Genomic DNA, 134,801 nt, shown 5'->3' on the forward strand with positions numbered 1-134,801 from the left:
ATACAAATTGACAATTGAAAAGGAAGAATCAGCTTGTAAATGTTTCTGACATTTCACTGGAGTAGTGTTCCTCTATATATTCATCATTTATATTACTTCAAAGCTCTACAAATTTGCATTTCATGTTTAGTATAATATTATTGATAGTACTGGTGGTTTAATCTCATTCATCCAAGGAGAAGCCACACGCCATTTTTCCATGTACCGGTATTTGTTTAAACATTAAGCAAGACCTTAAGTGAGAGGGGCGTATTACTAATGTTATAAAAAGACCGGCCCAACAGGGTTATGCGATTCAATAATGTAAACAATTAAATCTTTTGTAATGATTATGTACTTTCGAGAAGTTTAGTTACTATAACATTCAGTAAGGAACATATATATGTACTGTCAAAAGTAGATCTGGATAATTTGTAGCATTTTGTACTCTGAGTGAAGAAACTAACAATAAAGATACACTGTGATATACTCACTGACTACCTGGAGATACACAGTAAAGACTATGGGGGGATGTGAGGACACCTGACACTCGTAGAAGCCCTGGTCCCGGTCCTGGGCGGTTGTGAGGCGCAGTTGCCAGTCATTGGGAGAGGCGAAGGCTGCTGTGAACCGGCCATTGGTGCTGTACACCTCCACTCCCACTGAGAGGAGGTGAAGTTGCCCGTCGCGTCTTCGTAGCCACGAAACCTAAATTAATAATTTTGCTTATATGACAAATATGTGGGTCAAATATAATCATTTATAAATTTCTCAGTGTGTAACAGATTAGAGATATCATATTTACTCCAGCAGCACATAACAATACTATTGTGACCCTTTTAAAACGTCACTTTTAAAAAATACCTTGAGAGAAAGTTAAGGAAGAATACCACATTCCAACATAGCTTACCGAAGCTTCGTCAACAAGATCGTTGACTCGGCAATGGAATGTGACGGAGTTGCCGAGTTGTGTGGTAAGGTTGGCAGCAGTGGTCGTAGTCTCGAAGTAGGGGAGTATGCGTTGTGTCGTAGAGGCAGCGGGAGGTGGAGAGAACGTAGACTCGTAAAATAGCATCTGCAGAAGAGATTCGATGTGCGCGTCATCATTGCCTAGAAAAATGTTAATATTTAGGTCAAATTGCTATCATTGAAAGTGGTTTTGGTGCAGAAAAAGTGGTGCAGGGTAAGGGATATGCAAAATTCCACTTAGAATAAAAACAATTTGTTGTGTGTGTGTGTGTGTGTGTGTGTGTGTGTGTGTGTGTGTGTGTGTGTGTGTGTGTGTGTGTTGGAGCTTGATGAGCTATTTTGATGCACCGGAGCGGGAATTTCGGTTTAAGCGAAGGATTTGAACAGAAGCGTGTGAATATAGTGCCTACAAAGTACAGTAGCAGTCCTCATGGTTCGAACTAAAATCGGATTATTATATATATATATCTCACCCGGAAAGTGAGAGATCCGGGTTCGACTCCCGGCGGAGCAAGTACTTTTTGCGATTCAATGTTTATTGAAATTAAAAAGGCTATTGCCATTTATAAATTTTTACGTAAATAAAAGTTATTTGACAGTTATTTGGTCTACCGATCATATGTTAGTTTGCTTATTTAAACGCATATGTGACAGATACGGCCAAATACAAAATAATTGACTCGGAAAAAGTAAGCGCTCTGTGGTGTAATGGTAGCACATTCACCCGGCAAGTGAGAGATCCGGGTTCGAATCCCGGCGGAGCAAGTACTTTTTGCGATTCAATGTTTATTGAAATTAAAAAGCCTATTGCCATTTATAAAGTTGACCGTATATATATATATATATATATTATATATAATGAACTAAGATGATTCACTTAAAGTCATAAAAATTTGTTTTGGGATTTTGTCTAATCAATCGTTAGGTATCCTGTAACTCGTTTTCAATGTTATCAAATCCAACTGGCTTCAAAACAGTTCAGTTAATGTGTTCATCTTAAACTTACATCAGGAATTTAGTTACACTTGAGTTGGTGATCTTCTTTCACGCAACATGGCTTCCCCTTCGGCCCAACTTCCATAATCGTTACAAACATTATACGGAGGTATATGCCAGAAGAAAGCGTAAAAAAACAACATGATATAAAATTTTTTAATCTCAAATCTAAATCAACGTATACAATGGAAAGTGACCAAACAGCATAGCAGTCTTAAATCCAAACGTTTTTGAATATGTCTATAAACATTTAGATTGTGTCATCAAGGTATATAATTTTTCCAACAGACAATAATAACTCTAGTTTGTACAATTTTTTTAAATCACTTTCTTAAAGTAAAATATACCTTAAAAATGACAGTTTTGTTTAAATTTTCTAAAATTCTCACATATATTTATACGTATGTTTTAATACGTAGTATATCCCACAAGATTGGTTTTTTTATACTTATACGAATACACCATATAATAAAAACCATGAGATGTTTGATAAATATTCAACATCTATGTTCTCACCAACACTTGCTTTGATTTCACATACTGACTTATATTGAAGTATATTGAGTAGAACAGGCAATAGCTGGCTATAATTTTGTTTCTGACTACGAAACTCACTTGCTGCCGGCTATAAAATCAACCATAATAGTACGTCATTCGCTGACAATTCTTTAAGAAAACCTTACCACTACCTTTTTTGTGTTGCTTATTTCCATCACCTTTAATTCCTAGAAAGTTTTGATTTTTTTTCCTTTTAAGGCCTTCATTTCAGGTATTGGAAAAAATATTAAAGTATGAATTATTTTGGAAACCAATAAGATATATAAAAGATGGCATTTTGTTCCTATATAATGTTTCAGGATAAGCGATAAGCGGCATAATTAAATATTTCATTGTTTTAATGATATATAAAATACTGAAAAAATTATTCCACTCACCTTTTACAAAATCTGTTAATATGCTTTAAAGTCTAATACTAATACTTATCTTAGTTTGAATTACATAGCATAAAAAAATGGATTATAGTATTACAATTTTATATTTAAATACTTTAGACTCTCACCAGGTTCGGTTTCGCAGGACAACTGCCGGAATAAGGACATTACTACGAGAAACAAAAACATGGCGCTACATCATCCTGGGAGTTTTTTAGGACCTGAAACAAACACGAGAATTTCATATAAAAATACGTAAGTTCGATTAATTGCTTTAGAATTATTTCAATGTATAGTAAGGGATTTAATTCACTTATTAATAATAATGTTTTATTAATTACTGGGAATTATGAATTACAAAAATTATTAGTGAAAATCTATTTGAACATGAGGAAGTATGCTGATGCTGTCTGAAAAGCACAAAATTTCAACAGGACAAAATATTATTATCGGCCTTTTCGTATCTTTTAAAACAGTTAAATATCTTCTTTTCATAATTATTTACTGATAAGTTTAACAAATTTTAATAATTCCTTATCATTGAGCACAAGTTTGCTATACTGACTTCATAAAAAATGGTGAAAGTGGAAAACTGTCACTTGCATTATAAAAAAAGTTAAGTGGAAGAATATATATTAATATTCCAAAAATGTTTTAATTTAACTATTAACAAACGAGAGCCATATCATCTTAATTGCTACTGTATACAACACTATCTGGAAAGTAATTAAAAATAAAATAAATTTCTAATAACTGTAAGTTGTTGCATGTTTGCTCAAAGTAACCTTACCAATGACTATCATTATGTCTTAAATATAAATTAATCGTGAGTAAATTCAGAGTAATCAGATCAGGAATACCAATTTTCACGAAGAAGCGGATTTGGGAGATCTTTAGTATTATACGGTTTTTCGTAGATGATGTTAAAGTTACTAAGTATGATGGAATTCGTAGAAGTTATTTAAGATGACATGTTGACGAATTTGAAGTATAATTTTGTTCACATAAAGTCAAGAAATAAAGTAATGTATTTAAATTTAAAAGAAAAACGTATCATTAAGATAGTCCAATTAGGTTTTATGTGTTAACAATTGATTGTAGTGTACACAAAATCGCTGAGTCTTAGCAGTGAAGCCAATCTTTCTTTTTTATTAGATGGCCTAATTGTGTCGTAACTTCGTTTGAAACATTCTTCTTTTCAAACATTAAAATACGTACACTTTTATATATAGAAATCAATGTTGATAGATCAATTATAGTTATTAACACAGAATGTCTTCATAGGTCTTCATAAGGTATAGATTCAGGGAACATTTTCGTTTTAAAGAAGCTAAAACTTTCACCAAGAAAGGGTGTTAAATAAGTAAAGCTATATCGTAGCTGTAGTAGGCATTTTTCACCTGAGACTATACAAACATCAAATGTCATGGTTCACACGTGCGATAGGAAGGTTGGACTGGAATACAATAAAAATAAAGCACCACTGCAAATTTAGTGAATTTATCTGTGCTTGACAGCCATTCCCGTGTTTACAGATTCATTGCATTGTCAAACAAACACATACCGGGCATAGCCACAGGCTGCGGTATGTTGTGTACGTAAAGCTCATGTATTGTTGCATGATTATCTATACTTAGCTAACTTTTAAATTTACCTGAAGGATACTTTAGTAATTTCACTATGCCCTCAAACACTCATGTGTGTTTATTCAGAAACGAAACAACCACATGGAGTGAATTATTAAATCAAGGATATCAAATACTCCCAATGTAAGTTTTACGATGACGTAAAAATAACGCCAGAAGTTTGGCCAATGTAGAACTAATGTATAAATTTACTGTTACTTATGTTAAAACATGATACCTTAAGGACTACAAAATATAGCAATGATAAATATTCTATTTCTTGTTTTATATTTATTTAATGACCAGGAATTAAATAATATTGTAATTATTGCATAATCATAGAATAACAGGCAACTAAATTCCCTTACTGTCAATTTTAAGACATTTTATAATTTTATTCTTAGCAATACACTTACTTCCAATATTGAAGAAATTATTTCTCTATATAATATCACGGTTCTTACGCTTTTTTATTAAAAGTTGAAAAGGTAATTTGTGATATGGTAAAAAATAAATTTAAGTTATATTATTCTTATAGACGTTTCTAAGTTTAAAATCAAATTAAATTAATTTGAAAGTTATTAAATGTAATTTATGAGGAAATTGCATCATGATAAACTCAATATATGTAACTGGTTGCTAAAGAGCTGTCTAGTAATGAATGTATTAGGTAACGCAGCCTTTCCATTTATTTATTAATATATATCCTTAAAATATAATAATTAGCACTAAAAGATAGTAAAATATTTCAATTTTACTACAGTAAAACTAAACAAATTATTTATTAAGAACGTAAAGTGAAACGATAAAGAACTTAAAAAGACCTCCATACGTGCAATGCATTTTTATATTCAAGACTTTGAAACTAAAAAAAATATGATATAGTTACAGAAAAAAAATTATATAGATTTTTTTATTCTAATACCTTGTGTCTTAGAATAAATAATATAACAGAATAACCGAGTTCTACATTCCAAATTCACAAATAAATTTTGTTCACGAGTATTTGTACAAACAGTGTTTTAAGAAAAACCTCAAACTGTTTTTTCCGTAGAATTAAGTAAAAACACAGCTATTTATAATATGAAAGCGTGAGAAATAATATTTCAGGTTATTATTTTTAAAATTAAATGAATCATTTAAGTTTTTGTTTTGTTTCCTGTTTGATAAAACATACACTATTATTCATTATACGGAGCAAATGTATGTAAGAAACTTAGTCGTATTTCCGACCCTGTCTTCGCCTCGTTACGATTGCTTACCAAAACACATACTCTTGCTCCTAGTAATGAAATTTATTATTTCTAAATTGGCTCCTTATTTCACGTTTTGCAAAGTTATAATTCTTGCCAGCTACCCTTTGATTTGTCCCATACGATGAAAAAAGTAGTAAAATGTTTATTAAAATTATCATTCTAGCAATCCATATTGTATTATTAATGACGAAATTGAGTAATTTTGATTTTACAATAAAAAATTTAACACATATTTTATCTAATGACGGCTGTATCGATAAATGCAATTATTTTTCATTACGTGGTTTACGTTGTTGTTCTCATGCAATTTAATTTTCATATTTTCCACATTTAAATATATTTATAATATATATAATTAGATATAGTATATATATATATATATATATAATTAGATAATTGTTTCAAAATTTTTGACCATTTTAGTCTTTTTATTTCGCCCTCAGATATATAACCTACAATCTATATATATATGATGACATGACTACATGACTACAATAGTCAAAAATGTTGAAAATATTATCTAATTCCGTATTTATATATCTATTGTACATGTATTTTTCATTCGTAGAGTTTATGTCACAGATTTTACATTATTGCGATGCTAAAAAACGTACAAGTACTGCAAAAAGTGCTTAGGTTAATAATGAACAGAAAGAACGGTTTCTGTTTACTCTGTTTTCCATTAATCGTTAATAACGTAGGGATTAAAAACTGCAAACAAAGAGCACTTCTCTTATTACACCTGGTATTTCATGGATAATCTGTACTTACCCGTGTTTACGATCAAATATATTTTGGTAAGACTATATAAAATAAAAACAAATAAAATTTTAAAATATATTATATGGGATACAATTTTATTTTCTCCGATTTTAGCGCATATGAGACTTCCAAGAAATTCAATGCAACAGATCGTACAAATATTTAAAGAAAACTAAAATCTGTTACGATGTTTGGATGTTTGATATTCAATTACACAAAAGCTTTAAACAAACTCTAATGAAGTTTTGGATCTCCATTATTTCTATAGGATGTTAAAATACCCTTCACGGGCTTGGCCATTCCCGAACGATTGCATGTAAATCTATAAACATTGTACATCACTACTAAACGTATAAATCATCTTTTTGAAGTAACTACCATTTTGTCATATCATGGGGATGACTAGAAAGAAGTCAGAAGAATATATTAAAAAAGAACGTAGGTCGAGTATTACATCAAATTAAAGGTTTTTATTAGTAGAGTACAGTGTCTCAAATCTGACATAAAAACATCTGTATTAAAAACATTGTATTGTTTAAAGATTTGAAACATTTACTATGTAGGTCCTGCTTTATATTATACTTTAATTTTCTGGTCCTGTTTCAAGTTGTAAAATTTAAACTCATTAATTGAATACTGGGCATAAGAAATAGTTCCTTAAGTAACTTTTTACATCCAAAAAATTTGATCTACAAGGAGTTCGGCAAAAAATGTAACGAAACTATAGCTTAAGGTGTACTTAGTGCTACATAATTAAGTGAAACGTATACTTTGTACAATCTGTGGAAGGGTAATTAAAAAGAGACAGATTTTTATTTCACGCTGTATCTAACTATTTCACATCTACATTTTGGATTAATTACAAAAAATAGTTTTTACTACCGTTATTATTATTTATCACACGGTTATGATACAGATAATTTGACTCGTGTTGTGCAATGAATTATTTTAACCGCTGTACGTAAAGCTCTATCATAATATATTTATCATGTTCTAAATAAGTTTGTAATAATCGGAATTTTTTATCGTACGATAATGTGAATAAACATGAAATAAAAGCTGTTTTTTCCATTTTAGTGAATTAAATTACTTTAGTCTTAGAACTAAACATTTTTAAGTAATATGGGTTTAGTATTAAATTTAAACCTATATACTTTTTTTCTGTAGGCGGTAATCAATGATTTACAGTAATATATTCCTAAAACTAATAAAAGTCATATGTATAAAAGCTTCACCTGCCCTCTGGACGCTGAACACTATGGTTCTTTTAGAATTTAAACATACTTTCGAGAATTTACTCAATTAAGAATTGCGCAATTACATTATTCCCAACACTACTACAATACTTAACATAACGCAAAACGCTAAACGACAAACAATTATATTACAGAGGATTCACAACAATAACTACAATCCTTCCTTCTGGGTTAATTAAACTGTAAGCCTGTAAAATAATCTTCTCTTAGCCCATTAATTAAGTATATCCCCATGTTGAGTCCCGGTGATTGTGTGTAATCCCAAATGTAATTGAATTCATTTAGTTTGGCTTTAAAAGATAACCCTAACATATTTATAATCATTTCACATGCCTGACTGTGTTTTGCTGATTTGTTTTTGATTTCAAAGAAGAACTTAGTAGAATCGTGTTGTTTCCTTACTATGATTATTAAATTTTTATAGAAATGTACAATATAATTTATTACTAACCATTATAAATTACGACTAATCGTTACACCTGGTTGCGAATAGTAAATTAGTGGATTAATAATAAAACAAAAAGTTTCCAGTTAGTGACAGTATATTAAAATTTTGTTACAAAATTATAAAATCGTTATTTCATTATGAGTTGTATGTTCAAAATATACCTTTTAGTCACATTGAATTAAAAGATTAATAACAGAGCTATACAATTTGTATCCAATTATATGATTATATGAGATGCTATAGACTCCAGATTACAACACTAAAGGATAAAACTATGTACAGTTTTCACTAATTTGATTTAAAAACCCTTAAATGTTAGTCACAAAGTTTATGTACAGAAACTAAACAGTATAACATCCAATAACAGGACAACCCAAATAATTTAATTCAATTTATATGAGATTATATCTCACTATTCGTTATGATAAATCATCTTTACGTATTTTAAGCAGTTGTTAGCTACAAATATATCGAAATCTGGTGGTTTGTACTTACCGGTAGAGCCTACACCGGATGCAGCAAAAACCATTGTGTCACTTAAATTTAAAGCATGGCTTTTCCTAGCCTCCTTGACTAGAAAAGGCTGGAACAGAGTGAACCTCACATTCTTTCAGAGTGACGTGACTGAGATTGCATATGGTATCGCTTGCCATGAGATGTAGACAGGGGGGCCACTCAAAAACGTAATATCCAGTATTTATATTGGTATTATACTTGCGGTTTATTTGGTTATGAGCTCGTAAGATTAAATGTAACAACTCTATTCATACGCTAAGGACAGAAAGAGAAATATTCCATAGCGGAAGATGCACAATTTTGTCACCTTATCTTGCCTATATAAAAATTAAGATTCATTTACCGGTTGTAAGATTCATTCCAGAAATAATCTGCAGGATGGCAGACTTATCGAAGAGATTTTCCCTAACACCAGCTAAGTCCTATGGAGGTATATGGGCCTTCACCGGACCGTGATATTGCATACGTTGAAATTAAAAACTGCAGTAATCTTAGTTCAATTCATTTTGTAAATATTCTGTGGATAGGCAAAGATAAAGGATACATGTTGTCAGCTCTCTGTGTGATGGCTTTTCTAACACTCAGCCAATTATAATAAATCAAATGAAAATCAAATCAAATTACTCTTTATTTTCAAATATACAATCATTACAATTACATTATTATTATTATTATGAAAATACCGTCACATGGGCCGAGACCTGTGCGTGACGGCGAGCTCTTATTTACAACAATTTTAATAGAACAGACTTTTTTATAAATCCATACAATAAGCAAAATTCAGCTCACACAATCAGTCCCACAAAATAAAATAAAATAAAAGTTACGAAAACGAAAATATCTAGGCAAGCGGTTGAACATGTTGTATATGCTGACACGACGGCACAGCAACTGAAAGTAGTTATAGTAAATGTAGTTAATAACGGTAATTGGGAGTGAGGAGATACTCAGCGTTATCAGAGCCGATCATCCGCAGCCAGGTAGTAATCAGTCGTTTGAACAGACCAGTTGGTTCGGCCCACAGGTCCCTTATCACTGGAGGCAAGCGCCTGTACAATGTACTCGCCAAGTAGTATGCGTTCGTCAGGTAATAAACTATACCATAATCAGTGAAGATTAGGCAGTTACTATTGAGTTTTTTTCTTAAACACATTTTTATTTAAAAACCATAAGGAGATACAACTTTGTACAATTTCTTATCAGTAGAAATCAATGTGTAACAGTCTAATTAACAAAATGAAGGTAAGGTGTAGGCGATTTGATTTAATATTTGCTTACATATTTCTTCCTCAACTTACAAATATAACCGGTGGCAAAACTAGGTGAAGTGCCCTCCTTCACACAATGTAACAATGGAATTCGTCCGTTTACTGCATAAAACAGCTTATTATTTTGTAATGAAGCCATTAAAAATCCCACTTGTGCATCTTACAGTAATGACGTACATGTACTTTAGAATTATTTATACTCAACGCCATTTCCATTAAGAGAAACATCATTTATTATTAATATTTGCTTGGAAATTAGATTTATTATACCTAATTCAATAGATAGGAGTAAATAAAAATTTAATCATTGTTTAAGGATAAAATGTTTAACATCATTTCACTAACATATATTATTTTTACCATATAAGAAGGCATGAAAAATGCAATTTCACAGAAATTTTATTTTTGCCGTTTGAGAGGGCAAGAAATATATAGTGAGATGAATATAACATTTTATCGTAGTTTAGAACTTCATCTCATGTGTTTGTAAGAATTTAGTGAAAGATCGGGTGTCACAAACATTGAAAATGGTAGAAGCTCCCACATTTCTATAGACTCCCTTAAAAGAAGGTACTGCGTTCATGTTTAAAGTGCATTATTTAACATAGTTAATCATATTATAGCCAATAACATTTCATGCTGAGTTATGGTTCTAGAACTCCTTAGCATAGCCTTTGTAATTTTGTTTATTTATTGTTATATTGTTAGATTTTTTGGGAAAGGAGAGTTAGTGACATGAACTGCTTCCTACCTAATATTACAGATAGGCCCATACTTTTTAACACAGCGTGAATCGTTAATTACTTTTTGACGTCGAACTTTACAAAGGAATTTTGTAAGATTTACTTTTTTACCTCAAAGACACAGAGTTTATGCTCGTACTGGTACCTCGAAGGAATCATTTCGTGAACACTTAATTTATCGTTAGACATGAAACGTAAATAAAAAAGGTATTAGATTCAAGTTTCCACTTCACAGTTACAGTTAGTAGCTGATGATGTGTCTGTGCAATCTACAACGCTAGCTTGAGTAAAGATAATTTACAGTTGAAAATAAAAATTGAATTCAGAGTATGTGAGATGTTCTGAATATTAGAGTTACAGTTAAGATAATCATTACTTGGTAATAATGAATTAGTCATTGCGTTCTTTTGATATAAATTACTTCTTAAACGTAATAAAACAGGTTATACATGGTTTTCATTAGTGTGTGGTTTTCACTCCTGTGTCCTATGTAAATAAATTAGAAGTGACACAGTGTGGATGCTATCATTAGTAAAAAAAGAACTCGAAACTTTTACTGGCATTAAACAGTTCGCAAGTTGGCCCTACCCTTTTTAAGCCTGTAAAAAGGACTGAATTATAAAGAATGACCAAATAAAAAACCACAGTATTCATTGGATCTCACCGAACTGTTAATTGCCTGGCCGCGGCGCGGGTAGTTTTGTTGGTGTGTTTGTCGCCAAATGTGCTGCAGATTGTGATCACAACCGCTTGTAACCGAACCGTCCAGTGTGGCAGTGCAATTAAAACTACTGGATACTTACTCTGGCAGCTACCGGTTACCTTTATGCAATAATTAGCTATTAACACTTATTAGATAGTTTAAAAGGGTGGGTTACTTTATTGTTATTAATGACAATTAATGTTTATGCCATGTTTTGGTGTGTAATACATGAACAAAAAATTACATATTTGTTATTTATGCACAGACATAGCAAACAAACTCTAAAATTTTCACTGATTAGGACATTGAATTTGTAATAAATAGTAAAGAAAAATACTTGATGCATTTATAACTTAGAGTAGAATTAGGACAATCATTTTCAAGAGTTTTGCTTTTACGACGATACAATAATTTTGCTTTAGTTTTTACTTAACTATAAAGCTTGATTATTCCATTTATTTTATAAGTAAAAACAGTTGTAGGACTGTATATAAAGTAGAAATTGAGACGAATAGAGTATAGTTTTTGTCATATAAATCTGTCACCGTCTGGGAGCAGTGATTGAATGAAGGGTTCTCTTTATTGTATAATCTAGTAAAAACCTATGAAAAATATCCTATTAATTAAATTTAATAATTATATATATATATATATATATATATATATATATATATATATATATATATATATATATATATAAGTAGATAGTAATGTGGCGGTTCTGGCTCACTTTTGGGACAGACCGAAAATCAATATAATTACTGTTAATTTACCATACAATTCTAAAATAACTATGATAATCTGTATTCAAACAACCTTTCAAGGACAATGTGTGGAATTTTCCATGGAATTAATGTTGGCAATACTCGAGTGGGAATTTTTGTGCTACACAATAAAGAGTGGCAGCACTGAACCAGATGACACACCATTCTTCAGTCATTAGAGTGACCGGACACATTCATTTTTCCTCTATTATTTTCATTAAAAATTTCTTTAAAAAGTGTTAAAATTCTTTCAAAACTGTTTAATAACGAATTTCCAAATATTTTCTTCAAAAACTATCCACATAATCAGCTTCAAGACTCAGTGAAAATCATCTTATTGGATCATTTCTTCAAGACTCAGTGAAAAGCATCTTATTTTCTTCAAGACAGTTTATAAAGTGATAATCAACAATAAAACATAATTAACCATCATCAAAACGTCTTATTACGTTATTTTACGTTACATATGTTACATTGTTTTAATAAAAGTGTAAAACAGTGCATCTCTAAGTAACAGAACGACAAGGAAGTAGCTCTTAACCACAAACCGCTATCTCAAATCACAGCGATACACTATCTGCTGTGACTACTCTCACTGTCGGATATCTGGATAGACTTCTACAAGTTTACTCAACGATCAAGACTGTTCAGTACTGCACTTCAAATCTTCTCAACATTACCTTCTAGAGCTTCCTACTTAACTCCATAGCTTCAAGAGTGAACCTTCAAGAATGAAGATAACAGATGAGATCATTGTCCCAATATATATATATATATATATATATATATATATATATATATATATATATATATATATATGTATGTAATAGAATTAGGAAGTGTCTTAACTTACTGCCCAGTGTGAAAACCCATATTGAAGTAAGTATGTACTCGTAAGATTTGACAATCAAATAACGTATTGTCAAGTTTTTGTTACCTTTCATATTTTAATAACATTCAACTCCGAGTTAAGTTTACCTCATTTTGAATTCATTATTTGTTTAAGATTGGTTTAGAATGAATTAACTTACATATATTAAATTTAATCATACTGACATGTTATAACCTCGCAACTGTTTATTTAACATTGTATATTATAGGTATGTTTGATGAATATTACTGTCGTTAACAAAATGTAAACAATATTTTGCTGTAATCATACTATATCTATCAACCAGTGGTAGGTATTTACTAAACAAATCAGGGCGATTTTATTAATGATCTATACACTGCGTAAGTATTTTATTATTTTGCAATACAACATACATATAGGGTTTTAAAACGATTTATTTTGTAACACAAGATTTACCGAAAAATGTTTTAAACATTTAAAACTTTTAACGACTATGAATGTAGTTAGGCATTTGGCTTAAGCATATAAATTCCATAATAATAGGTTTGCATCTATTGCACTCACTAAATCACGTTATTCTCGAATGTTTTTACGAGTATCGCGTTCTTTAATAAAGTGTAGTTGAAAACGTTGCAACTCAATCAAGATTCCCACAACGTAATATAGCCTAGTTTACACAAGTTATAAAGAAAAGAACCTTACTCTTAAGAGGTAAAGTCAGGACGCAGATGCTCACGTATACGCTGTAACTCAAGGTTCCTAATTTCGTGATGTAAGTTAACTGAACTATTTGCGAAGTAACGGGGCTCGTTAATTTTGTTCTCATGTTACAAAGGAAAAGTAAGTGAACCACTACAAGGAATGTAACTTATTATTTTCTCAAGGTAAATTTGCTGTGGAGTTGTCTCCGGATTTCCACTTTGTTCATTTTCAATATTATTTTTTATTACTTTTTTTAGTATATTCAGAGATCGTGAAAGGACACAAATTTGAAGCACAGTATGTGGATCCACATAACAATGTTTATATCGTAAGGATAATTCTATAATTGAATAGAATAAGCTAATTAGTGCTAATTCATAATGCAGCCATTAAAAAAAACCCTAAATAACTATTATATTAGTATTAGTATTAGTTATAATAGTAAATTATATTGGTACGTGGTGTTCTGTGGTTCTATAACTTTCAAATATATTGCCTTTATACATTATGTAAATTAACTTTAAGAGATTAACTAGTTAATATAATATTTCGTCCAAATCTGTTGACCGCTATTTCTTTGATTTGATTTAGTATCAACCATTTAAACAACTCCACAAGCTTTGGAATTTATAGTATTAATAGGATTATAGTTGGCTATGATAATAAACTGATGCCATGACACGATGGCTTTAATTGGGTCAGTACTAAATATAGTGAGTCAGGTGACATCTGTACACTATTAGTGGATTATATATCATTATGTATATTACATCATAAATGGAGGAACTATGCATATGTTTTTAATCCAAAGACTTTAATGAAAGTCCATATATCTAAGCCAAACAGAGACTTACATTTGCATATAAATTACTTGCTCTAAAGACCTTCATACGTTGTCTACAATATATAAGAGATTGATACTTCGTTAACTTGATATACAGTACATATGTCATCAATGTATTCTTAGTTGGTATCGATTAAAAATAAATTAAATTCGTCAAAGTGGCATGTATACAATTTTCAATTACTATTTGTACATCATTGGAAACCAAGGAAATTGTTATCAAATAATATTAATATTGAAATTTAAAGTTTTATGGCGTGTAATATGTGAATTTTATTCTGTTAGTAATAATAAAACAACTTTGATCAAACAAATACTTTATTTTGTATTTAAATATTCATACATTATTTTAAGATTTCTAAAATAAACGGTTTTATCAATTTGGTGGTTGCTCTTGTCACATTCATCAAAAACAATCCAGTACATAAAAATTTATCGCAAACTTGAATACAACCCAAATCATAAATGTTATAGGCACTATGATGTATAAGCCTCTTATTCCCTCAAATTAGGTTTTTGATGGGTAAAAGTACATATTAACCATACATCGGGCGCTAAACGGAGTTTTCCTCCGTGTATTTTTTATTATTAAAAATAGTACTACTTTTCTGATGTTGGCAGTCGTTTCCCGCAGTGTACTTCACGAGCATCATTCGGGGAAGCGAAACAATAACCTCCCGCTTATCTTTGTCAAAATCTGTCAGTATGAGGTCTACTTCCGTGCGAGACTGGACGATTCCTCGATGAGCGCCCGATGTTGTGTTTGTAGTGCTTGGACGAAATCTCCGTGAGCGCCTTATAGTGTTTAGTTTTTGTGGAGTAATAATCCGTGTGCGCCTAAATGTGTGACCTGTGGTTTCTTTTCAAGTTTTACAATATATTTTATTTGAATTTTGTGAATTGGAGAATGAAGACGAGAGACTTGTTAGTACAGTACCCGTGTGCTAGGGAACATTTCATTCCTGCTTATGGAGTGAACATTGTCGTTATAAGAACCAGAAGGAAAATGTTTTGAAACTATGTGTAGTGTTTAAAAAAACTTTTAGTAAAGAATAAGTTTTAATTTTAGAGTAATAATTGACATTACAATTGTATGATATCTCAAGAATTGAAGTAAGTTGTTTTTGTAAGAAGTTAAAAACTAAGTTAATTTCCATATATTATTACAGTAGGTTAAACATTTTTACAATTAATTCCATTATTCCTTAAAATAAATCATGTTGTTATTATACAATAAAATTTTTTTTTAATTTTGAATTTTTTATTAGGAAAATTCATTACATAAGAGAGTAATTTTTATTTCATTTCTAAAAATAATATAATACATTGTAATTAAATCAGTAAGAATATTTAAACAAGTAAAAACAGTTTAAACGACTATGATATCCATTATTCGCTAACCTGGAGGAAACGTCCGTGAGCGGCTAATGGGGTTTCTAATTTTAAGCGCCTGATGGAGGGTTAACCACTTTGCCTAAGGTAATTAAGATTATTTAACTTTATTCATGACCTGTGTGTATAATACGAAACAGCACATATTTCGAGGGTAAAACATTTGTGAAATTTTGAAACGAGTTAATATTTGAATTAATTTCATACATATTTGTAACTAAAAAGCTTTCTTCAATATACTGTACCAAGTGTACTGGAGCACAGTAGTACACACCATTTCCTCCTGAATTACATCGCACATTCGTAATTGCATCAGCAACATGGTTGTATCAACCTTAGTTAAGTGAAACTGTGGTTGTGGTTACAGCTGAGGTTGAGAGCCCCGTGTTACTGTTAGAGCTATTCAGGTCATCTTCAATAACGTACAAGATTTTCTATGGTATTACTCTCTCTGGGATATATCGACATTCATAATACGTATATTTTATCACGTTATTGAATAGAAATAACAATTAATGCTGTTCATTATTACTTTAATTACTCTGAGGATTTTATGCATACTCTTATTGAAATAAAAATTTAGAACAAAGTCTAAACAGATTTTCTTTTTATTTCATAAATATAATTTACTTAACTAATAAGAGAATAAAATATAAGTCGCCTCTTCGCCTGTAAAAGGGGTTACTTCATATACATCCATACTGTCTTTACTGAGATCCATGTGTCTGATAGAAAAGTTGCTTTTGACATGGAGTCTCCACAGCAATTCCTTCTCATTAAGACGGCGAACGAATTGAACAATAATTCTTGGACTCCGTCACCTTATAGACATAAAGCGCCGTTCTCAATGATCTCCAAGACCGTTACTCTGTAGAGGGATGTATGCGATTTTCACAGAAGTGACTCATGAGTATAGTTATAAAATGTCAATACGTACATCTAGACTTTTCACTTTCCCTCTAAGATTCCTGTTCTCCATAGCCAGTTACCGATCATTCAGAGACACTTTTCTAGGAAATCCGTTTGTTCTTGGCTGAGATAAGTTGGATTTTTTGGTGTAATTTAGCAAACGTAAATTATACATTTTATAAAGTTATATTATAAGTGATATTTACCTTGAAAAACTGAAATATCAGATTAATATTTACTCGAATTCGGGAAATAACGTTGTATAACTCACCTTCGGCTCGCTGGGGACTACAACTTTCAAATTCGGGGATAAGCGGAATTCGGGGACAGGTTGAATCCGTAAATTAGAATTTGTTGATTTGTTTCCCAATTTAATCAAATTTTGACTTTAAGGGCATTTTGTGACAACCTTAGAGATACCTGAAAAAGTGACTGGACCTTTCTTGTCGGAAATTTAATTTTGTTCGATTCTGCCCTTGGATTTTGAGCTGTATTTCTGATTTTCTCGGTACAAAGTGTGGTAGAAAAGTCTGCTACGGTCAACTATTGTACATTGTTGCGTGTAAATATAAAAACAAACTTATCCTAAGTCAATATTTTAAAGTTGTTTAGGGGATTTAATATGCCACGGAGTTTACCTAGTCACGCCAGGTAATTCCCTAGGGGGACGTTTAATGTAACCGGGGGTTAAGACATAAGGGGGTTTAATTTACTCAGAAGATTATCTGGTCGTACCAGAAAATTCCGGGGGGGTTAGTGTTACCGGGGGTTAATGACACACGTGGGCCTCTTTTAGATAGTGTTGTGTCAGTGAACATAATTAAAATTCACTCCGCCCATGGATAATTATGACGCTTCGCTAACGCTCAGCCAATTCGCGATGTGCTCTAGTACACGTATACTAGTCAGTCGTTTACGTAGTAATACAAACTCAATCTGTAACTGTTACGAATTGCACAAATTTTAGTCGGAAATAATAAAAAAACCCTTAAAATTACTAATTAACGACATTGACTTTGCCATTAACAGCGTTATTCGGGCTTATTTGCAAGGATATACGACAAAAAGCTGTTTGGCCTATTTTGTAGATCTCATTATATTCTGGTTTAAAAAATCTAATATTTAAGGTACGACTAATGGATCGGCCGCTATCGACTCCGAAAACAAAATTTTCACGTAAAAATCATAAATTATTTCCATTTAAACGCGTTTCCCGACCAAACCATTGAGTATAGGGGAAATCGTTACCGGACCTTTATTGTAGATCAAGTCGTTTGCTAAATTGATAATTTGTTTTGAGCTAGGTCCAACGGTTTGACAGCTTTTGGGAAAAAATTGAATTTTCACGTAAAAATTACTAGAATTTCGGACATTATCGCTTTTTACGGCCTAACCAAGGGAGAAAGAGAGCGTATAAAAAGCTTACGGAAAGATATACAACAAAAAGCTACTGGACCTTTTTTGTAGATCCTATCAATAGTGATTTATAAAGGTTTTGAAATGTTAGCTAGTACAATCGGGTCAACCGCTATCGAATCCAAAAACAAAATTTTCTCGTCAAAACTTACAAAATGTTAACATTTATTAGCCAAACGGATTGCAATAGGGCTAAAAGTCACTAGACATTTTTTGTAGCAATAGATTATCAAGTTTATAAGGGAGTTAACTTAAATCAGGACTTCATCTACTAGGAAATTCCCGAGAGGGGGTTTATGTTACCGGGGGGTTATAAGTACGCAAGGTACTTTTCTGGGAAATTTGTGTCTGTGCTACGAGAATATGGCACAGTAATTTTTATGAAAATAAAAAGTTGATCAGAGGGTGTAAATTACTTAGGAAACTATTATTCCATACCAGAGTTTTGACAATAAATCACTATTTCATTAAAATAATTAAACACTACTCTGTGCCTATTTACTATTGGCGCTTCGCTAACGCCCAGCCAATTTACGAAGCTGAGTTGTAGTCACTCGTTAACGTAGTAACACAACTTAAATCCGGAACCAGAACGGATTGCACAAATTATAGTCGCATTATATTTACAACCCCTGCAATTATTAATTACGACCAAGATTTTCCATTAACACAGATTTTAGGACTTACATAAGGATATACGACAAAAAGCTACCTAACCTTTGTTTTAGATCTCTAGATTGTATAGTTGTTGAAAATGTAGGATTTAAGCTATGACCAATGGTTCGGCTGCTACCGCCTCCAGAAACAAAATTATCACGTAAATATTATCAAATATTTCCATTTAAAACATGTTTTTCGGCCAGACCATTTAGGATAGGGCGAAAAGTTACAAAACATTTTTGTAGAACACGTCATTTACTAAAACTTATTAATTAAACGTGTTTTGAGCTACGACCAACCGTTTAGCCACTATCAAGCCCGAAAGGTAAACTTTTACGCGAAAATTTCCAAATATTTTAACTTAATCGCATTTTGCGGCCCAAAAAATGGAGATGGAGTAAAAGGTTACTGGACCTTTTTTGTAGATCACTTCATTTCCTAAATCAAATTTTGTTTTATGTTAACTTCCGACCAATGGTTTCCCTGCTATTAACCCCAAAATCTAAATTTCCACGTAAACATTACAACAAAATTGCACATAATCACGTTTTTCGGCCAAACCACTGGAGGTAAAGCAAAACGTCACCAGACCTTTTCTGTAGATCGCGCAATTTTGTAATTTACTGGGTCAATCGGATTTGATCTACGACCAAGTGTTAGTGAAAGAATCTCTGGAATATCAAATATTGGAGCATTTTGTCGCTAAAACCATGGAAGATAGAGCGCAAAAAGTCACTGAACCTTTGTTTGTAGTTCACTTCATTCTTGACTAACGATCTTTCATCAGATCTGAGCTAGCTCCATCGGTTCGCCTGCTTTTTTTTGCGAATTTCTTTGAGGGGTTTAAAATTAAAAATTCCCGGTTTTCAGACCTTTCCTGTTGGTTATACGGCAAAAGGTATCTGCGTGCCTAATTTTAAGTTTCTAGCACTTCTAGAAGTACCTTAGGTTTTGTATACGTGAGTGAGTTACATGCGGCTGTATATATATTAGACATGTTACCTGGCCATAGGTATACATATTCTTATTTAGATTTGGATTACAAGTTCTGCTGTAAAATTGTAAAAAAATTTAGCAACAAGGTATATTTTATTCAAATGTTTGTACATGAAACTTGGGGTGGATAAAACTGGGGATATTTGAGGGAGTGCCTACCCTCGATGCCTACGCCGCTCCGACCATTGCGATGTTGAGTAGCAACCATCGTCTACCTTATACATTTAAAACCACTCTAAAGATACATATACAAAACCACGAAGAAAAGTTCATCTAAGACTCCACTCCCGAAATTCCTCATCGTTTTACCTTTACTTTGGTGCTGTGTTTTATGAAATAATTAGTAATACACGTATTTTTCCTTAAACACTCCTTTTCTGAGTTGAAACCTTCCTTTATTTTAGAGCAGGCACTGACGATGACTGCTAACGTCATTTCTTCGAGACTACTGCTAAATTTCTAGGGTAAACTCTTGTTGCTCAAGGGAAGTCGGTAGCCGGAGGCTTAACTTTGCTTGATGTAGTACTAAGAGTATTCAAAGCCTTCTCAAGGCTGCCCTTTAGATCTTAATGGTTGCTCTTCCTTTGTGGTTATCTTTAAGTGAGTGTGTTTTTGTAGAATTAAACGGCTATTCAGGAGCACGTCCAACAACCTCTAGTAAAGAAAGTCAACTGGTTTCTACGGAAATTGCTAAAAATAATATTTTCCACTTAATGATAATATGGAGGCAAATTTATCCCTATCATGATTTTACTTTAAATATAATTCAACTATCTTTAATAACTAAAAATTATGAAACATATATTATGCCCCATCTTTACAAAATATAAATTTAATATTCATTATAACTACAACCAAATAAACATTTGGAACACACGCCTTCTTTTATTCAAATAATATGTTAGTAATTCTACAAATATTCATGTAGTAAAGGTTATATCGCTAAATTTGTAATTGTGGCCTAGAATCGATGCCAAACAGAGATCTTCTCATTTACATGCAAATTACATGTACAAGGGAATTTAAACTTTTTCTAGTCTGCTTTAAAGGATATGTATATCGCTAACTTCTGAAGACTAAGTGAAATTTATAGGCTTCTTTTCCTAAGAATATAATTTTTAACCCTTTTTAACCTTACATTCCATATCCTCCAAATTAGTGCAGATTGCTACCTAATTTGTCCTTGGAATAAATTTTTCTATAGTTTTTGAGAAAAACCAGATTAATTATGCAATAAAAATTGTAAAACTATTACGACGACGTCTACTTTGGATTTGTCTGTTTGGATATAATCAAATTACGGAAATTTGTATACACTTCTTAAACTAAGTTCCCATTTCTAATGTTATAACTGTGTTTCCGGTATTTTAAAATTGCACTTCTATTTAAATTAGGTTACAAGTTAACCTTATTATTTTATCTCAAAAAATGCCATTATAAACATGATGTGTATTTTTTATGTGTCCCCTTTGCCTAGGTAGAACAGTGTCAGAGGATATTGACTAAAAAACTTTCAAATTAAAAAATGCTCGAACTCATTCAAACTTTTAAGTATAGTTCCCGTTACACTTAAGTCTTCTCGATATGATTAATGTTTTCGTCTGAGCGTAGCAAAAGTAATTTATATAATTGTATTAGACATATCTTGTTAGTGTAAGATTTTGTATTACACGATTAATACTATCTTAGAAATAAAGTAAAAAATCGCTACTAAATATTAGTTCATAAATATAATAAAATGCATGGTTTCACTTAACCTACAACGCAACTCTATGTGAATGCTGATTACATAAGACATCGTAGAGCACAACGCTTCACCTGGTGAGACAATGAGAATTTATATTCACATATTACACAATATTTTGTAGTTAAGGTAACCCAGATATCGCAAGTACGTAAATATTCACTTTTGAGCTCCCCTGACCTTTTTCTGAATCTCTTCAGACGAACAAGACTCCAGATTCGAGGAGTTATTTTTGTGATTCCAGACGCTGTACTAAGATAAAGGTAAACTGAAGCTAAAGTCAACATTCACTATGAATCAACGTTTTCAAACATAGCGACGTTTTGTGTACACCAGTATGTTTACAATGATCTTCAAGTGAATTTTTTTTGTTTACGGTTCGTCTATTTATTAATGTTTCTTACTTTTTTGTACAACATATTTTATCTGAATTACTTTGGATGCATCTGTAGATGTTACTACAGATTGGTGTGGTTTATGGTTTTTATAGCAAAATTAAATGAAAATAAATTATTGTTTTATTTAAACTACCACACGTCTTTGTTATAGTTCCATGGGTCTAGAGATATTTAAAATTTAAGATTTAATATTGTTTTAGTGTAATATTAAAACATTATTTTAAATATATAAGAAAATAATGCCGCTGTTGTTATAGCAACAGTAAAACATATTAAGATAAAAAAGCAATTGTTGGATACGTAATATTATAGCCTTAATAATTGGAATTAAGACGTTTCTTTTAAGAAGGAGAAAGGCTAGTTCCACACAAGTATAAGTATAAACTTTGAACAGGCCTCTACGAAAAGTTAGCCTGAATCATAGACATAGTTACAATAAGAAGATAACCATTCGTTTTATATACAAAAGAAGAGTCTAGTTATTGATTAGGATTATCTCTTTGATTGGGAGCTACTATTTTCTTTTGCCTTAGAGTACTTGGCATAGTTACATCACTTAATGAGTCCAGAACAAGTGCTTATTATAAAAGTACTCGTCACTTAAAATAATTTAAAAAGAAATGTTGTAACTACAGACAATAGCAGTTGAGATTCTTACTGCACTTTATGAAATGTTTTTAATACACTTACTTCTTTATTCTCAAGTCATTTAGCTTAAAATATTATTTCAATCTTGGTGCATTACCATTGGGAAACTCAACAATAATATCTTATCAAACAAATAGAAGTTAACTGAGGATTGTAAATATATTCTCAAAGCAAAATATTTCTTCAGATAAATGTTTACCACTAGTGAAAATTGTGGAAAAATAAACTATTCAATAGATTTCATTTCACTTAATAACATTTTGCATTCAGAATGGTTCCTGTAAAGTTTCTATAATAGCCTTAAGAAATTGAACTAAATGCTACTTGAAACAGCTCTATGCTTCTATTACAGGTTGAATATAAATACGATTTTCATTTATGATTTATATTTATTGACGTTAAGCACTTTTGTTCTATATACTTAGGCACTTTGTAATGGTTTTAATTATACATTCTAACTTTAAGTACATAAATAGCAAGAAGGATTTAAGTTTTTAAATATTGCTAAGGTATTACGGAATGATAATAGCTCGAGTTAAATGATATAGACCCTTTTTATTTGTACAGATTTGCTTCTTGTTAGTGAATTAATATGATTATTATGTTGTGCTTTTATGGTACTACCACAGGACATAGCTTTATCGGAATGAGATAAAGTACTCGAGCCTAAGCGTTTACTCAGCGGCAATTCTAGAAAATGTCCTCCTTGTATTTTGTTGCCGAGTCTACTAATGTTAGTGGTGATGATGATGAAAATGTTCATTTCCTTTAAGATTGGATCAAGGTCTCCCTATGAAATCGACTTTATAACCAGGGTACTCCATTATCTTCACAGGAGATATTTATTATGGTTTAATTAAAGCGTAACTTTAAAATACTTTTGTGTGAGTTTAATGAAATTTAATGTTCACCTCGGTGGACACAGGCTATTACTATTCGGCTGAACTTAAGTCAGTGCATAAGGAGTATCGCAATGAACGGACCGTATGAACAACATATAATTTAATATAACACAAGAGATTTTTCATAGTTTAACACTTTTACTGTAGTCAATTGACTTATATACATATGCTGAGACACTTTTTTAATACTATAGTCAAAATATGCCAATATAAACGTGAATAATAAGTTCACCGATATCTTTTCTCAGCATATATTATAAAAATTGGAAATTAAGTAAGTTTTTATGGATATAACTCACTTAATTCATGCTTTAAAATTCGTTTAGACTATATCTTAAACATAACACATCTTTTTACATTCGATATAGGGAAATGTGTACTATTAATATGTTATTGATACAGTTAACATTTCTAAAATATCATGTATAAAGTAGGACATTGTAAATTTTTGTTTTATATCAATGTAAATAGTTTTTTCTGTATATTACCTTCAAGAGGTCGCCTTTTAAAGATTATTTTCAATTTTAATTTGCAAACTGGTTTTTCCTAGGTGTACGTTTATAAAATGTATGGTAGTATCTATTTCCTAATAATTACACTTATTTTTGTGGTATCTAATTAGCGGTTATGTTGTTGTATTTTTATCAAAATGATAGCAGATAGTGTTGGATTATCTCTCCGTTATTGACAATTTGTTTAAACTCATCTGTATTTTCTTTGATATATCTACTTAGAGGTAGGTATATCAAAACACTGCTCTAGCAACCGGTCAAATAATTTCGGGAAAGAAAAGTGAAAATTAAACCAGTTTTAAACAAAATGTTAAACACAAAGCAAAAGTTTAATTGTATTATTAGAGATGTTGGTAAATATCCATAGTCCATTCAGTAATAATATGTCCAACGACAAGAAACCACTTACTCATTTGGTACTGAAAAAGTGTGCATCTTATATAAATATATGAACATGTGAAATAGTTCATGTTTATGTAATAAGACATACGATATAAATCTTTTGATATTTTTTATCTATAACCAGTTTTAGGCCACTAAACACTTTATTTATCAATGTGGAGTACGATTTGAAGGCTGGAATGGATTTAGTCCTTGGCAACTAAGCTGTAGAGTGGAAAATTAAGACGAGAGGGAGGAGATGTAATCTTTGCCAAACGTTATTACCATATTCATCCAACCAAACATGGGGGTTCTAAGTATTTCTTCAGAAAAATTAATGGTTTGTAAAGAAAGGTATGAATATATGTTAAGCCTGCATTACAGTGGATTCATTTAACGAGCAACGTTAGAAACTTCTTACACTCATTTCCCAAATCAAAGTCCATAAATTGCACTCATTTTTGTCATCGGCTTTCTCCCACTTGACAAAAATTTACCATTCTAACTACATTGCAATGTTAATTTATATTTAACTTTTGCGCAATAAGTAAATTGCTCATTATCGATTCCATAAAAATCATAATTACATGCTACATTTACCACTGAAATATCTCAATAAATTAAAATAAAGATATTCTTATTCAATAAGTATCACATTAAAATTAGTTAACACCATGTAGAGCCATTTGCCATGGATCACGTCTGAAATATTGTGATTTAATGATAATAATTATAATTATACAATATAAATATTTTTATTTGAAGTAAAATACAACAGTTTAACAAATTATTCATAAACAACTACAATAAAAATCTAATAAGTAGGTAAAACGTACATTTGGATTCTCGATTAACTAACAAAACATATTTTTACAGTTTTAATTCCTTCGTTTAAAGGAAACTTCACAGAAAAGTTAAATAAATGTTGTAATAACTTAATTGATAAAACGATGACAGCTCCATCTAGTCGTATACAAAAACTGTGTTCACAAATCACTACATCGTTACGAAAAATATGTTGCGATGAGAATCACCGACTCATTGAAATACAGAGGACAAAGAGGCAGCTCCAGTTCACTCGGGTCTGGACGTATGTTATCTCGTGGACAATAACAACAGGAGGACACAAAGAAACAATGATGGGAGAGGGGTGGTGCTGGCGCCATGCTGCATAGCCGCTGGTGTCTCCCCTGAAACACAGGAATATAGTGGGTCATTTACCTTACTCGCACGCTACAATACTGGTAGAATACGATATATAGATGAGCTATATCCATGCTAACTCCATTATTGAGAACCTAAAATGGATTTATAAAAGTCCTTTCGTTGAGCAATACATCTTTATAAAAAGGCAATATTGATTTGAAAGTTGCTCTTGGATTATAAAGTAAAGATAACCGAATGTAAAAGTAAAAGAAAAACTAACTAGTAAAGCTATAGTAATTTCATTTACATGAAATTTTAGATAGTTTCTTTCGGCAATTATACATATAAAGCTATTTATTTGCAGGAAATAAATCTCAGTTGGTATATTGAAGACATCAAAAATAGGTCCAGAGTTTACTTGTTTTTCAACCAAACTACAATTTTAAAACTCATAACTAGGAAACTTAAGACTACATTAAGATCAAATTTCAATAAAAAGTTACAACTAAAACTATTCTGCTTAGTAAAATGAATTTAGATTATATGGACAATTTTGTTATTAAGATATACTCTATCATTTAATCATGGCCAGGTTTTTAAAAAATTCTGCGTTCAGAACTTCCTAATGCCTTAATCTAGGCGATAGCACTTTCATTCTACTGTTTAAAACGTTATTTTGCAATACCAATCTAACTGAGAAAGTCTTGTTGATTTAACCGTTGCTGACACTTTCTCTTTAGAACGCGCAAATCGCCAGAGGGCGTTGGCTATGAACATGTGGTTCTTGGCTATTCTAGCCGTCACATCGGCCTCATGACATAATATATAGATAGCTATAGGAGTTTTTCACTGTTAACTCACCATTGAGGACGTGTACAGTTACTGTAGCAGAGGCGAGCTCAGCGAGAGAGCAAGTGTAGTTTCCAGAGTCCACAGTGCGAGCGTTGGCTATAAACAGACGACTCTTGGCTCCTCCAGCAATCACATCGGTCTTGACGCTGTACAATAAAAGTAATCATAGTACATTGGTGAACTTAAGCAATACAATATGGGAAGAACTTAACCATATACGTAAATTTAATTTTTTCAACATTCGTGATTCGCATTTTACGGAATATGTTTTAATTCAGATTTATATGAGCAAAAGTAGATCCAAGATATAATATAATAGTAATATTATGGGTGATAATGTTTGAAGGGAAAGCACACATTTTTAACCAACGTCCAGCATTGTTTGAAACCCCAATGTCAAAACTCTAATTGTGTATTACCATAACAGGTCCCAAAAACTGTAAAAGGTGAACCTCAGGCTACCCTTACAAAACGAGTCTGTTCCATAAGTATCGGGACTGGCTGCTGTATCTTCAACCGATCGGTGGAGGGGGGCATCACCAGTCGGCATTGTTAGAGGTGTCCCCTAACACTCTGGTGCACTTTAATTCAGTGGCATGCGGTCATGCGATTTTTTTTATCGTGTCTTTTTGCCAGCATGGAACGAATCTACGAGCAACGCTACGCTCTAACGATTTGCTTTAAAATTATGTTTTTAAATGGTAAAAAATGTTTAAGATAGGCCGGGAGCTCGTTTAAGACGGTAGGACGCACAAAGTATGGTCGAACCGATGACCAGGTGGCCAAAGGGAAAACAATTATAACTGGGACAGGTGTTTAACCATCGCCGTTTATAGTGTGGAGACCGGCTTTTCTGTCGGAACCGTCCTCACCATTTTAACCGATGATCTTGCGATGAGGAAAGTATTCGAGAAGCTGCTACCGAAAGACTTGAGAGAGGAGCAAAAAACTGCCGCGGTTGGAAATTTTGGCGTATCAGTGATGACTCAGTCCTTACCTCCTGCAACCAATAACTGGCACCCTCACATTTTTTTTCCGAGAATGGAAAGAGATAGCAAAGACATCGGTTCGACTTCATCGAAGTGGTTTCAGTCGCCACAACAAACGTTCTCAACAGTACTCTGAAAATCGACTTCCAGCGGAGTTTAGACGATTGGCAGACCCGTCGAACTAAGTGATTCGATGCAGAAGGTATTTATTTAGAACGTTATTATGTAACTGTAATGAGACATGCACTAAATGTTTAGAAACACATACTTATTGAACAGATACTGTACATCGCAATGTACATAAAGCATTTCTCAAATCATTCGAAAACTGCAACCTCTCATTTTTATATTCCTTAATCAGAATCTTAAATTTATACATTCACAAAAGGACGTAATCTGGCTTTATCTGTAAAATATTTTCATCGATGTTTTTCCGATTACGTCATATAATCGGGAATGGTTGAAAATACGTACATACTCATCAATAGGGTTTGTATAGCTGACGATTATTTGAAAATCTCGTTAAAAGTTGGGCCAACCGTATACACCTCAGCGGTTTTATAAACATACCAAACTAAAACACATTCAAAACAAATGCATTCATAACCTACATTAATGATTTAAGGTGGTATACAAGAAATACAATTGAATGGAAAATCTTTAGCATAACATTTAAAACAATTTCACATGCTCTATACTGATATACAAACGATACCTTATTCCGCCTCTGGATGTGTCAAAGTTGAGAACTCGAGTCCCATGGGTCCAAGTGATCAGATTGCTTGGTTCTGAGACCCTGCTGATGATACATTTGAGTTCTATGGTGCTACCAGCGTTGTAGAACTTGTTTCTGATGGGCAGACCCCTCTCGTCTGCGATTTCAAGTTCTGGAACTAAACAAATTTGTGTCCAATTTACATATAAGTTAAAGGATTTACAGTGTTTTATAGTAAAACAAGTCCTGGTATGTCTAATAGTCACATGTCCATTAAATGAAATGTTTTTTATATCATATATAAAAACAAATAATTTATTAATATTCCCAGACTCGGTTCTGGATGGCAAATTAATATTGTTGCAATATTATTCATACTCTGCTATGTGTTATTTTTAATTAAAAGTATTAATATCTCATAATTATTACATTTAATTCTGTAAATGAATAAATATAATCAAAATGATCATATTTGGCTTAATGTATTGTTTGTCAATAAATGTAGGGTTTTAGAGATTATACGTGGTAAACTAGATGTTTCTTAAACTATTTTCACACTGTGTCAGATATTTTAAATATTTTAAATTAAAAGTGTTTTATGAATCCTCTAGCATTCATGCACATTTTAATACCGAATCCAGGTAAACTAGATAACATATTATTTTGTAATTGGCATTTAGCAAGCAAGGAGTCTATATTAAGGACTCTAGTCATCTTTACTACTGATATTACCGTAACCAATCTGTACTGAGTATTGCTAACTATATTCAAATACTTTTTTCGATTTACTATCACTATATAACCAAGAAATATATTTTCAAGTGGAAACATAAAAACATCATTCTATCACATTTCTTGCAGGCGTTTAAAAGAACTTTCTGAGAGCTAAGAAGAAGTTTCAGTTGCGAGCGGAATAAATTATGGTATAACAAGCAAACAGCATATTTCACTACTATATCGCCGTAAATAGCAGTGAACAGTGTAGTTTGCAATGTCAGTGGGTTTTATATTGTTGTTGTACATTTTCCAGAATTTACAGCGGACTTTTAACAACCCGTAGCGAATACGTAAATCAGAATTAATATTCCGATTTTCACTATTTATTTTCCTCATGTACTCAGTTGTAACTTAATTGCTTAATTTATATGACATTAAATTAGATTTTGGAAAGGCTTTTTGTAGAAATGTTTGATCACCGTTTCTATATTCATATTGACAGCACATTTATTGATATAGTCCGTTTCAAAAATAGGATGTAATACTCATATTCTAAAATATAAAAACATAGTGATATAACTTAGAGTTTTATATGGAATATTAAGCTTCATTAATATTTTTTTAACACAAAAGTTTATCATTTATGTAATCTGAAATAGTAACTCTATACAAAGGCCTGAATCATAAAAATACAATTTATAATTTATGCAATATAACGAAATATTGATCATGGCAGGAAACTTTGCTCATATATACTTATCAGTGAAATCCAGTATCAAAGTTGATACAACAATGTGAACATAATCAGCGTCCCTGCGGTCTAAACTTTAACATTGTCACTACAAACACTGGCGCAGTTTGCCTTGTGTTGCTACTTTATAGGTTAAGGTTATTGTTGCATACACTCTGTGGCCCATAGAAGACCAATCAGGGACTTACACACACATGTATCCTCTGTGTAAGCAAACTTGTAGGTTTGCAGAAGAGACCACTTCATGTGGTTTATTTATCCTCAAACAGTGAACAGGTGATACTGAAATTTTGGTGGTCGCACATCAAACGACCACAGGATCCTATTTGGATTACCCATATCGCATAGGAAACGTTAGAGCAAAACTAAGAGTGGACATATAAGTTCCTATTTACCGGTTATTACAAAGCTGTCCAAATTTGTTTTAGCACAATTTCTGCATATAGGGCTCGTTAATCAGATAATAAAATCCTGTCTTGCATCAATTTAGCTGGGGAGGACCTAACTATATTCAGGTTACATATCTAGGCTAGCTCCTCTTCTACTCAACCATGTTGCGAACCAGAGACTGAGAACGAAGCCAATTAAAAACTTCGATATAGCGCAAATCTATGTTCTCTATAACCAGAATCTTTACCATTCTTAACTATTAAAAAGGTAAGGATGTGTTACTTTTATAATCACTATTTATACATAAACAAGGTTGAAGGCATTTACTTATTCTGCAATTATATTCATATTTCCAATGACAGAATATGTTTATTAAACTAATAAATCAACAGGATTAAACAGTTTAACTGAAAATGTTTTTCTCTTTGATCAAACACTAATGGAATGTAGAAGCTAAACATATACGTATGTCAATAAGAAAAGAAGATTATACGTATTTTAATATGCTAAATAAAACTTGCAAGGCTATTACAACACACAGCACATAATCCGAGTATATAACTGTAACGTGTCTATAGTAAGGTTATCTTCTATAAACAAATCACAACTATTTTTGTTTTAGTATAAGAGCGATCAATTGTGTTCTGAACTAATAACCCTTTATCTTAAGAATGCACAAGTTCCAATGGAATTCAATAATTAAACTCAGTATAAAATAATATTAATTTTAATGAAATTTTAAAATCAATAATACAGCATAGCCAAGCTATCTTTTTTACTTAGAATTTATTCTCAATTATTTCATGTTTTTAACTCATCAAAACTACACAAGTCCAGTCTTAAAACTAACAATCAATCAATCATTCAATAATTGTGTCCTTCAAGTTCTCAGTGCTAATGTTTCAACACAAACTCAAAATAAAAATCTTCATTAAACTTCAAAATAAAATAATCTTCTAATATAAAATAAAACAAACAATAAAATAAGACTTCTTCTCAAAATAAAAATCAAACAAATTAAGGTAATATTAATATTTAATTTATGAACAAACACAATGTCCAACCAAATAAACTCAAAATTGTATCAATTTCAAACTACTTATTTTCTGTAAATTACCAATTTGCAAATTATTGAATTATCTAGAATTATCCGCTTGGCTTTGAATGTTAAATTTAGGAACTTGTTAAAATATATATATATAGAATCTCAGAAGATTAAATAAATGTTCTTTTTCAGTAGGTTATTCCTGATTTAACCAAATTGAACAGGAAAATATCATCAAGTAATTTTCTATTTCAATATTAAATTCTAACTTTCACAGTACCTCGCACTTCTCCTGAAGACTTCACCAAGTAACCAAAATGACTATTATAGATTAATTAATTCAAACTTGAGACTTTAAAATTTTGAAAAGAAATTTTAATCTTACAACTCAACCTTCTTGCCGAAAAATCAATACGGCAAGAGTAGGCTATCACTTAACACGACTACACTCTCTGAGCACACAGCAGAGAATTCCCTGAAAACGTGGTTGAAGCCACCGGAAGGATCTAGAAGTCCCTCCCACCATCTAATCAAGCTAACATTGGCCATTTAAAATTGAGCAACACAATGTCTGTGTTGAATGGTACCTATCCAACCCAGACATGTAACCTGTGCTCAATACCTACATACAAAAGGAAGCTTCTAGCATTCCTTGAACCCGAATTGACAAGAAATTCAGCACTGCTGGAAGGCTCACAATCTTACAATTCAACTATTATATAAGTTTACAATTCTCTTCATTAAAAATAAAAATATTCCTACAAATAATTCAATAATATAGGAAGCATCCTATAATAACTATTAAATATTTAAGATCTAACCTACCGATCAGGTTATAAGCTTTGCTGGAAAATTACTATAAGATCAAAGGGGTTTAATGGTAACCCAGTTAATATTCAGATTTTCTCTTTGACGGTGAATTTTATTGTAGTTGTCAGTTTTTAGAGGAAGCAATTTTTAATGATCCATACATATGGATTCCAACTGTAACATTCTAAAATTATAATAGTTGTTTGTAACCATAATCTAATGGAATAAGCTCTCCCGAATCGAATGCCTTATACAAATTGACCGTTGAAAAGGAAGAATCAGCTTGTAAATGTTTCTGACATTTCACTGGAGTAGTGCTCCTCTATATATTCATCATTGATATTACACCAAAGCTCTACAAATTTGCATTTCATGTTTAGTATAATATTATTGATAGAACTGGTGGTTTAATCTCATTCATCCAAGGAGAAGCCACACGCCATTTTACATGTACCGGTATTTGTTAAAACATTAAGCAAGACCTTAAGTGAGAGGGGCGCATTACTAATGTTATAAAAAGACTGGCCCAACAGGGTTTTGCAAGTCAATCATGTAACAATTAAAGTCTTTTGTAATGGTTATGTACTTTCGAGAAGTTTAACTGTAGCATTCAGTAAGGAAAATATATATGTACTGTCAAAATAGACATGGATAATTTGTAGCATTTTGTATTCTGAGTAAAGACACTAACAATGAAGATACACTGTGAGATACTCACCGACTACCTGGAGATACACAGTGAAGACTATGGGGGGATGTGAGGACACCTGACACTCGTAGAAGCCCTGGTCCCGGTCCTGGGCGGTTGTGAGGCGCAGTTGCCAGTCATTGGGAGAGGCGAAGGCTGCAGTGAACCGGCCATCGGTGCTGTACACCTCCACTCCCACTGAGAGGAGGTGAAGTTGCCCGTCGCGTCTTCGTAGCCACGAAACCTAAATTAATAATTTTGCTTATATGACAAATGTGGGTCAAATAATCATTTATACATTTCTCAGTGTGTAACAGATTAGAGATATCATATTTACTCCATCAGCACATAACAATACTATTGTGACCCTTTTAAAATGTCACTTTAAAAAATATCTTGAGAGAAAGTTAAGGAAGAATACCACATTCCAACATAGCCGAAACCAACATACCGAAGCTTCGTCAACAAGATCGTTGACTCGGCAGTGGAATGTGACGGAGTTGCCGAGTTGTGTGGTAAGGTTGGCAGCAGTGGTCGTAGTCTCGAAGTAGGGGAGTATGCGTTGCGTCGTAGAGGCAGCGGGAGGTGGAGAGAACGTAGACTCGTAAAATAGCATTTGCAGAAGAGATTCGATGTGCGCGTCATCATTGCCTAGAAAAATGTTAATATTTAGGTCAAATTGACATCATTGAAAGTGGTTTTGGTCCAGAAAAAGTGTTGGAGGGTAAGGGAAATGAAAAATTCCACTTATAATGAAAAAAAAAAATTGTTTTGTGTGTGTGTGTGTGTGTGTGTGTGTGTGTGTGTGTGTGTTTTGGAGCTTGATGGGCCATTTTGTTGCACCGGAGCGGGAATTTCGGTTTAAGGGAAGGATTTGAACAGAAGCGTGTGAATACATTGCCTACAAAATACAGTTGCAGTCTTCATGGTTCGACCTAAAATCGGATTATCCTTTATATGTATTATATATAATGAACTAAGATGATTCAGTTTCAAAGCTATTAAAGTCATAAATGTTTGTATTGGGATTGTGTCTATTCAATCGTTAGGTATTCTGTAACTTGTCTTCAATGTTAACAAATCCAACTGGCTTCAAAACAGTTCAGTTAATGTTAATCTTAAACTTACATCAGGAATTTAGTTACACTTGAGTTCGTGATCTTCTTCCACGCAACATGGCTTCCCCTTCGGTCCAACTTCCATAATCGTTACAAACATTATACGGAGGTGTAAATGCCAGAAGATAGCGTAAAAAACAACATGATATAAAATTTTTTAACCTAAAATCTAAATCAACATATACAACTGAAAGTGACCAAACAGTATAGCAGTCTTAAATCCAAACGTTTTTGAATATGTCTATAAACATTTGGATTGTGTCATTAAGGTATATAATTTTTCCAACATACAATAATAACTCAAGTTTGGACATTACATTCAAGACTTGGAAACATTTATAATTAATGCTTATACTTATATTGTTTATACTTTGGCCAAAAAAATTGTGGGATATTTATGAGAGTAATTGAGCTTATAACCAGCCTTGCTCTAGCGGAAGACACATCTTGCAATACATAAGGTAATGTTTGTATAAGACGTTACCGTAGACCTCCACAGTAAGTTACAAAGAACAAAGTTTTTAGTAATTTCTTTTTTAACGTAATTATTATGCATCAAAATAGGAGTACTCCACAACAAGTTAGGTAGCATGAAAGACTGCCTATAGCTTATTTAATTTGGATAGTTGTATTATTATTTTACACGTTAAAGTTTTATATGATTGCATATCAGTATGGTTACAAGTGTATTATTTCATTGTAGTGAAACGTATTACCATCAAATTCTTTATTTTGTATAAACATAAATTAAACTTCATGAAACTTTTAAGTAAAAATGTCACATTGCAGATTTATAAACTTAGTTTTATACATTTTGTATCTTAAACGATACCAAACGTCTGAAAGCCTATTATCCCATTAAACTGTTTATGATTAGTAACAAGATTGAAATAAAGGAAATAATAATTCATAAAAATTATCATTTGTATTATAACTGTTATAAATAGTGATATTAAGACATCAATTACTTTGCCAAAGAAGTTTCCAAATCCTTTATTTAAACAATTAATATTCAATACCTATGTGTGTTTAATGTATCAGTAATGCAATATTAGTAAACATTTGTAACTAAAAATTTATGTAAATTTTTTTAATAACTATCTTGAAGTAAAATATACCTTAAAAATTACAGTTTTGTTTAAATTTTCTAAAATTCTCACATATATTTATACGTACATTTTAATACGTAGTATACCCCACAAGATAGGTTTTTTATACTTGTACGAATACACCATATAATAAAAACCATGGGATGTTCGATAAATATTCAACATCTATGTTCTCACGAACACTTGCTTTGATTTCACATACTGACTTATATTGAAGTAAATTGAGTAGAACAGGCAATGGCTGGCTATAATTTTGTTTCTGACTACGAAACTCACTTGCTGCCGGCTATAATGTCAGCCATAATAGTACGCCAAGTGCTGACAATTCTTTCATAAAACCTTACCACTACCTTTTTCATGTTGTTTATTTTCATCACCTTTAGTTCCTAGAAATTTTTCATTTTTCTTCCTTTTAAGGCCTTCTTTTCAAGTATTGGAAAAATTAATTAAAGTATGAATTATTTTGGAAACCAATTAATTAATAATAATAATAAATAAGATATATAAAATATGGCATTTTGTTCCTATATAATGTTTCTGGATAAGCGATAAGTGGCATAATTAAATATTTCATTGTTTTAATGATATATAAAATACTGAAAAAAATTATTCCACTCACCTTTTACAAAATCTGTTAATATGTTTTAATGTCTAATATTAATACTTATTTTAGTTTGCATTCCATAGCATAAAAATAGGATTATAGTATTACAATTTTATATTTAAATACTTTAGACTCTCACCAGGTTCGGTTTCGCAGGACAACTGCCGGAATAAGGACATTACTACGAGAAACAAAAACATGGCGCTACATCATCCTGGGAGGTTTTTAGGACCTGAAACAAACAAAAGAGTCTTATATAAAAATACGTAAGTTCGATTAATTGCTTTAGAATTATTTCAATGTATAGTAAGGGATTTAATTCACTTATTTAATAATGTTTTATTAATCACTGGGAATTATGAATTACAAGATTATTAGTGAATATCTATTTGAACATGAGGAAGTATGCTGATGCTGTCTGAAAAGCACAAAATTTCAACAGGACAAAATATTATTATCGGCCTTTTTATATCTGTTAAAACAGTTAAATATCTTCTTTTCATAATCATATACTGATAAGGTTAACAAATTTTAATAATTCCTTATCATTGAGTACAAGTTTGCTATACTGACTTCATAAAAAATGGTGAAAGTGGAATACTGTCACTTGCATTATAAAAAAAGTTAAGTGGAAGAATATATATTAATATTCCAAAAATGTTTTAATTTAACTATTAACAAACGAGAGCCATATCATCTTAATTGCTACTGTATACAACACTATCTGGAAAGTAATTAAAAATAAAATAAATTTCTAATAACTGTAAGTTGTTGCATGTTTGCTCAAAGTAACCTTACCAATGACTATCATTATGTCTTAAATATAAATTAATCGTGAGTAAATTCAGAGTAATCAGATCAGGAATACCAATTTTCACGAAGAAGCGGATTTGGGAGATCTTTAGTATTATACGGTTTTTCGTAGATGATGTTAAAGTTACTAAGTATGATGGAATTCGTAGAAGTTATTAAAGATGACATGTTGACGAATTTTAAGCATAATTTTGTTCACATAAAGTCAAAGAATAAAGTAATGTATTTAAATTTAAACGAAAAACGAATTATTAAGATAGTCCAATTAGGTTTTATGTGTTAACAATTGATTGTAGTGTACACAAAATCGCTGAGCCTTAGCAGTGAAGCCAATCTTTCTTTTTTATTAGATGGCCTAATTGTGTCGTAACTTCGTTTGAAACATTCTTCTTTTCAAACATTAGAATAGGTACACTTTTATAGATAGAAATCAATGTTGATAGATCAATTATAGTTATTAACACAGAATGTTTTCTTAAGTAAACATCATAAGTCTTCATAAGGTATAGATTCAGGGGACATTTTCGTTTGAAAGAAGCTAAAACTTTCACCAAGAAAGGTGTGAAATATGTAAAGCTATACCGTAGCTGTAGGAGGCATTTTTCACCTGAGACTATACAAACATCAAATGTCATGGTTCACACGTGCGATAGGAAGGTTGGACTGGAATCCAATATAAATAAAGCACCATAGCAAATTTAGTGCATTTATCTGTGCTTGACAGCCATTCCCGTGTTTACAGATTCATTGCATTGTCAAACAAACACATACCGGGCATAGCCACAGGCTGCGGTATGTTGTGTACGTAAAGCTTATGTATTGTTGCATGATTATCTATACTTAGCTAACTTTAAATTTACCTGAAAGATACTCTAGTAATTTCACTATGTCCTCAAACAGTCATGTGTGTTTATTCAGAAACGAAACAGCCACATGAAGGGAATTATTAAATCAAGGATATCAAATACTCCCAATGTAAGTTTTACGATGACGTAAAAATAACGCCAGAAGTTTGACCAATGTAGAACTGATGTATAAATTTACTGTTATTTATGTTAAAACATGTTACCTTAAGAACTACAAAATATAGCAATGATAAATATTCTATTTCTTGTTTTATATTTATTAAATGACCAGGAATTAAATAATATTGTAATTATTGCATAATCATTGAATAACAGGCAACTAAATTCCCTTACTGTCAATTTTAAGACATTTTATAATTTTATTCCAATCAATACACTTACTTCCAATATTCAAGAAATTATTTCTCTATATATTATCACGGTTCTTACGCTTTGTTATTAAAAGTTGAGAAGGTACTTTGTGATATAGTAAAAAATAAATTTAAGTTATATTATTCTTGTAGACGTTTCTAAGTTTAAAATCAAATTAAATTAATTTGAAAGTTATTAAATGTAATTTATGAGGAGATTGCATCATGATAAACTCAATATATGTAACTGGTTGCTAAAGAGCTGTCTAGTAATGAATGTATTAGGTAACACAGCCATTCCATTTATTTATTAATATATATCCTTAAAATATAATAATTAGCACTCAAAGATAGTAAAATATTTCAATTTTACTACAGTAAAACTAAACGAATTATTTATTAAGAACGTAAAGTGAAACGATAAAGAACTTAAAAGACCTCCATAAGTGCAATGCATTTTATATTCAAGACTATCAACTAAAAAAAATATGATATAGTTACAGAAAAAAATTTTATAGATTTTTTAATTCTAGTACCTTGTGTCTTAGAATAAATAATATAACAGAATAAACGTCTTCTACATTCCAACTTCACAAATAAATTTTGTTCACGAGTATTTTTAAAAACAGTGTTTTAAGAAAAACCTCAAACTGTTTTTTCCGTAGAATTAAGTAAAAAACACAGCTATTTATAATATGAAAGCGTGAGAATTAATATTTCAAGTTATTATTTTTTAAATTAAATGAATCATTTAAGTTTTTGTTTTGTTTCCTGTTTGATAAAACATACAGTATTATTCATTATACGGAGCAAATGTATGTAAGAAACTTAATCGTATTTCCGACCCTGTCTTCGCCTCGTTACGATTACTTACCAAAACACATACTCTTGCTCCTAGTAATGAAATTTATTATTTCTAAATTGGCTCCTTATTTCACGTTTTGCAAAGTTATAATTCTTGCCAGCTACCCTTTGATTTGTCACATACGATGAATAAAGTAGTAAAATGTTTATTAAAATGATCATACTAGCAATCCATAATGTATTATTAATGACGAAATTGAGTAATTTTGATTTTACAATAAAAAAAAATTATGGTTGCCTGTAAAGTCGGTTTTACGGGCGAAGATTTTACGTGACAACGTCTTTTTCTCGGTAGAATATTTATTGATATGAATATTATTAAATTGCACAATAGGAACAAGGAATTGAATAAAAATAAGAATTGCACAAATTTTAACTATAGAAATATATTTTGTTTACTAAAACATTGTACATAATTTGAAATTAATTAAAATTTGTTATTGTAAATGGTAAAGTTGAATAAAACATTTACTAAAATTGGAATTTGAAATTCTTGCTAAACACAGTTAAATTCTTACTCCGCGCGTGGTGATTGGTCGGTTTAGTTCGTTTGTTTGGTCGCACTGTTATGACAGGTTAGAGGTTATAATTTGTTATTTTAAATGTTTGACTAGCAATACGCGCTGTTTCTTCTCAATCGACTGAATTACGATTGATTGCAGAGTGATTTAAACTAATAATTTACTTAACACTATCAACATTTGTCAATAGTATGACATAACCTATAAACTCAGTTTCTCAACTGTTGTGTCAATCTAACAATTAATCAATCAATCATAGTTTACGATAATGAAATATCAGTGTACAATTATTTACCTTTATTGTTGTACATTTGTCAATAGTATGACATAACCTATAAACTCAGTTTCTCAACTTTTGTGTCAATCTAACAATTAATCAATCAATCATAGTTTACTATAATGAAATATCAGTGTACAATTATTTACCTTTATTGTTGTAGTTGTTGTAAATGACGAATCTAAGCACTCCACATTTTCACGAATAAACATAGTTATCTGCTTTATCCCGTGCGGCGGACCCACAGTTATCTGCTTTATCCGTGCGGATCCCGTGCGGCGGACCCACTGGACGGGCATCGTAACGTTACCGGGCGTTACACTTTTTCATGAGTGACTCCGAGCCGCAACCTAATTTAAGACGTTGTCACGTCAAAATTTAAAACATATTTTATTCAATGATGGGTAAGTCCTGTATAGATAAATGCAATTATTTTTCATTACGTGGTTTACGTTGTGGTTCTGATGCAGTTTAATTTTAATATTTTCCACATTTAAATATATTTATAATATATATAATTAGATATAATATATATATATATATATATATATATATATAATTAAATAATTGTTTCAACATTTTTGACTATTTTAGTTTATATATATATATATATATATATATATATATATATATATATATATATATATATATATATATATATAAGTAGATATGAATATGCCGGTTCTAGACCACTTTTGGGACAGACAGAAAATCAATGTAAAATACTGTCCATTGAACCATAAACAAATCTAAGAAATCTAACAGGAAACCACGAATGGAAAATAACCGAATCTTTAGCTGTTTTACTGTTCATTGTAGGCTTCTAATTTCTTAAGCTATTTTAATGAAAAAATCAAAAAATCTTAATAAAAAATCTTTATTCTACAAAGTTAATTGTAACACAGTCTTTATCTTTAATAGTCTTCTTTCCAGTAACAACCAAGTGTAATTTTTCATTTTTGTTTAATTCTTTAATCTTTTTCTCATCCAAAACAGTCAAAAATCTGTTCGGTAAGTGTACTTTACAATCTTCCAACTCGGCAATTATTGTAAACCCGAATTTATCTTTCATTTTCTCCAAATTCAAGATTCTATATCTCTTTTTTTCTTCCAATTCCACTAATTTCTTATATTCTTTGAATCTTAGTTCACCAACCTTATTCAACTCTTGTAACAGCGCTGCCATTTATTATACAAAAATCTTTTAACTAAATTTAGTTAAAAGATTTTTCTATAACAAATAGAACAATCTGAAAACATTTGACCAGAAATTGTGCTGATTTGTGTCAAAAATCACTACTTCTCAAAATTTAATTTTACAAATTTTTGCTCTTTAAATAGAACAATCTGAAAACATTTGACCAGAAATTGTGCTGATTTGTGTCAAAAATCACTACTTCTCAAAATTTTAGTTTACAAATTTTTGCTCTTTAAATATGGAGCGGAAAAAGATAGAGTGCCCATACTGCAAAAAAGACATTTTTGAACATCACTATACTCGTCATTACAATTCGAAAAATCATTTGAAGAACAAAGAAATTTATAATAAAGAACTAAATTATTTGAGGACTTGGGCTAAAGAAAATCAAATTGCCGATCACCAAAACATGTATAATATAGAAAAATTGCGTGAATTAAAGAAAAGCTTTAAGGAAGATAAAAAAGATCTCAATCTATTTAATGATGAAAAAATTCAATCAATCGCTGAAAAATTGTCCTTAGAAACAAACGATAAAACTAAGTCTGAAATGATCGAAGAAATTGACAAAAACTCTTAACGAAAAACCTGAAAATATCATAGATGTCGAAGTTTTATCCTCAATACACGGTCTTTTCAAGCAATACATTTTAACGAATTTAAACGATAAGTTCATGTCAATTTACAAATATCTATCAATTATGAGGCCAGAGATTAAAAGTTTAATCGAAAAATTTCAAGAAACCGTTAAAAATATGAAGGGCTATCTCTCTTTAGAATGCGAATACGAACGAACTTTAGTGAACGGTGAAACACAAACTTGTCCAATGTACTTTACTATAAAAGCAGACGAAATCTTCGACGTAAACGACTTTATTACTAAGCAATTTAATAAATTAACACATCGAGAACAGACAAATCATCCAAATAAGGGCTCTGGTTGGACATTAAAACGTTGTAAACAACTGATTTTGAGCCTTAATAAACATGAATTTATGAACGCAGGATCATATATCGATTTACCAAAGGAAATCAAAGATAAAAAAGCTTGTGTAAATATCAAAAATAAAGATGATTATTGCTTTATTTACTCTATCCGATGCGCTATTGAAAAACCCGAGACTCATGTTGACAGAGCAAAACAATACGAAAAATTCGTGAACGATGAGATATTTTCTGGATTCGACTATCCTATGTCTTTAAAAGATATACAATTATTTGAAAAACGAAGCAGCAAAGCAAAGTACAAGTATCCGAAAATGTCTGTAAATGTCTATACTTTTGATGAAAAACTACACATAGTACCGTTGCAAATTTCAGAAGTTTATGACGCCAAGTTAGAAGTTGATTTATTGTATGTTAAACAAGATGATAAATCCCATTATGTTTTGATAACAGATTTAAGTAGATTAGCGAGTTCACAGATATCAAAAAATGCTCACAAGACGTTCTTGTGTCGAAGATGTTTAAGCCATTTCTACAAATATAGTGCTTTATCAGATCATTTAGAAATTTGTAAGCAACATGAAGTTTGCAAGCCAATTATGCCGTTTCCGGGTCAAACAACTAAATTTACCAATTACCAAAAGAAATTTAGCCATCCGTACGTTATTTATATGGATTTTGAAAGCATATTAGAGAAGATTCCCACATGCAAAAACAATCCGCAAAAATCGACTACAACCAAGATTCAGAAGCATATTCCTTATGGTTTTACTCTATATTTAGTGTCTAATGTGACCAATCGTATGTACAAGCCGATATGTTATCGAGCAAAAAATGAAGAAGAGTTGCCGAACGTTCCTGCAAAATTGTTTGAAGAACTCAATAAATTATCGAAGTACATAGCTAAAAAATATAATTCAAAGAACATGAAGCCCATGAAATTGACTGACGAAGAAGAAATTTCGTATCAAAATTCAAATCTTTGCCACATTTGTGAAGAAATATCGTATCAAGACACTGAAAAAACTTTAGGGTTTTTACCAGATAATTGGAGTTCTGCTTATGATGCATTAAAAAAATGCAGAGATCACTGTCATTTGACTGGAAAATTTCGAGGTGCAGCTCATAGAATTTGTAATCTGAATTTGAAATTTCCTCAGAATATTCCCGTTTTCTGTCACAATATGTCTAATTACGATACGCATTTGTACATAAAAGAATTGGCAAAACAATACGGTAATGTTGATTTGATTGCAAACACCGATGAACGATATATAAATTACTCTGTAAATTCTGGATACGGGTATGAATTTGATGGTGACAAACCTAGAAAGTTCATCAAGTTTTCGTTTGTAGACACGTTCAGATTCATGGCCTCGTCTATAGAAAAGTTAGCGAAAAATTTAAAGAAAGAAGACTTCAAACATACAAATCATTTTATACAGGATGGACTGAATGAAATTATAGAAAGACAGCCAAATGACGACGACGAGATTTTTAAAATTCTATCTGGAAAAGGAATATTTCCCTATGAATTTATCGACAGTATTGAAAAACTTGATTACACAGAAGAATTGAGAATTCAAGATTTCTATTCACTTTTGACAGATGAGAGCATATCTGAGAAAGATTTTCAACACTACTTAAATGTTTGGAACAAATTAAAAGAGAAAAATCTAGGAAATTACTCTGATTTGTACAACATTCAAGATGTTTTATTGCTTGCTGATATATTCGAAAATTTCAGAAACATTTGCCTTAATTGTTATAAACTCGATCCGGCACACTATCTAACAGCTCCCAGTCTCGCATGGGACGCAATGTTAAAATTAACGAAAATTGAGCTTCAGCTAATTAACGATTATAATATGTATTTGATGATTGAAAAAGGCATTCGCGGGGGCATTTCTCAGTGTATTAAACGATATGTGAAAGCAAATAACAAATATTTGAAAGATTTCGATAAGACAAAGCCCGAAAACTATTTGTTATACGTTGATGCTAATAACCTTTATGGGTATGGCCTAATGCAAAAACTGCCGTTTAGTGATATCAAGTGGATGGATCCAAAAACTTACACAACTGAAGAATGGAAAGAAAAAATTTTGGAACTCACTGGCGACGAAAATTATGGCTATATTCTCGAAGTTGATCTTGGATATCCAACAAATTTACACGAACATCACAAGGATTTACCTCTTGCTCCAGAACATTTTAAAAACAAACTTTGCACAACTCTACTGGATAAAACTGAATACGTTGTTCATTCGAGAAATTTGAAATTCTATCTGGAACAAGGAATGGTGTTAAAACATGTGAATAGAGTTATTGCATTCGATCAGAAGCCTTTTATGAAAGATTACATTGATTTTAATACTAGTATGAGAACCAAAGCTACAAGCGACTTTGAGAAAGATTTTTACAAGCTGATGAACAACTCTGTTTTTGGAAAATCTATGGAAAATGTGAGAAACAGATGTGATATTAGACTAGGAAATGAAGAATTTTCAATGAAACAAGCTAAGAAAACAAATTTCAAATGCTTTAACATCTTTGACGACAACTGTATAGCGAGTCACATGTACAAACAAAAGGTTAAATTTAACAAACCGATTTACATAGGATTTTCAGTTCTCGACCTCTCAAAATTGCTAATGTACGAGTTTTATTACAACAAATTAAAGAAGTTTGATCCAGATTTGAATCTGTGTTACATGGATACAGACAGTTATTTTCTAGAATTGAAACGAGATCCTTTTAAAATTATTAAAGAAAATATAGATGATTTCGATACGAGCGACTATCCAAAAGATCATGAATGTTTCACTACTAAAAATAAGAAGGTAATAGGGAAATTTAAAGACGAATTGAACGGCGAGATATTAGAAGAATTTTGTGGATTGAGATCAAAGATGTACTCGTACAAATATCTAGACAAAAATCCAGTAAGATGTAAAGGAATTAAGAGAAGCGTTGTAAATAAAACAATAAATATCGAAAACTTGAAGAGATGTTTGTTCGAAGATAAAGAAGAATTTAGGGAGATGACAGTAATCAAAAGCTATAAACATGAATTGTATACCATCACCATAAACAAACTGGCACTAAACGCTAAAGATGATAAGAGAAATGTCCTAGAAAATAAGATCGATACAGTACCGTATGGCTATAAAAATGAAGCAAAATCTGATATATTAGACGAATTAAATAAACTTGGAAACTTTGAAAATTGAGAAATAACCGGAAGTGTTTACGAATATGAATTGAGAAAGTCAAAGCTATAATTTTTTCTATATAAATGGAGTCTCAAAAGAAATGTACAATATGTCAAGAATTTAGACTTTTTGAAAAAATTTTCTAAAAATAAGAATACCAAAGATGGATTATACTATTATTGTAAAGATTGTAATAAGAAATATAGAAAAGAATTATATGATAAAATGGAAAAATTAACTTTAGAAGAGAAAGAATGCACACGCTGTAAAATAGTTAAGAATATTTCTGAATTTAACAATTGGCATTATAGTAAAGATAAAAAACAAGCATATTGTAAAGAATGTATTAAACAAATCTTTGCTAGACCAGTTCATTGCGTATGCGGAAGAGAAATTCAACATTTCTATAGTCTTAAAAGACATTTACAAACAAACTATCATAATTCGAATGTTTAACATTTTCATCGTGTAATTTAGATATTCTATAAATCAGTCGAGATTCTGTCATATTTGTAGTAAAATGATTTCCGTTGTATAAAATATTCAAAGATTCTTTCATTTGGTTGTAGAGATTGCTAGAATTTGGTTCGTCATCAATGAACAAAATCTCTAATTCAGGATAATTTATTTTTAGATGTTTTAATCGGTTTGGTATTTCTCGTTTCTGAGCTCTGATAACGTAATAAGGATATTCCCACATGTGATTCTTCTTAATTAATACAAAAACATGGTGCTTTTTCTTATCAAAATTTTTACATATCATATCTCTCTTCATTAATTCCATTCGCAATTCTTGATTCTCTATTTTCAAGGATTTCATTTCATCTTTAATTTGTAACTGTTTTATTTCATCTTTTAACTGCTTATTTTCGTTTTTGAGTTTGTACTCACCATATTTTCTAATGGAAGGTAATACTTCTTTCGTAACCCAATTTTTAAACAATTTCGCTTCTGGTTTATGCGATCTCAAAATTAAAGAATAAAGTCCAGATTCATTAACGAAAACAGTGTTATTTTGGAAGTTTGAAGGTAAGCTATTTATAGCCCCCCTTATATTTAGATTAAAATAGAAGTTTTTATCATCTTCGTCAACGTTTATTCTGATCGTTTGCATAGTATTTTCATATTCTAGAATTTTTGCTACGTCTTTAGCCTTAAACCAGATCACATTGTTTTCGTCAACAATCGTAAAGATATGTTTGTTATTGAATATAAGTTGATTATTGAGTAGGTCTACAACTGACTCCATTTAGATAGAAAAGAAATTTAACTAGTAATTTTTATTTCGAGAATAAAGTCTAGATTCATTGATGAAAATAGTGTCTGGATGTAATTTTTGTAAGAGTCGCGATTCGATACCCTTGTCAGAATCTATGTTTTCAAAGCTTTTTTTGTATTTTTCTTTAACAATGTCTTTATTCGTATTTTTTGTGAATATTTGTGAGGTGGCCCTCGAGGGCTACCTTATCTTTTAGATAAAAGTATTGGTATTTATCATCATTATCAACTCGTTTTGAAAGTTTGAAGGTAAGAACGATTCGTTCCCCCCTTGATTCATCATTCTTTCGACAATCTTAAATATATTGTTGTTTTACTCTCATTATTTAATAAATTTCCCTCAGAGTCTTGAATAGTCAGAACGATTTTTTGAATTCTTTTAATATTTTTTCTAATTGGAATATAATCGATTTCATTCGGTTTTTCACTGATTTTTGATCCATAAGCAACATTTGGGAAAAAAGTGTACAAAATTTCAGATTCTTTGCGTAAATGTTCGGTATGATTTTCAAAACTAGGTTCAACGAGATTACAATGTACTTCAATTACATCAAACGGTCTAAATTTTGGCGTTTTATTTCCTAAATATACCTGATTTGGCTCAATAGTTTCTTGAACAAACCCTAATAAATCTACAATAATTGCTGAAAACATTATTCTTACTGGTGATTTTATTTGAATTGTATTAGAGAGATAATTTTTTTGCATTTCAAACTTGTTTTCGTCAAAGTTTAAAGATTTATCTGATTGTTTGAATGTTTTCAGATAATTTTTAAGGGAATTTTTAATTTGATCGAAAGTATAATATCCTTTGTTTAAACCATAATATTTTGTTACGTTCTTCTCACTAAATCCTATACAATAAGGAGAACTTTCACTAATATTTATTACAAAATTGTCAGAATAAAAACCGCTTAAACCGATAAAATAATTTGATTCTTCCTCTAAGTGTATAGGATGTTCCAAGTTTAAAACTAATTTAGAGCTTTCTGAAGTCAACTTGAACAGCTTCATTTTCGCTATTTAAATGGAGAAATTTTTAAAGCAAAAAGATCAGATAAAACTTCAAACGTTTGAAGAAAATAAGAAAGATCAACCAATCAGATTGTTAATTGTTGGTTCAAGTGGATGTGGAAAAACAACTTTATTATTGAATTTTATCTACAATAGGTTGATTCCTTATTCCAATTTGTATGTTTTTAGTAAATCTTTAGAACAAGACGATTATAAAAAATTGCAAGAAAGATTTGAAAATATTGAGAAAAACTTAAGCAAAAAGGTATCACATTTTTATAATGCCTCTGAGGACATAGTTCCATTAAGCGAGTGTAAACCCAATTCGTTAATCGTTTTTGATGATTGTATTTTGGAAAATCAGGACGTTATTAAGGAATATTTCGTAATGTCTCGTCACAAAAACATATCTTGTATCTATCTTTCCCAATGCTTTTCAAAGGTTGATAAACAAGTTATTAGAAATAATTTGAATATGTTGTGTGTTTTTAAGCAAGACGATCACTATTCGAGAAAGATTTATAACAATTATGTGGGATCTGATATGAGTTTTAACCACTTTAATGAATTATGTGATAAAATTTGGAAAGAAGACTATGGATTTTTAACTATTAATTTAACTTTGAAGCCTAAAAATGGTAAATATTTGAATAAATTTTCTAATATAAATGCTGCTCAGTGGTCTGGCAAATCTACTTGATAAAATATTTGTTACAATTATTTTTACATTATCTTTACTTTTTATTTACATTATGAAAACAACTGAAAAACGGTAAATCTGTTCACGTTTTTACGTTCCACGTTCACGTTTTTACGTTCCACGTTCACGTTCCACGTTCACGTTTTTACGTTCCACGTTCACGTTTTACGTTCCACGTTCACGTTTTTACGTTCCACGTTCTCGTTTTTACGTTCCACGTTCACGTTTTACGTTCCACGTTCACGTTTTTACGTTCCACGTTCACGTTTTACGTTCCACGTTCACGTTTTTACGTTCCACGTTCTCGTTTTTTACGTTCCACGTTCACGTTTTTACGTTCCACGTTCACGTTTTTACGTTCCACGTTCTCGTTTTACGTTCCACGTTCACGTTTTACGTTCCACGTTCACGTTTTTACGTTCCACGTTCACGGTTTTACGATCCACGTTCACGTTTTTTTACGTTCCACGTTCACGTTTTTACGTTCCACGTTCACGTTTTACGTTCCACGTTTCAAAATTTTCCTAAATAAATGGCGAACGTAACTTCAGAAGAAGCAAAAAAACTTGATCAAATAGAAAAGAAATTAATCAAAGAATTTAAAGAACAGATTCGAATGGATGAAGAAGAACAAGAACTTATTCAAAAAAATTAATCAACCTGTAACTTCTGCAATAAAAAATGTTGAGGGCAAAATTGAAAATGTTTTAAGCGATAATCAAAATTTGATGAATTTGGTTCCAGTTGTACGACAGTTTGCCGATATTTCGATTCCAGAATCTGAAGTAGAAGAGTTTGAATTGCCAAAATTACCATCTTCAACACCATTTAGACCTCGAATCATTGAAGAATCTACAATAGTTGAACCAATAAGTCCTGGAACAACGGATATAATAATTGGTGAAATTGGTAAAAAATTTCTTCCTAGAGCAAAGGATGATAAATTTGGTTTGTATTGGGACAGAAAAAAGAAAAGTTTTATGATTGGAAATTTGCCTGTGAATTTTGAACATAATGATATCATTGTTAATGAAAAAACATATGAAGGAACTCAAGGTTTATGGAGATTATTAACAGACAATGACGTTCCAAAAGATAATTTATATTCTGAAGAAGATTTGAAAAAGTATACAGAAATTTTATGGGAATCTGACTCAATTTACAAAAATAATGATCCATCTACTAAGAAGCCTAAGTCAAGTAGAGGTAAAAAATATATCAATTTGATTAAACCAATTTGGGAAAAACGAATCGAAGGATCAGGTGTGAGAAAATACAGTGATAATAAGATTGAGTACAGATATATCGACGATTTGACAAAACTCGATGGAATTATTAATTATATTTATGCTCAAGAGAAGGCTGGAAATAACAATTTTTTGAACGAAAAGAAAGCGATTAAGGATTTTATTTCGAACAAACTTGATGAAATGATTGAAAAACCTGATGGAATTAAATATTTAAAACGAGTTTTGCCGGCAATAAGTTCATCTATGATTGAAGGTAGCGGACTTTTGAATGATTTTATCAACAATTTACCTTTTGAATTACACGTACCAGGCTATGAATATCTGGGACCTGGCACACAAAACTTGAAAAAAGATTGAAAAGAGGAGATCCTAGTATAAATAAATTAGATCAAGCTGCTATGGAACACGATATTTTTTATGCAAAACATAGAGACACAAATTCCAGACATATAGCAGATAAAGTTTTGCAAGATAAGGCAATGGATAGATTTTTATCAAAAGATGCTAGATTAGGTGAAAGATTTGTTGCACTTCCAACAGCTGGAGCAATGTTTTTGAAGAGAAAACTAGGAATGGGAATCGAAGAGAACTTGAAATTTTAACTATATAAATGGAGGTGAACGTAAATTTCAGCAAAAATCAGAAAGAAAAAATAAAATCCGCTTTTAAGAAGAAAATACCCGTTAGTATTCAATTTAAAATAGATCAACTAAAAAATGGCGAAGATAAGATATTTTTAACAAATAGACAATACAATAAACTCGAAAAACATAAGAAAAACAATAAAGGAACCAGAATAGAATTTTCTTATAATCAGTTGAAAGAACTTAAAAATGGTGGACTTTTGAAAGATTTATTAGATTTTGGAGAAAATATTCCAGTTGTTAAAAATGTTGTTCCTTATGTTCGTAAAGCTGCTCCAATCGTTAAAAAGGATGTGATTCCTATTGTTCGAAACATTTTAAATTGGTTAGATAAAGAGTTGGAAGATGTTACAGGATCTGGATTAGATGAAAAAACTTTGAATTACGTGAAATCAAACATCGGAAAAAAAATTTGAACCCTTAACATTCGGAGAATTGGAAGAAATCTGCAAAAACATTAAACATTTTAGAGGAATCTTCATGAGAGATACATTACCTGAAAAAGTTAAGAAATTTGAATGTGGAATTGTGAATTTAGACTCGATTATGGGAAGTGGAACACATTGGATTTGTTATTATAAAAATGATAAGAATGCATATTATTTTGATTCGTATGGAAGAATTGAGGACAAACCACCTATAGAATTGATTAAATATTTGAAAAAATCAAGCGTCTACTACAATGATTCTCAGATTCAAGACTATAAAGATCCCCCAATTTGTGGTCATTTATGTGTTTTTGTTTTGAATGAACTGAGTAATGGTAAAGATTTTAAAGAAGTTGTTAACAAATTATTGCTTAATAAATATGGATTCACAAAATATTTTTGACGTATTTGGAACACAAATTATTCAAAATGTAGATAATAGTTAGTTTGAATTTTGATAGTTTGAGAAATGAGTTTGATAACAAGTTAGAAAATGTATTACAAAACCTTCCAGATTCAGATATATTTGCTGTCGAGATTGAAGATTTTAAAGCAGAATATGATAACAAACTTGCAAATTTCATGAGTTCAAATGAAGTTGCTGATAAAATAAAAACATTGGAAAAAGAAGTTGATGATGATGTAAAAAAATTATTTACCAATTTAATGTCTCACATCGAAAAAGCTGATGAAATTACTGAAGCGATCAAAGTTGAAAAGAATTATGTTAGTTTGGCTAATAAGAAAAGAATTGTCGGTGTTCGACCTGGTATTGACAAACATGATGTTGTTGTTAAAGAACAAATTTTAAAACCTCTAAAATTATCAGAAAACATCGATATTGTTAATTTACATGATCCGAATGTTAAAAATGCCTTAGATTTTAAAGGAAAAATAATTAGCGGTGTTAGTAAAGGAATTAATCCATTTGATGTTGTTGTAATGATTCAATTAGAAGATCCTATTAAAATGTTTAATGAACTAAAACAAAATTATGAGAATCATAAACAGCATGTTAAAGATTTTACAACAGAAGTCTATGAAAAACTTGAAGAAAGAAGTAAAAGATCTATAGAAAATTGTGATGAAAAATTTACAAATTTTGAGGAAAATTTCAATCTATATAAAGGCGATCTTTATGGAAAAATAACAAACTTTTTGGAAGATTTCGCTAAATTTCAAGAGGGTTTTAATGAAACCGATAGAAAAAATGGTGAAGTTTTTAACAGAGTAGTTACTAATCAATCTTTACTTCATGATAAATTAATTAAACTAGAAGAAAACTTTGGCGAAATTAATGAAAAAGTTATAAAAAATAAGCAGTCTTTTGATAAGTTTAGTTTAGATGCCACAAAAACTTTTGAGAATATTGGTCATAAATTTGTTGAATACAATGATTCTTATGCTGTCAAATTTCAAAAATTAGAAGAAAACTTTAATAAATTTAAAGAAGATGTTGTTATAAGTTTTAGAGCCATCGACATCAGATTTAATGGATTAGGCGGCTATGATGACAAAATTTCCCCTTTATAAATGGCGCTCATATATTGTGTGAGGTGTAAGGCAAAAACTGCAACAAATGATATAAAATACTATGCAAACATCAATGGAGTTAAGAGAATTTCTGGAAAATGTGCTGAATGTAACGCAAAAAAGAGCCAATTTATAAAAACTTGAAATTTTTTCCTAATAAATAGAGATGGCGGGACATTACAGTGCTTTCGATCTTTTTATAATGCAACACGAAAGAGATTTGAAAAAAGAACATTGGGATGACATTTCTCAAAAATATGAATTATCCGAAGATATGATGAGATTATACGTAAACAAATTGAATTGGTATAACATTGCTAAATATCAAACTTTATCATCAGAGTTCATTCAAGAAAATATACATTATCAATTAAAAGATCATATGTCTGTTCTTTGTCTCTATCAACACTTGAGTATAAAGTTTTTGGATGAAAATAAAGATACCGTTGATTGGAACAATATTATAGATAGCGGTTTACTATCCTGTGCAAATTTTATTGAAATATGTGACCGAGATCGCAAAATTTAAGGAAGAGAATCCTGAATATGACGAAGTAGATCATTAAAAATGACTCTAATCTTTTTAATTATTTTACTAAAATTTATATCTTTTCTTATAAAAACGTACATTAGATCGATGATGAAAAAATGATATCTTTCTTATACATGATGTTTAAAATTTCTAAATTTTCTCTTATTAAATGGCGGACTACAGAAAATATGCTAGTGATATTGAAAGGGCGGAGTTTAAAAATTTCTATCCAATTAGTAAACAACATTTGAATGAACCGAATAAAAGAACTGAGTTTAATATTGATTTTGGAGATAACTTTTGCTCGTCTAACTTCCAGTTTTATATTTCTGGAACTTTAACAAAACAAGATGGTCAAGCATATCTTGGAACTGATAATGTTAGATTAATCGATAATTTTATACCGTTTTTATTTTCTAAGATTGAAGTAAGAAAACACAATAAATTGATAGAAGAAGTCGAAAACTGTGGCCAATTAAGCACAATTAAAGGAACTATTTGTTATTCCAAAAGTGATGTATTTTCAAACAGTTTTGAATCAACTTTTAAATTTGGACAATTTGAAGCGGTCGGTGATTTAGCACATTTCGGCTTAGGATTTTTTGAAAATGTTACTATTCCGATCTATAAAGGAGGATTTTATCTAAGTTTTATAAGAGCAGAAGACGATGATGTGATTCTGAAGACTGCAACTGGAAATGTTATGCCTGTTGATGGCAAAATTACAATTAACGAGTTTTTCATTAGAGTTCCGATGATTGATTACAAAACCACGAGTAAAATTAGGTTGATTGATGAAATTATAAAATCTCAAAACATCACGTTTAATTTTCTAGATTGGCAATGTATTGAACAAAAAGGTATTTCCGGAACAACTTATTCGTTCGATATCACAAATATTTATAGAAATATCTTCAATCCCAAGTTCGTTATCATTGGTTTTCAAACAGATAGACAGAATAATCAAGAAAAAAATCCTTCAAAGTTTGATAGTTTGGATGTAAAAAATATCAGAGTAAAATTGAACGGTTCTTATTATCCAGATGAATTACAAAATTTAAACATTTCCGGTGGTCTTTTCAGAATCATGTATCAGATGTATCAAGATTTTAAGAAAGTTTACTACAAAAATATGGAAATGTATTACAACCCCAAAGAATTTATAGCAAATAGACCCATTTATGTCATTGATACAACAAAGAGTTTGACAAATATTTCTAGTTCAAAGAACGATATAATTATCAATATGGATTTTCAAAAAGCTGTTACAAACTCGACATGTTATGTGGTTGTGGTTTCTGAGAAATTTTTAGCCTATGATGTGATTAAGAACGATATTAGAGAAATTCAGTAGTTAATGATGTTCATATTATTCTCTTTCATTCCTTCTAATATTTCAAAAATATACTCTTTCGCCACTGAAAAATCCCGATTTCTCCGTAATAATCTTTATAATCGTACACATAATATCCTAAATAGTTGTACAATAGAATGAAATTATTTCTATTTATCTCTGTTGTAGAAATGTAAACACAAACATTTGCGTTGAAAAATTTATATCTCGGCAGACGTAGTTCCATAATCTCCATTTAAACAAAAAATCTTTCTGTTTAAATGGAAGAGTATAATGCCAACTGTTACAAGTGTTCTAATAGAGGAGAAATTATCGATAAAAGATATTTAGTTTGTAGAGATTGTAATTTAATTTTGTACGAAAGACCTAAACCTAAGAAATTTCGAAATAAACTAACACATTTGAATAATCTGCTTATGAAATTGCAATATGGAGACAAGAAGCAAACAAAATTTGTTACAGAATTTAGAAAAAAAGAACAAAAATTTTTACTTATCTCTTGGAACCATTGACAAAATTATTTTCCTTTTCAAAGAATACATTAGGTTTGTTGGTTTAAATACACACGTTTATTATGAAAAGATATTACCTGTATTTTTTCATTATCTGGATGTTGAATTTGTCTACGATTTTAAGCCAGAAATCCTCGATGATTTTATAGTACATTTGGAGAAATTAAACGAGGAACCTCTTGAAAAGAATGCGGTTTTACTCACATTCTCCCCGACTTCTCGAGTGATTGTTAGCAAATTTCATTATTTCCGTTTATAGATTTTTTATTAAGATTTCTGGATTTTTTCATTAAAATAGCTTAAGAAATTAGAAGCCTACAATGAACAGTAAAACAGCTAAAGATTCGGTTATTTTCCATTCGTGGTTTCCTGTTAGATTTCTTAGATTTGTTTATGGTTCAATGGACAGTATTTTACATTGATTTTCTGTCTGTCCCAAAAGTGGTCTAGAACCGGCATATTCATATCTACTTATATATATATATATATATATATATATATATATATATATATATATATATACATTAAACTGTATAAATGGCAATAGCCTTATATTATATATATTATATTATATTATATATATATATATATATATATATCTGAGGGCGAAATAACATGACTAAAATAGTCAAAAATGTTAAAAAAATTATCTAATTCCGTATTTATATATCTATTGTACATGTATTTTTCATTCGTAGAGTTTATGTCACAGATTTTACATTATTGCGATGCTAAATAACGTAAAAGTACTGCAAAAAGTGCTGAGGTTAATAATGAACAGAAAAAACGGTTCCTTTTTACTCTGTTTTCCATTAATCGTTGATAACGTAGGGATTAAAAACTGCAAACAAAGAGCACTTCTCTTATTACACCTAGTATTTCATGGATAATCTGTACTTACCCGTATTTATGATCAGATATATTTTGGTAAGACTATATAAAATAAAATCAAATAAAATTATATAATATATAATATGGGATACATTTTTATTTTCTCCGATTTTAGCGCATATGAGACTTCCAAGGAATTCAATGCAACTGATCGTATAAATATTAAAAGAAAAAGAAAATCTGCTACTATGTTTGGATATTTGATATTCAATTACACAAAAGCTTTTGACAGACTTTGATAAAGTTTTGGATCTCCATTATTTATATAGGATGTAAAAAAATCCTGCACGGCCTTGGTCATCCCCGAAATATTACAGGTAACGCTATAAACATGGTACATCTTTACTTAACGTATAAATTTTCTTTTTTTAATAACTACCATTTTGTAATTTTATGGGGATGACCAGAAAGAAGTTAGAAGGAAATATTAAATAAGAGAATAGGTCGATTAAATTGAAGGTTTTTATTTGTAGTGTACAGTGCGCAAATCTGATATAAAAAGTCCTAAAACATTGGATTGTTTAAATTTGAAACATGTACTATGTAGGTTCAGTTTTATATTATGGTTTAACATTCTTGTCTTGGTTCAAGTTGTGAAATTTAAACTCAATAATTGAATATTGGGCATAAGAAATAGTTTCTTATGTGACTCTTTACATACAACAAAAGTTGGTCTACAAGGATTTCGGCAAAAAATGTAACGAAACTATAGCTTAAAGTGTACTTAGTGCTACATAATTAAGTGAAACGTATACTTTGTACAATCTGCGGCATGGTAATTAAAAAGAGAAATATTTTTATTTCACGCTTTACCTAACTATTTCACATCTACATTTTGGACTAATTACAAAAAATAATTTTAACTACCGTTTTATTATTTATCACACGGTTATGATACAGATAATTTGACTCGTGTTGTGCAATGAATTATTCTAACCGCTGTACGTAAAGCTCTATCATAATATATTTATCATATTCTAAATAATTTTGTAATACTCTGAATTTTTTATCGTACGATAATGTGAATTAACATGAAATAAAAGCTGTTTGTTCCATTTTAGTAAATTAAATTACTTTAATCCCAGAACTAAACATTTTTAAGTAACATGAGTTTAGTATTAAATTTAAACCTATATACTTTTTTTCTGTAGGCGGTAATCAATGATTTACAGTAATATATTCCTAAAACTAATAAAAGTCAAATGTATAAAAGCTTCACCTGCCCTCTGGACGCTGAACACTGTGGTTCTTGTAGAATTTAAACATACTTTCGAGAATTTACTCAATTAAGAATTGCACAATTACATTATTCCCAACACTACTACAATCCTTAACATAACGCAAAACGAAAAACATTTATATTACAGAGGATTGACAACAATAACTACAATCCTTCCTTCTGGGTTAATTCAACTGTAAGCCTGTAAAATAATCTTCTCTTGGACCATTAACCAAGTATATCCCCATGTTGAGTCCTGGCGATTGTGTGTAAGCCCAAATGTAATTGAATTCATTTAGTTTGGCTTTAAAAGATAACCCTAACATATTTATCATTTCACATGCCTGACTGTGTTTGCTGTTTTGTTTGATTTCAATGAAGAACTTAGTAGAATCGAGTTGTTTCCTTACTATGATTATTAAAATTTTATACAAATGTGTTTTTTTTTTTTTTTTTTTTTTTTTTTTGAGGGAGAGGCAGGAAAAATGCAATTACGCACGCAGGTGGCCAGCCTGTAGTGTGGGACTCCCCTAAAAACGGGTTTACCCACTAGAAAACCTCTTCTACTCTTTAGGATTCTAACCTGGGATTGTTTATCACATAACTTCAGGCTAGACCTAAATTTGGCTTAAGCCCTTCGGGCTCCCTCCTTATCCAGCCGCTCGGTCAAGGGATCTGGGCCACTTCGCGGTCCAGATCGGGTTTCTTTTCCAGGAGGATGCCCCGGACGAACTGTGACAAACAATCCCAGTTCCCCTTATCCTCCATTATCTTTTCGCAGACCGTATTCACCGAAAAAACCCCGAGTTTTCTTGTGGCATCCAGGCGGGGCCTTTCCCAACGCGGACAGCGGAAGAAGGTGTGTTCCGCGTCGTCGGGAACGCCCGGTCAGTAGATGCAATCCGGTGAACCGGTCTTGCCCATCCGGTTCAGGTACGACTTGAAATAGCCGTGACCTGTCAGGAACTGCGTGAGGTAGTAGTCCACCTCGCCATACCGCCTTTCGACCCATGGTTGAACCTGCTCGATGAGTCGCGCAGTCCATCGTCCTCGGGTTTCGCGCTCCCAGCTGTGTTGCCACTGCTGGGAGGTTCGGGCACGCTCTTCGGATCTTGCTGCGTCCTTGCCGATCTCGCCTTGTTTCTGATAAATCGCCTTCCTCTCCCCTGCCTAGAGCTTGACAGGTATGACTCCGGCAACCACCAGGACGGCAGGCTCGAATACTGTCCGATAGGCGGAACACACCCGGATCGCAGCTTGACGCTGAACCCGGGACTGCGGACATCAATAACCGTCTTTTGCTGGACCGAGGACCCCCGACATTGGCCATCAGCTTACTAAGATAAGAGACCACCATAGCAGCCTTGTCCGCCGAACGGAAGATCTGGTCTCTCCAGCTTAACTTATTGTCCACCATGACTCCGAGGTACTTGGCGGCACGCGTTGACTGGACCACTTCCCTTCCCACTCGCAGCGGGACGACGGTGTCAATTCTCTTCTATGTGAGAATCACGATCTCCGTCTTGCTCAGAGCAAGCGAAAGACCGTGATTGGACATCCAGGCGTTGACCACTCGCATGACCTGGTTCAACTTTAGCTGGGCCAGCTCAACGTTGCGTGCGGCGATGAGAGCCGCAACGTCATCGACGTACCCAACTAAGACGGTTTCCTCTGGCATCTCGGATCGCAGGAGGCTGTCATAAGCGATATTCCAGAGATCCGGGCCGAGTATTGAACCCTGCGCGGCACCAGAGGTGACTTCCACCGTCCGCGCTCCGTCTCGAGTGTCATATATCAGACGCCTAGAACGGATGTAGTCCTCGATGAGCCGCAACAGATACGTTGGAATGCGGAAGGTGTCATGAAGTGCATCCAACATATCGACCAATCTCGCCGAGTTGAAGGCATTCTTGACATCAAGCGTAACAAGAAATACTACTCGGTGGGAGAAATGGTTGTGGCTCTCGTCTCTCTCAACTGCTTTCTGTACTTCCGTAATCGCGTCGATTGTTGATCGTCCCTTTCTAAAGCCGTATTGACGAGGGCAAAGGTCCCCGACAGCTACCACGGCAGAAATCAGGCGTAAACGGATCAATTTTTCAAAAAGTTTTCCAGTCGTGTCCAACATGCAGAGAGGTCTGTAGTACGACGGCTGCTCCGGATCACCTTTTCCCTTGCTAATACGCACCAGCCTGGCGGTTTTCCAAGGAGATGGAAACACTCCTTCAACCAAGCAGGCATTTTACATTCTCAGCAACAACCCGGGATTGATGATGAAAATCTTCTTCAGAGCCTCGCTGGGAATCCCGTCCGGGCCGGGAGCCTTGTTGCTCTTCAGGGTGAGAACGGAGGTTTCCAACTCCTCAATAATAAAAAACGGAACGCACTCCATCCGTTCGAAGTCAACTAGTGGTCGCTGTGGATGTACAGGAAACAGGGCAGTGACAATCCTCTCCATGGTGGCGCCCTCCATGATGGAGGGTGGAGAGTGGGCGCCGAGTTTCTGGGTCACAACTTTGTAACCCAAACCCCAAGGATCGGAATCGACGTCGTTCCGAAGTTTCCTCCAGCTATTCGCCTTGCTCCTGTTGATAGCTCGGCGGAGAGACTTTCTCGCAGCTTTGTAGACATCCGACTTATGAACTCTATCTGCAGGAATTCTCGCTCTAGTGGCGGCACGTTTTGCTCTAAGGCATGTCCTTCTGAGTTCCGCAATCTCTTCAGTCTACCAGTAGACGGGTCGCTTGTCACGGCGGAGTTTCCTTCGTGGCATAGACTGGTCACAGGCCGAGACAAAAAGTTCCATCGTGGATGTCACTAAAGCTTCGGCGCCAGCCTCACCAGGATTCGCCTGCGCTCCCCGAGAGGTGACCTCGGTGAACTTGACCACGTCCAGTTTATTGGTGTTCCATCGGCGTGGCCCTTCCCGAGATGCGGAAACTCTACGGTTTATATTATGCAGATAAAAAACTATGTACTGGTGGTTACTACCCGTGTAATCCTCCACCACCTTCCAGCCAGAGATCCTCGAAAGAAGAGACTCAGACGCGAAGGTTACTTCAGGAATCGTGCGTCTCTTTCCGGGGCGCCTGAAAGTAGGCGTGTCGCCCTGGTTGAGGACGACGAGCCCGGCCCTGGCGATGAAGTCCAAGATGTATTTCCCCCGGGAGTTGGTAGAGGGCATTCCCCACTCGACGGCCCTCGCGTTGAAATCACAGCCAACGACAACGTGCCTAGTGGTGCCGAGCATGCTCTCCTCCAAACGATCAACCTTGTCGCGGAAGTCTTGGATGGCCTCGTTTGGGGTGAGGTAGCAACTAACGAAAGTTACATCCATACACCTTATCCAGACGAATCCTCGGCCACGTCCGTGACTCAGCACCATGACTTCTTGTGAGTTCCGGGCCCAGAAAGCAGCAGTACCGAGACTGTCTGGGATCCAAATGCTTTATACAAATGTACAATATAATTTATTACTAACAATTATAAATTACGACTAATCGTTACACCTGGCTGCGAATAGTAAATTAGTGGATTAATAATAAACAAAAAGTTTCCATTTAGTGACAGTATATTAAACTATTGTTAAGAAATTATAAAATCGTTGTTTCATTATGAGTTGTATGTACAAAATATACCATTAATTCACATTGGATTGAAGGATTAATAACAGAGCTATACAATTTGTATCCAATTATATGATTATTTGAGATGCTATAGACTCCAGATTACAACACTAAACGATAACAACTGTGTACAGTTTATATTTATAATAGCTTAATTTTAGATCCTTATTACTTATTTAGAATAAAATATAAATAGCCCAAATTAGAAAAAATATTATTATGTAAATGATTTAAACGTAAAAAACTAATAGATAACATGAGTAGCACAATCTGTTAGCAGTAAATAATATGCGATGACGACATGCTTGTCAGGCGTTGCTAGTTGTTAAACATTTGAAAGTGGGAAGTCAAGAAAATTCACCAAGAGTATAAGTAGAATTATCCACTAATATAGTACAGGTGTCAGCTGACTCACTACATTTAGTACTGAGCCAATGAAAGCCATCGTGCCATGGCTTCAGTTTATTATCATAGTCAACTGTAATCCTATTAATATTATAAATTCCAAAGCTTGTGGAGTTGTTTAAATGGTTGCTACTTAATCATAGAAATAGTAATCAACAGATTTTACGAAATATTAAATTACCAAGTTAAATAAATGCCAATAGGCTTGTTTTTATCCCACGATGTCACTCACAAATACTCTTAATAAAAGATAATTGATATAATGTTAATAGAGACGATACATTTAAAAGTTGATAGAACCAAGGAACACCACGTATCAATGCGATTTACTCGCATTTGTAAATATCACCTTCGATAGAATAATAGTTATTTAGTGTTTTTTTTTTTTTAAATTTATAATAGATGCAGCATTATGATTTAATTTTAGTTAGCTTATTTTATACAATTCTGGGATTATCCTTATGAAATAAACATTTTAATGTGGATCCACATAGCATAATTTGTGTCCTTTCACGTCCTTGAAGAGCACATTTAGAGTAGCTGAAGAAGAAAAATGGAGGAGCCCAAAACTCAAATTCATTCATTCATATATAATATAAAAGAGGGACACACAGATAATCATATAGAAATGAAAGTTTACCAGTATAGTGATAGGCTTTGGTAACGTTCAGCTAATTACTAGACATTAGATACAATTAAGCTACCCATGGGCTCACTTTACATGTTAATAATAGTTACGTTTAAATTTTCTTGAAATATGTGTTAAATGTATTTAAAACTGCAATTATGCAATTGTCTTGTACGTATATTCCCTTATCAAAAGTTTTAAACTAAATACTTACATGGAGTCTTATCAAAAACTGTTGCGCCACATGTAGTATTTAATATAAATAATAAACTCATAAATAATAAAACGTGTATGAGCACTGAATATACTACAAAAAGCACTAATAATAATATTGAAGATGAACAAAGTGAAAATCCGGAGGCAATTCCACAGCAATTTTACCTTGAGAAAACAATAGGTCACAATCCTTTAGCGGATTCCAGCGGTTCACTTACTTTTCCTTTGTAACATGAGAACAAAATTAACGAGCCCCGTTACTTCGCAAATAGTTCAGTTAACTTACATCACGAAATTAGGAAACCTTGAGTTACAGCGTATACGTGAGCATCTGCGTCCTAACTTTACCTCTTAAGAGTAATGTTCTTTTCTTTATAACTTGTGTAAACTAGGCTATATTACGTTGTGGGAATCTTGATTGTGTTGCAACGTTATCAACTACACTTTATATGGAACGCAATACTATTAAAAACTTCCGGTAATAACGTGATTTGGTGAGTGTAATAGATACAAACCTATTATTATGGAAATTATATGGTTAAGCCAAATGCCGAACTACAGTCATAGCGTACATATTTTTAAATTTTTAAATTATTTTTCAGTAAATCTTGTGTTACGAAAGAAATAGTTTTAAACCCCTAAATGTGTGGTGTGTTGCAAAATAATAAAATAATTACGCAGTTTATAGATTATTATTAAAATCGCCCTGATTTGTTTTGTAAAGACGTACTACTAGTAAATAGATATAATATTATTATAGCAAAATATTGTTTGGAATTAGTTAACGACAGTAATATTCATCAAATAGACCTATAATATACAATGTTAAATAAACATTTGCACGATATTTAATGCCTTAAAACTATTTTAATTCAAAAAACTTTATCCGGTTTAATATCACTGTTTAAAAATTTCTTATAATGCAATGAAAAATTAGAAATGTAAAAAGAATAAATTCTATGTTAGGCTCCATATATTATTCATCTTTAGTTACATATAAAACGTATAATATACATATTATGAGAATTTATGATAATAAAGCAACAATATTTACAACATATTACAATATTATATTACACGTTATTAAAATATAAAAGGTAACAAAAACCTGCCAGTACGTTATTGGATTTCCTAATCTTACGTACTGACTTCAATATGGTCTTACACACTGTGAAGTAAGTTAACACACTTCCAAACGCTCCTCCACATGTTATTTGATAAAACTGTCTGATGCCCATATAATTTGCCTAATAATAGCAAGTGTTAAGTATGGTGAAATAAAACAAGATCACAATTGACACAAATTATTGATAGGATATTATCACTTCTCTGAATTGTTTGTTGTAATAAACTAAGTTATTAAGATAACTGTCATAAAAATGTAAACAAATTGCATAGTGTTATAACCATATAACAATTCCGTTAAAAATATTAAAATTAGATTGAAATAAGGAGTATTATAACAACATAAATTTACTACATTTTATTTTTATAAGTGTGTTTGCTAACAAAAGCTGTTAACAACCATTTAAAAAAAGATTTCGTCATATTTTTATAAAAAAAAATATCAATCCATAAGATAATCAATACAATAGATGATATTTTTACTTAATATAGATAAAGTTTTTAATAAAACGCTGCGGGGAGCTAATATAAAATGTTTTTTTTGTTAAAAAAACTATTATTATGGATGTCTATATTTTATAAATACTAACGCTATTATATATATATATATATATATATATATATATATATATATATATATATATATATATATATATATATATACATATATAAGTAGATAGTATGGCGGTTCTGGCTCTCTTTTGGGTGCAACAGAAAATCAATGTTAATTCTTGTGAAAACCTATGAACAATACCCTACTAATTAAAGTTAATTGATTACACACACACACACACAGACACACACACACACACACACACACACACACACACACATACACACACACACACACAAACATACATACATACATGCATATACATACTTGTCTCATATGTATATATATATATATATATATATATATATATATAAACATCTGCAGCAAATTTGGCGATAAACACCCCAACAAAACTACCCGGCGCCGCGGCCAGGCAATTAACAGTTCGGTGAGGCCCAATGAATACTGTGCTTTTATTTGGTCATTCTTTATATTCAGTCCTTCTTACAGGCCGAATAATGGATGGTGGACCAACCCTGCGGACTCTTTAATGGCAGTAAAAGTCCGAGAACTTTTTTTTACTAATGATAGCATCCACACTGTGTCACTTCTAATTTATTTACATAGGACAAAGTAATAGTATATACTATGAAAACCATGTATCAACCTTTTTTATTAAGTTTAATAAGTAATATATATATATATATATATATATATATATATATATATATATAAGGAAGTTACTGACTAATTCACTATTACTAAGTAATGATTATCTTTAACTGTCACTCAAGTATTCAGAACATTTTATCTCAAATACACTCAATTCAATTTTTATTTCAAACAGTAAATTATTCTTACTCAAGCTAACGTTGTGGATATCACAAACACATCATCAGCTACTAACTGTAACTGTGAAGTGGAAAGTTGAATCTATCACTTTTATTATTTATTTTTTATGTCCGACGATAAATTAAGTGTTCACGAAACGATTCCTTACAGGTACGAGCACAAACTCTTTATCTGTGAGGTAAAAAAGTTAATCTTACAAACTTCCTTTGTAGTTTCATGTCAAAAAGTAAATGAAAAATCACGCTGTTGTGAAAAGTATGGGACTTTCTACAATATTAGATAAGAGCAGTTCATGTCTCTCACTCTCCTTTGCCAAAAATGCCATGTTTAAAAATTCAATAAACAAAAAAATATAAACAAACAATTACAAAACCTATGCTCAGGAGTTGTAGCACTTTGTACCCTGAGCATACCTTAATACATGTTTCGGCGTGGCTCCTTTTGAGTTTTATGATGCTTTTAAAAAATGGTGTGTTATTACAGTAATTATGTTATAAACTCATACTATATATCATTTTAAATATAGAGGTAAATAATTTTTTAAATATAAAAAAATATAAAGTTTATTTTAAAAATAAAATTATTACATAATATTGAATGTTATGAAAAAATACAAAAAATGTTTTTGCTACATAGCTTGTTAGTTCAGATAGTTCGCCTTAGTGTGGTAATTTTTAAAGCAAAATGGTACACAAAGTTGCACTGTACAGTCTGGCACCACCAGGATGTTTCCTCGCTTCCAGCTTTGCCAGTTGCTTCCTTGTTTTTTTTTTTTTTTTCTTTTTTTTTTTTTTTTTTTTGAGCATACTTTGCATACTCTTGTAGGCTGGTCCTTTTTCTCTGTAAGTGGTATCTTGTCCGGCAAGTGTCTAGCCGTTAAAACCCAAAAATTGTAAAGTAATAGTAATGTAGTACAATATAAATATTTGTTTTATATAAATATTTTATATACATATATCTTATACAAAAAATATTAGGCTTACCGGTCAGTCGATTAGAAATCAAACTTGAAGAAACGCTATCACCAGCATCAGCAAGCATCCCTCCTTTTTCACCCATAGATTTACCAACAGCTTTGATAAAACTATAAAGGTGGCATTTCTTCCTCAGATGTTGTGACCTCGATTCACGGTAAAGCACAAAAGCATTGGCAGTCGCTGTCATGATCGGGTGGAAGAATAATTTTTTCCACCACTTCATTTGCTTTCTCTTGAATGGGTAGTAGGAAATAATTTGATTTGATCGGTCTACGCCAGTTTTATTTTTTTTATAATCAATTATAGCATCAGGTTTTGACTTTGTAATCAAGCTTACCTTAGAGCCGACTATAACATCAGAATATGTCATTTTATGCACTTTAGAAAGATCCAACACATCTCTTTTGTCCTTTAATTTTAGCCTCAACAGATGATCACGTCTTTTAAAAGCTGTTTCATTTGTATTAAATTTTTTGCTAAGAACGGAACATTTTCGTTTAGATCGTTCATAAAATAAATATTTGGTCTCAGGTGTGTATCAAAATCATCGTTACTTTCCGACTCGGAGTCAAACAAAAGATCGCGAAATTGCATCACTTTTGATTTTATAACCCATATTATTTAAACTAGAAAATAATGAGTAAAGGACTTTAAATAAAATCAACTGAATGTCGAGAAGAAAGAAAAAAAAGCGAGTGTAAATATAAAACAAAACACACGGATTACCTCACATTGTTTGCATTTGCCTTTACTTCATTCAATAATAAACTAAAGTTCTGATTATTTACGAACAGTTAAATTCACATTTAGAATACATAATTATAATATTTGCTTCAGTATTTGTCGGCAAGATTTGTAGAAAACTTAGTAAGACATCACTAAGACTCACAACAACACACAACGTGAAACACTACAAAGCAAAGCTGTCTAGACAATGTCTAGACTCGCTTGTAGTACGACGAAATATATACGTATTTCATTACTAAAACGTACCCAGGGATATCAAAACCAACAAATACGAACTTAGACAACCAATGAACATAATCAAAATGGTTGAATCCAAAAATAAGTTGACTGAGGTAAATAAAACTTAAATAACACGACCCAAGCTATACTCGGGCGCCAGTAGTAGGCGCTGCCTACACGGCCCGACCTATACTCGAGTTCAGGGTACTAAGTGCTAGAAGCATAACAGAGTATGAAATGTTATTGCATTATGATTAAATATGTTAAATATTGCACTTTAAACATGAACGCAATACCTTCTGTCAAGAGAGTCTATAGAAACTTGGGAGCTTCTATAATTTTCAATACTCGTAGTAACATTTTTGATCTTTCACTCAATTCTTACAAACACATGAGATGTAGGTTAAAACTACGATTAAATTTTGTATTCATCTCACTATATATTTCTTGCCCTCTCAAATGGCAAAAGTAACATTACTGTGAAATTGCAATTTTCATGCCTTCTTATAAGGTAAAAATAAATAAGTTTATTGAAATGATGTTAAACATTTTATACTTAAACATTGATTTAATTTTTATTTACTTCTATTTGTAGAATTAGGTATGATAAATCTATTTTCCAAGCAAATATTTTAATAAACTATGTTTCTCTTAATGAAGATGGCTTTGAGTATAAACAAGTATAAAGTAAGTAATTACCGCAAGATGCACAAGTGGGATTTTAATGGCTTCATTACAAAATAATAAGCGGTGTTACGCAGTAAACGGACGCATTCCATTGTTATAATGTTCGATGGAGGGAACTCTAGTTTTGCCACTGGTTATGTATAAGTTGATAAATAAATATTTAAGCAAATATTAAATCAAATCGCCTACACCTTACCTTTATTTTGTTAATTAGACTGTTACACATTGATTTCTGCTGAAATTGGTAGAGTATTTAAAAATATTCAACAATGTTGTATCTCCTTATGATTTTTAATGACAATATGTTTAAAAAAAAACTCAATAGTAACTGCTTAATCTTCACTGATTATTGTATAGTTTATAAAATAATTGGCTGAGAGTTATAAAAGACAATCACACAGATGGCCGACCAAATTTATCCTTTATCTTTGTCTATCCACAGAATATTTACGAAACGAATTAAGCTGAGATTTCTGTAGTTTTAAATGTCCACGTGGGAAATATCAAGGTTCAGTGAAGGTCCATATACCTCAATGGGACTTAGCTGGTGTTAGTGAAAATCTCTTCGGTAAGTCAGCATGTTTACAGAAATTCTCTGGAATGAAAACTACAACCGGTAAATGAATCTTCATTTTTGTATAGGCAAGATAAGGTAACAAAATTGTGCCATGGAATAGTTCTCTTTCTGTCCTTAGCGTATGAGTAGAGTTGTTACATGTAATCTTACGAGCTCATATCCAAATAAACCGCAAGTATAATACCAATATAAATACTGGATATTTAGTTAAGCGATTATAAGCTATTTTTTACATTTAAAAAGCTTTTCATACATAATTTTGAATGTGTCTTGTAGAATTGTTTCACGGTCTTCTTCTAAAACATTAATTGATCATTTATAGGTAATATAATAAATATAATTGGTAACATATGTTATTCCTAATTCTAATAAAAATAAAATCAGCAGGAGCCTTAACTGCAATCTTGTTTTTAAATTCTTCATCCTTTATTAAGTAATGAATCTCAGAGACATTACTTGATAATACAGTAGGCTATATTATAAGATTACATACGCTTAGCCGAACATGAATAATATTACACCACTTACAATTACAGATCTTGACAGTGGTGTAGTCAAAACCGCAGACTCTCCTTCTCGGTTAATTAAACTCGAAGCCTGTAACATATTTTACACTTGGCTTATTAACAGAATATATCCCACTGCTGAGCCCTGGTAACTGTGTAAAATCCCGAATTATTATTAAATTATGTGGCTCGGATATCAAACGATTACAATATATATATTTATAATTTTACATTTATCAGTGCTAGTAACACTGTTTTAAATCTTTAGTTTCATCGCATGAAACATTAATAAATTCATGTTGATAACTGTTTGGTGTTCTTAAAATGTATGTTTGAAAAAATCTTGCTTTACAATATATTTCTATTCAAAATAGAGATAAATTTGACAGAAGTAATAACACGGGCTACTTAAAGATTAGTATTGTTTTTTTACATTATGTAACCATACAATTAATAATACTCATTATATGCCATGAAGTGAGATATATTATATTATTTAGAAGCAGTTATAATAAATACATTTCCTTGTGCCTCAATGCTTAACTTAAGCATTAGTTGTACAACAATGTAAAAAATTAAATATGGGAGATGTTTAGCGTAAAAAATTCCAATACTTGAAATCTTTCACACGTATTTTAAATATTTAATATATATTCAGAAAAAAGTTCTTGGGTCCATTTATGACTTCTTAGCATTTATCCAAACATAATTTAATTTTTTTCAAAAGAAGGTGACAAATTGTTAAAAGTTTTCAATTATTAAGCAGAATAATTCTTGCACACTAATTAGGATAATAATGGTAGGTAACATTGCTTTTGAGACATAATAAAAGGTACTTGCCTAAAAGCTAATTAATACACTCAACTGGCGCCTCCATCGCATACGTAACAGCAATTAGCAATTAGTAAACTACACCAATTAGTTATTGTGTAATTAATTCATACCATACGCGTAAACCTCTAAACTCGATGAATGCTATAATTCATTAGGCAATGATTTAATTTTCTTCAAGGACTTTATATATCTTCTTAGGAATAATAGTTACAAATGTAGTCTAATAAAGTTATTGAGGAAAAAAACAAAATATTTTACAGGAAATAAAACATTTTTTACCCCACAAATTATTGATGTCTCTAAATTCAACTACAATCATGAAGTTGATAAGCTCTCGACACTAGGAGTTGTCAAAATATTTTCAACACCCGACATTGATTGTCAATAGTATTTATTTAAATTTACATATATTCTTTTAGAGTTGTAAAAACAGTGTTTGTAATGAAGTAGTTGCAATAACTGTTGGAACAGTAGTTTCAAACTATCTTAAAGTACTTATGTAATAAAAAGATTGCAGAAGAAAACACAAGAAGAAATAATGATAATATTTTATCATCAATATAGCACTTAAATTAACAGCCAAGCATAAATTGGACGTTACGAATTTGAATGCTACATAATGCTACCCGTAAATCATTATGATAGGTGGAGTATTAACATTTCTCTTGCAATATCCATTAAATAATTTAATAATATCTAATAGTAATAAGAACAAATGCTTTTAGTAATGCACAGGCAATTTCATATTGTTAGTTTTCCGATCGCCTAATCATATGAGAATACATCAATATGCTAAATAACATACATAGCTTGTTTGAAGGTTATACATTTGTCCAATTTAAACATTAATTTTTAATTATAAAACCTAAACGCCCTGGAAAACTGAGCGCCATTGTATTGTGTTTAACAAGACATTCCATACTTATTTACGTCAGACTAGTTGTGAGGTTATTGTTAATATATATTTAAGTACAACCAAATATTGGATCTTTACTATCTTTTTTAAAATGTATCTGTTTCATTGATATTTTTAGTCGTTAGTATATACAAATACCAAGTTTACCTAGGTATTAATCAGGTATTTTTTACAAACCTGGTTTGTTCAGATTATTTATACACTGCGGCTGTACATTTTTTAAATATTAAATACAGGAAGTAGGTTGTTATTTTATTTAGAGCTGTCATGGTAATTTCATTAGTGTATATTCTTCCCTTAACTTAATGAGGACTTTTTTTATTTAATTTTTCTAGATATCAAACATATCAATAGGTTATGCAAACTGTTTAATGAATGTTAGTCAAGTGTATAATACGTTTAATATGTTGTCAAAAGATTACAAAAATCCAGGCTTATGCATAACCCAAATATCTGGGTTATGGGCTGATTGGCAATAATTCCGTGCTTCTTTAGCACGTGAATGGGGTGGATCCTAGCTGTAAATTGTTTTATACCAATAAAATATCTAGGTAGATTAAACAATCCACTATACCCAACCTTGCAATACTCATTTAAGGGACAATATAAGTCAAACACACACACACACACACACACACGCACACACACACACACACACACACACACACACACACACACACACACACACACACACACATATATATATATATATATATATATATATATATATTATATATATATATATATCTCATTGAAAATATTGTACTACATATAATATATGAGCATATTTAAAAGCAATTTAACAGTTTTACCTTTTTAATTTTGGTCAAGAAACGTTTTACAAACAGAACAATACCAGTATCATTATATTTAATAAACATATTACTCCGCACTATGGTGTTGGTTATATGCCGGGATAATAAAGCTAGTATAATATCTAGTTTAGTGCAGTGAAGATAATTATAACTTAGATTGGTTGTGGACATATTGTATCACAATCCTGTGTGCAATCATCCACCAACTGTTTAATATCTCTACCGTTTATTTATTGAAATTAAATTGATACCCTACGAAGTTTATATCTGTAAATAACATAAATATCAATATTACAACACATTCCATGAACAATCATACGTTGAGGGCAGTTAAATTAAAAAGCTGGTGTATTGGAATACACAGTATTAACATAGCCTCATTTATACACATCCCTTTGTGCATGTTTTTCGCATATATTTTCTGCAATAATTATGTATAAATTAAATTTTAATTTGCCTATTCAGAAAAGGTTAAATAGCCGGAAGTAAACGCTTTTTACAGAAGTAGATTTTTAAAATCTACTTCTTATATATTTTCTATGTCAGGACAACCAGGACAATTTTATTTTGAAACAGAATGCGAAGCTGCATATAAATGCTAGTGGTTTATTAAAGTGTTCATGCTATTTATTCGGAGATTTGAATTTCCAACATTTTGAAATAAATTCCACCACCTAACAGTGCAATATTATTTACAACCCAAGCTCCTTCTTAAAATAGCGCCAGAGATCATCCCTCTGATTATCCATGTGATAACTCTTGATATACAGGTCCCAGTGAGATAAAGTTTATAACACGTTTATAAAGAAGTCAATTCCCATAGAACATTTTATGGATAAAAAAATTTCCAGGTTATTCCTTCTGTCTGCCTCTCATTAAATCTGACTGTCTGTGCGAGAACTTTTAATACATAGGTCCGAAAGACTTAAATTTAGGTAGAATGTTTCCTTAGATAATCTTTGATTATGGCAATCTAGTTTTAATAGAGTATCGCAATTGGAATAACATAAATACATGGACAATGAATTTAGTTCCTTTTAACTTATCCTAATTACTATGCAAATCATGAATTTCATACCATAAACCAGTTAAAAATGTACTTTTGTTTATAGTTTCAATCATTTCAGAATAAAATTAATGTAAAAATAGTGAATATGAGTAGGTTATTTGATTGACACAAACCTCCAAATTCCAACTGCGAGGAGATTAAGTCACAATATATTTGTGATTTTCAAATCATGCAAGCATTAAAAAGTAAAATATGATTTATATTTTTGTATTTATATAAAGACAGACTATCAAAAAATATTTCTGAATTATAAGTATCTGATATTAAGAAGTTTGAATATTTTCAGTGTGTTCCCTATATTTACAGTGATATAGAGTAGTATATAGAGAACCTCACAAAGGGTATCAATGTCAAACCCCCGTTTTTTATCCTTAAATGAGTATTGCAAAGTTCGGATATAGTGTATTGTTAAACCTCTCTTGATATTTTATTGGTATAAAACAATTCACAACTTGGATCCACCCCATTCACATGGTAAAGAAGCACTGAATCCAAATGGCCAATTGATTGCCATGGCGTCCATTGAATATAATCAAGTGTTTTAATTGCATCGCTCCCCCCAAGCCGCGCTGGAGTGGTTGTGTTGCTGTGGTTGCCTCCCAACCCACCCCCCTCCACAGACACAGCATGTTAGTCCAGTCAATGAAGGGAAAAATCGACGAATGTTACAAAAAATAGAGGCCAGGTGAATTTATATCCGTTGTTTGGGTCCCATTAGACGAGTATTTTCCTAAAATTACCAGCCTTTCCTCATGTGCTTTTTCCTCTAACTCTTTAAATATTTACTTATTTATTTTGAAACTTTCAGGGCAATAGTTTATCTCCAATTCTATAAGCCCTATCGTAATATATATTTTTTTATTCCACAATTCAAGTACAAAAATACATTTTACTATGCATTAAACTTAACTAGCAGTTTAATAAAACATTGAATATATTTTGCAGAATGTTTCACCTCTATGTGAAGGGGTAAGAAATGGTGTAGAAATATTTTCTAATAGCGTCCTAAACATGGTAGAAATTAACCCGTTTAGCAATTTTTAAACTTTAACCCATAAATCCCTTATTGATTGGGCTAACTTATACCAAACAGGCTACCAAACTAGGAATAACTAAATTTTCCAGGATGAAAATAAAACAATTAGGTTGCATACGGTGGGACCATTCCATTTTTAAAATAGTCAATTTTAAACAAGCAACATAAGTTAATTCATAAGTAAATATATACCTTTAGAGAAATCATAATATATTCATTTTTTTATTAAAAAATATATTATTTTATTTCATATATACACCTCCAACTTACCGTATACCGTTTTATGATATTAAACTCAGTATCGAATACCCGAAAATCAAATAAAATTCAGAGTTTCAATAGTTTTAATTTTTTCTTGTTATATTGTCTTCCTCCTTAACGAAGTGTTTTATGTTTCCATATAAGTATTTAAATTACATTTACTCAATAACATAGTAAGTTCAAATACAATTTTGTTTTCATTTTCCGTTAAATTTTAATTTCGCCTCTGCGTCCAATGATATTTAAATTAAAAAAACAGTTAATGAGACAAGAGGAATATAATTCCGTCATGTAATATTGAAATTCAGTAAATTTATAGTAAAATAAAATTTGTACATTGTTCCTCTTTTTGGTTTGTTTAGAATGCTGCCTTATTTACTACTAAATACATTATTTGCTAAAATTAAGGAAAACGTCATTAAAAATAACAGATTAAAGTCATTAAAAAAAAATCACATTTATGTAATGACCATTGTAATGAGTACAAAAAATTTGAGTAAAAGTAGTATCATACTATCAAAAGTATATACGTTGACACTAGGTTGAATTGCTTATGAAAATAATTATAAATAGTACACAGCTAAGTCATTTGGCAATACTTGACTAAATATTGCCGCGATACATTGTCGAACCTATAAGTTATGAGAAGTTATTAAAGAAGAGAACCTTGCTGTTAAGAGTCGAATTTGTGACGGAAATGCTCACATGCATTGTAACTAAAAGAGTTCGTAATTCAATGATGAAAGTTTACTTAGCTGTTTTAAACATAACAGGACTTCGTAACAGGAGTTGGTCTGGAATTTTTTGTAGATACTTGTACATATATATTTTTTGAGCAAATTCACCCGGCAAGTGAGAGATCCGAGTTCGAGTCCCGGCGGAGCAAGTACTTTTTGTGAATCATTGTTTATTGAACAAATTTACATAAATATACATAATAAAATTAGAATAAAAATATGTATTGTTTAAACTAAATGTTACAGTAGAATTCTTATATATGCAGAATTATATAATTACCAAAAATATTAATATTAACTCAAACTTACCCTTTTTACTTTGCCAAAATCTTGTTAAAAATTAAAACTTTATTTTTGGTTTATGAAACACTCTTTGAATATTATTCATAGTGGTAAATAATTGTTTTATATATATATATATATATATATATATATATATATTATTAAATAAAATAACAAGATAAAACAAACAAATCTGTATTTCTCAACTACATATTGCAGTCAAATCGTATATATGCAGAATATATTTAATTTATCAAAATGTAATGTTAACCCAAACTTTTGCCTTGTTAATTAGCATAAAACATTATCTAGTAAAACGTTATTAAATTATAACAGTTAAATTTTAACCTTATAAAATGATACACTCATTAGACAATGTAACTTATAAAGAATACGTATCACTAATCAACCACGCCAGTTGTTTGTTAGCATTTGATTACTGAACTCCGTTCTTGTTAAACTTAGCTTTAAAGCTTGTTAGTGCCAGAAATTGTTTGGTTTGGATGTAGTCACCAAACAATTGAATTATTATCTGTAAATAATAAAAACAGTCCTCTTCACTTGTAAGAAAAAAGTAGATATGTACGACAATTGAAATATTAATAGGAGGTATTTCCATAACCAGGATACCCACTACAGATTTTTTCATACATACTTTTACTACGCCTACAAAATACGGAGTTACTCAGGTATTAAGGTATTTACGTGAGCATTTTCCTATGAAATGAGGTACCTAGGCAGTCAGTGAACTTAATTTACAAATTTTATACAGGGGAAGAATTAGGAGTTCGTTTGACAGATGCTTACGTTTTTACAGTCGTAGGGTGAAAGATCGGGACGAAAAAATATGCGCTGTAATCAATTTTTGTAGCAATCTTTTACTTTTTTCACCATTTAATACATGCGTTCTTTGTAAAGTGCAACATTCTTTTGAAACTTCCATGTAATACATATCTCGAAAACCATTCGAGGTTCATACAAAACTCTTGAAATAAAACGCTAAAATCAATATACCTTTTCCATGGAGGTAAAGAGGGCTTCAAGCACCAAGTTAAATGTTTCTGGGATCTCTCTTTCAAGAGATTTTTACAAATACGATGATAGAGTGAGATAGAGGACTACCCTTTGAGCTTTCAACCCAAAAATCAACATTTAATTCTTCAAGTGATAAATAGGGACCTATGTATCGAGTTAAAAGCCTACAGGGCCTGTCTCTCCAGGGTTCTTAACAGGGCAGACCTCATAAACTTTTGGCATATTAGCCACCGAATAAGGTTCTTCCTCATTTCCTAAAACTAGTGGAGGTAATGGAAACTTTTCCTAATGAGGTAATGAAAACTTAGATGAAATGTTATATAAAATAAATTAATATTCATTAATTGTATAGTGAATAATCTTATACCAACAAGTTTTTTATTTATTGCTACATTGTATTTTAATTTTCTCAAGAAGAATTATTTTATTTCAAATATTAAGTGTATAATACAATTGTAAATAAATTATGATTCGTTTCAAAAAATATTAATTCCACCCAGGGAGACACATCCTCTAAATTAAAAGTCTTTAGTAACTTATAATAAAACTTATTATAGTGCATTAGGGATAAAAAGAGTAGATTCTGTATCAACTGGTGGCTCAGAGCAGGCATGGAGTAGAGCTACAGCTTCAGTGATTAAGTTTATTTTCTGGTAAAGTTCAATATCCTAGTGGCCCAAAGGTCAACGGCAGAGTATAAGAAAAACATGTGTTAATCTAAGAAAAATGTCCAAAAATACAAAAAACAATACAACGTTGGATTACTGGGGTTAAAGGACACTAATTAAAGTAGAACAGCGCTGTCTTGTGTAAATTCAATTTTCTGTTCAACACGAAACTTAAAGCGGAAAGTTTGTAAGATAAACTACACCACCTCACATTTAAAGCCTGATTACCGTATTTATGGTCCTAGACTATCTCACAGTGTTCTATATACTTTGTCTCTGTAATGTGTCCCTAAATGTCTTGTATTAAACAAAGGTCCTCAATATTAGAAGGTCACATAAATGTGAAATTATCTGAAATGTAATCAAAGATAAATTTACGTTCCTTCATCGAAAAACGATATTAAACTTGAGCTAAATTAAGACAAATTAAATGTGATAATGCTTCATATTGTGTTATGGAATATATAATAGTATTGCACAATGCATATACGTAATAAAATTTGGATAGCAATGAAGTAAGATAGCGAAAGTTTTTGTTTTATAAATTTTCGAGATATAAAACAATGTTGTGGGTCACCAGATGGATTGATAATAGGATTGTGTGCAAATCAGTTTGCTAATCTATCTGTTTATTTGCCTTCGGAATAAATATTTTATTCAATATTCATTACAATTATCTGCTACTATGTTGTCTCTTAATAATGATACTCTTTCACAAACCTAATCAACGTTTTACTATTTATATACTACTAATTGCACCAAGTGGACGATTTGTCAATCTAAAACCTGATTGATTGTGAATAATCTATATAAGGCGGAGTCTAAAGCTAATTAACTTTAACTTAAAAATAATTTCCAATTACAAGGAGTACTATGTAAAGGGTGAAGAATATGTTTGATTAAGAAGCACATCACCCAAATTTAAGTGAATAGAACTATTTTTATTTTCTTTTGGAATAAATTGTTAATTATTAATTATTTCACAACAATTAACCATATATAGGTTGCCTCTTTATACAGATACTCTTACATATGCCTAGTCAACATTTTACTATTTTAAAAATACAAATTTCACAATCCAAAATAAAACCTGATGGATTGTGAATTACTTACACAGGTCTTATCAATAACCCTCCTGGCAATGACTAAATACATCAATGAACAGAACATTTGTTGAAGGGCAATTGAGTGACATATTTCTCCCACTAAATAAATGGGATACTTGGAATACATGGAACCTTGATAAATTTGATTCGTCGGATTGGGTGATTTCATACAAATCTTAAAGGCTTAGCATAAAATGACACACTAAGTGCATTGCGTTGTTTTCTGGCACAGCTGAATCCTTTTGCGGTGTCCACGAACAGACGAGAATAATTCTTCGTACTCTAAGAATGTAGCCAGACTCGAGCGCAAGGTTGATATTTATTATCGTATTGAATCAAAGTGTTACCTCTTACTAAAAATGTAGTGGAGATAGACACGTACTTTAAACGTATTAAACGTACTATTAAGCTCTTATACTTTAGTAAGGAAAACCATGTTAAGCACTTTCATATTTGTTTTTCAAAGATGATTAAGAAGGGTTACAGCGTGATGTAATCTTCCTAATTAATTATTAAAAATATTGTTTGGAAGGAATACGCACAGTTTGCCAAATAATATATACGAGTAAATATTAAATAAAATTAAAAGGTATTTATCGCAGATTAAAAATTTATGTTACAGTTGAAATTTAGTTTACCAACAAAATGGAAACCACGATCTTTCCACCGATACGTAGAATAATAAAAACCTACATATATTGTACACATATATATACACACACACACATATATACATATATATTAGACTATCAATAAATAAATAAATATACATATATATATATATATATATATATATATATATATATATATATATATATATATATATATATATATATAGAAAGAGAGAGAGAGAGAGAGAGAGAGAGAGAGAGAGAGAGAGCATATTCAAATCATAAAATTAAAAAGTTTTAAATTTACCTACGCAACTTATAATCTACGTTCTTATGTATTATATTTTTAAATGGCATATCTCCCATCATTTTACACACAAAATTAAGATTTTAAGGGTTTGATATTTAATACCCTTCAAATGTTGTTAAAACAAGTGGCCACCAGTACAGCCGAGTAAAGAGCCAAAGCTAGGACGCAGATGCTCACGTACACGCTGTAACTCAAGAGTTCATAATTTCATGATGTAAGTTCACTAAACTGTTTTCGAGGTAAGTGGAGCTCGTTAACTTTGTTCAAAAGTTACAAAGGAGTGATGAGAGAACCGCAGGAATTCCTTGAAAATCAACGTTTTATTTCCACTAAATAAGTTATGGAAGTCTGTAGCTTCCAATTTTGTCAGCTCTTTGATACTTTTCTTTCAGGATTTATAAATTATATTGAGTAGGTTCATCAATCAAAGTGACTTCGAGGGTAATAACCATGTACTCGTATTTTATTTCTATTATGCTTTTTTGGGTACATGTTAGATTATAAGAACCTTTGACCCAGAATCTGGCATATAAGTAATGATATTGTACTAAGGAGTATTATTTTACTACCATTAAGATATAATCACATCCTAATTGAATAGTGGTATATACAAAATATAACAAAGCGTCTCTAAATATATTTATAAAATTAGTCAATATACAAAGAGATGATCAATAAAAAGTGTTATGTTTGAAGACATTTTCTAAACATACTAACTTTAATAAAGTATAATAATACAACTCATTTTGTGTGAAGGTGTTTCAATAAAATACCATGCCCATATTGGTAAAAAGATTTAGAATATATTACAAGTACAAAGTTATCTTTCTAATTCAATTTAATAAAAAAGAAATGAAAGATGAAATAACAATTATACAATTATCAAATATGCGTAGAGTTGTTTCATAGTAGTTCCTTTTCTATAACGCAGAAGATACGAACCAAATAATTACAAGAAAGTTCAAATTCAATAAAAAAACAACGAATGGAAAGCAAATTTATATTAGGCTTTCCACAAAATCCTATTCTCTAATCTTTCGTTACACATTTGATGTTTTAGGACTTGCGACAATAACCTACGCCCTTAAAACACATCATAATGTGTGTATGTGTGTGTGTGTGTGCTCGCGCGAGCGCGCGCGTGTGCTGCGTGTGTGAGTTTGTGTAGGAGTAACAGTTTTTTAATTCTTACTTCTACTCTAATATATATTTATTTATATACATACTAATATGATATTTATAAAAGCTATATATTTATTTACCATGTATCATTAAAGAAGTTATTATGAACTTATATTAAATCTAAATGGCTCATCCTAATCATTGTTATAATCTATATCGTGAACAATGATAATCATCCTAGAAGTGGGTGACGCAGATTTTTACAGGGTAATTCACTTACACTAACAAGGTTTGTTCCTTAAAGTTACCAATTGTCAAAGTTCAGCTGTTAATTCCTCGAGAAAGACAACTTTACTTATCGAATTCCATACTTTCCCTATTAAACATTCTAGTTCCATATTTTCATAGAGATGAAATATACAAGTAGAGGATTCGTGGAAGTACTATGTAATACGGAATTCCATACTTTCCCTATTAAACTTTCTAGTTCAATATTTTTATAAAGATGAAATATTAGCAGAGGATTCGTGGAGTGCCATGTAATATGAAAACATATTTGTAACAAAGTCCAAGATACCAGATTCAACCAAGAGAGATTGAAAAATATTTAAAATATTGTATAATATTTCATATTGTTAGGGCATTTTAAACATTTACCAATATCTAGTCGCAGGTAAGTTATGTAGTGAACAAATTAAAATTCATGTCCTCCTCCATAAACTAATGGATAGAGTCTCCGTTCTCTAACACAGATATAACGAACTCAGATCACAGAGAGCTCCAGTCTTGTATAGACAATATGCAGTGTATGTTGGAGCTGAACAAAGAGACTTAAACGAAATAAATCTTCATCTGAAAATATATACAGTATATATATCTGCATAAGGATAAAAATTAACTCGTGGTGCTCAGTAAATTATTCGGATTTAGGTACTCGAATCTAAAAACTCAATTTGAAACTGTAAGTATGAATTTATTTTAATGGTTTTTTAATGAGATTCAAATGCAAGGTAGTTACATTAATATTCTGTGAAAAAATATAAAGAAATATAGACGTTACGAAAGAATAAATACTAGTTGGGTGAAGAGATTTTGAAGTAAATATAAAAGTGGAAAAATAATTTTTTAATCCGTATCTTTAAAAGAACTTTATATAGTGAATTCAGGTATGTAAAATTGTATGCATAAAAATGCTATGAACTAAAATCTTTTACAATTTATATAAGCTTTTGTGTATGTAAAATAATTCGGACATATATTAACAATTTAAATCTCTCTGGAGGGGATATTCCTTGTAAATGTACATTTTTATAAAGACGTTTGACTGTCAAAAATTTCACGGAAGACTAAGACATAAATCGTAAAAAAATAAAGATAAATATAAAAATAACAACTTTATGGTCTTGTACGATATACAGAAACCAATAATAAGTATAAAGATTAGATTTATGGGTATTGGTATTTCTTTATAGATTTTTTGTTTTCATACCTTTCTTTCAGAAACAGTTTTTTTTTATTTTTAGCCTTAAAAAATCAACTTTTAAAACATAATTGATTTTTTCCCAACTTAAAAAGAATTTTTATTAGGTTTCTTACTTAATCGTATCTGGTAGAATCTGGCAGTTCACCTGTAATAATTTAAAAGTTACTGTCTATAATTCGTAGAATTTAATTGGTAGCATGTAAGTGAAAGAAATTAACATTTACCTATTGTGTATTATTGCTTTTATTGCATACTAAATTTTGTCCCAGGTTATATAGATAATGTATTTGTAAGTGGCCCACACCATATGTCGTGTAACAGGCTTCAATAAAAGTGCAAGCAACATTCAAGTCTACAACTCAGTTCATTCTTGAGATGTCCTGGGGATACAGAGACATCTTACAGAAAGGAAATATTTACATTTCCCGACATACATTATAGAAATTATGTCAGTATACAGGGTGATAGGTTTCAGTAACGTTCAACCAAAATCCATTGCTAGACAAACGTCATCAAATAAGTCATTAATCTTTTTCTATTTAGAATTCAAGTTCTATGCCAAATTTCAAGTCTAGAGATTAAATCTTTTTAAAGACATCTTGCACATCATACATTAACATTTTTCATTGTTAAACGTGTTCTGCTACATGTGTTAATATGTCACATGTGTGAATGTCTTATTGTACTGATTTTGTTCGAACATGAATTTATTCTGTTGTTCTCAATACCGTCAAGGTTAAACATATGACCAATGTAAAATATTCACTAACGCTCAGCCAAATTCCATAGAGTGATATGTACTATCATCGAAATCCTGTTCCTCATGTAGAAATTAAGCCTTATACAACAAGTCTGTAGTTTAGTTCGTTTTAGAAAAATCGTCGTTACAGACAGACGGCTAGACACACAGACAGGCTGAAAAAAAATGTTTTCCAGCCCATAGAATTATTAACTTTACTAACGCTCAGCCAATAATTTTGAAGCTAATAGCTTAGCAAACAGTAAATCCAAAAGTAATCCTTGTCGTGAACCAAGCAAAGATATATCAACTATAATTATTGTTACTTAAGGCATTTCATATTTTGTGTCCTTAGTCGGTGTTTTAACACACTTTAACTCAATTAACAAATATCTATAGATTCAAGCCAAGTTCTAACTAAAGTTACAATTTATTAAATTATTTAGTTATTAAATTAGTAATATTGAATTTAGCTCCATTACACCTTCAACTTAGTGATTCGATTGAAATCTAAAGCTGTCCTGAATCTGTCATAATCGTCTGAAGAAATAAAAATATGACAACACTAAATTGTTTCGACACCCAGATTAAATAATATAGTAAATATAGATAAACAGGTATTCTCATTGTCTCATCAGATGCACAATCCATTATTACAGAAAGAGTTAATTCTAAAAGCCTCTTCGTCACCGACTTTGTTTTAATCTGTCCAGATCCCAGGAGTCAAGTTAGTAGCAGCATCAGATTTCAGACAACGCAATTAGGGGAAGATAACTCAACATCCACATTGATTCAACCCTTCCTACTATAGGTAACGTATGTGTAAAAAATTGTTTAGTTAATTACAAATTAAATGATTGACATTATTTAAAGAAGTAACATTTTAATTAATACTATTCACTATCTATTTTTTATTGTTGAACTATTTTAAAGTAAGTTTCTTGTATGATCCTTATAGTTTCAAGAAGAAGATATCATCGATAAACACTTTCTATTTTTGTAAAAAAATACTAAAATTAATTTAAAAGTCATACTAGCTTCATTTTAAAATAAATAAGGTTATACTTTATCATATGAAATTACTTAGCGGAAGTAAAGTAAATTTTTTTACTACGATTCCATTATGAACCTGAATAAAATAATATATATTACAAATAATTCTAAAACATTTGAAATTTAATATACTCTACAATTAAGAACGATACAAAGTAGTGTTATTTGTATAGCTAGTGAAAGTAAATATTTTACGGATTGCATTGTGCTTGTGGGATGCAATATAAACTCTTTCTCTTGTTATCTACTATTAAATGTACCCAGTTTCAACGAAACAGAAAGCTGTTATTTAACAATAATTATTTAAAAAATGTCACAAGTTTTCAGTCTTACACTAAAATTTACTTTTATAACCAAACAAGGATTTCATTTATTTAAAGATTTTCCAATGAACACTTATGTGCATGTGACATTTACAGTTGTTTTATCAAGGAAGATGTTATTTCTTGTTGATTTTATGAATAAGACGTATAACTGATCTACACGTAAGTATGAGGTACTTCAATTCCTAAGATTATATTCTATCTGTATACTAGTAAAATTATTCGGAGGTTCATATGCGCTAGTAATAATAAAACTAGAAATAACTGTCAGCAAAATTAGTCATTAAGTATTTTATTTTAAGTTTGATATGAATTTTCTATTTCGTACTTAAACCATAATACACATTACCATTTTATACTTCCTAAATCTGGTTTAGGGCTTTTACACAAAATCAATTTTTAAGTAGGCATTTTTTCTATATTAAATTATTCTTCGCTCACATTTATTATTATTAGGCTATTTCAGAAAAAACACAATATACATAGTTGCAACATAATATGTAAATATTTGTATAGAAATTTGTACTAATACCTTACAGAGTTTAAATATTAAATTATATTTTACGAATCAGTAGTTATTACGTAATATTAATAACACTTTATAAACCTCTTATAACCCATACAATGTTATGTTTTGACCTACAAGTAAAACAAACTCACCAACAAAACTTCTTTTGGATATTGTGCACAATGCCCCGAAAGACGAATGTTCCGGAAATGTCAACACAATGTCAAAGAGGAAACGGACACAACGTGATCCACAAGAGCGCACAATAGAGTGAATAGAAATCTTGGTCGAGGGCGCTCGTGTGTTTCCGTGAACACTCGGAGACGATCGGCCGCCTGCGCACGCGGTGTCAATAAAGGTATGAGTAATTACCCATTAAACGGTGCTATTAATTCTTCCCCACTGGGTAATATTTTCAAATAATTATGATTAGATTAACGTCCAATCCCTTAAGTGGTAATGGGTTGACAAACGACTCCGCACTTTCCCTCGCGGATAATGACCCTTTCACACTTAGCGACTCTCAGGGTGGGTCGGAGTTAATTCAAAAGTTCCAAGCCATATATTCAAGGTATGCCGGAGCTGGATACGCTTCGTTCGTCGGCAATTTTCCTCGGTTTAACTCAGCATTAACTTCATCCCAAACCCCGAATTACCAAAGCCCTTTTGTTTTCGCCCTTTTATTCCCTTCGGTAAGTATTCAAGGGTTGATTAATTAGCCATTGTTCATTTTATCGCCTGTCAGCGTTCAAGAAGTATTAGTGTAAAGACAGTTTTAATTTTAAAATAAGTAGATTTATGTTAAACTGTGCGAATTAATTATATTTTCATACTACATTTAGTCACTGATTTATTGTAGTTTTTATAATTTTTAATACCAAATTGAAGCAATTTAAGAAAAATATATCTAATTCTTTTTTGTAGATTAAGTAGGTTATAAAGTGTTACTTGACATATTATTGCTTTAAATATAAAATACAGTGTATACCGTATACTGCCCTTACTTCCTCACCTTACTTTGAAACACGTACTCACGGAACTGATTGCTGTTTAATTTAGATCCCAAAAAATAATAAACCTCCACTACTCATTGAGTTATTAAGTAAGAATGTATACACCATTTGTTTATAAGTCTTTTGTTTAAGAGCATTGTGTAAATAAGACTCAGCTTATTAATAATTTCAATACATCGTAAAATCAATCCTACTCTAAAATATTATCAATTATGTAATATTAAATACGGTTTCCAATAACGGTTCATACAGTTTATTGGGATAGGAATAATATATTTAAGACAACTACAACTTAATATTTTACAAGATAATAACCAGGAAATTATATCCACATTATATATCAGGGCACAAACACACAGCTACTAACACATAATAATTTTTTACTAGTGGTTTTACCATCGAAGAATTATTATATAATTAACTGTGAATTTTATTATAAATAAATATAACATATTTATAATATGATCATCAACACGTTTTCATTTATAATTTATAAATTACGTTTTTGTTATATTCCATAGTAGTAATAAAATACAAACTGCAATTCGCTAGTTTTTATATTATAAATATAATTTGTTTTAAACTTAATTTTAGCCCCGGAACATTTTAGTTTCTTAATTTTTAATTTTTTAGTGTGTGATTGATTTACATTATATTATTTGTCTTTGGTATAATTTACCTATATGGAGAGTTTTTTTTAAAAAAAGGAAAATGACGTAATATTATTTGTATTACTTCTTCGTCAAGAAATAAAAATATTAAATTAAGTTCAAGCATCAGAAAGTTATATTACTTAGAAGAATAAAGGTAAACATTATATTGTGATAAGATTAACACGAATTTCACCCCGTGCAGTTGGTGTAACTGATTGTCACGATATTTAAAAACAAGATCAATGCTACCTACGTTCAGGAATGAAATATTTCTAGGAATCACGGATGCTTACAACATTGAGCTACAATTTTACAAACCAAAATATGGTAGCAGACAGCCGCACGGTTTATATATCGGATTTATATCTGAGTTAGAGTTGACCATAGTACTTCATTATTAGTAACACAACCTGATCATTACGGACTGTCCTTATTCATTCATACCAACATACCCGCACAGAATAGTCAATTTGAATGGACGAAAAAGTTAATACATACCCCCTGTTATTAAATGAATATTCAGTTTCGTGATAATGGATACACTTAATAGAAGCCTTTCCATAAGGACGAAACTATTTACAAATATATCTATATTCCTGGCAATACACTTTGCATAATCATGCTATAAGTGCACAAACAAGTTTAAGAAAGGTTCATTGGTTTTACAATAATTAAAATCCAAACCGAATATAAAGTTGAAGTATGACGTCATATTATCAAATGACAAAAAAACAGCGTTGCATTATAAAGACTAAATTTATCTTAGCTATATCACTAGAAAATTCTATAAAAGGGTATGTACTGTCTAGTATAGACTATTAAATATTCATAGACATTATAAAGTTACAGTTCCTAGCCAAATTATTAAAGTGAAAACTGCTACACATTAAAACAATTTTAAAATAATGGAAATTCATAAAGACGTCTTGTGCAGAAATGTAACCATACCTCCAAGTTTCGCAATATTGCAGGAATTCCTCATATTAAGGAAACTGCTATTATGGGATAGTAACGTTTGTGGTCAAAGAATTTACTTACACGGATGTCTCCTTGTTGAGATGGCAGGTACGGTTTGACATTATTTCCATGTATGTTCTTGTCACTTTGATTTAAATTCATATATGAATATTAGAATTAGTTAAGTTAAGAGAGAACTCTATTATATTTCATGAATTTATCACAGATTTTATTATATTTATATGATTAGTGAGACGTTTACTTAAAAATTTTTGTATTAGTTTTACTGTTGAAGGTAGGAGGAAAACTTGTTTGATTAGATTTCATATCACTTTACTCCTACAATAATTAATATTTATTATTATGTTCTTGTACAAATAACATTGTGCTCAACCAACGATACTAGGTTTTTTAAAAGTCTTTTGTTTTGAAAGTAAAATACATTCACACAAAAAAACCTAAATACAATGTCTGACTATCTTTTAATAGAAAACAACTAAGATTTACAAAAAAAGTATTTACCAATCTTTTTAAAAATGTTAATAAAAAACTAAAAAAGTGATAATATTTAAAATAAATTTTATTTGAGAATTTGTCAAATAACAACAAAATTACAAAAAGACCATAAAAATCTACACAAGATAAAAATTCAAAATATTGATCGGGTAAACAGATCTAAAAGTTCATAGTTGCAAAGATGTAAAAAGTCCAAAATGTTGTAAGATGTAAATTACTCAGAATGTCTCTTGAAACCAAATAGTTATGCTACACATTGATTAAAATTAAACTGTAAACGGCTTTCTTTTATATTAGAATTTTCCTAAACCTCTAATTACTAGACAAATTTGTTTCTAATACAAGGAAAATATTAAAATAAAATTATTTAATGGAATTACATTTTCACTTAGAATGTATAAATAATTAAGAATCAGCCCAAACGATTTCCGCAATTTTTACTAGATACCCGGATGCTTTACTTGTCTATCGTACCCTGAGCCAGTTCATCAGTTTGAGCCAAGAGCAAGTAATTATTAGGCCCTATTGACAAACATGACACAAAGAAACGAGTAGGCCCGTCCACCAAGATTAGCGGCTTTGACCCAAACAACGGCCCCTGCTGACAAAACAGGTATTACGAGACACAAATCCCTGCCTCACTGTAAGAAAAGGGCTAATTTTTGCCAAAACTTGCATACTATGACTCACATTTTCTGTTCTAAGTATATTTCTCAATCTAGTTTTATTTCCATGAAAAACTTTTTTCGGGCTTTTCATATTTTTGCTGTGAGCTGTTTTCTTCTCCATCAAGGCGTGTACAACCTTTTTAATCCCATCGAGTTAGAGCGTAGTTTATACATTACAAACTGTTTCTTATATAACATCCATTACGTTGTAAACCGATGTGAATTACATCTACTCTAAATTATTAAAATGGTTTTTTTAAATAATAATAGCCGTTATATTACTTTTGTAATACTTACTGCTATACTAAGCTACGTTTATGGCATTCTGAACAGTAGATACTGTTTGTATAAAAGGTATTGTCGTGCTGGAGCAGTGCAGTTTGTTTTGAAATATTCCACCTCTTTAACCACATAATTTTTTTTTTTTAATTTTAAAACAAATGAAAATGAGAATAAATTAATTATAAAGTACATTTTAAGAATGTAATTGCGTCTGCATTTAATATTTCTACTCAAGCCCTAAAATAATTCATGTTTATAGAATTATTTAAAAACAATAAATTAATAGTAATAGGTGTTTTAAAAAAATCACACGTTCACAACTACTAGTTCTATTGTTGTCAATATACAAAAAAAACATAAAAATATTTACTTACCGTTTCAATAATATGATATAGATATACGATTGCAGTAGATTCACTTGAAAATGTAAGTTTGATTTGTCTGCCACTTAACAAATCCTATTGTCTAGAAGAGAAATCCTCAGGGCAAACACATGCTGAGCTGAGTGGAGTGGTTTCGAAATCGGCTGCACTCTCGAATTCAAAGAATTTGTTTTGTTAACAATATCTAAGTTGCTTTACATTTGTAACAAATTCACTTGCTATAATGCGGTGGAGTGATGCAATTATATTTATGCATTATTAGTAAATTATAATTAGTTTAAATGGGATTTTTAGTATCAAGAGTTCCAAATCATATTATAATGGTTTACTAAGTTCCAGTAATAGGACCCAATTAAATGACGTAATATGAGTAAAGTGCATATTAATATGACTCAAATCACATGGATTCTTTGAATTAAGTTATATGAAAATATAACGTTATACATAACATGAAGGAAACCCTTCTGCAGCATAGCCTTTAAATGCGGTTGTGCATAATAAAAGTACTCGGTCTTTGTGTGCACCAGCAGTAAATGAAAGTGTTAAAGCGCACTAATAAAAGTGTATACTTTTAGCAGATTTTAGATAAAATATGTGTTTTTCTTAACTTAGTGGTATTTTATCATCTGTAGAAGGGTGATTTTATATGGAAAAAGACGCAATAAACAACCGAAAAACGATTGGATGTAAATAAAAAAACATTAAACCCACTCACACATATACATACACCTTTTAAAGTTGTTACATCAGATGATATTCACAGAGTGAGCCTAATGTAGAAGTAGAGTTTACTTCATAATTTCAAAATTGCAAACCTGTGATACATAGTTTAAAAATTTAACTTAAAGGAATTTTAAGATATTTCGCAAAACTTTTTAACCATTAAAATAAGGCAGCAAAAAACTACTAAGAAAAATTTGAAATAAAATAATCCAACGAACTTCTTGGAATTGAAAATAGTCTCCAGTAATGCTTCTTGCTATGTTATCATTTCGGATGTGGTTTGGATGTAAGTTTAAGCCGTGTATCCTTTATTAAATAGTAAAATTAATGATACCCTGTGTACATAAATTGTAACAGGAACCTATGAGATTGTTGTTTGAAATTATTTTAATGTAACATCAACCCGTTATTAAAGCATTGTTTAAATTTTTGGTCCATCAAAATTTTAAAACGTTAATACGTTAAAGTTTACAACAAACATTAAACACATTCATTTGAGGATCAGAATTTATACATCCATGAGACACATTTGATCATCATAATTCTCATGTTATGAAATTATACATATTGTTCCTAGAAATGACATATTCTACATAATTTTCAAAGGTTAAATATGCGGGAAAATTGAACTTTAAACCAAACCTTATATTACTTAACACTTAAGAAGAACCTAATTATTTAATACAAGCTCATTTAAATTATCATCATTAATTCTATATATATACTTAAGCCATTGATTAAATGTTTACAGTTCGAGATACATTTACGATATATTAAGGGATACTTAGAGATTTATGTATAAGAAATGATTTGAGTACATTATGAGTGGAAAAGTCGTTGTGAATATTTGTTGTTTTTCTAAATATAATAAATTCCCTATGATAAAAAACTAATAAACCTAAAGTGCCCAGCAGTTCAGTTGAACAGAGCTTCCACATTTATAACGGTTAATAACTCTTAGAATTAATCTAAGAAATAACATTTAAACTTTATGGAGTTAAAATTTCGTTGTTATGTCAGTATAGAATTATAAAGGATTTTTGTAACGTTCAAACAATATATTACAAAACTATTACATATTAGCAAAATAATACATAAATAATAGCATAATTAGACATAAACTACAGCATATCTAATTAGGTATTATTGGTGTATTTATACTACGGGAAATTTAAATAACATATTTATACGTATTGTTACAATTCGTTTAAAAAAGTAAGTTACAACCCGCTTTGCATAAAACTTTAACTGTAAACAAAATACGTTTAAACTTTATACCTTCATAATGTACAACATAACCTCAAAAGATACCTGTCCGTTGACACAAAGCATAACTTATTATGTGAGATATTATGATGTAAATTTGAAAACACTATACAAGAGAACTTAAATCATCTCATTAGACGCAAAAACGTATTAAAATTTTACGTGTTGAATTAAATATTCATTCATGTGTAAATTTAAAACTTTCATGTATATGTTTCTATGTATATACTGGTATTTTTAAAAGTCATTAGGCACAGCATTAACATTGCGTATCGCAGACGCACGTGTTGTATTTAAATAAAAATGTAATACCTAGAGTTTAGTTAACTTTTAAAACTTGTAATAAGTGTATGGATAAGCATAAATGATGGAAGTAATTATCATTATAGATTTTAAAAACAATTCTAAATAGTTTCTTTAAAATAGTTATGTATCTAACATTAAAATACATTTCATTAAATTGAAGGCAAAAGTTAAAAATGTTCTTATATATAATATAACCTATTTTATTATAATTTACGATAGTTATAAATTTGATTAAAGGTAACATTACTACAAAACATATTATTACTGCCCACTCCCAAGGTTAAACTAGTTTTTCTTATACTTCATGGATTTATAAAATCATTTAAAGAAATTAGGAAGATTAATAGAAATATGTATTGTTAAAAAGTGTAAGCCTACAATGACCCAACTCAAGTAAAAGGTTCACGTAAATGTTCGCTTTATCATGTGGTCTTTCCTGCAACACTTGTTCCACGTAGATGTGTAATAGCCTGAGTGTTGCAACATTTCTAGAAAATGGCATTTTTATCTTCATTTTTTACATCGTATCAATTTCATAACAATATAATAATTAAAGCCTTCATCATCAATAACAAAATAGCACTGCACATCATCTAATAAATTCAACTCATCATTTTATTTGGTTCAGTAATAGAATTGTGTTTAATTTTAATAAAAGTTGTATTAAAAAATTACTTATTATTGAAATGAAAAAAAGGCTATTGCCACTTATGGAATTAAATAAATTAAAAGATTCGTTTGTCAGGTCTTTGGACTTCCGGTATGTTAGTTCAGTTATTTAAACACATATTAAATCCCAGTAATGGCCAGTTACGATATAATTTAATTGTAAAGGTAAGGGCCAATGGCGTAGTGGGAGCATACTCGCCCGGCAAGTGAGGAGACCTGGGTTCAAATATCGGCAGAATAAATAATATTTTTGTAATTCAGTATTTATTGAAACCAAATCAGGCTATTGACGCTTATAAAAATGTATTACATATATAACACGTCTTATTGTAGATATTTGTCTTCTTAGCATATTTTTATTTGGTTATTTAAGCAGGTATGTGACAATAAAAAACCATATAAAAAATAACTGATCTTGAAAAGAAAGAGCTCTCTCACTTGCTCGGCAGGTATACTTGTTATACAAATCCTAACAGATCAAGAACTTTTTTGATTAAATGTTATTAAAATGATATCAGGCTATTGCCGTTTATTCAAATTGAAGGTATTGATATTTTTCATAATTAATATAGTCTAATTTGAACACATGGGTAAGGGAAATTTAAAGTATCACAAGAAAAGTGGAATACTACTTGATTGCATTGCCAAAATCATAATTTAATCTCTACTAGTAAATAATAAAATCTATTTGTATGCAGATATGTTCTAACATATGAGTATAATCTAAAATATCAATAATACTCCCTTATTCATTTTATTTCCATGCGAAACTTTAGCAAATTCTCACTTATTAACAAAATGTATGACTACAAATGTTTGTAAATATTTCATTAGTTACTTTTAAACTAATTTAAAGGAAACTTACTTTCACGTTCAGGAATATAAATTTGTTGTGCACTACACTCGCTTATGCCACAATATATTGATATGAGAAATATCTTGCATATACTTAAATGCTTAAGCTTAAGGATATTCTTTCTAAAAAACTTTCAGAAGTCCGTGTTCTATGTTTATGACACAATGTCTTACGAGAAAACATGAGATCATTACACTCTGTAAAACGTTATGGATACTATGTTTTCATAAATTTTATCTATGTATTTGAATAAACGATAATTACCTTTTTGGAACAGCTTAATTCATTAGACTGCAAATCTAATTTATAGTGAAAGTGCTTATATTGTGTTAATGACCGTACTACTGATAATATGCTCACAAAGAAACTCCCCCACTCAAAAAAAAGGCAATAAAGAAAAAAAAGAAATATACAGAACATTAATTTTTTTGTTTAAATTTTTAAGCAGATAAATTGTGTTTTATAAACAAGGAAATCACCCCAAATATTTTACGTATATAATTAACTACAATTTTAATGTAAATTTTTATATAAATTGCATACTTTTAAGCAAAAAACACAAGTTAATGAAGGTAAATACCTACATAAAGCATCCAGTATAATTAACTTTCAAACTTGTTTCATCTGTTATGACAAGAAACACAATATTTACTATTACAAGAAAGGTAAGTGATTAAGTAAAGATTAAACTAATTAGTCTTGTTAGTAACTAGTTAGAAACTTAATAGACTCGTTGCCTATCGGGTTTCTTATTCATTAGTTGTGTAATAAAATAATAGTAATAAAACACATTACTTAGATCCAACTAGAGACTTGTACAACTAATTTATGTATGATTAGGAATATGATACAGAAAGAATGTCAGTTATTAATTTATTAATCTTAGTTAAAGATCCTTAGGACTCTAAAATGACATAAATAGTACAATTATTCATTCCTCAAGTCATAAAACCATTAAATGATTGATTTTATAAAGCACTTTAATAAGACTCAACAAATATATAAAGTATATGTTTAGTAGCTTAAAAGGTTTATCGTTAAGTGAAATGTACTTAAGTGAAATATAACTACGTTAGTAAATGTACAAAGATATATTAACAAAAGGTGACCATGAGCAGAGTATTTTTAACTAAATCAGACTTATAGTTGGTTAAAATATATCTCAGATGTCCTGGTTGACGGAGTTTCTTGGCAGAGTCGGTAAAGCCAATTATTCGGTGAATAGAAAGTATTTGCTCTTTCCAAACACTTTACCGTGGCTGAACTGTTTGGATAGAAGCAGGCTTGTTTGAACCTGCCATTTCTATTGTAAATGACGACAGGAAAGAAGATCCGTTATCCTGGATTGTCGTGGCCGAACGTTAGTAATCTCGAATGACAGAAAACATTTAAATACGCATGATATCTCGGAAAAAAAAATTAGGTTGTAATTATTTTGTGTGTGCAATATAAGCAATGCCTGGTACGTAGTGTTGTATACTGATACCTTCATTTAAAAAAACGTGTTAATCAATATTCTGTAAAAATTATTAACCAATGATTAACGTATCTACTCAAAGAGTTGTGTGTTTAACAGTAAAAAAATATAAAAATAACCATGCAAATTTGATAGGAAGTTCGTTTTTCATTATATAAGTATTCGTATTAACATACTTTTTTATTACATTTAGTTGAATTAATAATGTAGAATATTTAAAATAATTTAGGTTACGCTGTAGTATATAGTTAAATAGTGTGGCTTAATATTATTATCTACATATAAAAAAATAATATTTATATACTAGTATGTATTGACGATAGAGAAGATTTGATGTTTAATCGTGCATTTAAAGATCGATTAGATTTAAATTATTTCAAGCTTTCGGTTTCGTTACCGTCACGCCCACTTTCTCACTTTTGGCAACTTAAATGTTACATTAAGTTAACTCTTTAAAATACTATATTAGAGTAAATGTTTTGTTGTAGTATCGATTCTATTGGTAAACTGCACGTTTTTAATAATAAGACATTTAACAATTACTGTGTCAGGAATGGTAAAACTTACATTATAACAGTAGTTCCATTTTTTATAATTATTCGCCCATCCAGATTAAACATTTAGGTAGTGGATCTTATACCTCATAGACGCCATCATTAGAAAATATGCAAAATCTACATAACAATGAGGAAATTCTGATTAAAAAACCCCTTAAATTATGTATTATTGTACGCCTGTGATTTTCAAAATAAACTTTACAGAAAATGCGAATTGTACTTTATTAACCTCAAGAACAAGTACTTAAAATGTTTACGTACTACAAAATGAAAATGGAATCTGAATTGTTTATATTTATTAAGATTGAAATTGTATAGTAAATGATACATATATGAAATATTTATTGTAAAACTATGAAACTTACGTGTAAATGTCAAGTAGAGCTTCAGTTCACCTTTATCTTAGTACGATGTTTTGAATATGACGCTGCCTAAGTCTTGACTCCTGGAACCTAGAGTTTTGTTCATGTAATAGAGACGCACATATGTCGGTTACGAAGCTCAAAATTAATTGATAACATTAATCCAACCATAGAGACATCTAGAATACAACATATAGTATAATCTATGTGAAGATGTAATCGTATTGTCTCATCAGGTTTAACTTGTTTGGATCCCCGCAGAAGAGGATGACTCCAGATTCCAAGAAATCAAGTTTGTGATTGTGTAAGATTCGAGACGCAGCTCTAAGAGGTGAATCTGGAACTAAACCCAGGATTCACATTGGATAGAACCTTCTAACTATACCTTCGCGTTAAGATATTTTTCACTCTTACCTTGCGCGTAACGTTGCAATTCCAGTTTACACCAGTCTTGATTTCAGGCTGTCAATAAATACTATACCCTCATTGGCGAGAAAGCTGTTATTGCTGTAACTACTCTCAGTGCTATTACAGTGATTTTAGCCTAAAGGTAGTTAAAATATTTGCAAACCGAATAAGGTTTACTTTTTTACTTCACAGTTATCTTGTCTTAACAATGCTTGCTAGATTCATACAAGTTAAATTTATTACTGATGTCGATTATTTGAAAGGATAACTAATATTAATTTAATGGTTTGTACACGATGGTTTCTCTTTATAGGTTACAATATATAGTGTAACAGTATCACTTCCTTTGTCGATGGGTAACGTCATGGGTACATTAAATCGTCTAGGGAAAATATTAATTAAACATCATCACATATAATTGCAAATAATATTGTATAATCGGCTGAGTCTGAAACAAATCTATCATCTAAAGGGCTAAAGAAATATCACGTTTTTTTTGTCTACCTATTTGTCTGTCCACATGACATCTCAAAAACAAACTGACCTTAGAACTGTAAAGTTTGTTTAAAGCTTAATTTCCTTCTATGCAACACTAAGGAAGATGATGGTGCATGTCAACTCAATATGGTTTGGCTTTGCATTAGCGATTATTTTATAATTGGTCTCATAGTCATAGTCTTTTTTAGGCAACGAATAAATCACAGAATAAATAAATTTTATAACAAACTAAGCAGACATGAAACACGAAAACACGCAATTTTTATTCAAATAACAAATTAAATTTAATGTCAATGTTAGAGGTAAGTGACAAAATTTGATTTCAGTGCTATTTTGCCTAACTCATTGAACAAGAAGGTGAATGGATCATGCGGCAAGCTATCCCTAGAAATATTACACCTTGATGTATAAAAGATCTAACAATACATAATTTAACAATAATCGATTATCCGAAATCTACAAGGATCATAGAATATAAGTTTTTTTTAAAACTATTAAATTTGTAACAGTCTTAGATAAACTGTACGTACATTATTTACACACTAGTGTGTTAAACTCAAATTAAAATCTTGGTTATTATGGATACTGTTGGATAAAAAGAAACATCAACCACTTAATATAAAAAGGCCAAAGATAATAGTAAACTACGGAGAATTCAAAGACATCTAAAAGTCATTAGAGTGGTCTTCTCGAAGCAAATAACTCCTTCAGCAGACAAATGTAAAGAAATTCCTTTGCTCAAAGATGTCGCAATGTAATTGCACAATTTACGGAAAAACCTTGCATTTAATAATTTTTATTTCACGTTTATTTACCCCTGTGTTCCCTCTCCCTTTCATTAATTACTATTAGTGTTTTAAATAAAAATTATTTTAAACTTTTGTAACAAATTTTTTAATTTTCTTTTTATCACAAAAGTAAGGTTTCTTTCGGAAATTTTCCGTAATGCAGTAATAGCATTAAATATCGCTCTAGTTGCACTTAATTATTCTCGCTAAGTCTAATTGTAATCATTTATCTCATGATCGTAACACACGGCACAGATATTACCTAACTTCAGACCGTTTCAGACTCAATCTTTTCAACATTTTTTTTATTTAGGTCCCTAAACTCTAAAATTTACTTCCAAATGTAATAAAAATTTAAAAACTTTCAAAAATTATTTAAAGGTTTACTTGATCGACAAGGCTTTCCACAGTCTACACAAGGCTCTCGTGATACACAGCTTATAATAATACCGACTTTGTTGCTGTAGAAATAACTGAACATTTTTATTCCAAGACAATGTTAAACACAAGAATTGATTGTGTTTTACCTTTTAAATTGTGTGCTCTTTTGTAAACAGTTGTTTGTTGCTTTTTTATAATTACTTTTAAAAGTGATATTTTTACTTTTGAAGAAAACCTTTTAAGTTCTATTGTGTGAATAAATTATTCTTACACTTGTTCCTGTATGAAATCAATCTGATCCGTTATAAGGTTGTAAAAATCTACACCTGTAATATTTCTTTTATGCATTACAGGAGCTAAAGTATGAGATTTAATTCACAGGTTGGTGAATTTCTTATCGTTTTATGCTTAATGAATCTGCTAAATGTTTGTCTGCCTTCTAAAGATTAATGCAAGTATGATATGGTGGATCATGTGATTGAACATTCTACAGAATTTGAAACCTAGTAGAGTCTTAATAGGTTGAGGATACGATGTCCATCTATATAATCTCATATAGATTTCTTAATTGGGAAATATGACAAGAAAGGCAGGATTCAGGATTTTATTTATTACAATGGAGAATTTGGACTTTTCATTTAACTGAGCGAAGTTGTTCTTATATGTAACACTCTTTTGGAACCTGTAAAGTCTTATTTGTTAAATTCATAAGGGAAAGTTATAATTATATTATTTTCACGGAATGGAAGATCCGGGTGATAGGCTTTCTTCTGTATTTTAGCTATCAAACTGTATATTTTATGGCTTTTATTTTTAGCACGTAATTTGCATAGGCTTACGTATTATCCTTATTGGAAATGTATTAATTTAACTAAAAGATTGTATGTGTAATCATAACACAACCATGACTTCAATGTATTATTGTAAAAATCACAAAAACAATATCAACAATAGCAATTAGCACAATAAAAAACTTTCCTTGGTCATTTTAAGTATATAGTCAGAGACAGGTGGCAAAACATATTCTTCTGTTTTCTATTTAAGGTTATTACACATATTACATTTTTATGGAACCTGATCATATAGTTATTAAATTGTGTATATCAATAAATACAAACAACGTTTTGGAAAATATAAATGTTTAAACAAACTTATACTCCAATGATGGTTTAAAAATATATAACTCTACTAGTAAACTTCCTTTTACTTCATACTATATCAGAAGCAATAAATTTTTTTTTAAATAGAATGGATGTTTCGTATTTTTACAAACTAAATACATTTATATTTTAATATCAATTGTGGGAGAACTGAAGGTAAAGTATTCATATATAAGTCTAAACCTTACATTATGGAGCAAAGATAAATATTATGAAAGATTGTAATATTTGTAAAATATATGTTATAACAATTATTTGTTTTTTAAATAAACAAACATATATTCAAAACGAAATTTAATACTTCAACTCGTCAAGGTCCTTATCTTCCAAAAGGCGTTTTACAATGCTTTACCTTCTATAGCCGGCATGCATATATTATGTATTATGTATCATAAACCATACTAAACCCAGTTACCTTGTTTGGTTTTAACAGCTCTAATTTGGTGATAATTTCTAAATTAAATTAAATTTTCTTTATTTGTTTATTCTAATATAATTCTTTTTTACTAATGATAATTTTGTAGGTGTTGATGTGAACTAGAAAAAAAAATATAGAAAATGATGGAAAATGAAGTTATGACAGTGTGTGAAAAAATTAGGAAACTAATAGTAGTTCATGTGCACAACTACATTAATTTAGTACTACAAATAAGAGAAGTTAAACATAGTTAGTAAAATAAACTTTAAGTAGTACAACAATCTATCACTATTTTTTTTAAAGGCAGAATAATACTAACTGACCGTATCAGCTATGATCAAAGCTTTTGTGGGTTGTGGTCAGTGAACAGAAACAATATCAAATGAAGTCAAATTGATTGGGCGTTTTGTAACGGGAAAAATATTTAGCTGTTATAGCAAAACTAATTTAATAATACAGCATTCTTAATAATTTTTGACGATTTTTTCTTGCGATATTGTATAATTAAAAAAATTTTTATTTTTGAATGCTGTTTATGATTCTTGAATATTAAGCATGGTGGTGACGAATGTTCACAAAACTTAAACGTTCAAAATTAACATACATACACACACGCATATATATATATATATATATATATATATATATATATAAACTTTAAGATACATAACAAAAAACATATCTACTGAAATTCGGAATATCTTTAATGAAGCAGAAAAGTTTTAATTTTAATAAATACACATTGTATAAAACATTATACATAAAAGCTAGCAATGTCTAACAGAACTCTAAACAGTAGGTTATAAAGTTTATGATACATGACAGATTATGTAACTACTGCCATATTTATTAACTAGTATATCTAATTTTTTTAAATATTTACATTTCTTTTATACAATCCTGAGCCACGTGCCACCTTTTCTGTAAACCTCTTTGCGACCCACAATCTTTGATAAATTAAAAGTAGATAGATTATCTCCTACTATCATATATCCTATGGTATACTTATTGGGAGACCTAGTTCAATAGTAATTGGTGGGGGCTCAAATTCCAGATTGTTGGAGAAAGTGTTTTTGGCGTATAAAAGTGGCAACATAAAAGGTTAAGTTTAAGTTCAAAAGAAATATGTAACGACCATATACGTGGCAGTCAAGTACGTTGTCATAAATGGGAAGTAAGTACAGGTTTTTTAATGGCAATCTGGGGATGGTAAAATGAGGAGTGTATTTTTGTTTACAGCCCAAAAGAACAGAGCATTTAATCAAGAAATTACAGGTTTAATAAGGATATAATTTTCAGACACAATCGGGTGGGAAGAAAAGGTAGAACGGATTAAATCAAATAAATCATGTTGATATTCTTACTCATTTCCCTTAATAGTTTACCTACAAAAGGTTTTCTCCCTTCTTTGGTATCATCAGCTTGTAAACTATGCAATTTGTTCAATATTATAAGATTCTTGTGAGTCCCATTCATTTAATGTAACGGTAATCTTTTCTTGGTAATAAAAATGTCATTTTCATATCCTTGTTTATTACTAGTTTATAAACTCTAATTTGATTTCCGTTAAGTATAAAGTATAATATTAAAGTGCAGTCTGTTCTGTGCAACTTATAGTTTTGTCAACTGTATCGCGAGGTGATTCATTTTTATTTTAAATTTAGCATCATACTTTAGTGAAAGTTATTACAATATCACACAACCACATTTTTTATGAACATAAATTTTATGACCTCCCCAGATATAAAAAATAATTAGCTCGAATTAGTTTTAAACATTATATATATATATATATATATATATATATATATATATATATATATACATATATATACGTTTTCCTAATCAGTCACAATATAAGATGGTGTGTAATTATTACAAATAGTAGGCTTAGATGTTTACCGACGAATAAAGCCAAGCCTGCAGCAATTTGGTAGGCCAATACGTCACGCATCTTGCATCCTGTCACCAGCAGCTCCCTACTGCAGATTCCCCAATCCGTACTGTGTTCTTAACCGTGGATGAAATTGTTGGAATAATAAATTTTAACCTAGTCGAATATAATCAAAGCATGGAAATAGCTGGAAATAACTTATTGTATTTAGTGTTTAATTAAAAGTTTTGTTAAATTTTAATTAGGATTAAATTTCTTCATAAATAAAATTTCTCAAGAATAAAGATTCGGTTTAGTAGTAGTGAACAATATTTTTTTTATACATCCTTCCTTTTCATTTATCCTTTATTTTAAAATCAATCATATTGCCTTCATTATACACGGTTTAAACTTAAACTAAATAAGATATATATGTAAGCAATATTTAATTATCTTTTTACATATTATGACAATATTATTCTAGTTAATTATTACGAATGTATTATATACATATTCCATCCGTTTCTTATAGGTTTCAGACTTTATATATCGCCGGTCTTTAAAACTTTTTTCATGAATTAAAAGTAATATGTTTTTGCACCTCTGACAGATATTTAAATTATTTATTTGGCTTAGCGTTAGCAAGAAATAAAGTGACGGAACTAAACATTTTGTATGAAGTTCGATTTTGTAATAGGCAACATAGATCTCCATAATGATGCATGTTGTGTTCCTGGGATTTGACTGAGCGCTAGTACAAATCTATACATTTGTATTAGAGGTAACCATGATAGCAAGGGAAAAAATTAAGGAACAAATAAAAATTGTAAATAATCATAGTACCATCATATGAAATTTTATTTACAATGTGTGGTCTAAAGTTTTAGCTTTGAACCTCAAAGTTTACTTTTAACCTCAATGAAGCTTGTGGTACATGGGTGTGTCGTACTAATATCTTGTATTACTTCTTAAGTGTATAAAAAATACAAACACACGCCGGCTTGCTTGTTCTCTTAGTTAACCTATCGCGAATTAAATTTTCAACATAACTTTATTCTAATGTATCCCAAACAGCCAAAACAAGGAAATGAGAATTACATGAGATTTGACTCGTGACATTAGTTAGTACAACGATCTGCCCTCGATTAGATTTTTTTATTTAACAGTAATTGCAAAAAAATAATGTGGGATGCCATATTAAATAATATGTTGTAACATAGACTAACAATGTTTAGCTTAATTATCTTAACATATACAGGTCAAAATAAAGTACACTTACATTTTTCTGGCTAAATAATCTATTACACTAAGAATATAAACTTTTCTTCCAAATTTAACTGTAGTTCTACCCTTATTGGATGACTTACACTGTCAAAAGGAATTTTTTGTACCATTAGACTAGGAATCAAAATTCTGAATTCAATAATAATATATTATTTAAGTTACTAAAAAGCCATAGTATATAGATCATAGGTTCCTATGAATAAGAACAAATGAGTTTTTATGAAATGTTTTTTTTTGGTTATGCACTTGCATAAGAACAAGTTAAAATTCATCTCATCAGAACATTTTAGCACATTGAAGTGATAACAAAATCGGGTTCTTAAAAACCCGAGAAAATTTAAATTTATTTAGGTAAAGTGACATAAACTTAACATGTACTCTTTATAAGAACATACTATTTAAATTTTCCTAGTAATAAAAACACATACAATATTCTTTCACATAGTTCGTCGTTAAATTTATTTCCCCATCCCATTTATTCATAGTATACCTAAATTTCAACCAATATATATTTTCGATTTAATTAAGTGAATTGGTTATATTTTGAGGCGGCTGATACGTGTGACTTGAAGGGCTGTCAAAACCAATACTGCCAATAGAACTGAGCTTAAACTGTAGTTGGTGTGGGTTAGATTTAGAAGCGTGTGCTTGGTTTTGACACATATACTGATACCACGATGACAGATTCAGCCTTCACTGGGCGTTCCGTTACTTTTCTGTGTTCAACATTCTTCATTTAACTAGTAATGATTAAGTGAATGATATTTTATACCGCTCCCAACTTTTTCTGTTTTTCAAATGTTACAAATATTTAAGTAGTCCTTTCGCTTCAATACTTTTTGTGATGTATTTATTTAAATACTTTATTTTAAACATTCTTTTTTTTCCAATTTAAATTTTTTGTATGGCAATTTATTAATATTTTGCAACTATGTATAAAAATATGTGGGTATTGCCAACATAAACTTTCTTAGTTGTGACTATTATTTTTATTACGTTTATCCATTTACTATGATACCCACTATTCTTTGCGAGCCAAATCCAGCGTCTTTGCCAAATTTGGTATCGTGGGAAAAGGTAGTAGAATATTTATTTATAAGATCTTGACTGCAGATATTGATAACACTGGCGTAAATGTAACAGCTAAAATTAAAAAATATGTTTTGTGAAATAAAATTTTTTAAATAAACTCTACTTATTATTATCTTGATTCCCTTGTATTGCTTATTAGACCCGGACAAATTAACTTTTTGCGTAATTTAGGTGATGAATTTTCCAATTAATTAGAACTTCGCCTTTAATAACGTAAGTTTTTTTTAAGTAAGTTGTTGAAATTTTTTCAATAACTTAAAAATAAGTTGCATAAATAGATTGGAAATTATTGAAATATAATACTATACAGCAAACATATAATATTGTAAAATAGTAAAAGAAATAAAAATGAGTGTTACTTACATTGTAATGCATTTTACTTCTCAATAATACTCTTAAGTTTAAAGTAAATACTATGCGTAGGAGGATATTTTTGTTCCTCACAAATATACTATGTTTTTACATGTTTGCATATACAAAGTGGGAAAAATTACCCTGAAAATTATATGAATTTGTAGAATTGCAGATGCGAAACTTATAAGAAATAATGAAATATATTTGTAACACTGTACAAAATGGGCAATATAGAGTTTATGTCCATTTCACCTTTCTATTATTGCTGGCTCGTGGAACCTCGCTGTTTACAGATTTGACTCATGGAGTCATGTTCGTCAGAAGGGATTCAAAACCACCGTTGGTGAGACGAAGAGGCTCAAAAGCAATTTACATCGTTTGAATATAAAACACTAATAGACTATAAAAAAATTTAAACTTATATTTGAATAGGTATTCGCATTGTCCACCAGGTGCACAACTCATTAGAGTAAAATTCAAACACTATTCCCTTTTAACTAACTATTGCATCATAGATTCCCAACGTTGGATAATTTTGGGCACCCGAAGTCCCCATTTAACGGCAATGTTAACTTTATGTCACGTATCTCTGTAACCAGAGCACTTATAAACCTAATTTCTTTTATTTTTAAAAGCTTAGGTGCATTGTTTAGTTCCGCGTAGATTTTTGTGAAGGTAGAGTAAAAGAAACATTTGTTTTGAATTGTTGTTTTTAAAGTGGTTTTAATTTTTTTTTTAAATTTGTTTTTAAAAATATTTTAAATGAAACTTTACCAAGAAATTTATATTACCTATCTACAAATACTGTAAAAATTTGGGTTCTCTAGCCTGTAAGGGTTTCTGAGATATTTGACATCAAAAGTTAAAAGCCTAAATATTCGGGAAATTACAAAAAAACCTTAAAACTATATGGTACAGAGAGCTACTTACATTTACTATTCTCCAGCACCATATGATGGCTTGTCTGGATCTTCCATTTCCTCATAGAGTTCTTCCAGCTTCCTCTTACTTAGGGTTCTCTTCTGTCTGATTTTTTTCCCAATTCGGTTGCTGCCATTTCAGCCTTTCGAACGCGCTCGCAGTCTAAACGTTTCATCGCTTCTAGCATGTTAGAACCAACGCTCAAACCTAAATGTTCTAAAACCTTACATTTAACTGGAGTAGCCTTCGTTGAATGACGAAACAGCGTCATACACCCCAAACTGTAGTGTAGGCAAAGTAACAAAGGATCTTTTCGGGATGCGGATGCGACATCAAATAAGGTTATTGTGGCTCTCATTGTGGTTCTGTGATTTGCCCTTCAGGCATTTTCCTAACAGTGCAAGATCAGCAAAGGCTTTTAAATTTTGGTTTAATTTTTTAACATTACTTCTGAAGGGAGGTGGAAGTGTTTTGTATGGTCATACACTTTATTTTCTTAGTATTGATTTGTAAATTTGCACCATGTCGCTTTATCGTTGGGGACACAATTGGTGCATAGTGGTCATTGTTGTCAGATGAAACATGAAATATATGTGGCCCACACAGCTTTTTTTTAATTTCAGATAAACTATGACAGTTCCTCCTAATTGCAAGCCCATATAATGTCTGAAGTTTTTGGACAACCAGCATTAGTTAATCGGTTTTTACCACTTAAGCGGCTTTCCGTCGGCTAACGTTTCTTCCTTTGACTTTCCTTTCAGCTTACGCAACCGTGTGCCCATACGCTTTTGCACATGCCCGATATACTCTAACTTATCAATCTTTACATCATCTCCATATGGATTAGCTTGAACAACAGCCCCGTAAGCATTGGAGTCCCCATCTCCCAAGTACGGGAGTATATGGAACATTGGATCGAGCTACTTGAGCGGTCAAACATTTTCAAAGCGCCCTCCACCTCCATACCCACACTTTTGCCAATATAGTTTGCTGTGCCAATCTTCACTGTGAATATTCTTATCCCTAGAATTTCACAAGCAGTGTTTACTCATAGGTAAAAATATCGAGAACTTTCCCAGTGTCGACGTAAGTTGTGCCACGAACCGTCTAATGCTACACAAAGGTCTCTTTTCTGGGGATTGGTCCTTTGTGCGCACTGCCTCTTCATTTGAATCCTATCATTGAAGATTCACAAACACTTCGACATGCCTTTGCTATAGGTTTTACGTAGCTAGAATACACATATGGAGGAGGCGGTAAGTTCATAGCACCGCAGGGAGTTCGAGCCGCTACAGGACCTTTGCCTAACATCCTCATACCATATACCAGTCTGACATTTAAGTCATATATTTTATTAGTGGATTCACTTTCAGAAATTAGGGCCTAGCTACTTCACAATTGGCAGAAAATGTTTCAGCTTTGTAATTTGTATAAGAGAGTTTGAATTCACTGACTAACCCCACTGCTTTTTACTTAGTTTCAATTTGCAGTGACAAAACTTACATACTGCTACTTCATCTAATAAACTTTACAAGTCTGTCAATTCTAAAAATATCATAATGCCAATTATCTTTTGTAAATTCGTAGTAAGATAAATTACTTTGCAGTTTTACCTTAGAACTAGAGGTCTGAGTAGGACTAGGCCTACTTGGTGTTAGAAGATTAGGCCTAGGACTAGGGCTACAGCACGCAGTTTGTTTTTATTTGTGTTGTAAGTCTTTTACCTAGTACATATTTTCTTCTTATTTCCATTTTCAACACTATATATATCACTAACACGAAATAAATAACTATTTCAAACTGAAAACTCACTAGATCACAACAATTAGCAAAATTACGTACTACAAAACTTCACAATGTTTTGTTTATAGGCTAATCACAGACTAATACAGAAAACTCAGTTGTTAGTACAGACTGCTGTAGTGGAGCCAACGTAACAAAATGAAAAACTCATAGACACATAAGTAGTAGTACTATATCAAAGCATTTTATGCGCGCTGCGTGAGCAGAATCCATCACCAAAACTGTTTAAAAATTGAGTGCAGACGTTTTAAAAAACATTTATTTTTGTAACCATGGATATTTTCTACTATAAAGTATTATATATCGTTGGAAAGAGAAGATTTCAGGGAATAAATTGCAATCATAACCCAAAAAACCATAAAAAATACAATTGTTGGACTTCGGGTGCCTTAATAGTTTTAAGAGGGGTCCGGGTGTCCCTATCTCCGCTATGTTAATTTTAAGATACCTATTCAAAATAACTATAAGAAATATCAAAATGATTTTTGTTTTGCCTTATTTAGGAAGGTTTTAGCTATATTAAGCAAAGGAAATTTTGAAATCACTAAAAAACAAATTTATAATGATGTTTTATAAATTAATAGATATTTGTCCAATAGTCCAATAGTCCATAATAGTTTTTGTTTCTCAAAAACTAAAGTGATATTAAAAATTCCTTAGCTTATATCATAGAGTTGTTTCAGCTGTAAAAAAATAAAAAAGAAATCATTAAGATATATCAAGCGGATTCCAAGAAAAGGTTTTTGAAAAACTTTTGGAAAACAACAGATGAAAATAGGTACGTAAAGTATACAATCAAAATGCTTACTTTAATGCATTCCTGCTCCATATGAGGGGTTTCTGGATCTTATTCCATCTCATACTGGTCTTCTAGTCTCTTTTTCAGCATTGACCTCTTTTGGCGGCACTTTTTTTAAATTTCTTGAATCGCTTTGTCTGCTTTTTGAACCCGTAACTCATCAATGCGTTTCATTCGTTTTTGCACAGTTTTCCCCCGAACGAATACCCAACCTATCAACTTGGCATCTAAAAATATTTCCCTCACTATAGGTATCTATCATCTAACACTCTAACTCCAATGTATTTCTCAAGACAAATGTTGACTTACGCAGACGAGACCATATAACAATGATTCACTCGCATTTTGGGTACAGCCATGCAAACATTTCCGAAGTAATTCAGGGTTGGCCAAATCTTTAAATATAGGCTTAATTTTAGTCATATCAATTGATGAATAGTGAGTGTGGTATAAAGGTATAAGTGGAGTGCAATATGCACTATAACAAAAGTGAAATACTCTGGCACGTTCAACAACCACGACACGAGAAAATAACAATTACAAGGGTTATTTCAAAAAATTCATAAGTCAAAAGCTCGGATTGAAATAATTTTTCACTATGTTAAACAGAAATAAACAAAAGATTGTAAACAAAATAAAACTAAAATTCCATATTTTATGTCAATTTTCGTCAACTGCCTCCCCATTTAAATAATGACTAGGAATTATTTTCGTAGTTTGAATATAAATCTGCTCTGGAGCAAATTCTTTAACTAGATTGTCAGTCTCTATGGTTATAAAGTATTTTATCGGTTTCTATGGAGGAGAGTCAGATAAAAGTTCAAATCCATACCTTCAAATTTATTGTTGTGTTTGTTTGAAAAGACCGGTTCTAGGGCTAAAAACAGCATTAATGTATCGTTTAAATGTATATAGTTGTATAGATACACATATTTCAAATACAAAAGGGATATATTAAAGTTTGGGAATACCAAATATTTGCTACCAAATATTGGTACACATTAACTAAAGCGTGGATTTTGTACTGAAGTTGCCCATTTAGTTATCGCTGGAATATTTTAAACGTGCTTAATAATGTGTACGTATTTTACAACACACGAATTCAGACGCCTTTTACTTTTCAGCCCCTGGCTCTTCTAAATATCAAGAGGAATATAATTTTCTTTAGTTAGTAGAAATAACTGATAGTTTTAATTAAAGCACAACTAATTCCTTTATCCTCGACTTTTTTTGTATTTTTATTTCCAAAATAAAACAGGATGTTTTGGAGGCTGACAGTTTTAGTAACGTAAATCTTATCAAGACGGGAAAAGCGATAAGTACATTCGTTTAAGATCAGAGATTTTAAAGGGGTAAAACTCATCCACGCAGTGTATATTTATGGATACAATGTTTGAAAAAGAGTGCTTAAAATCTCTTCTGCATAAGAACTTATATTGTAAGTCATGCATAAATCCTTTTTATTTAATACAGCAGCAATAGTTATGATAAATTTAAACTTTGAAACATACCTAATAGTACATTTTTTACTACATAAGCTACAATAAACTCATTTTTATAATTTGATTCTTGCTCGTTTCGGCAATTTTTATTTTTTACCCTTTTTGTATATAGTACCCCCAACACAGGCCACAGCCTTATGGGTTACCTAAATCTTCCCTTATTGTATAAATTTATTGGCCTAATTATTGGTTTAAAAAAAGAAAGAAAAACCTAAAAGGATGTAATCTGTTTTTTGTATTTTATTACTATAAGTACATAAATTAGAAATAAAATAAGTGGAAAATATTGTTTTTGTATTTGTTATTTACTGCTTATTGTAAATACGTTATGTAATAGTATTTATTTATTATTAAGCACTGGCAATAATATTTGTTTGTAATATCCAGTTTGTTATTTTTGGAAATAAATTATTTATTATTATTATTTTATTACTTTACGAAGGCTCTTTTTCACTCTTTATCTGATTGTAAACACTAGTACATATACAGAAGTTGAATATTTCTAGGTATTTACTATTTTAAAAGTACTGGATAGTGTTCGATTCTGGAGACTGATTGAAGGGAATTGTGGGGTTTGTTTTAGGGATCCTACAAGAATGATGAATTATAAAACGGGTCTCCTCTTTTCTTACCAATTTCAGAGTTCACAGTCAATTTATGATAGGTTTTAGATTCACAGATGGCTTATTTTTCATACGTAAATAAATAAATATAAAATAGTACTGGTATTCATTTAAATACATCTGAAAAAGCTTAAAAATACCTGAGAGACAACTTGCGAAATATTGTTTGTTTTTTATTGAGTCCGAAAATACCTGTTTTTTATAAAGGCATACAGAAACACTACACTCCTTGTTTGGGGTGTATAAAATACTGCTTCACAATTTTTTTATATTCATTAAATTACTTGTATTTCTTTTCCACTGCAGCAGGAAATGAAACTACACAGTTACAATATTTAAAAAAAAATCTTGTTCCTATATTATAGATAATACTATCAAATTGTTTATTTGCCTTTAAATACAATTTATAGCAAATTAGTTAGATAACAGTTAGTTTGCTTAAATCCTCATTAATTGTGATTTTAATAAAATATAAGTCATATAAAATCCTTGAGTAGCATATTGCATTATACAAATACGATACGAGAGTTCTTACCAATACTTTATGGAGACAAGAAGATACGTAGTAGTTGTTAATGTTACCTAGTAAACAAGCTTTCACTGCTGCCATTATCTCGAGCTCATATCTTACTGGCAGGTAGGAGGAGATATAGAAGGATTAAATATAGTAAGGCATATAGCCAACTTTGGTTCTAAAACAATTCCTCTCCATTTGCTTTACCTCTAAGGTATTTACTATGTATGTTCAGGAAAAACAATAGCACTTACTGTATTTTGTTTTATCCAAGCGTTACTTATTATTACGTGTGTTATCAGTAACGAAGTAAATTAAATCACTCGTGTGTTTGAAAAATCTTTCATCTGTCTATCTGTCCAAAGTATATATCGAGAAGAAATTGGCCAACAAATGTGACCTGCCAAGGGAATAGGGACCTTAACTTCCAAAAATTCAAAATTGAGTTATTGGTATATTCTTAATCTAGACTATTAACCAAACACACTGGTTGAAAGAATTATTAAGATATCTTAAAAAATGCCAAAGTTATAGGTGTTTAAAGTTTTTATTTTAAAATTCTTAGTTTTAAGAAATCGCGCTCCAAAGTTTTCTAATTTTCAAGCAAAGATATTTTTTATACTACTTGGATTATTTGCCATGTTTTACATATCATTTTGTCAGGAATTTAAAGCAGAATAATAATTGATGATTGAATTTGAGATCAATTATTTACATTGTTAGCCTAACCTCCCTTAAATGGATTGGGGTTGAAAAAAAAAACCAACATTTTAAAGATAAAGTGTATTACTACCTAATTTAAAATAAATACAGATAGTTTTTGAATGTATATTTGTAATTATATTTACTACATTAGTTAAAACAAGTTATTAATAGTCTGTCAGCATACAAAGTGTCAATGCTAGAAGATTTATTTTTTTATTTTTTTACTCTTTTTGATTCGTTTTTTTTTTTTTGGAGGCTTGAGTACTTGGACCTGCAGCAACATCTTTTTATCGGAAACGCCTCTGGACCGATCTGGATCAGGTTTCATTTTACTCCATCTTCAGGTTCTGGTCCTGGATTAGGACATAGGTAAAGGTCCTTCAATTCGTCGTCCAGCAAACTCCCCTACATCTTTTGGTACAATACTTCTTCCGTTTGGTATGTTAATCCTTCCGGTTTGATTTCTTTAGGAAAATCGGTTGGGCAATTCCTCGGAAGAAGTAAATTACCTCGTTCTTGTTCGGGTGTCACCTTAATCCAGTTGTTAAACTAATACTTTGCCCTTTTGGACTACAGATAAAATTGGAAGTGGCTGAACTTTGTAATATTTATTTATTGCTTTCCATTTTTTGTTTCGGTAAAATTAGTTGAGGCCCAATCGAATAAATTGAAACATTAAACTTCGCCTTGGCTCCAAGATCCCAGCTATTATGGATTTGTTAAAGGGCCTATGTTAGTGGATTTTCTCAACCGATGTCCTGCAACTTGGCCCAATGAGCCTGGCTTTTCCCTTTCTAAATCCTTATTTTTAAATAAACCAACAAAGCCCCCCCAATCGCAGCCACAAATTTGAGGTGATTGCCCGACTGGAAGAAAGGAAAAGGGTGATAGAATCATTTAACCCTTTCAGTACTCTCCAAGTTAAATACCCCATAAGAATGTTATTCTTGTTTCTGTGGCTGACGCAATTATCATGCGTGTCTAATGTTAGATGTTTTTTTCCCCGCGAAAACTATGATTTTCTAAATAAATAGATGGAGAGAAAACTGACAAGTCGCATTTGCAACCTTTGGGAAATTGTGAATTAGGCTTCGGGGATTTTTTTAAAAAGTCTATGTTGGAGTTTTGTACGGTATCGTTCATGATTCCAAAAAATTCCCTATATTTTTGTAGGGAGTAAGAAAATAGATGGGGTCCTGGCTGTTGAGAATCAAATGGAATGTTGCACCTGTTCGGTGTGCAAAAGTCACAAAGCTATAATGTTATTTTTTTCCATCATAGGAAAATTTTGGTTTTGCTAAACCATTTTCCGTCAAACTCCAACTAATGTACTATGTGTAAAATTTTGTCAACCGTGGCCCCCCCATGTCTTTTATCAAAGTTTTATAACCCTGTTCTGTTCAATGGTTTTACAACATTTTCAGTGATTGATCTTGGCATTATTTTTAATAAACTCTTTCTGCTTTGTCAGCTTTCAGAAACATCCTCGAAGTTTGGTGAAGGGTCGTTCGATTGCTTTTTTTGGGCAACAAAATTCGGCATAAATCTGACCGATGCCTTCATAATGGACACACATCAGGACAGAAAAATGTTCCAAATAGAATCGGAAACGCTTGACGAACACCAACAAACATTTTTAGGATCGCTCCTCTCAACACATGCTTGTTTGGTGATTATTTTTTTAAACAAGGACATTTTGTTTGTAATCAGAAGAGGGAAGTAAGTTTTTACAATAGTTTTATGATTAGCTAAACGCCCCGGCATAAAAAAAGAGCCGACTCTTCTGCATAATTTTCTAATTGAAAAGGAAAACAACATTTTTCAGTGTCTTCTTTAGTATGGTTGGTGTTTTTTTGGTGTTTTCGCTTAAAAGTTTTTTGTGTTACAGGGTTGGTGGGGTTTCCATACCATGAACCTTAAAATGTTTTCAATAAAAACGTTTGAAAATCGTTTTTATTTTTGATTATGCATTTTGCGGCTAGGAAACAACCTCCTCACAGACAGTTTGGCCCAGACAATGTGTATTATCACTTCGCAGCCTTTGTCTCACTTTCTCCTTAGATCCGCTCCCAGTTTTTACTTCATTTGCTCTGCCTACACATGGGCACGGATCTTGTCCCTAATACTTACTAAAATCAAGTTGATTCGTACCTTTCATGTATAATAATCTAGACTACTGCTATCCAAAAAGCTCTTCAACTAACTTCATTCCAGCGGTAAACGAGTCGCTGCTACTTTCCCGCCGACAGCATCCGCTCTACTTTTATACTTCTTAATTTCCTGCGTTCAAAAAGACACTGGTGACAAGTTCCTTCTTGGAAGAAACTGGTTTCTGAAAAAAAAAATAGTTATACTTTAAGGCAAAAATATTCATTACCATCATTATTTTTTAAAAAAGGTATTTTTACTAAATTGTAAACAAACTTAAAAAATAGGGTTTAATGATTTTTTTTTGTTTGACTCTTACAATGTTATACTAAAGTAGGCCCTAACGTCTCTGGAGACCTGACCTGCAATTGCACCTATGACTTCCCAACTACATCATGTAGTTTGTAGACACTTTAATTCAAACGATCATTAAACCTTATTTATTATGCTATTTCGATTGTTTTACTTTTAATTAGTTTTTGTATCAATCAATGTTTATTGGCATAAAAAGGTTTGGTCCAGTTTAGCATAAACACAGATTGCATGCATTTAAAATTATTACCCTCCATTATTAAGCTCTCTCGATTGCAGGCTGTGAAATCGTTAATGCTTAGATAATTTTGATCCCCCCCCCCCCCACCCCCCCCCCCCCCCACCCCCCCCCCCCCCCACCCCCCCCCCCCCCCACCCCCCCCCCCCCCCACCCCCCCCCCCCCCCACCCCCAGTGGCTCGGAGATGTTTATGTAAATGACACCACTATTGCAGAGCACAACAAATACGGTTGCTGCATATCTAATCTGATATTTTACATGTAGAAACGGTTTACTCGGTATGTTTTGTAAGGAACGTGTACAGGTAAAGGTATCAGGAAAGTAGACTAAAAGATAAGGTTGTGAAGTTGTGACATATTTACGTAAATGAGACCACTATTATAGAGCACCGGAGTTAGAGTAATTGATCCCCGACCTGTTATCTCGCATTTCGCGACACAGTAATGGATATGGTGTGTCAACACGTAAACAACATTTGCCGTTCAGTATATTACCAACATGGTATTATTTTACAATAAACTAACGGTTTTTGCAGTCTTTTAATTGGCAGGTTGTAATTCTTGCAATCGTACATAACTATAATATATTAATGTTCATACTTTTAAAATCTATAGCTTAATAATTAAACAAAAAGTCATTGTTTTGACGGTGCTACAAGTTAGTTTTTTTATAAGCTTAAATCATATTTGTTATGTATTTCATGTATTAATAAATTTTATAATATTTACAAAGGTTTGTTAAAGGTAAGTTTTTATATTTTTATTTATTTTAATATATTTTTATTTAAGTGGTATAAAAATTATGTAAAAAATTTTAATTCATTCAATTCATGCACCTATAGGTGAGGTTAAGATTGATGGTCACGTGTGATTGATAGTACAAACCCAAAACAGATTGAGATAATGTTTTGAGTGAAACTAGGCACATTATTATAGTCTACAACAATTAAGGGAAGTCACAATATAAACACAAGAATAGTTTATAATCAAACATTTGAAAACACCCATCAGGTAAAGGACAAACTTAATTCAGTGAGCTTAAGTTCGTTAATTAATTGATAACTAAGTGGTATATGAATAAAATCAATGTCCCGGTTGAATTCCATGTTTACTTAATATATTCAATGCGATACAACATAACATGATAATGATAACATATCAATAAACGCTTAATTTCTAGAACACATGTTGACCTTACATGTAAGAACTAGTAAATAAAAAGAAAATTTGTGAGGTTAAAATTCTGACCTAGTTAGGTATCTGTTTTATACCATAGATAACCCCATATGGTATTATCATTTTTGGGGCTTATTAAACCTGTCAAACTCATGAACTGTTATAAAATACTTATAACTGATCATAAACCTTAATCTCATATTTTTATTTTGGTAATATATTAAGCATGTACTTGGCTCGTCATAAAATCCACCAATCCAAATATATATCCATCATTTAAGACACTATCGTAAAATATAATCTAGGTGAATAAAACAACGAAAAAACTTGAAGAATCTTTTGCCTTTATCCAAACGAGACAGACATATACAGTTGTACGAATAGATTTACCGGAGAAAGAACAGCAAGATTGTATACTAGTTGTTCTAAAGTTTTAGTAAAATGTTTTATAGATTATCTGTTATAAATAAAAAAATTTTTGAAAGACAAGCAAGTCAAACATTTTAAAATTTTTGAAAATGAAATTCATAAAGTATATAGTACTATGTATTATACGCCATTATATTATATGAAATAATAAATTAATTTTTTAATAAGGTAGTTATAAAACTTATAATTCAAAAATATTTTGTGAAAATTTCAGCTCTCTAGCAATTGTCGAAAAAAATGGTGACATTTTGAAAACCTATACTTTAAAAAAATTTCTTTTGGTTTAGTAAAATTATTTTTTGTGATATTCTAGAGAAACAAATTATTTTGACCAGAAAATTAGAACAATACTAAAACCTATGAAAAGACCTACAATTACAGTCCACGATTATTCGAACAGCGCTTATGAAATGAATCTAAGCTCTTACAAAGAAATTCTGCGGTATCTGGAGGAGTTACTCTTCAATTGATTGTTATAATTCCTCATCATTATTGAAGTTACGAGTACAAACTTGTTCTTTTAAGTAACCCCATAGGAAGGAATCACACACATTTAAATCCAGTCTAAAAGTCACTTCCAAGACAAATCCAACGGCCTGAAGGTTGACATTTAGTATTCGCTTGACAGGATTTGCCAAATAAGGAAGATCACCATCTTGTTGGAAGATTGCTTGATCTATTTCTGGAACCGTAAAGAGAGGCAAGACTTGTTCATATTTAAAAACTGTTCAAATTTATTCCCAGTCATTTCAGTGTGTTAAATTTAAGATAGCTTCTCATTACACTTGATAGATGCTCAATCAGTAATTGCTTTTAATTCAGTAGAGTCTGTTCAAGAATGTGTGGATTACCGGTGTTGTAACAATCACAATTATGCCTATTTACAGAACCATTGTGGTAGAAAGTGGACTCATATACAAAAACTATTTTAATATGCCAATTAGGATCTAGCTCATGAAACTCGATGATACGAGAATGAAATTCAACTACCCTGTCCGGATCATCTTCAAGAAGATTATGGACTTTTGTAAAATTTAATTTTGTTTATCTTAATTATTCTCTGTACTGAAGACTTTGTAACTCTAGTTTCAAAGTCAACCTTCCTTAGTTATTTCGGTTGACCTAGAGAGCGGAGCATTAATGCGCATATTAGTACTTCTCTTTCCTCATTTAATCCTCTCGAGTATTTTTTTTACTACACTTCGAGTGTCTAACAAAATATTTTTCCTCTTAGTCATTGTTGGATTGCTAGATGGTTCAACTCCTGGGTAGGCAATCTGAAATTTTATAATTGCTTCTGTATTTATGCCAAAAACAATTGCCAACACACATCACTACACTTTTTTCGAATTAAAATCCATTTCTCGAACTTCAGTATCAGTAAAACTGTAATAGAGGTTACGTTGTGTTTTAATAGCACAAGCAATCTTCTTCAATCAAAGAGCATTTTCCACAATGAGCGTAACTAAACAGGTTTTCTTTATAACTTCAACGCTGTAATAAAATCAGGTAATTCAAGAAATGAATTTTTATAGGAATCAAATTAGTAAAAGTTTTAATATGTTACTAATTTGTTTCTACAATTGTAAGGGACCTTTAATTTTCACAGAATATTTTCAAAAACCTAAAATTTAAGCGTTTACACCTGTTCGTGGTACACTCTGTATAAAACTACTTTGTTGAAAAACATTTGAAAACTAGATTAACGCAATAATACGGATGTTTTTATAAGAAAGTAAATTGAAGAAAACACTTTTAGAAGACATTTATAACGAATTCTTGATCCTCTAAAACTGTCATAATGTATTATTGCTCGTAGCTTTCACATCCTTTAACATGTCAGACCGAATTACACTTGTCAGGACCGTAACAAAAGCACTTCAGTGTTCAATACTTTTCACTCGATTTGTCTAGGTCTACCATAAACTACTAAGTAATATTACCCCTTGTATACTTGCTCAATGTAGATCATAATACAATTTCTTGATTATATAAAAATTTATGTCCAATAAAACATATTACTATTTACTATTCAAACAGTGTTTCAGAGAACGCGGTTAATAGATTGCTTTTTCAGTAGAAATTTAATTTTAAAGAACAATATTATGGAATACGTATCAATATTAAATAAAGGTCATACTATGGTAAAGATAGTTTTATTTTTAATCTGAGATGGAACGTAAATTTTCAACTAAATAAACAAAAAAACGGAAATATATTCCTAACAATATTTATAAAAAGTAAAATATTTGATGTTATCATAGAAATACTAAAGAATATATATGAAAGAGGCAACTTTAAACTGTTTATCGAGTTTCCTGACTGTCTCTAACCTGATATATCTGGGAGCAACACTGTAGTGTTATTGGGTTTGTTTTTTAAGCAACATGGATACATATAAGGAGGGAAAGTAAAAAGAAGGCTGTGTGGAGGTGAGATATTTATGAAAATGAGACCACTATTGCATAACACCCGCAATGCGGTTGACTGGGTCTGTAACCTGATACCTCTCATGTAGTGTACATAATATTATGTGCATTATTTGGAACTGGTATATGTATTAGGAGAGTAGACTAAAAGAGAAGTTTGTATGGCTGTGAGATATTTATGAAAATGAGACCACTATTTGAATATCACCAGCCATGCGGTTGACTGGGTCCTCTAACCTGATACTTCACATGTAGTGTACATAATATTATGTGCATTATTTGGAACTGGTATATGTATTAGGAGAGTATACTAAAAGAGAAGTTTGTATGGCTGTGAGATATTTCTGAAAATGAGACTACTATTTGAATAACACCAGCCATGCGGTTGACTGGGTCTCTAACCTGATACTTCACATGTAGTGTTCATAATATTATGTGCATTATTTGGAACTGGTATATTTATTAGGAGAGTATACTAAAAGAGAAGTTTGTATGGCTGTGAGATATTTATGAATATGAGACCACTATTTGAATAACACCAGCCATGTGGTTGACTGGGTCTCTAACCTGATACTTCACATGTAGTGTACATAATAATGGGTGCATTTTGTAAGGAAAAGGTATACGTATTAGGAGAGTAGACTAAATGAGAAGTTTGTATGGCTGTGAGATATTTATGAAAATGAGACCACTTTTTGAATAACACCAGCCATGCGGTTGACTGGGTCTCTAACCCGATACCTCACATGTAGTGTATATAATAATGGGTGTATTTTGTAAGGAAAAGGTATACGTATTAGGAGAGTAGACTAAATGAGAAGTTTGTATGGCTGTGAAATATTTATGAAAATGAGACCACTATTTGCATAACTGCAGCAATGCGGTTGACTGGGTCTGTAGCCTGATACCTCACATGTAGTGTACATCATAATGGGTGCATTTTGTAAGGAAAAGGTATACGTATGAGGAGAGTACTCTAAATGAGAATTTTGTATGGCTGTGAAATATTTATGAAAATGAGACTACTATTGCAGAGCACCACTATTACCGTTGACTGGGTCTCCGTCCTCTTATCTTATTTGTCACCACACTGTAGAGGGTATGTTATGTTGCAACGTAACCTGATTATTTTTTTTGTTCTTTACAATATCACTATAGTACTAGTTTACTGTAACAAAAAATAATCCACAAAAGTAATTTTACCTTAGCGCTATATTCAAAAAATTACAATTTCTATTATTTTAAAACAACCATTATTAGCTGAATTTTAATTAAATCCCAGATGTAACACTTATATACTTATCCATGTTTCGTTAAAATGTCATTATAAAAATATTAATGAATATGTGAGAAAAATGCGATCTTAACGTAATACCTATGAAATTCATTTAGGAAATAACTTTTCCACATTTTTCTAATAATAAAAATATGACTGTGATTTTAGACATATATACAAAAATACCACAAATACAAAATATTTTTTGCACAATTAATTTTTTTAGATAAGTGTTGTAAACTTAGAAAGTAAACAAAATATAAACACAATAATTCTGATTGTCCCCTGAACAATTTAAAACTCACACCAAAGTAGTTTTTTGTACATTCTTCTGTAGAAGGTTTATGTAACACAATAAAAAAACTATGAATGAAATTAGTCTAAAAAATATGATTTAGTAATAGGTTATGGCTAAAAACTATTTCATTTTGTTTTAAGTTGTGAGTAAGTTCAGTGTATTTTTTATAAAATAAATAAATAAATAGAAAAAAAATTTTCTTTTATCAATATTACATATTCATTTCTACAAAGCAATGTCTATTTCTTAGGTATTTATAACCCATTTGTGTGTTGTGAATATATTTTGTAATTTTTCTTAAATTATCGATGTCTTAAAAGGGTTAGATATAATGCTCACTTGCTTTATACTCTCAACAACCAAATACCTGATTTTCTATGAAGGTCAACCATCTATCGAGGTAAAAACATGACTTCAATGTACTTTTTGTTATTTACAATCCCAAATCTCTACAGCGATACATTTTTCTATACGTGCAACAGAAAATCATACTGTCAACAGAAAAAGAAAAGATTTTATATGCAGATAAACCATCATAGCGGCTGTATTAGGGTGTAAACTCACAAAAGAAATCTACTTTTGTTTTGCAACTTTCCAATGTTCTAAAATAATAAAATTTGACAAACATAATGCCTATTGATTTATAAAAAAAGCATTTTCATACAGATTAAAACTATCCATAAAGGTTAAAAAAAACTGCATGTAGATGAACTAACAAATTATTTTCTTTCAACATCACAATGCGGTATAACGATGAAATTGGAAATACACTGCTTTTTCTTTAAACAGGAAATTCAGTTTTCATAAGGATCTATCATCCACTGGGGATGAAACAGGTTAGCAGCTCACAGGCAAACTATATTTTCATTTTCAACGCCCCCTTGTTGTAAACAATGCATTTTGATACACATTTGTGTTTTGCACTCACCAGATAAATTGTATTGGAAATATTGATCCTATGGAGAGTATTGCTGCAATAGTTGGGATAAGTCGCTTTTTGACTGAAGTAGACTACTCAGATAACCCTATGTACGGTATACTTATTCTTCATCGGGACAAGGCAAACGTCTTCACAAATAACTTAAACTTAGTTTATAGTGTGGGTGGGGACTAATCGATTTCATCCAGAATGTTTTCCTCGAGAATTGTGTATTCATATATTTCTTTGATCAGGCCAACAATCCAAACTTATTACATCACCGGAAATACCGTTGACTGGAGGTAGATCAAAATGGTCGGAAATACTCGCTTTATGGCAGAAGTGAACTTTTCAGACGAACCTAAGTGTATAATTCCTTGATCAGGACAACAAGTTAACTGCTACTATGGCACCAAAACAAACCTTGGAAATAAAGTAATATTATAATAAATCGAAGTAGAAGATTTTATCGAAAGGGGTCTTTTTAAACTATTATATATGTTTTTATTTATTGATTGGGCAATGAAGCAAAATCTACTATAGCATGAGAAATATTTTAACCATAAATGCTTCTCTACGTTTTAAACCTGAAGTAAAAACCAGTGGCAGTTTTCGTTACTTTAAAACTCTTAATAATGAATACTAATAATATGAAACTTAAACACATCCCACTACGATTTCAATACAATCTTATGACTATCATAAGTGCTCTTGCTAAGAATTTAGTATTTCTGCCGTATTGCCAAAAATAGGTTAAGTGCAGCTGAAATTGTCGCAGATATTTCTTAAAATATTCGTGGAATATTGTAAATAATGTGGGTATTTCATCTATGATGATAATATTGTTTAGGAGTTTTAAACATTGCTTTTTACATAAAATTCCTTTACTCTTAGATGGATCAGGAGATTAGATTATCTCAATTATTATTTCTTGTCAGGAGTGAGTAACATGCCAATTAAAATTTATATGCCTAAGGCGTACTTTGTATTAAATATAAATCATATCTAATGCTGCAGGTAACTGTTATGTTTCAATCATATTACGTATTATAAATTAACACCTTATTTACTATATTGACCAGTTAGTTTTGAAACAGATGTTATATATGTAACGAATATCCTAAACTAACATCATAGCATCATAGTCACACACTAAATTAACAATAAAGCTCTGAACTCTGCTTTTGGTGAGTTGCCACAGAAGACAATGTGAAACTTAGGAAAATTACATAATTTATATAATTTCAGAGAATACCGCTTAATATACCGCAGTTTGTGGGGTAATACGTCAAGTATGATACACTGCTACATACAGTCTGCAATTGCAGATTCTCTAACCCATCCTACTTAATTTTCATAGTTGTAGATGTAATGTTGAATTAACTGATGCAGGATGATTCTTAGCTGATCGCTAGCGAAACCCAGCATTCGATGTGCTATAAATATCTTAGTTCTAGTATCTTCACACGATATCAAAAGATATATATATATATATATATATATATAAGTTTTGGTGTTACCCATCATACAAATCTAAAAGCACTTATATAGAACACATACAATCACATTGAACTAAGTGTATTGGATAATTTGTATAGATACTGCAAATTAGTTATACTTTACCTAATGTAATTTAATTCAATTGTGCTATTACAGGATTCAAATTACTCTTTTGCGCGTGAAATACTACTTTTTTGCGCGAAAAAAACACACTCACAGTGTGTTACACAACTACAACGTATACAAAGGAAATGTAGGGGAAGTGTTTTAGAGCCTACGTCGGCTTAATGCCCCCTCATGTCCTGGCTTTTATTACTATATTTCCGTTACTCTTTATCAGAGCAATTACGACTACCTAATCTTTTTTTTAATATTATAGCAATAAAACTTTACAATGCTTAGTAAGTAATGATCGAAAAGTCTTAATAAAACTACTACGACCTAGTTTAAAATAAGTAATTATTTTAATATGCATCACGTACTCATTTATTTCCATTACTCCGTTAAATTTAATGTAAATAATTTTACCTCCATTTATATGGGAAGAAAACATGTTTTACAAATAATTATACTAAAAATTATAAAAAATAATCCTTAAAATAAATATAAAAATATTTTTAAAGATGGATCTCCAAAACAAACAATGCCTCTTCATGGAATTTTAATAACATTTAAAAAACGCTAAACAAAGTTTTAAAGCTTTTTTAAGAGGTTTGCCAGCTTTACTCGTCTAATGAGTTATGTTGTTATGTATACACGTTCGGCATAGTACTATCATATACAAATAAAATAGTTTAACAGATTAGAGGTATTAACTTTGTAAGAAATCATGTCAGAGGCTCAGTCAAACCGTAACGCTGGATATGTGTGTGTGTGTGTGTGTGTGTGTGTGTGTGTGTGTGTGTGTGTGTGTGTGTGTGTGTGTGTGTGTGTGTGTGTGTGTGTGTGTGTGTGTGTGTGTGTGTGTGTGTGTGTGTGTGTGTGTATTCTTATGCACACTGAAGGGATCATGAGGACATTAATAAATACAGCAATGTTGGACTATAAATTGACAACTCTTTCGTTCAATATTTCAAATTCATTCACTCAGTACTATAAATTATGCATACATATACATAGATTTTTTGTTGTTTTTAAGTATAATGAGTACAAATTGCTTAATTGAAATAAGCAATATGTGTGGGATTGGAGTATAATATTACGTGCAACAATCCTATTGTAGTTAATCTAATGAAATAGATTTTGTATACTTTCCTTGTGTGTTTCGTCAACTAATTCATATACATTTCTTTGTATGTTCGTTTCGAAGGAATTTTATTCTACTACAGAATGTTTGGTAACCTAACTGATATGTTACTGCACGTATTATTGGTATCAGCTGTTTTATGAAACATAGAAATAATTTGACAAGTTTATTCTAGAAATTCCTCTTACTGATAATTTTATGACTGATTAACACAATAGCATGTTATATTAAAGTTGTTTAATAATATATAATTTCATAAAAAATAAAAGAAAATATATTGTATTAAATTAAATTACCACTTACTTAAAGTTAAGGGATGTATCAAAGAGGAAGTGTTCAAATATACAGCATGCAAGTGTTATGGGGATGAAGGATGGTTTGTGTTGTTGAGGAAGGAGAAGAGAAGTGAGTGATTGCTATTGAGGACTTTGTGGGGTGTTTTATGTAACACGTAAATCAAAAAAGGTAAAGCTTAAAAATCGATATAATAGAGTTTTTGCATGTATTTATTCCAAATATCATGGGAAATACTATAAAGGAGATAAAGTTGTGAAGAGTGGCAGTACGGTCTTAATCGATAAGTTAAGTATGTAGTATAGAGATTAATAACCAGGACATAACTAGTGAGTGAAATTACTAGGGCGACTATCTGAAGTAAAATAAAGGTATTGCTTTTTGGATAACGATATTGATAAGATTATTCAGTTGCTTTATTGTAATAGAGATTTGACAATGACAATAGAGATCAAATATTTGTTGAGATTAAGGGTTAAGAGTAATTACAAGGGAGGAAAGTACGGATTAATATGTGATACGTTGCAGATGCTTATTCTTTAAATACAAAAAGGGACAAATTTTGTCTAGCTACCAAGACGATAAAGAAATATGGAGATTTGAAATCTAAACCTGTAAATGCGTCTAACCATTCGCCAGACATAGTATAGACAGTAAATTTTTGCTCCTCTTAAATCCCACAAAATCAGATGGCGTTGCATACATAATTATTAATCGTAAGGTTGGGTATATAGAATTGGTGCTTCATGCGGAATTTCTGCAAATATTTGTTGGCCAATTTCTTCTCGATATATATACTTTGGATAGATAGACAGATGAAAGATTTTTCCAACACACGAGTGATTTAATTTACTTCGTTACTAATAAGCCAGTACACACGTAATAATAAGTAACGCTTGGATAAAACAAAATAAGTGCTATTGTTTTTCCTGAACATACATAGTAAATACCTTAGAGGTAAAGCAAATGGAGAGGAAATGTTTTAGAACCAAAGTTGGCTATATGCCTTACTATATTGATCCCTGAATTCTCTCCTCCTACCTGCCAGTAAGATATGAGCTCGAGATAATAGCAGCAGTGAAAGCTTGTTTACTAGGTACCATTAACAACTACTACGTATCTTCCTTGTATCCATAAAGTATTGGTAAGAACTCTCGTATCGTATTTTTATAACGTATTATATTACTCAAGGATTTTGAGTAATGATATGACTAATATTTTTTCTATTACAATTATTGGGGATGAAAACAAACTAAGGGTTAGCTAACTAATTGTCTATATATTGTATTTAAGGGAAATAAACAGTTTGATAGTATTGGCTATAATATAGGAACATGATATTTTGAAATATTTTAACTGTATTTCGTGCTGCAGTGAAAAAGAAATACAAGTAATTTATTGAATATATAACAATTATGGAGCAGTACTTTTAAACACCTCAAACAAGGAGCGTAATTTTTCTGTGTGCCTTGATAAAAACAGTTATTTTTTGACTCAATACAAAAACAACTTATATTTCTCAAGTTGTCTTCAGGTATTTTAAGCTCTTCAGATGTATTTAAAGGAATTCCAGTAGTGTTAATTTTTTATTTATTTATTTACGTATGAAAAATAAGCCATCTGTGATCTAAAACCTATCATAAATTCACTGTGAACTCTGAAATGGGAAGGAAAATAGGGAAACCCGTCTGTATAATTCATCATCCTTGTAGGATCCCCGAAACAAACTCCGCAGTTCCCTTCAATCAGTATCCGGAATCAAACACTATCTAGTACTTTTTAAATTGTAAATACCTAGCAGTGTTCAATTTCTATATAAGTACTAATGATGAAGCTATACCAGTGTTTACAATCAGATAAAAAGTGAAAACGAGCCTTCATAAGGTTCTTATAGAGAAGATATTTTAGTAATCTTTTTCAAACATTGTATCCAGAAATATGCACTGCGTGGATGAGTTTACCACTTTACAAATCTCTGATCTTAAACAAATGTCCTTATCGCTTTTCCCGTCTTGATAAGATTTACGTTTAAAAAACTGTTTAGCCTCCATAACAACCTGTTTTATATAGGAAATAAAAATATCAAAAAGTCGAGGTTAAAGGAATTACCTTAGTTGTGCTTTCACAAAAACTATCAGTTATTTCTACTAACAAAAGAAAATATTATATTCCTCTTGATATTTTGAAGAGCCAGGGGCTGATAAGTAAAGGGCGTCTGAATTCGTGTGTTCTAAAGTATGTACACATTATTGAGCACGTTTTAAAATATTCCAGCTACATCTAAATAGGTAACTGCAATAAAAAATCCACGCTTTAGAAAATTTGTAACATATTAAATATTTAGTCTTCCTAACTTTAATATATTCATTATGTATTTGAAATATGTATATGTATACAACTATATACATCTAAACATTTAAACGATACATTGATGCTTTTTTGGTCCTAGAACCGGTCTTTTCAAACAAGCACAACGTTAAATTTGAAGGTATGGATTTGAAATTTAATCTAATTCTCCTCCATAGAAACCGATAAAATAATCTATAACCATAGAGACTGTCAACCTAGTTAAGCAATTGCTCCAGAACAGATTTATGTTTGAATCTATGAAAATCTTAGTCATAATCAATTGATTTAAGACTCTTAAAATATATAGCGTTGAGAAGCTATGGTGCAATAGTTAGTTGAAAGGTTATAGTGTTAAATTTTACTCTAATGTGTTGTGCATCTGATGGGAAAATGCTAATACCTAATCAAATATAACTTTAAATATGTTATAGTCTACTATTTTTTTTTAAATTTAAGCGATATAAATAGCTTTAAGCCTCTTCGTCACTAACGGTGATTTGGATTCCTTCAGAAAAACATCACTCCTAAGAGTCAAATTTGTTACAGCGTCAGGATCCACGAGGCAGCAATAATAGAAAGGTGAAATGGACCTAAACTCTATATTCCCGTACAGTGATACAAGTACATTCATTATTTCTTATAAGTTTCATGTCTGCAATTCTACAAATTCTGATAATTTTCAGGGTAAATTTTAAACTTTGTTAATGTAAACATTAAAAAAAAATTCATATTTGATATTTGATTTATCTACATAGTATATTTGTGAGGAATAAATATCCTCTGCATTGTTTTGACTTTAAACTTGAGAGTATTATTCAGAAGTAATATGCATTACACTATAAATAACAATAATTTTTATCCTTTTACTATTTCACAATACTATTTGTTTGCTGTATAATATTGTTTTTCAATAATTTCCAATTTTTTATCATACATGAAAATATAATAACTTATTTTTAAGGTATTGACCAAATTTCATAAGTTACTTAAAAAAATTACGTTATTAAGCGAAGATCTAATTAATTGGAAAATTCATCACCTAAACTACGCAAATGTGAATTCGTCGGGTCTAATGAGCATTACAAGGTAATCAAGATAATAATAAGAGGAGTTTATTAAAATATGTTATTTCTCAATAACATATTTTTAAATTTTATCTGTTAAACTTACGCAGTTTTATCAATATCTGCAGTCAAAATTGTATAAATGAATATTCTACATTTTTCCACGATACCAAATTTGGCACAAACGCTGGCGTTGGCTCGCAAAGAATAGCGGGTATCATAGTAATGGATAAATTGTATGTAATAAGAATAATAGTCACGACTAAGAAACTTCATGTTGACAATACCCACATATTTTTATACATAATTGCAAAAAATGTGTTACTGGAAAAAAATAATGTTTAAAATAAAACATCTACATAAAAATACATTTCAACAAGTATTGCAGCGAAAGGACTATTTAAATATTGGTACATTTGTAAAGTAAAAATAGTTGGGAGCGGTATAAATATCGTTCACTTAATCATTACTAGTTAAATGAAGAATGTTGAACACAGAAAAGTAACGGAACGCCCAGTGAAGGCTGAATCTGTCATCGTGTATCAGTATATACGTCAAAACCAAGCACACGCTTCTAATCTAACCCACCCAACTACAGTTAAGCTCAGTTCTATTGGCAGCATTGGTTTTGACAGCCCTTCAAGTCACACGTATCAGCCGCCTCAAATATAACCAATTCACTTAATTGAATCGAAAATATATATTGGTTGAAATGTAAGTATACTACAAATAGTGGAATGGGAAATATATTTAACGAACTATGTGAATGAATATTGTATGTGTTTTATTATTAGGAAAGTTTTAATAGTATGTTCTTATAAAGAGTACATGTTCAGTTTATGTCACTTGCCTAAATAAATTTAAATTTTCTCTGGTTTTTAAGAACCCGATTTTATTATCACTTCAATGTGCTAAAATGTTCTGATGAGATGAATTTAACTTGTTCTTATGCAAGTGTATAACCAAAAAAAAACATTTCATAAAAACGCATTTGTTCTTATTCATACGAATCTATGATCTATATATGGCTTTTTAGTAACTTAATTAATAAATGTTTATTGATTTCAGATTTTATTCCTAGTCTAATGGTACAAAAAATTCCTCTTGACAGTGTAAGTCATCCAATAAGCGTAGAACTACCGTTAAATTTGGAAGAAAAGTTGATATTCTTAGTGTAATAGAGTATTTAGCCAGAAAAATGTAAGTGTACTTTATTTTGACGTAGATATGTTAAGATAATTAAGCTAAACATTGTTAGTCTATGTTACACCATATTATTATTATGTCACCCCATATTATTAATATGGTACCCAATGTAATTTTTTGCAATTAGTGTTAAAGAAACAAATCAAATCGAGGCAGATCGTGTACTAACTAATGTTACGAGTCAAACCTCACGTAAACCTCGTTTCCTTGTTTTGGCTGTTTGGGATATATTACACTAAAGTTATGTTGAAAATTTAATTCGCGATAGGTAAACTAAGAGAACAAGCAAGCCGGCGTGTGTTTGTATTTTTATACAATTAAGAAGTAATACAAGATATTAGTACGACACACCACGTATCACAGGCTTCATTGAGGTTAAAAGTAAACTTTGAGGTTCAAAGCTAAACTTTAGACCACACATTGTAAATAAAATTTCATATGATGGTACTATGATTATTTACAATTTTATTTGTTCCATAATTTTTTTCCTTGCTATCATGGCTACACCTAAGACAAATATATAACATTGCACTAGCGCTCAGTCAAATCCCAGGAACACAACATGCATCATTATGGAGATCTATGTTGCCTATAAAAAATCGAACTTCATACAAATGTTTAGTTCCGTCACTTTATTTCTTGCTAACGCTAAGCCAATAAATAGTTTAAATATCTGTCAGAGGTGCAAAAACATATTACTTTTAATTCGTGAAAACAGTTTTAAAGACGCGCGATATATAAAGTATGAAACCTATAAGAAACGGGTGGAATATGTATATAATACATTTGTAATAATTAACTAGAATAATATTGTCATAATATGTAAAAAAAATAATTAATATTTCTTACATATATATCTTATTTAGTTTAGGTTTAACCGTGTATAATGAGGAAAATATGATTGATTTTAAAATAAGGGATAAATGAAAAGGAAGTATGTATAAAAAAATATTGTTCACTACTACCACCCGAATCTCGATTCTTGAGAAATTATATTTATGAAGAAATTTAATCCTAATTAAAATTTAACAAAACTTTTAATTAAACACTAAATACAATAAGTTATTTTCAGCTATTTCCATGCTTTTGATTATATTCGACTAGGTTAAAATTATTATTCCAACAATTCATCTACGGTTAAGAACACAGTATGGATTGGGGAATCTGCAGTAGGGAGCTGCTGGTGACAGGATACAAGATGCGTGACGTATTGCCCTACAAATTGCTGCAGGCTTGGCTTTATTCGTCGGTAACATCTAAGCCTACTATTTGTAATAATTACACACCATCTTATATTGTGACTGATAAGAAAACGTATATATATATATATATATATATATATATATATATATATATATAATGTTTTAAACTAATTCAAGCTAATTATTTTTTATATCTGGGGAGGTCATAAAATGTATGTTTATAAAAAATCTGGTTGTGTGATATTGTAAAACTTTCACTAAAGTATCATGCTAAATTTAAATAAAAAGGAATCACCTCGCGATACAGTTGACAAAACTATAAGTTGCACAGAACAGACTGCACTTTAATATTATACTTTATACTTAACGAAATCAAATTAGAGTTTATAAACTAGTAATAACAAGGATATGAAAATGACATTTTTATTACCGAGGAAAATACCAAGAAATATTACCGTTACATTAAATGAATGGACTCACAAGAATGTTATATTATTGAACAAATTGCATAGTTTACAAGCTGATGATACCAAAGAAGGGAGAAACCTTTTGTAGGTAAACTATTATGGGAAATGAGTAAGAATATCAACATGATTTATTTGATTTAATCCGTTCTACCTTTTCTTCCCACCCGATTGTGTCTGAAAATTATATCCTTATTAAACCTATAATTTCTTGATTAAATGCTCTGTTCTTTTGGGCTGCAAACAAAAATACACATCCTCATTTTACCATCCCCAGATTGCCATTAAAAAACCTGTACTTACTTCCCATGTATGACAAACGTACTTGACTGCCACGTATATAGTCATTACATATTTATTTTGAGTTTAAACTTACCCTTTTATGTTGCCACTTTTATACGCCAAAACATTTTCTCCAACGATCTGGAATTTGATCCCCCACCAATTATAATACTGTTGAACTAGGACTCCCAATAAGTATACCAGAGGATATAGGATAGTAGGAGATAATCCATCTACTTTTAATTTATCAAAGATTGTGGGTCGCAAAGAGGTTTACAGAAAAGGTAGTAAGTGGCTCAGGATTGAAAGAAAGGTATACAAAATAATAACTTTGTTACAGTTGAGAGTATTGTGTGTGTGTGTGTGTGTGTTGTGTGTGTGTGTGTGTGTGTGTGTGTGTGTGTGTGTGTGTGTGTGTGTGTGTGTGTGTGTGTGTGTGTGTGTGTGTGTGTGTGTGTGTGTGTGTGTGTGTGTGTGTGTGTAGATTGACTTAATTTTGAACGTTTGAGTTTTGTGAACATTTGCCACCACCATGCTTAATCTTCAAGAATCATAAACAGCATTCAAAAATAAAAGTTTTAAAATAAAAATTTGTAAAATTAAACAATAACGCAAGAAACAATCATCAAAAATTATTAAGAATGCTGTATTATTAAATTAGTTTTGCTATAGCAGCTAATATATTTTCCCGTTACAAAACCCCCAATCCATTTGACTTCATTTGATATTGTTTCTGTTCACTGACCACAACCCGCAAAGCTTTGATCATAGCTGATACGATCAGTTAGTATTATTCTGCCTTTAAAAAATTAGTGATAGATTGTTGTACTACTATAAGTTTATTTTACTAACTATGTTTAACTTCTCTTATTTGTAGTACTAAATTAATGTATTAATGCATGAACTATTGTTAGCTTCCTAATTTTTTCACTCACTTATCTGTTATAACTTCATTTTCCATCATTTTCTATATTTTATCTAGTTCACGTCAATACCTGCAAAATTATCAGTAGTAAAAAAGAAGTATACTAGAATAACAAATAAAGAAAATTTAATTTAATTTAAAAATTATCACCAAATTATAGCTGTTAAATCCAAACAAGGTAACTGGGTTATTATGGTTTATGATACATAATACATAATATATGTATGCCGGCTCTAGAGGGTAAAGCACTGTCAAACGCCTTATGGAAGCTAAGGACCTTGACGAGTTATAAATACCTTAGGGATTTTAAGGAACCAATTTCAGTACGTTAAACTGATTGCATCAACAACTTCATAACCGAAAAAAATAAATATCATTCGTTTGACAATTTTTTGTATAGAAATCATATGTTTTATGTTATTGCACATATTGTTTTAGTGTGTACTAGTAAGACGTGTTTTGAGTTTTGTGTAATATAGAAATTATAAATAGAGGTACTTTGCATTATGTAGAACTAAATTTGTTACAAATCGGATGCTCACCACATTGCTTGCCCTACACACACTAATCCTGACATATATACTGACATAATTCAATCAATGTCACCGTTTGCGAACATAACGACGAAACACAATCCAATTACAGTTTAGTTGAATACTGCAGATTTTGTGTTTTTAATCAGTGGTGTCCCGAGTTAGCGAAAATAGACAGGAGGTCTCGGAAGCGCGCCCCTCCCAAACTCGGAGCAAAGCAAAACAAAAAAACAATCACATGCCACTAGTGGGAAGAGACAAAAAGCGAGACAAGATTTCGAGTACATGATATAATTAGTAGGTGGCAAAAATTTCCATGCAAAATACAATTACTTCAGCACCACGGTGCACCGCGTAACTTAAAAACTAAATAACAAAAGATAAAATTCCAATATAGACAATAACATAATAAATAGAAATAATAACATAATAAATAAATAATATAATATAGAGATTTGATATATAAATAACAATTTCAGGTACGGCATGTAGGAAAAATTATCTTTAACTGGTAAGTGTTATGAACTGAGGGGAGGGAAAAGGTTGTAGAATTTCTAGGCCCACTATTTTTAAAAAGTAATTTGGTTTTAGGTTTGTAGCCAAAAAGTAAAAAAAAAATATTTAAAGCCGATTTTCGAAGGAGGCGGGGGCTTAGTTGCCTCCACGAATCCGAATTAAGGATGAAATCCTCCCCTTCAGTTCATGTAACTAAACTAAATACACCCTAGTCTTAACACTGGCCCTCCTCCAGATCTAATATCTGGCAGCGCTCCCTGCACCCCAATTCTCGCAAGTTCAGTATAAGAAAAGTAAAAAAAACATTTTGGATCCAACCTTGTTCCAGATGAAATGAATATGAGCACATACACTCCCGTTGGATGCCGGTACAGGAGCGCTGGCAGGGCACGGGGCATTCAGTTTTGGTTTCAGTGGTTTCATTGGGCAGACTCGCCGCACCAGTCCCGCTGACGGCACTCACGGGGACCCTAATGAATCCCAACATAACCAGTAGATATTTAGAAAAATGTTATTGTAACTTGAGAAATAATAAAAACTTAATTATGTTTGCCACAAAGTATGTATAAAATATTTAAATTTAACAATTAAAAATAACGATCTGTAACTAACAGTACCTTTTAAGTATTGAAAAACTGTTTCCTAAAAATAACTCAAGACACCAAGTATTTTAAGATACACTACTTGGTGACAATATTAAATATTACATAGGCTAGAACAGCCATACTAAATGATTAAGCGTGATAAAATTTACTGGTAACTATAATTCGCTGGATTTTAATCATTCTATTATAATAATTTACATTTTATTATTAAATATTAATTGTAAGGTAGGCCTAATAATAATTTTATAATTTACAAATAATAACAGTACATTATTTCCCAAATAACAATAATTAAATTATAATCCGTTCACGCTACTATAAGGCAATTAATTAATTAAACAATAAAATGAAAATCATGAATGTTGCCACCCAATTTTGCACGCAACACAAAACACGAGGTCACAAAATTTGCAAAGTATGTACCGTCTCGCTTACACTAAATAAAAACAAGGTGATACTAAATAAATAATTTCCGTTCGCCGAACGGATCGATTAGAAAGCACGGCGCCAAAATATAAAAACTTAACTGGCATAGTTAAAAAAATTAACAAATTTAGAATGTACGATCGACAGGAAAGAACACTTTGCGACACGAACAGCGTACACGAGGAACACAAGTTACAAAATAATATATAAACTACTTATAACTAAACTACGATAATATATGTCTGCGTGGGAGAGAAAAACCCGCCAACAAAATAAAGTTAAGAGGGTGAGAGAGACAATTACCTGCCGAAAGTAGTGGAGCTAGCCAGCCATGGGGAAATGGGAAGAGCAGAGAACAGCCAGAAACACAGTAGCTTCTCCGAACGTGTCTGACCGCTTCGAACAGTAGCCGGTGCCGGTGAACAGCTGGTTGGTAAACTAGTCAAGGTCAACCAGCTGACCTCAACCAAACAGTCCAACCAGGCAGAAAATCAATACTTGACGGAGTGACTCCCCCACCGACTGATAAGAGTGGCCGAGGTGGAAAAAATTAAAGACAAAAACGTTCAAACTGAGCCCCGGCTCAGTGGAAAATGTCTAAAAAAATAAAATTTTCTTAAATGCATTTGTATCAAGTATTAAATTACGTTTAGAATATACGTTTGTTTATTTAAAAAACAAGTAATTTTTAAAATATGTTAAAAATATTAGAATCTTTCATAATATTTATCTTTGCTCCATTATGTCAGATTTAGAGTTATATACGAGTAATTTACCTTCGGTTATCCCACAATTGATATTAAAATAGAAATGTATTTAGTTTGGAAAAATACGTGATCAAATTAATTCCAATAATGATAATAGCAAAAAAAACATCAATAATATGTTATACTAATAAAAATTCATATTATGTTATTAAATGTATTGCTTCTAAAACTGTATTGAGTTAAAGGAATTCTACTAATAGAGTCATATCACGTTTTTTTAAACAATTATATTTTCTAAAATTTAATGTATTAATTGATATACATATATATATATATATATATATATATATATATATTACATAATTATATAAAAGGACCAAGGAAAGTTTTCAATTGTGCTAATCGCTATTGTTGATTTTGTTGTTGCGATTTCTACAATAATACATTGCAGTCATGGTTGTGTTATGATTACGCATACAATCTTTTAGTTAAATTAATGCATTGCCAACAAAGATAATACGTAAATCTATGCAAATTACGTACTAAAAATAAAAGCTATAAAATATACAGTTTGATTGTTAAAATACAAAAGATAGCCTATCACATGTACCTTCCATTCCGTAAAAATAATGTATTATAACTTTCATTTATCAATTTAACAAGTAAGACTTTGCAGGTTCCAAAAGAGTGTTACATATAAGAACAACTTCTGTCAGTTAAAGGAAAATGTCCAAAATCAGCATTGCAATAAAATAAATCCTGAATCCTGGCTTTCTTGTTATATTTCCCAATTAATAAATCTATATGAGATTATATAGATTGACACCGTATCCTCAAACTTTTAAGACTACTAAGTTTCAAGTTCTGTAGAATGTTCATACACATGATCCAATATAACATACACGCATTAATTTTTACAAGGCAGACAAACATTAAGCAGATTCTTTAAGCAGAAAACGTTAAGAAATTCACTAACATGTGAATGTAATCTCACAGTTTAGGTCCTGTAATGCAAAATAAAAATATTAAAGGTGTGGTTTTTTAACATTCTTAAACGGATCGGATTGATTCTATACAGGAATAAGAATAAGAATAATCTATTCACAAAATAAAACTCAAAGTTTTTCCTCGAAAGTAAAAAAAAATCTATTTTAAAAGTAATTATAAACAGGCAACAGAACAACTTTTCACAAAAGAGCATACAATTTAAAGATAAAACACAATTCTTGTGTGTAACATTGTCTTACAATAACAATTGGAAAGTTATTTATACTAAATGAAGTCGGTATTATCAAAATATGGGTATCACGAGAGCCTTGTGTAGACTGTACATAGGCTTCCCGATCAAGTAAGCCTTTAAATAATTTTTGAAACTGTTTACGTTTGTTTGAATTTTGATTACATTTGGAAGTAAATTTTAGAGTTTAGGACCTAAATAAAAAATATTTTTTTGAAAAAATTTAGTTTGAAACGGTTTGAAATTATGTAATTTTTGTGCCGTGTATTATGATCATGAGTTAAATTATTACAATAAAATAAAGCATAGCGAGAATAATTAAGTGCAACTAGAGCGATATTTAATGCTATTACTGCATTACGAAAAATGTCCGAAAGAAGCCTTACTTTTGCAAAAAAAAATTAAAAATTAGTTACGTTACTTTTAATTACTTTTTAAGTTAAAAAAAACTGATAGTAATTACTATAAGGGAGGGGTAAAACAGGGTTATATAAACGTTAAATAAGAATAAGTAAATGCAAGGTTTTACTGTAAATTGTGCAATTACATTGCGACATCTTTGAGCAAAGGAATTTCTTTACATTTGTCTGCTGAAGGAGTTATTTGCTTCGAGAAGACCACTCTAATGACTTTTAGATCTCTTTGAATTCTCCGTAGTCTACTATTATCTTTGGCCTTTTTATATTAAATGGTTGATGTTTGTTTTTATCTAACAGTATCCTTAATAACCAAGATTTTAATTTGAGTGTAACACAGTAGCGTGTAATAATGTACGTACAGTATATATAAGACTGTTTTAAGTAGTATTAAGAAAACTTATATTTTATGATCTTTTTAGATTTCGGATAATCGATTATTGTTAAATTAAGTATTGTGAAGAATTTTATACATCAGGGTGTAATATTTCTAGGGATAGCTTGCCGCATGATCCATTCACCTACTTGTTGACTGAGTTAGGTAAAGTAGCACTGAAATAAAATTTTGTCACTTACCTCTAACATTGACATTAAATTCCATTTTTTATTTGTATAAACATTGCGTGTGTTCATGTTTCATTTGTACTTAGTTTGTTTTTAAATTTATTTATCCTGTGATTTATTCGTTGCCTAAAAAAGACTATGCCTATAAGACCAATGAAAATATAATCGCTAATGCTCAACCAAACCATGTAGAGTTGACATCCACCATCATCTTCCTTAGTGTTGCAAAGAAGGAAATTAAGCTTAAGACAAACTTTAAAAACATAGGTCAGTTTGTTTTTGAGATGTCATGTGACCGGACAAACAGGTAGAGAGACAAACTTGATATTTCTTTAGCCCTTTATGTGAAAAATTTATTTCAGACTCAGACACCGATTATATAATATGTTTAATGTAATACAAGTAGGTTTATTTTATTACCGTGTAGTTAATAGGTAAATTTACAGTTGTACGTGATGATGTTTAATTAATATTTTCCCAAGACAATTTAATGTACTCATGATCTTACCCATCGACAAAGGAAGTGATACTGTCACATTAGATATTGTAACCTATAAAGAGAAACCATCGTGTACAAACCATTACATTAATACCAGTGATCAGTATTGTTATAGAGATATCGTTCGTTAAACAAAGTTAATGTGCATTGCTCCCAATTCCTTAGGTGACTAAAATGACAAGTGAGAATACATCACGTTTAATGTTCTTTTGTAGGGATAAAACACCTACCTACGAGTTTAAGCAATATAACGCACTCATCATGACCAATGAGATGACAAGATAGTATTTACTGAGTGCAGGGTAATCCATTTTTAAGCTCTAACCACGTCGTGACGCTGAATTAGTCACACACGAAATATTATTTGCGCCAAATTCACCCTTCGAAAAGAATGAGCTTTTTGTTTTGAACTTTGCAGTGTATGAAATTGAATTGGAAAAAGATAAATCCCTTACCAACTACAACAATGTGTAACCTGTTATGTATGCTAGTTAAGCGTAAAACCAACCGCATATGACCAGGTACTGTTATTTTAGTGGAGGGCTTGTAATTATGTGTGAATGTGTACACTATACTTTTTACACGCGAACACTTGCGTTTAAACCGAAGAGCTTGTGAGACTTTATGATCAGCGGATATACGACTATAAATGTACACGATTTGTGTCCACGAGCCTAAACGTACAACTTTTTTATGTGCTAAAGTTGTTGATTAGCCTTTGACTATAGAACATTCTTATTGCTACTCTCACAGCTTAGCGTATTTTGGTGTGGTTACTAGTTTCAACTAAATAAATACTTTATTGCGTTAGTACAAATTACAAAAGGACCGTTCAGAAAGACTATTTAGGTTTTGCAAACACCTAAAATTTTTGTAAGCCTTTGACAACTTAACACTGTGCTTGTTTTTCCATATCTCCATGCAGCGAATTTTTAGTAGTGATAAATTATAAGTATAGCTGCTTGTGGTTTAAAAATCTAACATTAAGTATGTGCATTACTTTTTATGTTGATATATATATCAACATAAAAATTTTTGATATATATATACTGTATATATATATATATATATATATATATATATATATATATATTACAGCACGTGAAACATTGGTACGTTTCAGCTCGTGAAAACAATCCGCGTACATTGATATCCGGTGTCTTTCGTCCAGACAAGTTTTTTAAACTCTTTTGTTTAATCGACGGTATCGGCATGGCACAGGTATAGTGAACACATTCACACATAATTACCAGCCCACGAATAAAATTTCGGTTAAAAAATGGTATTAAATTAACTCGGTACATAGTTATGATTCCAACAAAGTAAAATATAGTTTTATAAAAAGTATAATAATAACGTAATCCCTATTCGGTACGCAGATATTTTAACTATATACGGGCTATAATCACTGTAATAGCACTGAGAGTAGTTACAGCAATAACCGCTTTCTCGCCAATAAGATGTAGTATTTATTGACATCCTGAAATCGAGACTGGTGCAAAACTATCTCACCGCATAGCTATAAGTAAGAACAGTCTATTCAATGCGAATCCTGGGTTTAGTTCCAGTTCACCTCTTAGAGCTGCGTCTCGATTCTTACACAGTCACAAACTTGATTTCTTGGAATCTGGATGTTGTATTTTAGATGTCTCTATGGTTGGATCAATGTTAGAAATTAATTTTGAGCTTCGTCACCGACATTTTTGCGTCTCTATTACGTGAACAAAACTCTAGGTTTCAGGAGTCAAGACTTAGGCAGCGTCATGTTCAAAACATCGTACTACGATAAAG

At 30.9% G+C, this 134,801-nt stretch overlaps 2 protein-coding genes across 2 annotated transcripts in view; both read right to left on the reverse strand.

Annotated features, from left to right (window-relative positions):
* LOC124366715 (zwei Ig domain protein zig-8-like) overlaps positions 1 to 3,086 on the reverse strand; it is a 7,355-nt gene extending 4,269 nt beyond the window's left edge. Inside the window, exons 1-3 of the mRNA XM_046823316.1 lie at positions 3,005 to 3,086; positions 890 to 1,089; positions 474 to 687 (exon numbers count right to left, since the gene is read on the reverse strand). Coding sequence (XP_046679272.1) covers positions 474 to 687; positions 890 to 1,089; positions 3,005 to 3,065 — 475 coding nt within the window. The 5' untranslated portion in view covers positions 3,066 to 3,086. The remainder of the gene's footprint in view (positions 1 to 473; positions 688 to 889; positions 1,090 to 3,004) is intronic.
* A 22,304-nt stretch (positions 3,087 to 25,390) lies between these two features.
* LOC124366528 (zwei Ig domain protein zig-8-like) lies at positions 25,391 to 82,195 on the reverse strand. Its single transcript, XM_046823118.1, has 7 exons — positions 82,091 to 82,195; positions 35,648 to 35,740; positions 33,129 to 33,328; positions 32,708 to 32,921; positions 28,277 to 28,454; positions 26,582 to 26,718; positions 25,391 to 25,764 (listed from the first exon to the last, which is right to left on the reverse strand). The coding sequence occupies exons 2-7, from the start codon at positions 35,706 to 35,708 to the stop codon at positions 25,670 to 25,672; spliced, it is 885 nt and encodes a 294-aa protein (XP_046679074.1). The 5' UTR covers positions 35,709 to 35,740; positions 82,091 to 82,195; the 3' UTR covers positions 25,391 to 25,669.
* Between the last annotated feature and the right edge of the window lie 52,606 nt (positions 82,196 to 134,801).

The sequence above is a fragment of the Homalodisca vitripennis genome, chromosome 7 (genome assembly GCF_021130785.1).
Source record: "Homalodisca vitripennis isolate AUS2020 chromosome 7, UT_GWSS_2.1, whole genome shotgun sequence".
Classification (NCBI taxonomy): Eukaryota; Metazoa; Arthropoda; class Insecta; order Hemiptera; family Cicadellidae; genus Homalodisca; species Homalodisca vitripennis.

Coding starts and splice junctions, on each gene's coding strand:
- LOC124366528 (XM_046823118.1), bottom strand. CDS start 35,708: ATGTTTTTGTTTCTCGTAGTAATGTCCTTATTCCGGCAGTTGTCCTGC. Junction 28,455..32,707: donor TGTGTATCTCCAGGTAGTCG/GTGAGTATCTCA, acceptor AAATTTGTTTAG/TTCCAGAACTTGAAATCGCA. Junction 26,719..28,276: donor ACATCCAGAGGCGGAATAAG/GTATCGTTTGTA, acceptor TTTATTGTACAG/CGTCAAGACCGATGTGATTG.